Source organism: Seriola dumerili, unplaced genomic scaffold (genome assembly GCF_002260705.1).
Source record: "Seriola dumerili isolate Sdu_G_001 unplaced genomic scaffold, Sdu_1.0 BDQW01000066.1, whole genome shotgun sequence".
Lineage (NCBI taxonomy): Eukaryota > Metazoa > Chordata > Actinopteri > Carangiformes > Carangidae > Seriola > Seriola dumerili.
The window spans coordinates 3700652-3844830 of NW_019174321.1; the positions used below are offsets into that span (position 1 = coordinate 3700652).

The following is a 144179-nucleotide window of genomic DNA, read 5'->3' on the forward strand; positions in this document are numbered from 1 at the left end:
CAGTTTCAGCTGTACTTAATGTTTAGTGCTAATTAGCAAATATTAGCAAGCTAACATTCATTCATTCCTGCAGCCAGTCGGGCTGCGTACGGTTCCCAGCAGACAGGGACTGTGTGCAGCCCGAGGGGTTGAACTCAGGGCAGAAAAGTCCCACTGTGAGACACTGTCCCATCCATCAGCTGAACACTCAGCCTGTTTTTTGTCAACCACACAGAGGTATCAGCCTGTAACCATGTCGTCATGACGGCTGCTGTGCCTCTTCTTCAACTGTGGCTAACAGTCCACAGGTCACCGTGGCAACAGTAAACATCCAGGAGGCCCGCATGGGTTGACATAGCGGTCTGAGAGTGTTTATGTGAAGTGGATCACAGAGGTTTGATCCGTGCTTCTCCTGCAGACAGGAGATTACAAGTGAATAAAACAAGCAAACAAAACATATGAGAGGATTAGATTAATAATTTAACATTAAATCAAATCATAAAAAAACTAAATAAAATAATAAAAAAGTGAGCAAAGAGATAAATCAAATCTGAGTAAACCACATAAATACAACAGACAAACTGTGGAAATAAAATAAATCCAATAAAAACACAAAAAAATTTAAGTTAAAATGAAGATAATTCTTTAAAACTAAATGAAATGATCTAAAATAGAAAAAGACAATTGAGCATTCACTTAGCCTCCACTTCTTAGTTACTGTCGCTACTCCTGTCAAGGTTTACATTCTCTCGTGGCACATACACAGTTTACTGTGATAAAATTCACCATTGACATTGTGTCCTTGATTTTAGACGGAAGTGAACAATTGTCAATTTTACTGAAACACTAAGGCTTATTCCCCCGGCTGTAGCTAGCTGGCTAATTAACTTAATGGGAGCTGGACTTATTTTAAAAATGAACATGAGCATGATATCATGCTACAAGGACAGTGTGCGGCTAACGTTAATCTAAACTCTGATATCATTCAGGACTGACTGCCACACAGTGGATGTTCCAGTCCTGAACGGGGCATTTACACAAACTGTGACCCCACAAATGGATGTAGTTAGCTTGTCATATGCTAACTCTTGGCTTTGGATGTAACGTTAAGTAAATCCTGTTGGTAGTAAGCTAGTTACCTAGATGTGCTAACATTAGAGAAGATAAACACACTGCCAACCATTCCTTATACTAAAAAAACACACCACCCTCTACTCCCACTTTTTGTAAACTCTTACTACAGCTTCAAAGAGTGACACACCTGTCGTGCCCAATTACAGTATCTAGGCTATGATTGGACAATCACTGTTCAGAGGAGGGGGTTCATGAAAGGTCAGTTATAAATAATAAAAACCAAACAAAAGAACACAATAAGGAAATGAGTGTAAATTAACATTTATATCACAGTGGTGCCATCTGTATTAAACGTCTGTAAAAACATGATTTTGAGATGACTGTTCCTTTAAGACTTCATTCTGCACAGCGTTGAACTGAAAACAGTAGAAACTTCAGGAGAACAGCACAGTGGAAACTACAGGACATCCTCCATGATGGAGTTAACAGTTACCCGTGTACATATACAGACACAATCTCGCACACACACACACACACACACACACAGGCCCACTCCCACACTGAACACTCGTCCAGTCTTTAACCCTACAGTGATGATCCCGTACAGTCATCTGGGATCTTTATATTTAGGTCATCTGGAGGAAGAGTCACAGAAATGTTTAGACCCGGAGGTCGAACGTGAAAACAAGTTGGTCACAGTGAGAATGTTAAAACGCGCTGACTCTGTTAGCCGCTCATTGTTCTTGTCTGTGTGGCTTTCAGCTAGCTGAGTGTGATTGCTGACACATTCCTCCAGGATATCACAACCAACGAGATCTTCAACGAGTCAACAAAAAAAATAAACTTGGCGCCACCCAGTGGACGCATGTCTTCAGAGGACAGCAAGATCGTGGCAGCTCTTGGACCGCACTTTGACCGCCATGCGCTGGTTTTTGCGCGCCACCAATCGGTCCAAGAACCGCCGAGCCTTCTGGGTAAGGCTCTCTTTGCGTTTGTAGATGGAGCGTCGGCGCTGAATGGCTTCACTGCCGTCCCGACGAAGACGGATCTGTCGGACCACGCCCTCAAACAGCTCGGTCACGTTGTGCTGCAGAGACGCGGACGTCTCTATAAACTTACAGTCAAATACCACCGCACACGCTCGGCCCTCTGGGGAAAAAAGACATATGTAGAACATCAAAGAATTCTTAAACAGGAAGTGACATCAGTCGATCGTTACCTGTTTGAAGCCATTTGTTGTTTGCATTTGTACAGTGGCTTCAGAAAGTATTCAGACCGCTTCCCTTTTTGCACATTTTATTGAGTTGAAGACTTAATTTTAAATAGATCGAATTTCCATTTTTGCCCATCAATCGACAATGATAAAGTGAAAACGTGTTTTTAGAAATATTTGCTAATTTAGTAAAAATCAAGAACTGAAACCTCTCACTTACAAAAGTACACAATTCAGCAACCTTCAAGTCTAAAAGTGAAGAGGTCTTAATACTTTCTGAAGCCACTGTATGTATCCCCTGTGACCTTTGACCCCGCACCTTCCACAGCAACTTCTCTGGACCGCACCAGGTCGCTCTTGTTGCCCACAAGGATGATGGGAAGGTTTTCGGCCTGACGGGTGCGTCGCAGTGTGATGCGCAGCTCAGCGGCGGAGTCGAAGGTGGAGCGGTCGGTGACAGAGTAGACGATGACATAAGCACTCCCCACTTTCAGACACTCGTCCTGAGAGGAGCTGTCCGCCTCCTCCTGACACAGACACAGAGAGGGAGAGAGAGAGAATCATCTTATGTTTTTTTAAAAGTCCAGACTTTAACGGATCACTTTTTGTGAACTTTCATATTCTAAAAGACACAGAGCATTCTGGGAAATTAGCCTTTTTTTTAATAAAGTTTATCCAAATGAAAATAGCAAATATTCTCTTGGTAAATGGCATTTTGTGATCTGAGCATAACACATGTATGATCTTGAGATTATAGACTCAGACGTCTCATGCTCTGTACTTCATCAACACACACACAGATACGCGCACACACACACAGATACGCGCGCACACACACACACACACACACACACACACACACACACACACACACACACACACACACACACACACATTCACTGTACCAGTTTGTCATTCTCCCATGTGTCCATGACAATGAGAGTGGTTTCCTCTCCATCTACTGTCAGTGTTCGCTCGTATGTGTCCTCTGTAACAAACAATAAACACAAACAATAAATAGCAAGACTGAGAATATGAAGTCATGCTGGCAGCCTTGTGAGGCTGTACTTGAAGGAGCTATTTGTAAGTTTTGCTATTGCTACATGGCCAATATTAGCATCAGCAGCTGTTTATTTGCTATAGTTTAGAACAAACTCTGCGAGTTCGGCATCAAACTTCATTCTTTTAATGGCCAAGAGCGTCTCCAGCGATGAACAGCAACCCTTTTGTTCTACTGACGTTTACAAACTAACTAGCTAGCATCAGCCTGGTTGGCTCACCACGTCACTTTCCAATACTGAGTCAGTGTAGTGTTCAGTCTGCCCCTGAGGAAGTAGCCTCTCAGAGGACGTATTATAACGTCTTGTAAACACAGCGATGGCTGAAACTCAATGCAAGACTGGTAAGCAAACAGCTGTTCATGCTAACGCTGGCTGTGTAGCAATAGCAAAACTTACTACTAGCTCTTTTAAACACAGCGATGTTTTGATCCATAATCTTTTAATGTTCACAATGACAATAAAATGCTGATGTTAAGCAGGTACAATGTTTACGATTTTCATCACGGCAAACATTATAATTTCATAATGTAGCATAAACGTTATATGTAAGAATACGAGTATTTTCTATTTAGGACTAAAGACAAAGTTCAGCAGAGACTGATGGGAATGTCATTAGTTTTGCAGGTATTGTGTCATATACTAAAGAATATATATACAACACAAATCCAAACTTTGAAAAGTTTGGGGATAACCAAATTTGTAACATTCACAAATTTCATGACAATCTCTCCAATAGTGGAGAAGTTTCAGTCTTTAACAAAGTGGTGACTGACTCACCATCCACCCAACAATTTCATCCCCAAAGTCATGTCGCTAGTGTGGCTAAAAACAACAGGTAACATGGAGGACCAACAAGAAATCATAGCCACTTTGTCTGTGTGTGGTCAAACAGAGACAAACAATAACGTTAAACAGTCAAACGACAAGCAACAATAACAATGCAGTTAGTAAACTAAAGCAAACAACATCATCAGGACTTTGAGCATACGACACTAACAATAATAACATTTAGAACTAATCCAGAGGGTGTGACCAGTCAACCTGAAAACTGACAGCAGACAGGCTCTGCCCTCTCACATCATGTCAGATCAATACAGGGTGTCAATCGAGGCCTCAGGCCGATCAACACGTGATGCAGGAGCTGATCAATTGTGTCGGGTCAGTCAAGGTTGTGATGTGAGAACAAAGTCAGAGACAGAAACTGAGCACTGAACCTCTGAGGACTGAGTTAGAGGGTAAACGTTACAGCAAAATAATAAAAGGAGGACTCAGTCTGTCACTTCCATGAAGTTGTTGAACGTGTAAGAAACAGCAGAGGTCACAGGCTGTGAAAAACAAACTATGGCCCGTAAATTGGTCTCAATGTGGAAAACCACTATAGTGTTCTTTTAATATATTCTTGATTAAGATTCTTAAAAGAAAAGTTCAACATTTTGGGAAATGCATTTATATGTTTTCTTGCCAAGAGTTAGATGAGAGGATCATTACCCTGTCTGCAGTCTGTGCTTTCAATGTGAATACACTCATTAGCACCTCTAAAGCCCACTAATTAACATGATGTATCTTGTTTGTTTAGAAATAATCCAACACTTTATGAAATTTTTGGCAGATTTTTTTCTTATCTTCGGACAGAGCCAGGCGAGATGTTTCCCCCTGATTCCAGTCTTTGTGCTAAGCTCAGTGAGTTGGCTGCCGCCTGTAGCTTCATATTTTTATACTGTGCAGACAAGAGAGTCGTATTAATCTTCTCATGTAACTTTTGCCAATAGTGTAAATAAGCGTATTTCCCAAAATGTGAAACTTTTCCTTTAATACATCCTGCCAGGTTGGTCCCCTGCCAGTTTGACCCAGTGGTCAACTTCTGTACTGCAACTAAAAACTAAAAACATTTCCTGCTGTCCAAAAAGCATTTTCCCCATCGACCACCATTATAAAAGATACACCTGTAAAGTCCCACCTCCAGGTTGCTCATCTTTTTCCGTGATCCCAGCAAAGATGCCTGCGAGGCTGGTCTTTCCGACACCATGGTCGCCTAGCAACACAACTCTGTAAACACAGTCCGAGTCGCTCTGCGAGTCGTCATCCGAGTCTGAACTCCAGTGGGCGCGGTAGTGGAGGGACTTGTCTCCAGGGTGGTAGGAGGCTGACTGTCCAAGAGCAGGGTGGCTTCGCTGGGGACGGGGCTGCTCTGGGTCTTGATGGGTGCTGCTGGGGACCCGGGCGTCCCGAGTACAGGACGAGTACTGGTAAAAGTGAGTGGGAGGAATCGGCGTACTGCCTCGCCGCCGCAGGGGCTCCTTTTCTCTCTGGGTGTTGAGGGTCATGTTGCTATTGTAATGGCATCGGGACAGGAAAGGCCTGAATGAGGAGACAGGACAAGTCAGGCTCAGAACAGTCAGGTCCACTATGGTCTTTAAAATGTTTAAGCTTTCAGTAACAGATTTTCTTTGCCACTTTGGGGCAGCATAAACAAATTGTGAACATAATCATACTGTGTCATGCTTTTTTAACTTGATGTGGTGAACTTGTTAGGAGCAACATTAGCGTCTGGCCACCTGATGAATGTAAGTCCAATATTCATTCTCTTCTAGCTCTGTTTGTGGTCTCAACCAACTCCTGAATATGCGGCTCTTCAGCTGTTAAATGCTCCTCTACGTTCGCCAGCTAGTCACTAATTGTTAGGTGATGTGCAGATAGTGTAAAGTGGGTTTTTAGAGACTTTTCTCTAAAAAAAAATCTGCCAGCTGAGGCTGAAATGAAGCTAGGAGAGCAGTGACAGTGAAACAAAACATTATCGGTGCTGTTGGACAGTTGAACAATGAGCTGAAACATTATAAAGCTCCACAGAGCTGAGAGGAGCTGCAGATTCAGGTGATAACTCTATAGGTTCACCTTTACGAGCCACCCCTTTCACACCGTTTTCATGTTGTCATTTGACTGTGGTCATAAAGTATTGACTATAGCTGCTTTAATATTCAGAGAAAGGTCAACAGACCAGTGCTTTAGCTTCTCACCTTCCTGTTGTGATGTGGAAGTGCACCTTTGGGTGTGGTTACAGGTGCCACAGAGAGGGCAGTGAAACACAGTGTTAACTCACAGGATAGTTGCACCAAAAGCTTCTCATATCATTGCTACGCAGACAACACCTATCTATACCTGTCATTCCCGCCAGGCGACCCCACGGTCTCTGCACGGATCTTGGCTTGTCTCTCTGACATATCGGCATGGCTAAAGGAATGGAGGAATCAGAGAAGGGGCGTCCCTCTCTATCTTCAAGAATCTCTTGAAAACTCATCTTTTCCGAGAGCACCTCCTCTCCTAACACCTCTAACATGCCTAACTAGCACTTACTGTGGACCTTAAGTGCACTGCTTTATTTGATCCCCTTGCACTTATTAAACAGTTGTAGTACTTAGTACTTATGCCAAGGTCTCCTACTGCACTGAAGCTTTAGTGATTTCTCTCACTTGTAAGTTGCTTTGGATAAAAGCGTCTGCCAAATGAGTCAATGTAATGTAATTCAAAAAGCACATATACAACACTGTGCACAGCACAGTGAATGTGATTCTTTTAATGTGAGTTTGTGTAACTATCCTGTCAAGTCTTTCTTATATAAGAGATAATATATCTCAAGAGACGTCTTTGTTAAATAAAGATTAAATAAAAAAAGAATAAATAAAGTTTTTTCCAAGGAAGGCGAAAGTTATAGTAGCAACATTTTACTTTAGAGCGGAACTGTGGAAAAGTGAAATTCTCAGTTCTGTAACTCTGTTCTCTGATCCTACTGTAACCTGAGAAAAAAAACTTCAAGTCTAGCACAAATACTGTTTATTAATATGATTGTTTACGTTCTACAGGTGTTGAGTTCATGTATGAACAAATCTTTCACACAGAAAATTCAGAGTGATCCGACTGGACTGAATCACCGACTTCACCAACTGAATCAGCAGCTGTTTGCATTTGAGCTCCACTTAGCGAGTGCAGATGTCTGCTCAGCTGTGACACTCTTTGGTTGAAAGTTTATTAAAAGAATAAAAGTCACAATTCTGTTGCAGACAGACAGCTGCTGAACTTATAACCTATAAATGGTGCTGAATGTAACAGCTTCAAGCAGCAATAGACTGAACATATGACTTCAAGACAGTCTGAATCGTCGCCGCAAATGTCATGGTGTCGATGAAAAGTGATGTGTTTACTTACATCTGAACAGTGATGAGAACATTTAGCTTATTAAAAAGGAAACAAACTACATACTGTTGTCAGTGACTCAAATCTTAGGACTGTGAACTGAAGGAAATGATTCGCATCAGCAAAATGGGTTGTAATTTACACCTTTATTATGTTCTGATGTCTGTGGCTGCTTTGTAGGATTATGTGCTGTCGTTTATATGTTTTGTTTGAAACTGGCATTTCTCTTTAAATAGCAACAAAAACCTTGCATTCAGTTCACTGAGTCAATGTGACGTTTCCTTTTAACTCAAAAATGTTAAAAACTGATTAGACAAGTAACATTTAGAAACCTGGTTACTCTGAATGGACCTAATGAAAACCTCTGCTAAACATAAGAGAGCACAGACACACAAACAAACCTCCTACAATAAATAATTCAAGTATTAAAAGGTGCCAAGTACAACAGTCAGTGATGGTGAAGGCAAGTCAGACCAGGTCAAAGCTCCTGCCTCTGGAAGTGAGTAAACTAACAGTAGCTTATATTTAATAAACAGCTTCAAATCCTGCAAAAGTCGATTCTCATCACCAGTAATTATATTTTATTTCATATATATTAAGTTTCTGCTTATTCATCCACAACAGAACTACAAGCACCAGACATTCTTGAGGTCAAAGGTCACTGTTAAATGACTGCTCGGTAGCTAGTAGAAAAGAGTTGATGAAATACATCAGTTGCTCTCGGTTAAAGTGAAACCCCTTATTTAAAGAAAAGCAGAATAAAACTATGTTTTGCATTTCAAAAAGACACTTTCTGTGTCAAATATCTGAAAACCACATCTGCTCATCAACAACATGTGATATTGTGCGTGTAAGCTTTTACATGCAAAATATCTTAAAATCCCATGTGCTGATATAATTTTTTTTATGATTATTTTGGACTGATGTGAAAAAGAAAGTTGTAAGAAAATGCTATAAAAAAATAAAAAAAACTCAGGACATAACATGCAATAGACAGATAGACAGATAGACAGATAGTGGACTTACCGTACACCCCATGAACAGCCTGTCTCTGTCCAGCCTCAGTACACAACAGAACTGAACTGAAACCTGCCTCTCTGTCTCTGTCGGTGTAACAGTACCCTGGTGCCACAGTAACCCGCCTGGAAAAAAAAAAGTTCCACAACAGCGTTAAAAATTCAGCAGTGGAATCACAGAGTTATCTACCTCCCTCTGTGTGTGTGTGTCGGAGCGACAGCAGAGGAGAAACAGATATCTGAGGAGGGAGTGAATGTGTGTGGGTATGCATACGTGTGCGTGTGTGTGTGTGTGTGTGTGTTCATCAGTGGTCAGGGTGAGTTGGTTTAGGAAACATTTTGGTCACTTCCTGTTTGACCCAAAAGATACAATCTGTCTTCATTATACAGTTCAGTCAGGATAGACCACAGTTTACATTTAAAATAGTAAAATAATAATATGTTGGGGTTTTATTTTTCCGCCGGAGGCTCCATCTGGAGTTTAAGTCAGATTAAGAAAGAGCTTTGTAGCAATCAACATAAACCCCTAAACATAAAGAAAACAACTGGATAACAGCCTTAAATTTTCAGTTTATTAACCAACTTCATTTCTAAATGATTAGAGTTGCTAGTTGCTAGTTGCTAGAGTAAAGTTGCCAAATTATCTATAACATTCCCAATAAAAATTATATGTAACATATCAGAGCATAGTTGGCTAATGAAGAAAAAGTTTACTAACTAGCCAGAAAACAAAAGACAAGTGTTAGCTGATGCATTCTCCTGACAGATAAAGGACTAGCGACACAAAGGACTGATTAACTAACTAGCAACTTACTACTTAGCTTACTCACAAAGGACTAGTTTGTTAACCTACTAGTTGATGGAGGACAGACTGCTAGCTGCCATTTATTGATGATGATGCCAGCTAACTAATGACTGCTAACTATGAAGGACTAACTAATAAAGATACGATTTTATTAGCGTTAACTAGCTAACATGATAAAGGACTAACTGACCAAAACGCAGGCATAACTAGCACGCTGACATTAAGGATCAGTTAATTAGTAATGTGAAGCTGGGCCAGTTTGTCAAATATACAGTCAATAAATTTACCATTTCAGAAACAGTATCACATTGTGGCAGAAAAACCGTTAACAACTCACAATGCTGTTGTTTAATGTTTTTCATTTCAAGTCTACCGCACTCTTAGCGGGGAAACCTGGGAAGGAAATAAAACATTTTTTATCTGTTTTCTGGCAGCATTATGCATACTGAAAGTATGAGTAATGATTATTGCAATTATCAATTAAACTGATGAGTATTTTCTCTATTAATTAGATCTATAAAACATCAGCTATCAGTTTCCCCAGTTTAAGGTGATGTTTTCAGAGGTCCCAACGATTTCATTTTTATTGCTTTAAAACAGAGAAAAGTAACACATCCTCTCATGTTCAAGCTGAAAACTGCAAATGGTATTTTTGGTTAAAAAATTAAACTAACTGTTTCAGTTCTACCTTAAAGAGCACAACAGGGCCAGACTGAAACTGAGTCATAGGGGGAGACACTCTGAAACATCCAGTGTAATTACTCATCTGAAAATCAACCACATCATGTATCTGAACTATTGATCAGCAGCTGAGTGTTGATATCAGAGCTGAAAACGTGTGCAGCTGCAGTGCTGTGATAAAACACCGACTGTACTGAAATGAATAAACAAAACAAAACATGTTTTCACATCAAATGTAAAGTCAGGTTTTACACAACAGGTTCAAGTGTTATGAGATTATCTTTTCAATCTTTATTAGCAGGTGTGGTTGAGGTGGTTTCCAGCTTGTTGCCTGGTGGTTGCTGATGGGAATATTTAAAGGGGCATTTCACTAATCTTACACATGAAGGTCAATTTACTGGTCATGTTCAGTTCTACACTTTGCCAGAGTGCGATGTAGTCCAGTGTTTTTGGAGCTTGACCCAATACCAGGTACTAAAAGACAGGACATCCTGGCCTCTGCTGCACAGATTTTTGGCTATTCCCTTGTAAAATCCCCTTTAAGTACCCATTGAAGTCTGGATCTGTTTATGGACGCCCTCATAGCACACATAGTATCTCAGTATTATGAGATATTAAGTGCAAATTATGACACAGTCAGTCAAAATTATGACATACTACTATTTGGACTTACCATGAGTGTGTTTACATTCTAATATTATGCTTAAATCTTCAAACTTTTTTTCTGGCAGAAATGGGTTTCCATAGTTTACACATGAGCTGACATGGAAAATTAGATTACACTAGAGAAACACACATCACTTCCTCTGTGTCACTGTGAGGGCTCTGACTGAAACTCAGCTCAGCACAGATGTTTAGATTTTACCCACCCCCACAGTTGAAAAGTTTAAAATATGAGAGGAGGCGTTTCCTCATGATTCACCATCACCTAGTCCCATCCACTGAACCAAAAATACACGATCTTTAAGTGACAATCTGAGAAGCCGATCACTGATGATCAATACATTTATCAGTCCAATCAGCTGCTCTATCACTAACTCTGATGGACTGATATTGACTGACAGTTTCTTTGTTCATTTTTTGTTGCTATAGAAAACAGTTAATTTGTCTCACTAACTAACTAACTAACTAACTAACTAACTGGTCCCAGGTAATAAGTCAACATAGACAGTTGATGATTCCTTTAGAAGATAGATAGAAGTAAAAGAACAACGTGCTCTCATATTGCAAGCTCAAGCTAGTTAGTCCAATTACGCTTCAGTTTTAACGAAACAACAAAACCTTTAATCCCAAAAACTAATTTAGTTACTTAAGAATAAGCTGCTTGTAATGAAAGCTTACTGCTGTAAACTAGTGTGCCAAGTATGCTGACATTTGAAGCTTACGCTAGAGAAGACAAACACAGTGTTTGATCCAATTTTGTTCTTGTGTTTTTGGTGTTGGCGAGGCTGAAATAGACACCACTCTACAAACTCTTATACAGAGCATCTCTATTATTGCAGCTCCTTGCAGAGATCCAAAGACTGACAGATCTGCCTCGTCCAGTTATTGGACAGGACAATTGTTATTTGGGGGAGTGGTTTGGTAAACTGTTAACTCATGTTTCTGTCCCAGAATGTGCAATACAACACTGTATGTACACGAAGGGTAACATGCATGAAGACCGAATAGCTGAATTCAGATTAACTCACATTTATCTCACTACTCCAACATACACTCACCAAGCACTTAATATTAGGAACACCACACTTACACTGGGTAGTTCCTCCCCTTGCTCTCAGTACAGCCTCAGTTTTTCATGTCATGGATTCCACAGGATGTTGGAAACTGTCCTTTGAGATTCTGGTTCATGTGACATGACTGCATCGCATCATTCCTGCAGATTTGTCTGCTGCACATTCATGCAGCAACCTAATCAGCACTGAATGACTTGACACCCGATCAGAGACAATGACAGTAAAGCTCTCTTAAATCTCTTATCTTTTTGAGAAATATATACATCTATAAATCATCAAAAACAACAAAAAACAATGTTCTAACTTTAAACTTTTCTCAACTGATGTGAAAAACTTTTTTGAATCTTCAACAAAGTCTGTCATAGTAAAGCACATAAAACGACTGAAGACTTTAAGAGGTACATTTGATGCTTCAGTTGTTCAATTTGTACTGTTCCTACTATAATTTGTACATTTTGTAAATAAATAAGGAAGAGTCCAGATAGAGCCCTTGCAAATGTCCAGTTAAATTTTATTATGACTGATTTCTAAACTACTCTATTACACAGACAGGTCAAGTATTGAAATGAATTATTTGCATTAGAACTATATGGACCAATGAGTAGCTGTTGTGCTGATTGTAGTGGTTTGTAGGAACAGTAGCAGCATGTGGAATATTGACTCCTGCTGCCCCCACATGGTCGCCGGAGGAAATGCAACACTCCACTGCTGCAGTGAAACCAGTTACTCAGTTTTAACAGATTAGTAAATAATAATCAATAACAATAATCCATTAAACTGACATAGTCTACTTTAAGACAGTGATCTAAATCTGAGGTATTTTTTAAACACAGAAGGAAAAGAAGAAGTAGCACGTACTAGCTCTCAAATTCTCATTATTTTATTATTTTATTTATTTTATTCAAATAATTTTTTTTCTGTTTGCACACCTAATTTTTCTGTGCGGCTGTAACTTAAATTTCATATCGGGGATTAAAAAAGTCTTATTTGAACAAACAAAGGTTTTTGATGCAACCATATATATATATATATATTGCTTACTATATATATATATATATATATAGTTTTTTTTATATTTTATCAGCCTTTTAATCAGTTTTTACAGTCTGGTCCTGTACATTTTATTTAAGATGTTTTTATAATATTTGTAATGACAAATAAAGATAATGAACTTAAACTTGAAAGAAGGCTGATATTTTCAATTCTGATCATCTTGTGTAGGACTGATTATGCTGAGGTATTCTTAGATGCTATTCATACTAAACAGAGCCAAAAAGCTCTTTACCCTCACAGGAAGTACAGTTTATCCATTTATTTCTCTCTAAACTTGTGACTCATCATATTGCTCCTCCTCCTTTGCACTTCAGGAAGAACCCTGTGACGAGAGAGAGGCATGCTGGGATACATCCACCTGCTGAGGGCAGAGGTCATTGGTTTGATCTCCATCGGGGGGAGGAGGTTGAGGCAGGGAAGGAGAAGGAGAAGGAGAAGGAGAAGGAGAGGCTAGAGGGGAGTGCATCATTGTAAAATTAATTACATTTATCAATTAATACCTTACATAAAATAAAATAATTACAAAATAATAGTACTACAAATAAAAATTCTAATAGTATCAGAAAGAGATATGTTGATTTATTTAAAATAAATTAATTTCATTCATATTAGTTATAATGATATTTATCATTTAGTTAAGTACATTTTTAAGTAAATCTAAAATAAATATATAGAAATTCAAATAATAACAATGAAAATCATTGTAAGTAAATAAAGCATTAAAGTTAAAGGCCATTTATTCTTGTGTTTTTGATTTCTGAAAGGCTAAAAAATACGACACCCTAAAAACTCTTATGCAAAGCATCTCTCTTTCTGGAGCTAGTTCAATTTTACAATAAATACGTTTTCACTATGTATGTTCTTACTTTTTGGGTTATGTAAAAGTGATTTTTTTCTCACCTGAGGAAGGAACTACAAAAGTGACCCATTTCTTCAGTTTGTTGTGAACAGTGTTAACTGCTGCAGGACAGAACAAAAACACATACTGTAAGTTCTATTTCTAGTTCTACTTTTCTTTGTGTTATTCACTTGATTTTTTGTCACATGTAGGAATAATTATCTTATTGATTTAGAGTACTGCAAACAAATTGAAAGGGGAAATCTTAAAAGATCTGAAAGGTTTTGGTTCAATAACACCTACCTCTGCTGGGAAAAGAAGCTGCTGTTGAAACCCCTGGGTCTGATCCCGAATCTGAGCCAAATTCTCCCCCAAGTTCCTCATCAGATTCTGCTCCAGGCTCTCCTCCGGATTCTGGTCGTGGTTTTGCCTGGAGAAAGACCCGGTCCAGCAGCTGGTCCAGCAACTGGTGCGCGTGGTCTGGGTCTGTTCTGATTGTCAGGATACGAGAGGGTTGTCCAGCTGAGATCTTCAGCTCCGTGAGGTTTCTGAGGAACCAGAACCCAGAGAGATGCTTCAAAACACTGAACCACAACATGCATGCATGCACCAAATGTTAGGCAGAAAAGAAAATTTCCATCCACTATATGTGAGTGTTAGGAGTTGACCATATCGAGATAAACAGTTGGTGGTGATAATCTCCAGTTGGCTGCCATTAAACTACAGTGGTTGCTCTTGTGTCTGGGACAAGAGCAAGAGAGTAAACACAGAGAGGAGGATGTGTCTTCTGAGCGAGTGCGTACTCTTGTGAAAGAGCTTTACATAATGTCGCCTCTGTTTTGAACACTCATGTTGTTTGCAGACGCTGGTAGATGTTGTCATCTCCCCAAATTTGATCAGGGCGTTGCACTTTGTTGCTGCTCCAGGTCAGACTTCGGCCCATTCTCTGGCCGGCTGTTGATTTTGCTCTTCCACATCCTACATATGCCGACCGTACCTGGCTACAGCAGCCGTTCAGCTCAACCTTGCAGCTGCCGGCTTGTAGGTCGGATCACCTCAAACATACCACACCAGAATTAACTACTCGCTCTACAGGGTCTTGGTGGAGTTGTTTGGCGTGCACCTGATTCAACCAGGCTAAACGACACACGTTTGAAAATGTCTTAAATGCACAAGATGAAGATCAAAAACATCAGCGCTGACAGAAGAAAAATGAATGTGAACAGTGCTGGATCAAAGTTGTTGCAGATTTGAACTGATGATAATGTCGGTTCTTACCTGTTTCTGCTTCGTCTGAGGATCCAGCAGAGAACCATCAGAACCATCAGAACCAGCAGAAGAACCACCAGGGACACGAAGAAGAGGTCAAAGGTCACATCATGGGTCATCGTCACACACCTGTTTTAGGGTTGAAAAAAAAAGAAAAAAGTAGATCAACATTAAGGTTTAGAGTTTATTCTTGAATTGAACAAGGTCAATTTAGTAGCTGTTCTGGAGCTTTCAACTGCATAACAGTCTTCCGTAATAGATGGAGTTTGGACCTCAGCTTTTAAGCCACCATGAATGAGACCTCTTTAAGGGGCTTAGAAAAAAATGGATATTTGAATAGTTCCTAATTCAATGAGTGTGAGAAAACTCCACCTGCTGAGGAAGATCATGTTATACAACTGAAAACACCAGAACAGCTAATAAATGGACCTTGCTGTCAGACTGATTTCCCAACAGAACAACACTGTTGTTGTAAATGTTGTTTAAGGAACTTTTTCCATGTGATTTCTTTGTTGTGGGAATACTGTTAAAAATACAAATTTACTGGACTCAGAGCAAAATCTTAAACACTTTTAAGGTGAGAAAATATACATCAAGCAGGTAAGAAACTAAATTAATTTCCTAAGGAGATTAATCCTTGACCACATGGCCTATATAGTTACTGTAGTGAACAGCCAGAGGATGCCAGCAGCACTTGTTCAGCATTGGTTTAACACAAAGTCACAGTAATATGTACAACAAATGTCACTGTAAAATATTCCTCTTCAAGCATATATTGATCTGCAAGTTTAACATACCCGCCTGTCCTGTTGGGATCCTGTAGTTTGTAGAAAATCAGTCTGTTGTTCAGAAATGATCTGCTAGGTTTCACCCCCTGTCATTCTGAGACAGTTGAAAGAAAACATTCTGCTCTGTTGATATTTCTTAAACCAACCAGAATTGTCCAGAGACAAACTCCACTAAGATGATCATCATGGGAAATCTCTGTGTCAGGAAACCTTATTGTTCCAGCAGCATCTACAAGTAGAGCGAGTAACTTAACCCTAAATCCACTGTTTTCAGTCAGTAAATTATACAGTATGTCATTTTAGTGAACTATCAGCTGATTCTGGTTCCAGTCTATAGATTCACTGTATAAGCAGTTTGTTGTCTTTTCCAGGATGAATCCAAAATCAATCTAGACATAGTCATCAATTCACAGAACTGTGGTTACGTATGTAACGCTGGTTCATAGGTGCATAGACCCGTCTCAGACTTGTTTGAAAATGCAAATGCAGTTTTGGATTTCTGGTTTTTCAGTGTCAGGTTTTATTTTCCATTTTCCATTTCATGATTTGTTATTTCAACTTGATTTTTGTTTCCTTTGTCTCAGCCGCAGATTAGTTGATCAACACAAACAGGAAATGAGATATTTGGCAGCATATTTTAATCAGATTAATATGGATCAAGGAGTCAGTGTTTTTTTTTTTTACAAAATGAAATTCAATAATTCATCACAAACAAGGTACAAGAGAAGACAAAAAAATCATTGTCATAACTTTTTATATTAAAGCACCATCAAACAGTTATCAACATTATATTAATCTTAATCTTAGGATTAATAAAATATCACAAATGAATACTTACATTCATATTTACCCTGATAGAGAATCATTAGGCACCATGGTGATATAAATAAAGTTTTTATAACAGCAGAAATAAAAAATAAGGACGATAAACAAAAACAGGAAGAAGCTCTAAAAATGCTCAAAATACAATTATAAAATATATACACAATATTTGTGTGTGTGTGTTCAGACAGCATTATTGATGGTGTTATTATTATTGATCTCCATTCTGCTGATCAGTTCAGTCACCAGCTGCTGCACAGTGTTAGAACGCAGCCGGCCGACCTCCAGGACACCCTCATGGTTCACACTTTCAGAGTCCTCATAGCTCTTCACCACCTGATCAATCAATCAATTAATCATTCAATAAATTACACTGCAGAAAGTCCTAAGAACTCTTTACTAGGCAACATAGATCAGTAAGTCATTCAATCAGTCAGTCAATCAAATCAAATCAATTCAACCGATCAATTTATTGATCAGTGTGTTTTCTGTGTGTTTACCTTGTTGGTGATCAGAGAGAGGCCAAAGACTCTGAGACCGCAGTGAGTCGCTACGACGACCTCAGGAGCCGTACTCATACCTGTAAACGCACAACACCTGAGGGGTTACTGAAACAGGTCACAGCAGCACTGACAGTACTGTGAATAATACTGTGAATAATACTACTTGTACTTTTTGTACTTCTAAGAATACAGTCACTGTAGACACCATGATCAAGGTAGATCATCCTCTACAGGACAGATTGCAGATTTAAAGTGGAGGGGTTCTGCAGAAAAGCTCGGAGAGTGCTACCTGGTCAAGACTAGGCTTTCAGTATCCCAAGCATTTTTCTGAGATGATTACCAAACAAGAAGGACGCAAGTGTCATTTAGACAGTTTGATTAAAATTGGGATTTCTCAGCAGGGCAAACATAGCTACACAAAATGACCGTGCATACAAACGAGGAACTGAGCAGCTAGTTGAGGAGAACAGAAAAATGTGAAATAGTGCGTCATGTCATTTTCTGGTTTTGCATCTATTCAGAGCAGTAGTGGTTAGTGGTTAGTTCATACTGTCACAGTAATGCAGCCTCTAGGGGTCGCTAGCAGGACTTTGAATTTCTGGTTTCCGCGTGTGTGTGTGTGTGTGTGTGTGTGTGTGTGTGTGTGTGTGTGTGTGTGTGTGTGTGTGTGTGTGTGTGTGTGCGCATGTGTCGTACCGACAGCATCCACCCCCAGTCGATGCAATAGTCTGGCCTCAGCAATGGTTTCAAAGTTTGGCCCTCCCACCATGGCGTACACGCCCTCCTGCATGAGGCTGGCCACGCCCTGCTGCTTGGCAATATCCAATGCTAGGCAACGCAGGCCTTTGTCGTAGCAACCTGACATGGCTGGGAAACGAGGACCGAACCTGTAAACAACAAACAGTAAACAACACGATCAACAGCTGAAACAAAACAATAAAAACAGCAGTATCAACACTTTGTTTCCATGACAACTGAATTCAAACACAAGCATATAACATCATGATATGATCACAATAAACAACAGGAGTGTGACAAATAATCAAACAACCACACAAGAACCAAATAACTTATAAAAACAGAAGAAGAAGAAAAACAGACATGAAACAGTGATAACAACAGAACCAGGTCATACTTGTCGTCGTTAGGTCCACTCAGCGGGTTCAGACCGACCAGTCCAGGGAAGTTAACGTGGTCTTTGATGATCATGATGTCACCAGGCTGGAGACCGTCAGCCAATGAGCCTGCAGCATTTGTCACAATCAGAGTCTCCACGCCCAACAGCTTGAAGACTCGAACTGGAAACGTTGTCTGACGGATGCAGAGACACACACACAGACTTTAAATACACTAGAGCACCAAATGTGAATTAATCTGCATCTGAAAAAAGTCCCCAACAAATTCACTATTTCCTCCTGTTTGAGTGACTTTTGTTAAAAGTAGTTAAGTTAAGTGGCCAGATGGTTTAGTAAATTACTGAGCCTTTTTTTTTTTTTTTTTAATGAAACTATATATTTGTGAGATAATTTTAAAGATTTATGTCTTCCAGTCTAATGATTATCAAACATTATCAATGATCAAATCAACTTGTTGCTCTCAAGTTTTTAAGTTGAAGGTCTTTAAGATTTAATGGGAGTCCACATGTCATTTTGGTTCCACTGCCTCTATCAGAGCTACAGGTTCATATAATTAATATAGCAGATATGATAATGTTTTAAAATAATTTTTAAGATTGTAAAAACATATGATCATATTTGATGGTCAATTCCTATTCATAGTCATTTTAAACAACTGGAAAGGAATCACATGCAGTTACCTCTTGACTCATGAGGAGTAGTAACTTTAAATTTTATCTGAATGGTTTTTGTGTTAGTTCAGCAGTTTCGTTGTGAAGGAGCCTCTATACAGCACCACCTGTGTGTGCATGAGAGTGTGTGTGTCTGTGTGTCTGTGTGTGTGTCTGTGTGTGTGTATATGTGTTATATAGAAGGAAACAATAGCAGCATTGAACAGTCTGCTAAAAGGCTGCATGTGACTGAACCCATGCATGACCTGAGCTGGGTTCACACACACAAACACACAGACACACACACACACACACACACCATGTTACAGGTTCAGGTTCATGTTGCTGATTACAGTCATATGTGTGTTGTACCAAGGTCTTGTGACTGAGTTACTTTGATCAGCTCACTGTAAGTGTTTGTGTGTGTGCGCGTGTGTGTACGTATATGTGTGTGTGTGTCTGTGTGTGTGTGTATATGTGTGTGCACACGTGTGCATATGCATGTACTGTTTCCAATATCAAGGATTTATTTGTATCTATTAGTGGTTGTTCTGTTTGTATTTAATATCAGTTAAATGTGGAGAAACTCTGAAATGATGCATTCATGGCAATGTTCCAGTGTGGGAAAATGAAGTTAGTTTGAATGTAACACAGCTTTATGGTTTTTGTTTGCAAACACAAAACCACAAGAAATACAAAAACAGAGTTTCAGTCCTTGAGAATGAAAACATTTTTCATACAGTGAAGACATTGTCCGCCACTCATTTCTTTAAAGGACTGTTCGATTGTTCAGACTTGGAATAAGCGTGTAGGATAAGAAATTGATTTGTTCTGTGAGGGTTCCCACAAGTACAGTACAGACATATTTGTGTGTGTGTGTGTGTGTGTGTGTGTGTGTGTGTGTGTGTGTGTGTGTGTGTGTGTGTGTGTGTGTACCTTGCAGAGTGAGTGTCCTTCGTACATGTGGAAGCGACCCTGCATGCACACACATGTCTTCCCCTTCAGTTCCCCGAAAACCAGTCGACCTGCATGACCCTGCACTGAGACACACACAGTCAGGATCACAGTGAGAGGCAGGACTAGTGATGGTAATCAAATCACAAAAAGTTTACAGCTCGCATGTAAATCAACCTGTAAATAACACAACTTTGGAGTAGTTTTCTTTTGATGGAGTTAGGCTAGCAGTTTCCCCCTGCTTCCAGTCTTTGTGCTAAGCTAGGCTAAACACAACCTGTCAGTTACTACTCATGCATGCTGTAGTCAGTTTAATCTTTTAATGGTACCAGTAATGTTGTCTGCAGTCTTTGAGCACTTTTGTGCGTGAGAAAGTATATAGTAATATTGATAAGAATAAAATTTATTTATAAAGCACTTTTCAACCTTTACACGGTGCTTTAGGAGAATCTTGATGAAACAATTCAGCACAATGAAATTAAATAAAATCAGATCACTAAAAGTACAGAGATGGTATTCATAAAAAGATTTTCATTTTTAAATGATTTTTTTAAAATACAACACGAACTGTTTGTGCTTTTGGAGACTAAAAGTACAAACAGTTTGTGAATTTAACATGGCTGATTAATTGAAATTTTAACATAGATTTACAGTTGTTGGTCTTAATTAGTTTTGTGTCTTCAGTTGAAATTAGTGGGCTTTAATTTTATATTTGGACTCTGTAGGACTACTACATGAATTTACAGCTGCAGAAAATACTTACAGTCTCTGAACATATATAAAAACACGAACTGTTAAACAATAAATTAAACAACTGTGAAAGAGTTTGCTGTCTTGCACATTACAAAACAAGACGAGGTCGAAACCTAGTACATGGCTCGACCGTGTATGGTCAATGTGCAAAAATTGATGACGTAGTTGTGGAACCGTTGTAAACAACTATTTTCAATTCAAAGTAGCTAAAGCCTCCTGGAGAAGTGTCACTGGATGACGTAACACACCAATTACGTCGTTGCATCGTATTTTCATTTTGCCACAATGTCAGTCGGTTTCAGCTCGTTATCTGTTTGCTTCTCTCCTACTCTCTGTTCCCACATATAGTGTTTTAATACAGCCGACTTCCCACTAAATCTTTTCTCATTTCCATGTCTTTCTGTTTCTGTTGTCGGACAATGGAACAACGGCCCATTAAAACTACATGTTAAACAAGCCATTTTTCTGACCAAAACAAAAATCTAGATGCTGTCAGTTGGTGACAAATCTATTTCATACTGTTAACATTAAAATGAAACTTCATATCCACCTGTGCTCTGGGGGAAGCCTGGTATGTCAGAATAAGCGAAGGAGTCCTGACACTTGAGGGTGTCAGCGAGCATGCCCAGTCCGGACCCGCAGATTATCGCCACCTGGGGACGGTGTCTCGTCTGAGACATCAACCAGTCAGCTGTCTTCTGGTATTCGTCATGACTGCGGACAAGAGAGAGAGGAGAAAATTACCTTTGATTATTTAAGAAATAAATTATCATCAAGTTTCTGCTAATTCATTCTGAAGGGACTACAGCTCTGAGTCACACCTCAGAAGCAAAGCTAAAATAATTCAAACTGATAGTCAGAACATGAACCTATAGTATGCTCAAATCATCCTGGAGACTCCTGAGTATCTGTGTTGACAAACATTGATGATATCGGTAAAAGAACATTTTGAAATGGGAGTTTGCAGTGGTCAGAAATACTTGAATGATGAAGATTAGCTGTGCAGAATGGGTACAAAAATACTTCATAGTATAATTTATTTCTCCTTTCCTGTAAAATACATAGTTGTCACACCCTTTGTCACATTTTCTTCCACTGCACCTACATGTAAATTCCAGTGGGAACCCGTACATACGTTCATGCAACTAAAGTACACTGTAAATCCAAGGCTGTTTTATGAAGTGTTAAAGATGTTCAGTTATGTCCTGGGGTCAGTAACCCAACAAGGGATCACAAGATAAATCTGAGGGGTCACAGGCTGATTAAACAGACTGGAAAGAAGAACATTATTCTTCAAACTCTTCTAATGTTTGATTTTGTTTTTTTGTGAATTACTGAGTAATTTCACATTTTCAGGCGTCTGGATACGATTCAAATAGAGAGAACGTTTTGCTTGAAATGGTCACAGCAGAAATATGCAAGGACAAGAGGACAAATACACACTGTCCATAGTCAAAAGCCAAAAACCTTTGGAAAAAAATGTTCTAAAATAAGTATACAAAAAGATCTTTATACTGGAAATAACGCAACAGCACAACATAAAAACATATATTTGATACATAAGAGTGATGTGAAATAGGAGTTCTCTTACCTGATCTGTTCTTTGCTGTGCATGATGGACGGATGACAGACAACTGATGATGACGATGATTATAAAGCAGAATGGATGTGTGTGTGTGTGTAGCAGAGAGCAGCCTTGTCACTAACTGTGCGTGCGTGCGTGTTTGTGTGTGTGTGTGTGTGTGTGTGCGTGATGGAGGAACAGTCAGAGTGCGGCCAGCTGATGCTGATCGGCCTAGATATTCACTGGTCACATGCTCCTGATTGGTCAACAACCCGTCCATTCAGCGGCAGCACCCAATGGAGACACAGTGTGTGTGTGTGTGTGTGTGTGTGTGTGTGTGTGTGTGTGTGTGTGTGTGTGTGTGTGTGTGTGTGTGTGTGTTCTATCTAAACAGGACCCTGGGAGTTTTTTTTTTGGTTGTGTAAGCAGGGTCTGGTTTTGCGTCACGCCCCCGCTGACAGTAACGTGATTTTACTTCAGTGTTAATTCACTCTAACTCTGATCCTGAGGCTCAGCGCGCACACACACACACACACACACACACACAGTCAGTTGTCCAAACACACACTGATACAGTCAGACTAGATGTATGAATATGGATGGACAACATTACAAATATTTACATGCACACGCAGACTGCAGTATTCATTACAGCCATAATGAACGTGTTGAGAAAATAAACACAGACAAACAAGCGCACAACCACACAAAGTTAAGAGTTAATTTCAGGTCACTCTTTCACTCACTCAGGCAACAGTGACACCTAAATTAGCACCAAGCGCACAAACAAGCCATTTTTCTGAAGGAGATGTTTATCTTGTTTTCCTAAACCTCACCTGCGTAGGGTGCAGGCCAAAATTACCTTCACTGTGTTATACAATGGGTTACTGTTTGAACACTTTTATGACACTTCTCTCCTCTGTTGCCACGGTAACCAGGGTCATATAGATAAGGAGGTAGGAGGAAAGCCTAGACTTAAGAGAATATTGCCCAAATCTAGTTAGTGTCAAGGATGAGCTAATTTGGGAAAAGAATAAGATATGTGACAATGAGGATTTCGGTGACCGATATTATCTTCACATATTGTTTAGAGTAAAGTTTAACCTATGGAGCAAGGTCTGGTAAAATGTTGCAACCATGTGATACTATGGGGCATATACCCATGGTCAGACAAGACATCTTCAGAACTTGGTGTGGCACTACTATAATTCACTTGCTCATCACTTTCTCCGCAGCGAGTCAGCGTTCAATAAATACTTCTGCCTGAGATATCTGACCTCCTGGTCATTGTGTTTTCTTCAGCTTACAAGAATTTCAATCACAACAATATCCTATTTATTTTTCTTTTGTTTATGATGTGAAATTAGGGCTAAACGATTTGAGGGAATTTTCAATAAAAACAAACAGAGCAAGATTGTCATCATTGACTCTTTGATTGTTTTTGGTCTCCAACTCCTGAGGCAACTATCGGGCTCTTTCATTGCTAAATGCTCCAAATGTTCACCAGCAGCGTCTGTCTGCTGTTTGGTGCTGAGCAGGAAGGGTACTGTGGGTTGTTTCTGTGAAACAGCTGAGTGCTGCGGCTGAAAACGACACCATGAGAGAGAGTGAACCAAAACAATGACGTTTAGATGGCTAAACAGTGAGCTGAAACTCACTACGAGGCTCTGTAAAGCTGCAGATTCTGGAGATTCCCTGTGGGGAGAAACTCCTTTCAAAATGTCATTTGCTAAATTATTGTAAAAATAGCAATTATATCAGCTTTAAAGCAATAGTTTGACATTCATGTTCTCGCTAAGAGTTAGATGAGAAAATCTATACCACTCTTATGTCTGTGAGGTAAATATAAGGCTACAGCCAGCAATCAGTTAGCTTAGCCTAGCATGATGACTGGACACAGGAGGAAACATCTCGTGTGTTTCTGTCCAACCGTAACAAAATCTATCTGCCTACCAGCACTGCTAAAGCTCACTAATTAACATCTGTACCAAAAATAAGAAATGTAAAAACAACAATTTTCTGTTTTATGTGACGATTTCTAGATCGGAAGCAGTAGATATCCTAACTAGTTTTTGTTGTTAGCTTGCTAGTGATTCAATAGCTTGCAGCAGCAGTTAGCAAGTTATCAACGTTTACTTGTAATTTCAACCAAGCCTAGCTGAATGAACCAGGAATGAACCTGTAGCTAGCTGACAAGCTTCGAATGAGCAAACATCAGCTTCGCTCATTATGAATAGTTAAATTCTGACATACTGCAGCACAATTAAAAATGTTACTAGATCAGGTAAGTTTGATTAGTCAGACTTAGATACAGAGCTGGATTTAATCTAGAAGAGGCAAGTTGGGCAGTGTAATGAGCAACCATGTTGTATCTCATGACCACTAACACACTGCACATGTTCCCCTGCTGCTGCTCTGATCAGCTGCTGCTAATGAGGCTCATGTGGATCCGATAGACTAGGACCAGAGCTGGCCTGGAACCGGTCGGACCAGAAGAACCGACAGGAAGTGAGCTTTTATTGTTCCCTCTTCCCAGTCACACCGCAGTGTCAGTGTCCATCAGAAATGAAAACCTGAACTATTAGCCGACTGTCAGTACATCTCCCCCTGCAGAGATGAAAGCTGAATGAAAAGCTAACAGGTCACATATGACAACGATGTTCTCCTGTCTGAAAATAAAACCAATTAAGCCATCTGTACTTTATCCAGTCTCTTGTCTTTTAGTCTGACACGTGCCCCCCGTGTGTGTGTGTGTGTGTGTGTGTGTGTGTGTGTGTTTTATTTAACAGAAGCCATGTGGAAGCTGGTTAGCAGGTTAATGAACAGAGCGGAGCTGGTGGTTAGAGACACAGACAGACTGATGTTAGGCCATATTCAAGAAATGTTTTACACTGACACATACTGTACAAACACACACACACACACACACACAGAAAGGCACAGGTCTAATTAAAAGTAAAAAAAAAAAAAGAAGAAGCAGTTATCACTTAGTGAATTACATGAAACACTGGACTTGACCCTTCTTCTTGGAGCAACATTTTTTTTTTAGCCATGCTAGCAGAACGGTTTCAGGGATGGCACTGTTTGAATGTTTGTCGGTTGTTGATCCATCACTTTGGTCCAGACTTTAGTATCTTGACACACACATAATGAGGAAGTCAGAGTCCAAAGCCTCTGAGTGTGTAGGGGACTGTACCTGAGGTTGAGATTTTTGTTCTTTAGTGAAATGTCTCAACAGCTACTGGATAGATTGGCATAAAATTTGGTACAAATATCTATATCCCCTTCCGGTTAAATTGCAATAATTTTGGTGATTCCATCATTTTCCATCAAGTGCCAGTGTCAGGTCAAACTTCTATTTGTTCATTACCAATGGAGCTGCTGCTGCTGCTCCTCACTGAGTTCGGTTAAAATTAAGGATTTACTGTATGTGAAATAATCTCCAACAGAAATCTGATCAGTGTTCGATAATCTTCTTTTCCTGTCTAAGTCTTTAACAGATAAATTTGTGTAATTTGACTTTAGGTTTTACTGTGACATGTTGAACTTACTGATATATTCCAGTTTTAGTTTCCTCTGCTGTGCTTTCTTCTCTTATATAATTTATGGAAGAAAGAATTCTTAACCCCATGCAGGTGAAGTCAAGTGAAGTGCTCTTTAATATCAGTTTTACATGTACACAGAGGCGTGCAACCATATTGCACATCTTTTGGCAAAAGTGCAAAACATCAACACAGACAATTACCCAATAGGCCACATTGCACCATTTCACTGGAAATCTCTTTAGCCAAACATTCCCCGAAATCTGTGTTTGTTACTTCCTATTATTATTTCAAAATAAGGCTTTTAAACACCTTCATTCCAGATGCAGTGAGAGAGAGACTGGAAAGTTTGGGAGAGAGAGAGGGATGACATGCAGCAAAGGGCGACAGCTCATCGTGACCCAGCCAAGTCTCCTTGTTTGCGTAGAGGTCAGATTAACACTGAAATGTAAAATGAATCAAGTCAGGCAATGAACTCCACACAAAGACAAAACACATGTGTTCAATCATAACATCATAATTTCCCTCACACGCTGCTCTGGATGCCGCTGCCTCCGTGTGTTTAATGCTCAGCTGAACGCCCAACATTATTGCCATCCTTCACCTCAGTCAAAATGTGAAAAATGTGACCACGTCCATTAAAATGTCATTCGCATATTTGGCATTCTTGGACCTATGTGACCTATAAGTAGTCGGCCCTGTCCTGCACATTCTTTATCCCTGCGGCCTCACCTCCATGAGGCCGGAAAATGTGCCACAGGATTTTCACACAACACAGTAAAACTGAGAGTAGCAGTAGCAGTAGCAGTAGCAGTAGTAGTAGTAGCAGTAGTAGTAGCAGTCAGTAAATATCTGTTACCAGGTGGCACTACTTTGACACAAGTCAATAAAAAAAAAAAAATCAGACAGTAGTTTAAGAACAGTCTGATGGTGAGATCAGCTCATCAGCACAATAATGGCTGGTCAGACATCGGTGGTCATGTGTCATAGCGGAAGATAACTGATGATTTATCTGGGACATCAGGCTGGTTTTCAGCCACGTGAGCAGCATGGCTCTGTGGGTGGCAACATCTGATTATTGCATGTAGTGCCATGAAATTTTTTTTCAGAAATTCTTGGTCCCCAGAGGCTGAATCCTTGTGACTCTGGGGATCCCCTGACTTTTCCTCAATCACCATCATCAGGACAAAATATCAGTTTGCTCAATGACTAAATACCTGCAGCTGTACTGTACTATGTTTAGTGCTAAAAAATATTAGCATGCTAACACAATAAACTAAGTTGGTAACACTGGTACAACATTGATGAGAACAACAATGTTTTAACTGTGCATTAATGGCATCCAGTTCTGTATAGATTATAAACATTTCATGCCTAAATGTTAAAAAACACTGTAGGTACATATTTTTACTCACACAACGCTGGATATTTCTCACATGTGACTTAAGGAATATGGTCTTAGAACAATGGTCAAGTTCCTATATGAACAGTGAAACAGATTTTCATTGCCGTAATCATTCATCTTGAATTAACTGGCCATTAAAACGATCCCTTCCTAAATGTCCTTCCAGTAGAAGTGATGAGGGACAGAATCTACAAAATTGTCACAACTTAGTTTTTGTTTTTTTGTTTATGAGTATATGATCACATTTATATTCAACTTCAATTTAAATTTCACAATCAACTTTATTTTTTGTTTGCAGCCAGCCATGAACACACAGATCACTCTGATGACAATAGAGGGTTTCTGTTGTGATCGCCAAATTCGATTGAAGACTTTTTAATACCACCTGGAATATAGTTCAGTGCCTCTGTCACTGTCATACTGGTGAAAAAACAAACATTAAAACCTGCAATTAGTTATTCAATACATGAATTTACTTCACATTTTTGTCAGCGCTTCCCACCTGTATATGACAGTAATTCAATTAACATGACCTGGACCTATGTATGAATTACAACTGGGCACAAGCCGAGGGGCCCGAGGGGTCATAGGCCCCTGTATGAAGTTACTGTTAAAATTTTTCTTTTTTGAAACAAAATACAACAACACACTGAGGATGTGTCGTTTGTGGACGTTTTGTCTTTTTCAATCAGTCTTATTTATGGGGGGCGTTTTTACTTTCACCTATCAAAAAATTAATGAGTTTGTGAATCCAAGTTTTTGTAAAATGTGTTAATTTATTTTAGTTATGGTTCAGTTTTTCTGGAGCTCTGTTATCATTATTTTAGTATTAGTATTATTTGACAGATTTAAAGCTGGGTCTTTTATTTCTCTTGATGACACGGCGATAAGATTTCCTGTCCGTGTAAGTAGGACAACCAGTCAAACTCTCCACAGACTGACGTGTCTCTCTAAAAACAAATCGAGTGTGTAAAATCCTGAACTCATCAGAGAATACTTCAAATTCTCTGCGAGCTGACTCAGACGTCTGCAATCTGATGGAAGAAGGAAGGTTTTATTTGGACTCTGAGTTTGTGTCTCTGCCGAGCATCACAGTTTGTATTTTTTTCTGTCAGTGAGGCGTCTGAATGACACAGCACGAACAGAGAGAGAAAACATCTGGTAGTGGTGTCACAGAACTCAAATAAATCTTCAATCAGCAAAATCAAGCTATCAGGATATTACTATAATTTCAAATAATAACATCCTACAGTAACTAATTCTAATTTAATAACTAGTTGAAAATTGTGTGAAATTAGATGACATCACATTATTTTCTAAAGTTTTAAGAGAAGAGTGTATCTCATCCTGAGCTAAAATCAGCAACACAGAGAAAAATCTTCAGCAAGACTAAAGACGCGCTGTGTGTTGTGTAATTTAATGCTCACATGTCTCCACTCGAGTTTTCATTCCTCACGTGTTTGTTAATGAGCAGCTGGTTGTCACTGATTCGATTTTAAGAGTCGCAGAAATACATAAAATCTTTTCTGTTTGTGGGTGTGTGTGTGTGTGTGTGTGTGGGAGACTGTATGTGTGTACAGAGAGGAGTGAAAGGTCAAAGTCAAGGGATCAAAATATGATGGTGAGTCGCAAAATTTCCATTTCATCCAATTAGCTTCACTGATGATCAGCGTGTGTGTGTGTTTGTGTCATGTGGATAGACAGCCCTTACTCAGAGAGACAGTGCTGTGAACCATGTGAGGCTGGTCACTGAGAGAGGTGGACAAAGACAGACCTGGCAACCCAGGGGACATAGACAGTCCAACAAGCCCTCTAACCTAAATGACCATGTAGGTCGTTTGTCCCTACCCTTGGTAGGTAACAATGGATCGCACAGACGACCTGTGGGCTTTTTTTTCGGGGAGGACAGCCTCGATGGTGTCCAGTGTTTAGAGCCAATACAGGAGCTCGACCTGTCTACCAAATTGTGCTGGACAGGGAAAGTGCCAAGCTATGCACATTTATACAACAGTTAGTTCTGACCAAGCAATTTGACTGGACGAGAGGCATTCCATGAGCTGATATAGAGTAGAACAGTCAGAAGAGGATGAAGGGAAGAAGCCTGGATACCTCAGCACACACCTGCGGTAACACGTAGACAAAGTAGCGAGCTAGTGTGCACTGTAATGGTCAGGAAAATGTTAAATGTTAATTGCTTGGCAACAGTCTGGTATCAGTCCATATACAAAACTATTTGTGTTGGCGTAGCAAGGTGAGGCATTGTTTTCACATGTTTTCCACAGAACCACCAGCAACTGTTAGATGGGATAGAGGCAGTAGGCATCTTCATTGATGATGCGGTTGTTCAGGGCTGCACATGTCTGAAAAATGACAAAAGATTGCGCAAGGTTCAAAATCAAGTGAAAAAATCAGTTGTGAAACATTATGACCAGAGGGGATGACCGGGCTGGGGCAAGCTGGTTAGCACGCTAACTTTGGTAGAAGAAAAGAAGTGATAGAAATAGAAACAAAAGTGGTTGCTTTCCATTGCTTGAGAAAATGCTTGTTGAGTAAAGGAATGAATTTTGATGCTGATCTCTTCACATCTGTTCTACACTGGTTATTTAGCAGCCGTTAATGCTAACGTAGGCTATATAGAGCAAAAGCAAAACTTCAAAATAGCTCCTTTAAGCTTCTAATGTGAGGCATTGTTTCTATGTTTTCCAAAGAACCACCAGCAACTGTTGACGTGGTTGTTGCACATAACTGAAAAATTACAAAAGATTGCGCAAGGTTCAAAATCAAGTGAAAAAATCAGTTGTGAAATATGTTGAGTTAAAAGACGACATCCACTGAAAATACCTGAGAAAGAATTCAGGATCATGGACAGCAACACAAATGTTAGCAAATCCCAAGTCAGACTGAACAACCAGAGATGAAGGACAGACGAATCATACCAGAAACAAAGAAAAACAAAAATGTAGTGTAACTCAGAGAGAAAGTTCAATAATAGTGAGGCCAAAGAAACTGATTGAAGAGATGTACAGTGGTCCTCAATTTCACACATTGACCATTTCTACAGCCTGAGACCAGAATCGACTGATCCATAAATAAAGTAACTCTATAAATTAGACATGCACCAATTGCCATTTTCCGTGGCTGATTCTGATTTCCGATTTTTTTTTTTTTTTTAAAAGTTTGATCAGAAAATTCCAATTCTGTCTGATTCTGATTTTCTTTAATGGACTATTCAATTGTATGTTAATAACAAAACATTAATCATTACCTATTAAATAACTAGGTGAAGGGATCTGTCTCACTCTATCTCACTCTCAATGAGGGTAAACAAAAATATTACTAAACTACTTACTGCTTATGCGTCTTCACTTTTCGGACCACTCATCGACAATGGATGATTATTACTATTGATGGCCAATATCCAAAGCACAGCAGCAACACTGGTAGTGTGGATAGACGTGCGTAAAAGCTGCAGCAGCAGCTCAGCGAGGCAGCCGTCATGCACAGGTGAGGTAAATGGTGCAGCACTAGTTTTGGACTTGTTCAGTGTGGTGACGTGTTTTAAAGGAGCTATTTGTATGTTTGCTACATAGCCAACATTAGCATTAACAGCTTTTTACTCAGTCTTGCCAAGAGCTTCAGCAATTGTTGCATTCACAAGACAAGAGGTTATAATAGGCCCTCTGAGCAGAGGGCGCTACAGTGACTTGCTATGACTCGCTAAGTGACCAGAGGGGATGTCCCGGCTGGGGCAAGCTGGTTAGCATGCTAACTTTGGTAGAAGAAAAGAAACGATAGAAATAGAAACAAAAGTGGTTGCTTTCCATGCTTGAGACAATGCTTGGTGAGTAAAGGAATGAATTTTGATGCTGATCTCTTCACATCTGTTCTACACTGGTTATTTAGCAGCCGTTAATGCTAACGTTGGCTATGTAGCAATAGCAAAACTTAAAAATAGCTCCTTCAAAGGGGACATATTATGCTCCTTTTCAACAAGTTCAAATAAGTCTCAGACGTCCCCAAAACATGTCTTTGAAGTTTCTTGATAAAAAATCCACTCCGATCCTATATTTCAGCATGCCTGTAAACCCCTCTGTTTCTGTTTCTGTGTCTGTAGCTTTAAATGCAAATGAGCTGTGCCTGACCCCGCCCCTAATAAAAAAGCTGTAGGATTCACTGGATCCATAAAAAAAAAAATTGTGAGACACAACATAGATATGTTTGCAAGACTAAATGCCCTGTCCAGTTGTTTTAGTCGGTACAGGTATCTAGCCTATAGGAGCTTTATGGGCTGGTGCTGGGGCTTCCTTGGTCGCAGAATCTGGGTCGTCATTCCAGCCTGCCTGGTCCTACACATCAGTGCCGAGTTTCCTGACGCCACAGGCCAGTACGTGGGTTTCAGACTGCCCCATGATAGAACCGGGACACATAGCTGGATATGACCTACTCCTTCCCAGGCCGCTCGAACTGTGCAGTGAGGTCCTCTGGGATGGGGATGGCCAAAGCAGCTTCTGTGTATGGTCCAAGGTCAAAAAAAGACATTCAAATATGAGGTCCACCACATTCCCTGTTTGATAAAACACAAAAGATTTTGTTTACATTTTTCACTTTTTTGTTGTTTTTTTTTACCAAAACAAATGACTGAAAGGTCTGTCTAACTACCTCCTACATTTCTTACTGTATTTTTGTTGTGTGGAACTGTCATAACATTATACATGCAATAACTTAATACAATGTGTACAAAACATTTTTTGGTTGAAAATAAAAATAATATAAACACTAATAGAATGTTAGTGGTGAACTGGTGTAGCTCTGCATTCTCCCTTCATGGCCTTTGGAAATTGGACCTTGAACAGTGGTTCACCTTCTTTTGTTTGGGCTTGTGGTCGTCCAGCATTTTCATTGTAGTACATGCAGCCAGGTAAGCTAGGACGTAAGTAAAAGAGAAAATCAAAGATGTTAATGTTGACAGAAACCTTAGCCTACACACTCTCACAAGTTCTAAGTAACCACAGCTTCCTTTACCTGCACAGCTTTCCAAGACTGATAAATGACTGTTAGGTTTATCAAAAGTAGATGCACTTCAGAGGGCTACAGACCTGTACTTCTGATGTGAGGCTGAAGAGTCTTCAAGGACAAATGTGTGCCTACAGTACACGTCTCCAGTGGGTCAGTCTGGCATGCAACATCCCTTGTTGCAGGAAGCTGTATAGATGCACTTGATGTGCTGGCCTGAACAGAGGAAACAGAGGTTACACCAACATCTCAAATGTGTAGTTATGGCAACAGCTGCAAGCAGTGCAAAAATGATAACAAATGCACTCAATTGTGTGTAAACTGGGTTGTCAATAGCTTGTAAATGCTGCAAATAGCTCACTATATGTGCAAAACGCAAGAAATGTGTATTACAGACTATCCCCTTTCACATATTCCCTGTAACTGTGCGCTTATCTAGATATTCCCCACAGGCACTGTATCTGTAAACATGATATAAACGTTAAAACGGACATCATAAGGCATGACTCTCAATAATAACTTTCACAGCACTAACAAACAAGCCCAGACACCTATGCTAATCGCTGCAAAGCCTGTTTAGTCTGAATTTTACCGGCTTGACTTTACAGACAGTTAAAACGCCTTTCAAGTGTGATAAAGTTAGCAGGTTGGCTCTAATCAACGTCACACAGTGATACCAAGCAGAGGAATTGCATACAATCTGTACCTGGCTATACCCGGCTGTGTGGATGAGGCAAAACGTTAGCCACATTAGCTGCCATGCTAACAACACACGCAACAGGCTCTCGTGTACATACAGTAAAGCAACATAAAATGGTGAAACTTACAGCTCCCAAGTTTGAAGTTGGGTCTCGGACAGTTGGTGCTGATCCAAGCTTTATGATCCCGCATTGTACTGGCCCTCGTTGAGAAAGCAGTCCGACGTGAAATGGCCCACTACAACTCCTAAAGTGTCCATCAAAAATAAAATAAAACAAATCCACTGGGTCTTCAGATCCTCGGACGTAGGGTGTAAAAAGACTTCTGTGTTGGTTTGTACAGTCAACAACCGAGCAACTAGCGTGCTTCACTTGTGCCTTCGACACAGTTTTACCGGAGCCGTGATGCGAGGGAATAAACGATGGCGGCTGCAAGGCGGACTCAGAAGGCGGAACACACACCTAGCTCGGGGCGTGTCACCCACCTGGGGGGAGGTGGCATCTCCCTTCATGATGACATCAAGGGAAAATCTCCAATTGGCCTGTGTGAGCACACATTTTCTGAAAGGTGGCGCAAGCAAAAGACGGAGAGGATGGACTTTTCTCATGTTTGGGGGGTTTGTAGACGGGCCGGGGACACATATTACTGATAGAAAACCATGGAAAAGTGCATTTTGCATAATATGTCCCCTTTAAAGCAGAAAAAATTGAAACCCTGCACCCTCTGTGCACTCACTTCATTCACACACCCCTCATCCTTAGTCACAGAGACGCCTGCAGCTTCTTACAAAAGTCACACACAGAGTTATATCTGCATATGACTTGTTACCATCAGCTCACAGCCGTAAGCTTGGATGCCAGCTGAACACCACAGGGTCTCACTAGTTTCAGCTTCAACAAGGCCAGGGCTGTCTCTGGACACTCACTGAAATCCTCTGCAAATAAACACTGTATTCCCCTCAGTATGTGCTCTTATCACGTATTACATTCCAACAGAATGTAAGGTTCAGTTATTGATGCAAATTATATTATTCTGAGAAAACAGCATGTATTTCTTGATTTCTGAGGAACAAGCACAAGACAAACAACAGCAGGGAATAGGAGTGGAATGGGATTAGCGGTGGCATTTTTAGAAAGGGAAGACATTTTTGTAGAGTGGGACACTTTTGTAAAGGGAGGACATTTTTAGTAAGTGATATTTTTAGAAAGTGAGCACATTTTTTACATATGAAAGCATTTTTATAAGTTAGTGATATTTTAGAAAGTGAGGACAATTTTTGGAAATTCAGAACATTTATAATTAAAGTGAGGTTATTTAAAAAAAAAAAAAAAAAATCCCCATATAGACGATAGTTTCTAAGATTGAACTTTTATTACCTACCTTACTTCCCCGATAGCAAATGGACTCCGCACTGGATCCGTCCTGGAGGTATTATGGGTAGAATCCAGATCCGAGTCCACTTGCAAGGCGGGACGGCTCCAGAACGGATGAGGATTACGGATCCAGGCCACATCCGTATCCGCTCATGAAGCAGCGCATTTGGCCCGGATCCGATTTGGACCCCCTTATTCAAAATGGCTCATCTGTGTCAGACTCGAACTAGGACAGGACCCAAATGCACGACTCAAAAAGACAAAAGTTCAACTAAATGATATTTATTAACAAACTACAACAGAAAATCACTCTCAGAGAGGAAAAAATGGCAAACGCCAGAGAACAAAAAATCACTCGATGAGGAAACAACAAAGTAACAAAATAACGTGACTAAGCACAAAGTAGCAAAGTAACAAAACTAGAGTAGAGACTAAACAAAGTAACAACATAACAAGGTACACGACCTGAATTGACAATGACTTGGAGCATGGGGCCGGGAGGTTCATGGACAATGAACAAGACGAACTGGCACAGAACAAAGGGAAACGCAGACAGATACACACAAGGTAATGGGGAACAGGTGGAAACAATCAGGGCGGGGAAGACAATCAGACCAATGGGAGACACCAGGAGGAAGGGCAAGTTACCTGAAACGAGAGGAGAGTCAAATGTCAAAATAAAACAGGAAGTGATGAGACAACATAGACGCAAGACAGAAAACTAAGCACAACCAGACACAGATCATGACAATCTGGCTAAAACTAGCTGCAGTCATATATAAATCTGGCTGACCAACACCTGGATTGCACTATAAAAGCTTGAATACTAAACCAGTCTGCTTTTATTAATATTAATAAAACATTACTCATTGAAGAATATCTAAACCTTTAAGCCACCAGCAATTCTACAGTTAGATGCTTTCACTGTAAAGCAGTAGAAGTAGGGAAATTGGGTTTGTATTGTAGTAACTTAATACAGCTTCATTATGGGTGTAAGAGTTATCAGAACATTTCATACTATTGTGCTGTAAGTCCCTTACACTATTATCCAAAGATGGAGTCTGCTAGTAACAATGAAATCCTCTATAAAATCTTCTTGAGTAGGGATGCTGACAGTGGCACGCTTTCTTGAGCTTCCTCTATCTGCTGCCAGGTTGAACCCCCTTATAGCGTCCTTCAGGATGTCATCATCAGTGGCGGCACGGCAGACATGACTCCTTCTCACGGCATCTATAATCACACAAGCACACAAGCCTTTAAACACAAAGTCTGCTGTCTGACATTTAAACAGGAGACCATTACCCATGGCTATAACTGTTATTTTCACTGTTACAATCAACAGTATATACTGCTTTCCATGGTCTCTCTCTTTCTCCTTCCCCACCCCCTCTTTCTCATTTCAAACCCAACCAGTGGAGCCAGATGTGCGCTCACCCTGAGCCCAGCTCTGTTGGATGTTTCTTCCTTTTAAAATTGAGTTTTTCTTCCTCCTAGTCACCAAGTGCTGCTCTTTGTGGGAACTTGTTGGGTTTCTCTCTATAATAAAGTAAGGTCTCCCCCCTACCCTGTAAAGTGCTTTGAGATAATGTGTATTATAATTTGGCGCTATACAAATAAAATTTAATTGAATTGAATAGAAGTTTGCCATTTTGGGGAATGTGCTTATTTGAATTCTTGGTAAGAGTTGTATTATAAAATCTCTCATGTCTGAACAGTAAATATTAAGCCACAGCCAGAAGCTGGTTATCTTAGCTTAGCATAAAGACTGGAAACAGATGGAAACAGCTAGCCAGACTGTCCAAATGTATCAAAATCCACACCCGCACCTCTAGAGCTCACCAATCAACACTTTAATCTGTTTAATTTGGACAAAAGATGTCAGTAACATATGAGCATACTGTGTGTGACAGGATAGTCTAACACCCACTAAAACACCTGAGAACAGCAGCATGAAATTGCTGTACATATTTCTGTCCAGAAAGGTGCCTAGCATTACGGTCCCCCCTGTACAGCAGAAACTGCCTTAATTCAGTGGCCTTCCAACGGTCCAGTTCCCTCAGCGGCCTGGGCTTTCGGGCAAACATTCTGTCTGCTGTATTTGCAGATACTCTGAAATTTCAAGGACCTCTGAGCCAGATGTGTAGTATTCGCCTAACAACACCCAAACAAACTAAATGCATATAATCTAGAGTGAACTGTGAAACCATGCCAACACTACTGCCATGAAATGGATGTGGCCCCTGATGACTCTCATCAACCATGTTTTCAAATGATTCGTCTGTCCTTAGAGCATAGTCTGTACATGGGTATGTCATGCGTCTGTTAATGTATTTTCCAGGCTGTGCACATTTATCACAACCATGGTAGGCATTGTGTTTCTTTGTGTTTTTAACAAAGGACCTGGCTGGTGTGTCACAAATGACTGTGTCCAATTTCAGCTTCAATTTCTTCCCCTCAAACTCAAACCCCTTTTCAAGCTGTTGTAACTCAGAAACAAAATCTCAGAGGAACTCTTTTGCTGAGCTGGGTTTCTTTGGTCCACAGAACAAGCCTGTCACTACAGGTTCTTTCATGGGAACACTCAGTAGCAGACCAAGGATGGGTCACAGTTGCAGACTAGAGCTCTTGAACAAAGGAAAACCAACTATATTTGAATACCAAAATAGTGGTACTGTCTCCCAGCCCTTTCCTGAATTAAGTATTTTGTCTTAGTCCTAAGGAGGGTCCTAGCATCTTTTGGAAGATCAGGATGGCAAATGCAAACTATAGCCAATAGTGCTGTCAAAGCAACCAAAGAAATGCCAAAGTGTATGACCCAGTTGCAAATACTGTCAGAGAGTGAAAATGTCTAATAGACTTCATCATCAGAACGATCTGAATTAGATGTCTGACTCCGCCCATCACAGCCGCCAACCACAAAATCCTCAGATATGTCTGCATCTATTCCATGCCTCCCTCCTCCTCATTAAACAATACTCCAGTTGCAATGTCTGAACATGTCAGATTATTTGTACAATTTAGACTTTCATCAAAAAACTCTCCACTGATATCTCCAAGGTCTCTCTCTGTTGTCATTTAAAAGTCAGTAAAGTTTGTGCAATCATCCCTAATTTGTTGAAGTCGTTTATCCACATCTACACGGGTCCTCTGTCTTAAGGTGGAGCTGGACATAGTCTTTCTATTCATTATATCTAAAAGAAATATTTCAGCAACACAGATTGCAACCAGTGATAAAGCAAGTGCAGGTGAACAGGCAATGAGATAACATAACATTTTCGTATTCATATAGTATAGCACACTTAAATGCTCAGTGTGAGCACAAATGGCAGAAAATTTAAGTCCACTCACTAATTCTTCTGCACCTACTGCATCAAATATCAACTGCTCTTTCTTTCTTTGCAAATAGCACTGTATTTCCAAGACCAAATGTATATTTTGTAATACTCAAAGCCAGGAATACACAATATATGGGCATGAGTGACAGGAGCGAGTTACAAAAAAGCGTCACTTCTGTTTTTCTCTGACTGCCATACAAATTCAGGATCTGATTTCCAAAGGGAGTTGGCTGAAACACCTGTGTCTAGCTGGAGGACACAGAGCTGACGCAGAACTGGGTGTGATTTTGGCTCGGTGAGCCTCTTAAACGACTGCTATTTGTGAAAAAACTGTAACTCCTATCAGAACCATGAGCGGACCATGACCGGCACAAGACCTTTGTGCACTGCACATCTGGCTTTGGTGTTTCTAGAACCAAAAATGTGGACACAGGAGCGAGTTACAAAAAAGAGTCACTTCTGCTTTTTTCTGGAAATCAGCTCCTGGATTTTGTATTGTAGTCAGTGGGAGAGGTGGAGGGTACTTCCATCACTTTGAGGCTCATGTCCTGTCTGTAAGTCTCTGTGCTAAGGTAGACATTTTCTATGAAACAGCACGAATTAGTCTACTATCGAAGAAGCCCTGATGTGGGAAGACTGAACTATGTGGCTGTGATGACGAGTTAAACAGATTTTTTTCAGAGGAGTTCTTGAGCTTCTCCCACTCTAGCGATGATGTCATCCACTCTAGCTCTGAACATTCCATGCAATACACACCCATTATAAAGCCTGAAACGGTCCAAAAATGACACACAACATAAACTGTGATTTTGTGTAAACCATAATAGTTGTCAAAACCAAGATTTAACCCAAAAGAGTCCCAAGTCTTGCGACCCGTTTAACGTTTCAACCATTTTTCTACGTTGAAGTATGACGCAGCAGTAGAGCTCCAAAGTTGGTTGTTTCAAAGACGTCTCCCCATTCATTCTCTATGGGAATTTTTTCACCTTTTATCGGCATTTACGTTGCCATGTTTATGGAGTCGATCAGTCTGTGGCACTGTGTTATGAGAGCCCAGGTTGCTCTGATAGTGGCCTTCAGCTCTTCTGCATTGTTGGGTCTGGCGTATCGCATCTTCCTCTTCACAATACTTCACAATAGTTAAGGTAAGGTGAGTTTGCTGGCCAATTAAGAACAGAGATACCATGGTCCTTAAACCAGGTACTGGTAGCTTTGGCACTGTGTGCAGGTGCCAAGTCCTGTTGGAAAATGAAATCTGCATCTCCATAAAGTTGGTCAGCAGCAGGAAGCATGAAGTGCTCTAAAACTTCCTGGTAGACGGCTGCGTTGACCTTGGACCTCAGAAAACACAGTGCACCAACACCAGCAGATGACATGCACCCCAAACCATCACTGACTGTGGAAACTTTACACTGGACCTCAAGCAACGTGGATTCTGTGCCTCTCCAAAATTTACTTTCATCAGAGAACATAACTTTGGACCACTCAGCAGCAGTCCAGTCCTTTTAGTCTTTGGCCCAGGTGAGACGCTTCTGACGCTGTCTCTTGTTCAAGAGTTGCTTGACACAAGGAATGCGACAGCTGAAACCCATGTCTTGCACACGTCTGTGCGTGGTGGTTCTTGACGCACTGACTCCAGCTGCAGTCCACTCTTTGTGAATCTCCCCCACATTTTTGAATGGGTTTTGTTTCACAATCCTCTCCAGGGTGCGGTTATCCCTATTGCTTGTACACTTTTTTCTACCACATCTTTTCCTTCCCTTCGCCTCTCTATTAATGTGCTTGGACACAGAGCTCTGTGAACAGCCAGCCTCTTTAGCAATGACCTTTTGTGTCTTGCCCTCCTTGTGCAAGTTGTCAATGATCGTCTTTTGGACAACTGTCAAGTCAGCAGTCTTCCTCATGATTGTGTAGCCTACAGAACTAGACTGAGAGACCATTTAAAGGCCTTTGCAGGTGTTTTGAGTTAATTAGCTGATTAGAGTGTGGCACCAGGTGTCTTCAATATTGAACCTTTTCACAATATTCTAATTTTCTGAGATACTGAATTTGGGATTTTCATTACTTGTCAGTTATAATCATCAAAATTAAAAGAAATAAACACTTGAAATATATCAGCCTGTGTGGAGTGAATGTATACAGTATACAAGTTTCACTTTTTGAATGGAATTACTGAAATAAATCAACTTTTTGATGATATTCTAATTTATTGACCAGCATCTGTATATATATATATATATATATATACATTGTCTGGGTGTTCTCAAAGCTGCGGGACTAGTTACAAGCCAAAATTTCGAAACGGAAGATGAATAAGACAAATAAGTATGCAGAATAATAATATATGTCTTCAATGATATTGCATTGCAGGCACATAATTCAAATATAAAGATTTGAAGAACAATAGTGTAACATTCACACTAATAAAGATTTGAATAACAATAAGTATGCAGATAAGTATGCCTTCAACGCTATTGCATTGCAGGCACATAATAAAGAATATGGGCCTGGTTGTGAAGTTTGTATACTTGACAAATTCAAACTCCTAAATTCTTCAGATTCTTTACCATAAGTTGTTGTCTATTAACAGAGTAAGAACAATGAAGACAGAGAGCTCAAACAGGACAGAGCAGAGGGACTGCTGGTGTTTGTCTCCCTCTGGCGGCTGGAAGCTGCTCTGCTTCACATGTCACTCAGTCCCGTTGAATCACACTGGTGACAGAGACACACACTGACTGTGATCAATAATCACAAAACCACTTCCTTATTGTCATCAGCAGATATGACATCAGCTTATATGAATCTGATGTAGATAAATTAACTCATAACGTCACTGTAGAGTCTGACAAACAGGTTTTGAGGCAGTTCCTCACTGTTTGAAAGTCCGAATCAGGAATTCTCCACAGATTCATCACCAAAGTGTGTGTGTGTGTGTGTGTGTGTGTGTGTGCATTATTGGTTGATTGTGTGTGTGTGTTGCATCATGCTGACACTCTGCAGATCCCAATGGCTTGCATGTACACACACACACACACACACACACACACGCGCATGTTGGTCTTTCTATAGCTGTGAGGACACAGCATTCCCTACTCCCTTACCCAAACCTTAAGCATCACAACTAAATGATTAACCTCAACCCTAAAACCAAGTCTTAACCTTCTCTCTTTCTCTCTTTCTCTCTCTCTCTCTCTCTCTCTCTCTCTCTCTCTCTCTCTCTCACACACACTCACACACACACTCACACACACACACACACACACACACACACACACACACACACACACTGACAGGATGAAGAGACTGGTTTCATTACAGAAACACAGTAAAAAAAAAAAGAAAAAATGAAAGAAGTTAATTAAAGGTTATTCATCAATAATTCAGAGCCCAAACTTCCTCTGACACTGCTGAATCTCCTCAGTTTCTCTCCCTACATGCAACTTCATTTAAAACTGGCTATACACCAATCAGCTACAGTATATGACACATACTAAAGTATATATAAATAATATAAGTAATCAGATAACTAAAATGCAAAACTGTTTATCATAACTAGAAAATTCCTGAAGAAATGTTGAATGTGCCTGCTGCTTGGTGTGTATCCATCACACACTTTCAATCTCTACAGCGGACGGCACTTTGAGTTTCATTCATGTTGTAGAGACTTATCCTAACTCTGACCTGTGAGGACAGGCCAACGTGACCTCACAATGATGGTTTCCAACCTAAATTTGTCCCAGCAACCATAGCAAGACTTGTATACACACATGTACATGCCCTAACAGAAGCTGATCTGCAATAAAGCTACCATGATTTCTCCTGCTAGAAGAGAACAACATGGACAACAGTATAAAATGCCCTGACTTAATCAGTCTAATTAGCCAATCAGAGTCAGTTGTGTGAAAGTTTGGGCAGCAACTGCACTTGTGTGTGTCTGTCAATGTGCCTACGTGTGAATTGTTGTGTGTGGCAGTAGAGCTGTCTACCATAGAGCCTTCAAAAAGCTTGTGTTCCCATGTTGAGACACTTATACAGTTAATATCTATAAAGTGGAGATGGTGTTTGTGTGTCTGTCAATGTATGTGTGCGCGTGGTGATAGGAACTGCCAAAGTTTAACCTTCAAACATCTGTGGGAGCTTTGGAAAGCCCTCTCTGCACTTAGGGGGGGATTTCCTCAAAAACCGTAAAAGATATCAGAATGAGCCCAAAACTGGATGATACAGGAGACAAATCTTTACATTTGTAATATAAAAATGATCAATGAAGGTTTGAAATTGTGGGATTTAAAAGAATTTGTCTGATTTTTTTTTTTTTTCTGAAAATTTTCAGGGATGGCAGTTAGAGTGCGTGTGATGTGCAATACACACCCATTATAAAATCTGAAACTAAAATGATACAAAACATAAACTGCGATTTTGTCTCAAGTTTTGTGACCCGTTTAACGTTTCAACCATTTTTTTCAACCATTCATTCTCTATGGGAATTTTGTTTTGCCTTTTATGGCCATTTACGTCACCGTGGTTACTCAAATCGCTAAGAAACATCATAGCACACCATTCCTGATCGAGCTGCACGTATTGATACATACATTGTCTGGGTTTTCTCAACGTTGCGGGACTAGGACGAACCAAAATGAAACGGAAGATGATTAAGTCTAAGGTCTAAGTCTATAAGTGTGCAGCATAGTAATACATGCCTTCAGTGCTGTTGTATCTCAGGCACATAACTAGATGGAAAACAAAAAACATGTCTGATTTCCTTTAAGTTTTTCCCATAAAAAGCTTAAATGTGGACATGGACATGAAGACTACTGCTCTTAATGCAACTGTTATAGATATGACATCATGGCAGTATGAGGTCAACACACATGCACGTACACACACACACACACACACAAACACACACAGGAACAAGTCAACACCCTGTAACTCTTCTGCAATCAGAGGCTGACTTCATCCTTCAACCAGCCTCAGTGTGAGTGTGAGTGTGAGGGTGTGTGTGTGCGTGTGTGTGTGTGTGTGTGTGTGTGTGTGTGTGTGTGTGTGTGTGTGTACGCACGTGTTGTGTGTGTTGGTCAGCATTGCGTGTTGATTGCACCTCGTTACGGCAGAAAGCAGCCGGATAGTGATGGAGGGAGTGTGTGTTTGTTTGTTTTGTTTGTTTCAGTCGGAGATGGGTGAGGGCGTGTGTGTGTGTGTGTGTGTGTGTGTGTGTGTGTGTTGTGTGTGTGAGTGTGTGTGTGAGTGTGTAGGGTATTGCCTCAAGTTGCATTTGATGGTTGCACAGGAGAGTAATGAAACCATGGACACACACACACACACACACACACACATTAAAAAAACAATTAATATTTGATGTTTTGTCTATATTTACATTGTTTAGATTTTTACTGTCATAGTTTTAATTTTTCTCGTTTATTACATTTTGACACTTCAAACATTTTATTTATTTATTTATCATTTATTAAACTTAAAACTTAAAACTGTTTTTCTTTTATTTAAATTACTTGAACTTTAGGAAGTCAGAGTATCTGCTCAGCTACAACTCTAACACAACAACGAGTCTGTGAAGACAACTTTTAGCTGCTGGTATTTTCCTTGAGTATTTCCACTTTATCTTTCTTTATACTTGTTATTTGACAGCTGGAGTTACTAGTCACCAGATATGATTTATTATTACAGATTAAAGCTCTGCAGGAATTCACCTGAGGTCACCAATAATAATGATAAACCTGTAAGCACAGTTGCAATTATTTGTCAATTCATCGATTAGTCAATCAACAGAATATTAATCAACAGAATATTAATCTGCAAACTTTCTCTCGTTTCAGCTCGTTAAATGTGAGGATTTGTATGTGTCATTAGAAACTGAATTAGAATCATTTACTGTACATTTGAACTTTAATTGAATTTGAATAACTGCAATAAAAAACTGAATTTGAATCACATAATTTGAATTTGTATTGTTAACTTGAATAATTTGAAACTGAACTTTTTAGTTCGGAACTGAACTCCAATGAACTTCAGACTGAATTTACTCAAACTGAATTCATTTGATCTCAAAGTGTATTTGATCCTCTTTGAAAATTTGACTGTCTGTGTACTTCCACATTTCATTGTGTAAGAGAAATTCCTGTTATAATCATGTGTTTATGGTGTGTCATATACTTCACTTGATATTACACAGCTGAAGTTGTTGTGAAACTAAATAAAAAGAAACTCGTAGAGAAGTTCAGCCTGGAGGGAGTTGGTACTTCCCTCCTGTGTATGTGTGATCTGAGAGTGTTGAAAATATTCACCTGTGTAAAACCAGGATGTGTGTCTGCAGGAGGATGTCTGAGATGCTGTAAAATACAAGGACAAAGGAAGAACAATGAAGTCTTGAGCCAAAAGAAAGTGATAAACAAGGTTAAGTTGACAGTGAGCAGTATTTAACTCCATACGACCAACTCTATATTTACACCGCCACCTTCATGACGCATGTCGTAAACACAGGAGTCTTTTCCATCTCTGCCATCCACCCCATCTCATATGAACACGACACAAGTCGGCAGATCTTTAACGATCAGTCAGTCTGGTTTAATAAATTCTCAACAGAGAATTATAAAGTAGCACGTTCATCACAATCATGAAAGTAAACATCAAGTCTCACCCTCTGCTGTTATGTGTAGTGTTTCATTTTGGTAAATGAGGGAGAGATTTAAGGGTCTCATGGGAGGAAAGAGCCGGAGTCTTAATTAGCTGCTGGTGCAACGTACCTGGGGAGAAACTGATGAAGACGATCCTCAGAGGGCAGTTTGCTTCATTCTATGTTTGATTCACAAATCCTCAACCACATGAAGAAAACATCATGCTGGTTTGAAACCACAGGAGGCCTACGAGCCTGAGCAACCGCCATCACCACCGGCTTTGTAGGACGACGACATGAGTCCAGTCCGTCAGCTAAAGGTGAGTCACACCTGAAAATTCAAATCATGGAAACAGAGCATACTCATGAGAGGGAGACAGGAGCATCCTGAAGTTAATCTGAGCTCTCAGGTGGGTGTATTTTCAGTTCCTGACGTCAGTGGTAGAAAGCAACAATGTACATTTATTCAAGTACTGTTTTGATGTACTTGTACTTAACTTGATTATTTACATGTTACCCACTCCTCGTTTATTCCAGTACATTTCAGAATAAAACTTAAACGTATGATTGCCTTGACTACATTTATCTGACTGCTACTTTCCAAATTGAAATAACCCCTGTAAGTATGGCGTTCCTAATAAAGTGCTCAGTGAGTGTATAAAGCAGCTAAAACTATCTCCACCTAAACTTCAACAGTAAAATGCTGCTTCCATTAATCAATACCATAACACTATAACATTTTAATGTGGAACATACATTTTTGTACTTTTTTGTACATTTTGCTGATAATACTTCTGTACTTTTACTGAAGTAGGATTTTGAACACAGGACTTTCACTTGTTATGGAGCATATTTAGGTTTTTGCTACTTTTACTTAAATAAATGTTTAAATACTTCCTGCTCCTTACAGAATTAGTGTGACGTTTGACTCTGAGAACTACGACAACTCATACCTGAGATAAATCTGTAATCTCTTCTTTCTGATTAACTGTGTATTTGAAGCACACACAAAAACAAATATATCATTATAATAATACTATTTTGAGATTCAGGACTCTATAACAAATTCCAGTTCTTTCTTGAACGGACAAAGTGAAGAGGTCAAAGGTCAGACCCTGATACACACACACTCTCTCTCATACACGCATGCACGCACGCACGCACACACACACACACACACATAGTCATGTCATATTGGATGGAGTCGTCATGCCAACAGCAGACATTACTGCTGGTTTCATCACAGAGACAATCCCAGGCTGGCCTCAGCGTGTGTGTTTATAGAGAGATCTACCCCCTTCACACACACACACACACACACACACACACACACCTCCCTCTCACACACACACACACACACACACACACACACACACACACACACACACACACACACACACACACACACACACAGGTCACCAGGGATGATGCAAAACTGAGACAAGAAGACACTTAAATACTGTATGTGTATGTGTGTGTGTATGTGTGTATGTGTTTGTATGTGTGTGTATGTGTGTATGTGTTTGTATGTGTGTGTATGTATGTGTGTATGTGTGTGTGTGTGTGTGTGTGTGTATGTGTGTGTATGTGTGTGTATGTGTGTATGTGTGTATGTGTATGTGTGTGTGTATGTGTGTGTGTGTGTGTATGTGTGTATGTGTGTATATGTGTGTGTGTGTGTGTGGTGGGGGATTACAGTGGAGCCTGAACTGAAGAGGCTGCAACAAGATCTGGTTTGATGAGATGAGAGCGCCAGACAAAATAGCAAAACTAGAATGATTATAATAACTAATGGTAATTGACTTTTGTGAGGCTGTTTAATCCTCTAAAACTGTTATTTGTAGAACTGTAACCATCAATACATTTGCTGATTGACAGAAAATAAATTGCCAAGTATTTTGATCACTGATGAATAGTTACTTTTTTTTAATTAAGACTGAAAGTGAATTGAATATTTTGGGTTTTGTACCGTTGCATAAAACAAGACCGAACTTCCAAACCTATGCTAGCCGCTCAACAAGGCTGTTGATGAACATCAGCATGCTAACATGACGATGCTAACACGCAGGTATAATGTTCACCGTCTTAGTGTAGCATGTTACACTTTGTTCATATGATTACTGTAGACACACACATGCTTGCACACGTACACCACTACAGTGTAAAGGCAGCATACGCAGACTCATCCAACACACTGAAAAAACAGGATGGTGACCTCACTAAAGCGAGAGAAGACCTCCTTTGTTTGTTGTATTTGTCTGAACAACGAGAAAAAGACAAAGAAAATGGTTTGTGCAGAATACAGTACACGAAGCAAGTGTCCGGTTTGCTTTTCAAACACAGTGTGGACAGTCTGTGAGGTCACAGATTTTATGGAGATGGGCAGTTGACAAAATTTACATGATGCTGACGTGGTAGCCGTGCTGACACTTTGGCTGTTCTGACATTTTTCTACTTGAGGGTCAACACAAGGTCCATTTAATAGCTGTTTAACAGCTTTTGGTCACAAGACATGATCTTCAGCAGAAGATAGAGTTGTAGATATTTAAGTCTCGGTTCTTCTGAAGCGCAGAGTCTTTAAACTGTTCAGAAAGATGTAAATTTAAACGTCTAAACTTTCCATGACGACTGGGCAAACTCTGCTGATGAAGCTCAAGTGATGTGATGGAAACAACCAGAACAGCTTCTTTTTTTAATGTTTTTAATGCCTTTTATTTTGTTATGGTCTTTTATCTATTTTGTTGCTTTTATTATTAAACCTCGATTGTTTGTGTGCCTTAGTCTCCAGCTGTTGTACTGATTATATTCGTACTTGTTATTTGTCTTATCATCAGCTCGTCAGTCATCTGTGGAGAACTTTGAGTTGCACTAAGAGGTGCTATGAGGGCAACACTGTCTTTGAAGTAGATGTTTTACTTTATTTTATTTATTTTGCATAAACCAAGATTCCATCTCAGTAAAAAGAATATGATAATAATATCCCCTCTTTATTGTTTGGAACCTCACAGAATATGTTACAGAAAATGCAAACACAAAGCAAGTGAGTGTAGATATATAACAGTGCTAATCAACTGTCCTCTAATGCACATCACACCTCATGTCCTCACATCCTCTCTTTTCCTCACCTGGCATAAGTTTTCCATAGAGGCCATTAACAAGTTTAGCAGTTTGTGCTTTATAATTTTTCTTTATTCTATTTTTTCACATTTACTGTAGGTATAGCAGGATGTAGTGAATTGCAATGTAATGTACAGTACTTCTGTGTTATGTCTAGTTTTGAATGTAAATTTTGGCTGGTGTGCTTTTTTGGTTGTGGCTGAATATGAGAAGAAGAAACCACTTTCATGAAAGATGTGGTCACTGAACAAGTTTCACAGAAAGTGTGTAGTCCACACAGACTGCTGCTGTGCTGATTGTGTGTGAAAACAACTGTTTAAAACTGTAATACTGCTCTTATGGTTGGGTACAAGCAGGTGAGCACAGCTCAGCTACATGCAAGTACATCTATTTATTTAAAGGCATCCAGTAGGATTAGTTTACTGCTGTATTGTAACCAACAGAAAATATTATTGTGAATAAAATCCACTGTTGGCTGATTTAATCTGCACTTAACAAAGACCACCGGTTGCAATGGCTCAGGCGAGGAATACGCTCAAGGATATTTTATCATCTAACCACCCTGAGGCTTTAGCTGTTTCCTAAAGCTCCCACTGTTAACCAGATTTTAAACTCAGCGTGAGCCATCCACCCCCACCACCCAAGGCTCCATAGATCAGGATGCCCTGAAGCAAAACACAGTGAGAGAGAGAGAGAGAGAGCGAGAGAGAGACCACCGGGACAAAGCTAAGAGACCAGACAGCAGGTCTACACACAGGAAGCGGATTTAAAGCTGTCACACACACACACACACACACACACACACACACACACACACACACACACACACACAGTCACATTGCAGCCCGGCTCAGGTGAAGATCAAAACCTTAGCGTCACAGCAGCACAGGTGTTAAACAGGTGATAATCCTGAGAATGAGGACAGTGTGGGTTATTTACGTGTGTGCGTGTGTTGTGGGTTCTCAGTCTGTGTGTGTTCATGTTCTTCTTGTGGCAGGCCATAGTTGAGTCAGGCACTTGGCCTCTGATTTCATCACGTCGGTTATGAAAGAGACAGTAAAATTTAACACATACACATATACACGCGCGCGTGCACACACACACACTGCTCCTCTGTTTCTTCAATATTTCATCATGTGGCATAAAAAAACACGCTAACCATGTGGAGATAACCTGCTGTCTGTGTGTGCGTGCGTGTGTGTGTATGTGTGTGTGTGTGTGTGTAACCAGGTCAGACAGGATCTTAACCTGTTGTTTGGAATCTGTCCAATCAGAGCAGAGCTGGCTACACACACACACACACGCGTACAGGAAATCTACATAATGAAGATTTCCTGTAGAGCAGCAGGTGCCTTGTCTGTTTCCTGCAGAGATTAATCACATGTCCGTACGAACATGGAGAGAGCTGTTGGGTGTAATCGTCCCTTCTGTTCATACTGGCTGTCAAATGATCCCTCTGAACAAAACCGCACTGTAAAAGATGAAGGACAAAATCCACAACCCTCCTTTTGTGTTTAGATTAGTTAAACAAACCTTTCATAATCTCTCTCTGTTGCGTCTCCTTTGCCTCATTTCATCTCCTTGGTCCTCAGGTCACTCGGATATTCATCATTCATCATCTGTTATTTCCACTTTCGACCTGTATGATAGACAATATTACAGTCAGGTAGAGAGGGAGAGAATTGTTTTATATAATGAATAAATTTAATTATTTATCACTGTCATTTCCATTAAGTCACATGAGACTGTGGGTCAGGTAGAAGATCCAAGTCAAGAGGCGATGAAGGAGTGAAAACAGGCCTCAGTGCTGTATGTCCCAATTAGGAGTTTAGGCTTTTTTTCTTTCACTGTAGCAAATGCAAGTTTAATTTACAGTAATGTTGTGCTATATCAGGTTTTGAATGTAAATGTAACCGTTTTTACAATGGTATGCAAAATGTGCAAAATGTAGTCTAAATACACAGACGTTTGGTGTTGGCTGACTTTGAGGGAGAGAACAATTCATGAACTTTGAAATATATGGTGATTAAATGTATTTTGAGTCAAAGCGATGAAAACCGATCCACAATTTTGTCCACATTGACTGCTGTGGTGGTGAATGTATGAAGAGTTTTGAAAAAATTATGAGAAATAAGTGCCATTGTAAAAAGAAAAAAGAAAAAAGTAGGACTATGGGTTGGCAGTAGACTCCAATGTGTTGTGTCAAAGTTCATTTCCCCTTAAATTAACTTGACCCCAACCAGTTACCTTGGCCTACGCCTGAGCCTAGGAATCTCATCTCCACTGTCGAAGGATTCTCCCTGCACACTTTGGTGGGCGGGGAAATAAAAACTACCCTGTTTTCTGTCTTTATAATCCCTGTGCAACCTACTTGAAAACTATTTTTGTCCAGTAAATGTATGATCAGTCAGCCCAGTGAGGACTCCACTGTCGTCTCAGCTCCTCAGGAAACAGACAGACAGCTCTGACAACAGATGTCTGAAAGGTGGTTGGAGTAAGTGTAGATTATTTGTTTTAATCTTTCTTCTTACATCACCAGCCTTGTTCAAAAACTGCTTCTATTACACCAATAAAACTAGTTTGAGAGATCCAAGCTGCAACCTTCGGAAGTCTGCATAATAAATATAGTGAACGTAGCAAAAAGTTTGTGATACTGGGTCTTGAATCCTGCTCAGTCTGTCAGTGCATAATTTGATAATCAATAAGCAGTGTCAGGCAGCTGTTGTATAAAATTGAACCTCTCATTGTGCTGTCTAACACTGTATATCATCCTTCCTGTATTGTTACCAGACACACTCACTGTCTCAAAGAGAAGATTCATCTGTGGCGGATGTAACAGCTTATGAACAGTATTTGTAAGGTTTGCTCTCCTCTTTCCTTTTGTTAGCGACACAATCATACACAAATCTCATCAAACAGAAAAAAAAATACAGAAAACTTCGCTGATACAAACTGAACTTTATGCAAAAAATAAAATAAATTTTTTTAGAAAACTGTGACTCATTGTGAGCCTCACTTTGCTCAAACAAATCATTTTAGGTTTCACATATTATAGTGAACTCAGCTCAGTTTCACACATTATAGGATCAAACCTGAAACCAAACGTAATTTTCCCATTCGCAGGTATCCCATGAGGACGAACAGAGAAACAAACTTTACTTCGTCAAAAAAAAAAAAAAAAGTGAACTGTATCTGCAAAACTATGTTCTGTGTTTCACCATGAGATAGTGATGCAACCGATATTATTCACACACAATAAACACCGGCCTGCTTCTGTTATCGAAACTACTGTTGACTGAAAGTACCACTGTTGTTGCCTTAGAGGGGAAACTGTCATCAGCACATTTGTTGACTGACAACTATTTGTTTCTCAGACAAAAATATGTGATGAATTAAACAGTTTGGATTGAAGAGATACTCGTTTGATTTCAATGAAATGAATTTTATTATTTCTCCTCTAAGTTTACATGACTTTGTTATGCTTTCGTCATGGGGGCACAATATTTTTGTTGTAGGGGTGGATTTTGCCCATCTGACACAATTCGCCTACCACTGCTTTACAGTGACGCAAATGCTGATTCTTATTTTTTACTCAATCTAACTATTCTGCTTGTACAATACACAAACAGTACACACATACCCAAACCACATACTACTGCTTTTAAAAAGTCATATGAACGTCTACACTGGTGCGAGCTCTCATGCTCATAAAAAATAAGGTTTGGGGTTTGCGTATCTTTCCTTCCAGGGTGTGTTTGCTCGTGTTTACTGTGTGTGATGTTGACAATATGTTCAACAAAAGAAACATAAACATACACTCAGTTGGCAGTTTGTTAGGTACACCTAGTTAAAACCAATACAGTCTAACAGAACAGTGGTGTATTCAATCTTCATTTCATGAAGGTTATATCAATATATAATCTCTATTATTCAGTGTGTGATTGTGTGGTAAGGTTTGTCCTTCTCTATAGTAAATGTGAGACTGGAATGCTTTCTCTGACTGATGCAGGAAAAAGATAATATCTTGTGTTTTGTGTACAAGTTTAGCTCGGAATTCACATCTTGTACTTTTTTAGATTTCATTTTATTCATATAAACCAGGTTCCTCTTGGTCTTATTTCATGTGATTCACACACTAATTAACCCTCTCTTCAGCAAGTTTAATCAGAGGACAAATATGAGTGACTAGGAGGAAGCTCAATAGGTGAAGGTGCATTCTGGGGCCTTGGAGCCTTACTCACCAAAATAAAGGTATCTTAAATAACTTGGACTTTGATCACAGTCAAGACTGTACTTGTTACTTTGAAGTCAACCATTAAACACTGAATTCCCAGTGTAATAAAAACAGTAATGAACTTTACCATTTTCTCTCCTGTACAGATTTGACAAGTTGCTACAGCTGGCCTCAAAAAGGCAGCATGTGTCAAAGATATCTACAGGGGATTTTAAGGGTGTTTGGGCAGTAGTTTTTTCTACTGCTGACAAAGGTGACACATGGGCACATTGACTTTATGTGGCTTCCTTGTTGTTGTATATATAGCCTACACACATAAAGCCAAAACTAATGCCGTCTAATGCAACAGTCCTGCAATAAATCCTCCTTTCATTCAGTGTTTGTTTTAGTCTGTCTCTGTTTTTACTCTGTATTCGGCTATGCAAAATAATTCAACAGCACCACAAATTGCAGGCTCCAAAATGACCATAAAGTTGAATAAGCACCTCTGTAGAACAGTTCAAACAAAAAGCCGAATATTTTAACCGTCATGAAGGATGATTTGTTGCAGGACTGTTGTATCAGACAGCAATAGTTGGAGGTGGGTGTTCTTGATGAACTGGACACTGACTCTGCACTCAGTTCAGTCTCGTGTCAGTTTTCTGACGACCGATCGGTTCAGAATTGCAACATCGAAACTCCGCCCCGCTGGATGACGACACAGCGGGAGGAAACAACGTAACCAAACATACTCAGACGGTCCGGCTCAGTCCCGCTGAAAGTTCTGGAGGCGAACAGGGTCAGAAGAGACCGGAGTCCGGAGGATCAGAGTGGATTTAAACTAGACCGAGACACGAGGATTATTTTCATTACAGTTCGGAGACGGACAGAAAGACCCGAGGACTCGGTTTGTTTCGGCTTTGTTCGCCTCAGCTCCGGATATACATTTAAAAAAACAAGTTTCATTTAATTTTTTTTTTTTTTTTCAAAAGTTTCGGTCTTGTTTTATATCAGTCTTCAATCAGTCTGTGTTTTATTCAGACAGAAGAAGAAGCTCAACAACTCACAGCTGACTGACTGACGACAGGTTGCGCAACCGAGACAATAATAAAAAGGAGACAAAGACGTCATCACCGGACAGAAAAGCCCCAATGCTCCCAGTATCACAGCTGCTGGTCCCAGTCGGGATTCAACTTTAAAGAAAACCTCTAGTTTTATACTTTCAGCTACGTTTGCTCCAAGCAGACAGACACACGGAGACCACCAGCTCCACGGGGACCCGACTGCTTATCTACTGGATCTACTGGTTTCCTGCTGACCTACCATTTGAACCAGTCTGTCTGAAGAGCTCAAGGTAAGACCACTGAGCTGAGAGCAGTGGTGGAGGGAGTGTTCAGATCCTTCACCAGAGTTAAAATAGCAAGAACAAAGTAAAAAAAAAAACGTATTAATAAATATAGAAATACATGTAAAAGTTAATTTAGAAGTTCACCTAGAGTACTCATTATGCAGAATGTTGAATATAGCCTACACATTATACACTGAATTATTGTTGAATTGCAGCTGGTCGAGGTGAAGCTAATTTTAATGATTAGTAAATAGTAGTATTGATATATTATAATAGTAGTATTTAATAAATACTTTTTGGTTTAATTTATAGAGATGATCATATGTTTTAAGTTGGTCATATGTTTTGTTTGGTTAAATCTTTATCTGCAAAATAACTACAGCTGTAAGATAAATGTAATGGAAAAGAAAATACAGTATTTCCTAAAAATAGAGTTCAAAAACGGGTCATGGTCAGAAAAGTTCTGTGAGGATCAAAACTCAAGGCTCAAATGTAGGAATCAAAGCTCATTCTTAACTTAAAAATTGTGGTTTGACAAACCAGTCCCTGACTCAGGGTCAGTTTATTAGCAACTTTGTGGGTGGTTTTAACGGTATGACATGGTCTTCATCAACTGACGGAGTTTGCTCTGGACTTCCTGTCCGTGTTCGCTCCAAAGTATTTGATCTGATTAAATGAAGAGTGATGGAAGATTCAGACATTTCTTTGTGATTCAGCTCCATGTTGTTATGACTGCATCACATGCAGATTTGTCGGCTGCACATTTATGCCGTCAATCTTCTGCTCCACCGCATCCCAAAGGTGTTCTCCTGGATTCAGATCTGGTGACGGAGCCACTGAAGTTCACTGAACTCATTGTCACGTTCATGAAACCAGTCTAAGACATGGAGCATTATCATGCTGGAAGTAGCCATTGGGAGCTGGTAAACTGTGCACATGAAGGGATGCACATGGTCAGCAACAACACTCAAGATAGGCAGTGGCATTCAAATGATGATTGATTAATATTAAGGGCCCAAAGTGAGCCAAAAAAACAGTCCACACCACCACCAGCCTGGACTGTTGACACAAGGAAGGTTGGGTCCATAGATTCGTGCTGTTGATGCCAAATTCTGATCCTACCATGTGCGTGCCTCAGCAGAAACCCAGATTCATCAGACCAGGCTACGTTGTTCCAGTCTTCAGCTGTTCAGTGTTGATGAGCCTGTGTCCGCTGCAGCCTCAGATTTCTACTCTTCACTGACAGTAGTGGAACCTGACGTAGTCTTCTGCTGTTGTAGTCCATTCACCTCAAGGTTGGAGTTGGTGTTGTATAGTCTGAGATGCTTTTCTGCTCACCACTGTCGTGAAGAGTGGTTATCTCAGCTACCATAGCCTTTTTCTCAGCTCTAAGTAAATCTGGCCATTCTCTTTGAACCTCTCTCGTCAACAAGGCATTTCAAAGAACTGCCGCACGCTCACTTAGCACCATTCTGAATTATCTCTCTAGAGACTGCTGTACTTGAAAATCCCAGTCATGCCACAGTCAAAGTCACTGAGATCACACTTTTTCCTCACTCTGATGTTTGATGTGAACATCACGTGAAGCTTCTGATCCACTGCACTGCTGCCACATGATTGGCTGATTGAATGACTGCTTCAATAAGCAGGTGTACAGGTGTTCCTAATAAAGTGCTCAATGGGAGTAGAGAGCTAACTTCCGGGTTCTGTTCCAGAGAAATAATTCATTCAAAATCCCATTGTGATTTGTGATAACTAAATTAACTAAAAATCCAGCATTCGAACAGAGCCTTTCTCCACAGTATGTATGAAGATTTCAGTTTTTAACTACATTTAACAAACATAATGTCCCATAAGCCCCAGATCTTTGGATAACCAACATGGTTGACTGGAGGCGAGTCCATGGACGTGGTTAGTTCAGACAGGTCAGGACAGAGAACTGAACTGTGTGGAAGTCCTGAGATGGCAGAGATTACAGCTATGAAGTAAAAACAAAATACTTTAGAAGAGAGCTTGTGCATACATTATAACTGTGGATGCCAAGCAGCAAAGTGCAAAGTTTCTATCTAAGAGTTCAGTAGCAAACAGTTTGTCTCTGTAGTTGTTTGTTAACAGTCTGATCTCTGATTTTGAAACTGTAGCAGAAAGTCATGGAGAAATCCTCCACACAGCTGAAGAGATGAGACATCAAACAGCACAGATTCACTGGGTGTGTGTATGTGTGTTGGAGGATGACGTTGCCGCAGTGACGCAGTGACTCAGGTTGTTTCACCAGAGTGAAAGCAGAGTTGGCCAACATCAGGTTTCCACACAGTGTCACCAAGACAGCTACAGGCTCTGAAAAACTTGATATGAAACACTCTCTTACTCTCTGTGTGTGTGTGTGTGTGTGTGTGTGTGTGTGTGTGTGGGGGGGTGTTGACTGTATTTAAAGCCTGTTTAAACTATAAACTGTTGTGCTCTGATGCAATGATCTGAAAGCTGAAGCGTCTGTCAGCTTACAGGAAGTTGCATCATGAAGCCTATAGACACGTTAACAGTAATGTGAGCAGCAGAGACACAGAACACAGTGAGATGTGATACTAATATAACTCATATTAATGTATGTGAAAATATTACTGAAGAGGGTTTAGTGTTAGTGGAGGGAGGGGGCTCAGCTGTGATAACACCTGCAGAGGGCGCTGCAGTGAAGAAATTAACAAGTTTGTCGAGTCGCTGTTTCTGACACAACTCACAAAGCAGGCCAGACGTAAACAACAAACAACTATTAAAATAATCTATGAACAGTTAGGAGCTCTTCTATACTGGAGACACCATAGAGGAAAAGCAGAAGATTGAGTCTTATCTTTATGTCCGGACAGATGATTTTCAGATGGCAGCATGGCTTCGGACCACATTCAAACTTCTCACTACTGTTCAGTGGTATTAATTAACCTGATGATGTCACTTGTCTCTTCCAATTACAGATGAGTGAGGGCACAGCCACAGCCAGGTCTCAACTGTGTCTGAAGAGGCTATTAGACGAGCCCCAGGATAATATACTGAAATGTAAACGAGCCCGTCTGGCTCCGCCCCCTCCAGCACTCGGCCTATCACCCTGCCTCAGGCCCACAAGCCCGGCCCCCAAATCAAGCCAAAGCCAAACGCCATCCAGAGTTGGACCATACCTCCTTTTTGAACGCTGTGAGGGGGAGGAGACTTACAGGGCTGTGCACCCACAGACACAACAGCAGTACACCTGCCAGGTAACACACACACAAAAAAAAAAAAAAAAAAATTCTATTGATCCTGCTTTAAATACTATTGACACTGCTGATACTGCCATGAATATTGCTGATACTGCATAAAATACGCATGACACTGTAAAAAATACAAACATCCACACGATACAGTATTTAACTGTTTCCCTGACTGTCCGGTCACCATCGTTACAGGTGCTCCCTCTGCGTGGTTACCAGGAGCATTTGGCTGCCTACGCTCGCATTGGTCATCACGACAACATCTGCGGCCTGCTGGACGTGGTGATTGGCCAGGACAAAGTGTACGTCTTCCTGCCCGGTCACCACGGTGACATGCATGCATACGTGCGCAGCAGGAAGCATCTGGGCGAGGAGGAAGCGGGGCTCCTTTTTGCTCAGATGCTGAATGCCGTGATGCACTGCCATCACCATGGAGTCGTCCTGAGAGACCTGAAGCTCCGCAGGTTCGTCTTCACTGACAGATACAGGTAAGAATCAAACACAGGTACTCTAATAATACTACTAATACTACTGGTACTGCATACTACACCAACAAATACAGGTGAGACTCAGAGGTAGGTACCGATGATACTACAATACTAATGAAACTGTTAAAAAGCTGATGCGGCTAAAAAACTACTACTAATACTGCTAAAGAAATACTGATACTGCAGAAAATATGACTTAAATTACTACTGTTACTGTTAATACCACTGATAGTACTGAAAATACTTATGATACTGCTATAATTTTTACTGATACTGTAAAAACAAACTGTTAATATCATTAATACTACTAATGATATTGGAAAGAAATACTTCATAATACTGCTGACACTGAAAATGATAATAGCAACGCTACTAAAGATACTACTGGTACTGATCTAAATTCTACATACTGCTAATATGACAATAAATGTTACTAAAAACTGCTGATAATACTGCTGATACTGCTAAAAATATTACTGAGGCTACAATATAATGTTGCTGAAGTTGCTTATGTTACTATGGAAACTATTGACAATGAGTATAATACTGCTTACGTCAGCAGTATCAGCAGTATTAGTAGTAGCAGCATTTGTTATGAGCAGGACAGATGAAATCTTACAGGAAAGAAATACCACCTTTAACACCTCCAATACTACAATACTATTACCACCATAACTACTAAGTATGGCAGTATCTGCAGTACTGATTATAAGGTACCAGTACTACAAATTCTACTGCTGTCACTGCTGATGCATTAAGTAGACTGAAATTGTGAAAATTGTGTGTTTTCCTCCTGCAGGACTCACCTCGCTCTGCTCGGCCTTGACGACTGTGTCCTCCTGCACGGCAGCCATGATGATGACTCTCTGACAGACAGACATGGCTGCCCTGCCTATGTTGGCCCCGAGCTGCTGACCAATGGGAACGGATCGTACTCGGGCCGCGCTGCAGACATCTGGAGCCTGGGAGTGTCTCTGTACACCATGCTGATTGGACGATACCCGTTTCAGGACACACAGCCTGCCGCGCTGTTTGCAAAGATCCGCCGCGGGACCTTCAGCCTCCCTGATTGGCTGTCAGCACGGGCCAAGTGTCTCATTGCCTGCATGCTGAGGAAGTCGCCTGCTGAAAGACTGGAGGCATCTGAGCTGCTGATGCACCCATGGCTGACCAATCCCTACACGCCACATCATAACGTGCATAAGACTCATCACAATTCACACACAACACCACAAAATAAACAAGAGGACGATGACGATGACCAAGTGGTGCCAACATGGACTCAAAAACACTAACACACACACTTATACACACGTTTGTACTTCTATACTTGTGAGGACCCTCATCCCCAACTAACAATAACCAGCACAACTAAATAACCCCAGTCCTTTTACTAAACTTTAACCCTAATGGTGCTTTCACACCTGACCCGTTTATTTCAGTTAACATGACCTCTGGTGTGTTTGACCATTTAGTACAGTTCGTTTGGACTGGTGTGAAAGCTCAACCCTGAACCCTGAAGCAAACTAAACAACCAGAACCAGACTTCCTTAAAAGGAAGGTCTCAGTCTGCCGCCATGCAACCACGCCACAGGCAAACTGTATTTTGTTTGTGGCGTGAAAACAAAGGGACCAAGCATAGACGTTATGACAGTTGATGCGATTTCAGCATTATTCAAAAGCTAAAAATTAAATCCATCTGCTGATTGCAACCTATTCAAGAAGCCTCTGTATAAGCAATCTGTATCTGCTACTAATAATGCTCACAATATGCTACTCCTGTGAGAGCTCTTTGTGAAAATGAATTGGACTAGAACTAAAAAGCAACAACAGATGTTTTTTTCCCTCGGTTGAGACCCAATGTACTGAACTACAGGTATGAGAGTGACCTCAAACCAGCTCTGAACGCTCAAACAGCCTTTGAACAAATGTCCTCACACCCACAGTCAAAAACTCTAGTTGGTCCTCACAAAGATAGACATACAAGAACATACAAACACTACAGAGACAGTCTGATCCTGGATTACTTGACCCTCAGGTGCCTTCCTCTCCCTCTGGCTGTGTCTCAATTCTAGCTCCGCCTCCTCAGCAGTGATCACACCTTGAGGCCTGAACTTACTCCTTGTCTTCCACAAATCATCTGAACTGCAGAGGATTCGTAACTGAGTCGCCAGTTCCACCTGTACCTAACACAAACCAGAACTAATGGTGTGTTCAGGTGTCCCTCTTCAAACCGTAAGAGTTACATCCAAATGTTAAACTGGGCGTGTCTGAGCTGTGACGTTTGACTTCAATCAGTGCAGCAGTTTAATGGCAAACACATACATCTAACTTCAGTCAGTGTTTACATGCACTTTAACAATAACACTGGCTATATTCTACATATTTATGTCTTGTCAACAAATCCCATAAAAAGACCAAAAAGAAATTCTATGAACAAGTATTGTGTTATTAGTCTGTGCCAGAGCTCCATTGTTTTTCATAAACTATTAAAAACACATCACTGAGCCACAACTTTGCACAGTTTATTATAACAAACACAGGCATTTTAGTTTATTTTGAGTCAGTCCCACATACACCATCCCGCTGCTGTAAATACTCACAAGGCACAACAAATGTGTACTAATCCACAGCGTAACATGACTGAGCCTTTTTAAAAGTCAAACTATATTTTTGACCCATTTCTAAGGATTTACGTCCCTCACTAGGAACCAACAGGCTACAGGCTGAGTGCCACAGACAGGGTAGGAAAATCAAAAGGTATTGAGAGACTAATACAAAGTTTGTCTTGCTTTTTCCATGGGATTTGTTGACAATCAGAAAAATACTGGTTACATTTGTTGTTATCCAGTAAGCTGATTCCTAATTGCCAGGTTTCTAATTGTTTTTTCTACAAGTACGCATGTGCATGGCAAAGACTTTAAACAGTGACAGTATATAAGTGGGTGAATCAAAGTAGAAATTCGCTCTTGCATTCAAAATAATTAATTAAAGTCTGACTGAGACTGAAACCAACATAAAGAAGCCTGTAGAAGTCCAAGTAAGTCAGTTGTCACCGCTGAACTTGTGAAGATAAAACCCAGCGTCTTCTGTGTTAAAATTAGAAATTTATGTTTCCAAAACAAAGTAATGTGTTTATTGAGCCGCTGCATGTATCAACAGATTTATAGTAACCTGGATACTTAAGTGCATGTAAATGTACTGTGTCCTGATCCTGTGTGTAAACGAGTTTCACAGCCTCCATGTGCGGTTGTGATGATGAACCAGGTTTGATGACAAGAAGGAACTGTGGACTTGGAATCTAGACTCATCATTCTTTGGTCCGCTTTCAACACACCTGGTTATGACCATTTATGATTGAAAGAGTTGATGTAGACTGCCTGGACACACCACTGGTTTTAAAAAGGTGGATTTTGAAGGAGTCTAAAATGGGACACAGCTTATTTCTCTCAGTATTTAACTTCCCTAGCATTATAAGAGAAGAAGGGTCAGTATTGTTGTTGTACAAAGTCACCAGCAACTCACATCCTTATAAAAAACAGAAATAATCAGAGACACAATTTCAATAGTGACCAACAATGACATACTGTCATTATCAAAGTGTCCTGTCCTCTTCTGATGATCCTGATTTAAATTCATGGAAGCAGAGAGCCAACATGATAGACAAAATATTTGTCAGGTCTGTTATCTCAGGATTAAAGCTTCATTTGCAAATTGTTTTTGCGTTTTTTGCAGGAATGGTTATCCTTAAATAACAATTAACTCGTTTTTTTTCATAGATATAAATTCATAAGTAGTTTTCTTGTGACATAACCTCTAATTTTAACCAGCGAACAAACATGTCCATCACTGTAATAATAATAAAATACAGGCAGGCTTATTTAAGGAACACCTCTTGTTTTTGGGGCTTTAAGGGCCCAGTGCCTGACAAATTGGCTTTGACTAACCATCATCCAAAAATAACAACAGCTCATGAGATCATAAGAAAACTATTTTTGACATGTCAACCAAACAGTATAACTACATCTCAGGATAACAGGGTTAAGGCTTGAACATGAGCACCTTATTATGTTGCATCATAATAAGGAAATAGTTGCAATCTTGAGCTAACTGGACTAAAATTATTCCTAAAACTCAAGTCTTGTGTTTCCTTTGACTAAGGCTGGCCAGTCGCCACCCAACAGACCTGCAGCAGCCAGTAGGATGCCTTATACTGATATACTGTATGACTCAGACCTCAGTTACAGCTGGAGAATAAATAAAGATATTTCACAAACTGCTCTGGTCCTGAACTGGTTTTTATTGGGTTTTTATGACAGGACCAACTTTGAATTAGTCCTGTCTGTTCTGAACCTCCATCAACAGTCAGTATAAAACCTGTCTGTGATGTCTGTGGTCAGTTTTGAGCTATTGTACGAAGTGAATATTTTCTAACATGATTACAGTTTTTCAAATTTGAGTAGAGACCTGTAAAGTCTCACTCAGTCAGACTCAACATGACAACATATCTGCTGGATCTGAACCTGTCACAGGTTTGGGACATTTTCTCCTCCAGTCACACAACAATTAGTTAAAGTAATTTCTCATTTGGGAAATTAAATCTCCATGATGCCAAACTTCCATAGTAGCTACAGTGAAAGAATTAATAAAAAAAGAAATGTCAACCATTCATTCTAATATTGGTACTACAGCACACCAGTTGTAGTTACCACAAGGTCTGCGTTTGACCAATCAACAATGCTCAGCCCAGCAAACTCCTCCCAGAAAATTCCTGAACCATCAGACAATCTCTTGCAGGTTTAGTTTTCGAGTTACTCAAAAATGTGGAGCCTCTCCTTTCTCCAACAGCAGAATCAGAAAGAGCAGTAGTATAGATACAATCCTAAAGATAACCATTAAGAGTAAATGCCTTTTTATTTTTATTTTGGAAAAACTATTATTTAAAATTTTGGCTGAAAATGTTGTTATGTTAGTATAGAGCAGTACAAAATATGGTATTGTATTCAAAGTACTGGTGCAGGTACTGACATGAATAGTTATGAAACGACAGCCAATCCTATTAGCAAGTGTAACCTCACTAAACATTAAACAAATGTCAAGAATAGCAGCAGCCCTGACTGCTAATGGAAAGTATTGACAGGTTAGACAGGAGGTGGTGAAGAAAGACAGAATATACAGCAGGTAACCATGAACACTGAGTGCAGCAGTATTCCTCACCTTCATGTTTTATTGTTAAATCCCATCAGACAGCAGATTAAATGCTGTGACTGTCCATCACTTCAGTTAAGGCTTCTCTCTAGTCCTTCATTTCTCTCCAACATCCACTTTATCTCTGAAATATTTGACTGAAAACATGTTCTCTTCTGTCCTCGCCTCAGTCTGAAATATCACATCGACAGACAGTAAACTGTCTCTCATGTCTTTTCATCGGTCACTGATGGAGTCGGTCAGGAACCAGTATCAGTGTCCATGTCATCAGTGTCGTCGCCCTCCGAGCGGCAGATCTCTTCCAACGCCAGCTCTGATAGAAAGGAAACAGGAAACGGAAAACACGAGTCTTTACGTGGTACATTATATGGCCAAAAGTATGTGGACAGACAAACATTCCAGGTAAGACTTCATATTTAAAGTTACTAAACTAAATTGTTGAACAGCATGAATTCTTCCCCTCCACTTGAAGGAGTGCCTGTAGACTGGCCTAAAAAATATTTGTTCCATCTCTGCTTAGGTGGAACAGCAGTCACAAGATGAAATTGTATAACATTTGTTTAGCACATAACATTGTGTGTGTGTGTGTGTGTGTGTGTGTGTGTGTGTGTGTGTGTGTGTGTGTGTGTGTGTGTGTGTACCCTCGCTCTCGCTCAGCTCAGGGATCTTCCTCAGCGTCTCTCGAACAGCGGGGATCACCTGGTCATACATGTGCAGCAGCGGTCTGCAGCTCTCTGAGAAGCTGCCATGATGCAGCAGCAGCCAGTGCAGCAGCAGCAAACACTCTCTGAGCAGAGACGCTGCTGGGCTGCGCCACCACGGCACCGAGGGGGTGGAAGACTGTGGTGGGGGTCGGGGAAGTCCTAAAGTCATTTTAGGGACAGCTTGTTTTAGAGAAATAACTGTGGATTTTTCTAGTCTTGTGCTTTAAATCTGAAATGTGACTGACCTGTTGAGCCTGACGGCTCCTGAGACCCACAAAGATCCAACCACTGACGATGGAAAACAATCACCACTGTCTGAACCAACTGAGAGAGAGAGAGAGAGACTCATGTAGAAAGGTGCAACAAAAAGTTTGGTGTCACTATATAAAGACAGAGCAGAAGGTCAGAGATTTTTACCTCAGTGTAACATTGACAGCTGCTGTGCAGGTTTGTGGTCCAGCTTCCTGCTCTCTGAGTCATTAGTCTACTCAACAAACGAACCACCTGAGATACAAAAACAACAATGGCCAATGTGGAAGTTCTGTAAATTCTCAGGTAAAGCTGTTTTTAAATATCAGTTGTGGTCAGGACAAATAATAGCTTCAATAATTTTTAATGCAAGAAAAATACAAAACATTTTCTGGTTCCAACACCTCATATATGAGCATGTGCTACTTGTCTTTTATATATATGATAGGAAATTAAACATGTTTTGGTTTTAGACGTTTGGTTTGTAGGTTGAGGATCACTTTGGGTTTTGGGAAGTAATGGAAATTGTTTTTATTATTTTTCATTTTATAGTCTGAATGATTAATAAAGAAAATATACTGCAGATTACTTTATTGAAAATAATTGAAAGTTGCAGCCCTAGATTGCGCATGGGCCAGCTGTTATAGACCAGATCAACTAGATCAACTGACCCACAACTGCAGCAAGGAGGAATCTATGACTGCAGGCTTTTCATCAACAGAATCAAAAAAAGTAGAAACACTTTGTCTTTACATGGATGGATTAATGGGTGTAATACATAGTTCTTTTGTAATACTCTAAGACCATAACCCTGCTGCTAATCATATACACCTCCTGTGTCTTTGCAGTGTGTGTGTGTGTGTGTGTGTGTGTGTGTGTGTGTATGCATTTGTGTTACCTGCAGGTCGAGCTGAATCCAGTCTGTGTGTGTTGCCTGGTTGTCTGGTCTGGTTCTGATATACTGGAATAACTTAAGGAAAACACAGGGGTCTAAAGAAAACAAACAATCAGTATTTAAGTTAAGTCACAGTGAATTCTTTTTTTAATCAAATCATGTGGAGCAGAACCTTCAACAACTGAGTGAATGTTTGAAGCAAAATAAAGACAAACATCATTAGTATGTAAATCACAGATGAGTTAAAGTCACGGCAGTAACAGAGATGTGGCAGCAGACGACGCCTCACCGTGCTGAGAGCAGAGCTGTTGAGCCAGCACCTGGTGGTCAGACATCGAGATGAGGACAGACACACACTCCGAAATCATCTGCAACTTGCTGTCAGCTGACAAACACACACACAGCACCTGCAACACACACTGCAACCTGAGAGACAGAGACAGAGAGGTTATGTGTGACCAATTACAGTTCTGCAAACTATAATTTACCCAGAAGTTGCAGGTTCTTTGAATCTCTTTTTGTTTCTGGACTGATGGCCAGACTGAAGAAAGTGACAGACGAATCACTCTGAGAACTAAAGCAGCGCCTCCCCAATATGTACCAGCTTAAAAACGAATAACAACACAATGGACAATATCCCTGTTGGTATGGAATATGTATCATGAAAGGTCAGGCCGGTAGCCACTTGTCTTTGCAATGTAACAACGGAAACAGACGAAAAAATAAAAGGTGGTCTTTTTTCTGGACTTGGATGGCATGTAGTCTGTGTGTTCAGAAGTGACTTATGTTTTTTTAATAAATCAGCAGATGACGTCCAGGAACTCCTATCAGTGGTTAGCTGCTCCAGATCTCTCATGAGTTAATTTTACTTTCTGTTTCGTCACCCATTTACAGTTAATACCTGCAGGTAGTTTAAAGTCACAAATTACATAACCACTGACACTCAGTGGAAAATGTTAAACACACAAACACTCCCTGGTCAGCCACTCCTCCATCTCCAGCAGTGTTCCACCCAGCTGAGAGTTGCATCACATTTGTGCATGTGTTATCCTGTATACTCTGCAATGGTTTCACATTAAGCATTAAAACAGAGTGTGAATGTGTGCTGAGTGGGTGAAGTGTTATGTCACCTTCACCTGTCACCTGCTTCCTGCAGCTCTCACACATTTAAGAAACAATCGTTCTTCTTTGTTAGTATCAACATGAAAATATGATGAACTTGTGAATTAAAATGGGTTGCACAACTGTTAATTCAACCAGTTTAAATGAAAATTATGTTGACAAATAACTTAAGTGTTAGTGTGTGTCTGTGTGCATACCTGTCAGTGTGTGTTTGTGGCGTCCTCTCAATTAGGACACACAGCGTCTTCATAGCGCTGAGGACAAGCTCCTCATTCTGTGAACTGCTGCTGCTGCTGTCAAGTCCTGCTTCACACAGCCGTAACACTGACCGCAGCAAGGCATTCTGGGAGCACAGACCACCACCTGCTGCAGATGGCTCATTCTACAACCAGAGAGAGGAAGGGGGAAGGATTTCACTGAAATATTTCTCTTTAAGGGGAAATCCAAGTGAACAATCTCTGTCTGGGAAATTAGCTCATCATGCTATTAAAACAAATAAAAAATATGTTGTTGATATTTCGATATCGCCACTTCTTCTGTAATGAAGGTGAGGAGGGTTTATGAAGTTAAATACAGTCCAGTAATACAGGTTCTGTCTGTACCTTGTCTGTGACTTTGCTTTCACTCTCTTTTGACAACACAGCCTCCACCACCTGAGGAGCAGCACAACGGTCAAAGGTCAAATATTGAACAGGCAAATGATCATCAGCTCTGTAAACTGTGCGCAAACAACAGAACATTACTAAGGTCCATTCAGTAAAAACTTTATTGATCCAGGTGTGATTTTCCTGTCTTAAATGTGATGTCAGAAAGTCATCAGTTTCTTAAAGTCTGAGCTCTATTTTCACAGAGGCACTGGTGCAAACAGCAGCCATGCACCTGATATGTGACACTTTTCTGTGGGACACTGAGGGTCTTTCCTCTTGCACTAGTTTGGTATTTTGATAACTTTTGATAGTTGAATAATATTTTTTTTGTTGTGTCATCACCTCATCACTGTGGGCCAGCAGCAGGTAGAGGAGTCGCAGAGCAGCCAAGCCAGTGTCCTCCACGCTGAAACCAGACAAACCAGTCTCCTCAAGTTTTCCCAGGCCAGCAGTGGGAGCAGCACGGCCTGCTGGGAGCGAGCTGGCAGCTGTGGAGTCTGAACCACTGCCGCCAGCAGAGTTTGAAAGAAGCGAATCCAGAGCCTGACAGAGTCGAGACAGGTGGAGGTCCAACAGAGGGAGGAGAAACACGGCTCCGGGACATGACCTACACACACATTTTTTTTTCATTTTTATTTGAGCTCAGACAAATGTAGTTTCCCAAATGGGATAATCAATCACACTAAATCTGGACCAGTGGTGACCAACCTTTTTTAAAATCATGGCACTTTTCATGGTGATTCTTTTTTCATGGCACATCCCATACCAATCCCCACAACATGTGCAACCTTTTCAGCTATAAATAACACCATGAATATATGTTTCATTCATCTATTGATTACTTGTTTCAGCATTTTTGTTCAGCTCTGTTTGCAACGATAGAGCGTTCCTTGACTACTCTGCCCTGGAAAACTCACATGCCAGAAAATATCGTACACTGTGAGCTGTTATGTCATCAACTGCCACTAAACTGCATATCTAAGTATTTAATCGATGATTTTGAAGTTTATTGCTCTTTTTTTTTTAGTTTTGATGTGTTTGAAAAAATGTAACTAAAATTTACTCAATGGAAAAGTTGACTCATCTCTCCCATATGGCAAAAATTTATAAACAATGTACAGCATAAACATGGAAAAGAATAAATCATGTGGCACCCTTGACCCATCCTTAAGTCACCCACATAACCACTGGTCTTTATCATGTTACACAATGTTACCTCTTTGTGAAAACAGTATTTCAAATATTGTGAAACAGTAATCTTCAGTGGCGTACAGGCCTCATGGGCTGAATCTTTAAGCTGATATATCAGTGGAAAATATAACAGGGATGCTGTAAATCTTTGGTAATTATCTACAAAAACACATGACCTCTTGATGGTGTTTTTCCATGTTGTCATTTCAGTACTGCTGTTACACCATTTAGCCACAAGAGGACTCTGCTGTCCACTCAACTGTTAAGCTTTAACTGTTGGTTGTTCTGGATTCGTTCAGTCAGCTGCAGATACTGTGGGGATAGGAATCCAGAACCGGTTCCAGTTGAGAGGCGGGTCCAAATTGTGTGAACCATCTTAATTATATGCCCCTGAGTTTATCAATACCTGCAGGTTTTTCAGAACTGGGTGGCCCCATACCCTCACTATGCAAGTTGAGTAGGGTTCTGCAAATTACGCAAGGCTTGCCTTTGATGAGAGAATGATTAATTTCTAGACATCATATTTGCTACAATTTCTTATTGATGTTAATATTCACCAAGATTCTATTGAATCATTCTGTTCTGTATTGGTCTACTTATTCTCAGCCAGACGGATAGAGGAAGCTGTTTAAAATGAAGGAGGGTTTTAGTGGGAGCACTGGGGTGCCAGGTGTGACTGTGTGGCAAAAACCTGCGTAGGTGTGTTTTTTCCCCACATAGAAAGTTGATCAAGAATCATTAAGGGAATCAATAAAAAAAAACAGACCAATAAGCAGAATTGATAATGGTATTGGTATTGATAAAATCTTATCAATTCCTACTCCTAGAATAAAAGTCTGTTAAGTATGAACAGAGCAGCTGTTCTACCCTCAGACAGTCCATGTACCTGTTGTTTTTGCTGCTGGCTGCAGCTGCTGTTCGGCTTTGACTGAGCATGTTTATTCCAGTTACAGCCAGACTCTGGACCGGACTCAGAGCAGGTCTGGGAGCACCACCTCCACTGACACATCCTGCTGCATCAGAGTGGAGCAGAAAATCTGCTGACAGCCTGCTGAACATATGACAGACAACAAAACACACAAAACAGCATCACATCAGTTAGTCTTTTATAACAGCTCAGATCCTCTGCACTCTATTATACATAATATACTCCAACCAGTGCAGGGTGTTTACCTGGATGTCAGGTAGATGTCTGTCAGACTCATTGACAGCAGGTGAGAGAGGCTCAGGCTGCTGGGAGACAGAGGCTGCTGCAGCAACAACCCCAGTAGGACACCACCTGGGGGACAAAACAGAACACACCCAAACACACCCACACCCACACCCACACACACACACAGAGTCTATTGTTGCTGACTACTTTGAAAATCAGAAACATTTAAATTTTTTGCAGATTATTCATTTACATGATCCCTTTTGAGGAGGTGCTGCAGACTGATAAACTTACCTCGATGCTGCAGGTGTGCAGGTCTCACAGTCAAGAAGGGGTCTGGACGAGACACTTCCTGTTTGTTGTCACCAGATCTGCTGCTGGATGACCCTCTGTCTGCTGAAACACACACACACACATACGTCTTATTTCCTGGAGACTTACCCTAATTACTACCTGTCAAACCTGCACCCTAACCATAAACTTAACGCCTGACCCAAAACTCTGCCTTCTCCCGATTGGAGACTCTGCTTTTGTCCCCAATTTATCCCCAGAAGTAACCCAAGTCAGACCTACCTGCACACACACATGCATACACACATACACATGTTAATCAAAATTCAGTGATCCTCACAGTCCGAATAAAAACAATAGACACATCTGTTTCAGCACCACAACTGTCATGACCTTCATGACATCATCATGTGACGCACCCTCTCTCCGTGTCTTCATCTGTGTCTTCACTGGTGTTGTTTTGGAAGGGACCTGGGCTCCAAACATCTCCTTGGTGATGAAACCATTTCCTGGAGAGGAGGAGCTGCTGCTGCTCCCATGATGCAACTGGCTGAGACAGCTCAGCACTTTAGGACTGAGAGCAGAGAAAAAGAGGGAACGGCACATCAATGAGAGAATGACTGGAGATTGTGCTGATATATAACATAAAATATTTCATTGATTATCAAAACTGTTGTTAGTTGTATTGATGATGATTCACCTGTTTCTAGGCAGTGGTGATGCCGTCTTGTTTTTTTCTGAACTGTGCAGTTTACTCTTCATCTCATTGATCTCTGCTTCTTTAAATTGCAGCTCAGACTGCAAAGACTGAACCTGCACACAGACAAGATGTCATTATCATGTTATTCTGAGGAATATACTGTATGTACTGTGTGTGTGTTTTTTTTTAGCTCCTTCACCTTCCTATTGAGTTCCTTCTCCTTGTCACTCTGCTCTCTTTGCTTCTGAGTCTCCAGCAGGATCTGGTTCTGTCTCTGAGCTTCCCTCTCCTGCTGAGCTGCTTTCAGGGAGTCCCTCAGGACACGGATCTCCCCGCTCTTCAAAACAATCTCATCCTCCACCTCCTTCAGCTAATATACACAAAAAACACACACAAGGACATTTGTATCCAGCTGGTCCTGTGCTGTTGGACACTTTCTGTAAACTTTTATAAAGTCAGTCTCACCTTTCTCTTCAGCTCTACATGCTGGGCCTCCAGCACACTGTAGGAGTCCTCTCTGTCTGACCCAAACTGCTGCTGCCTGTTACCTGAACACATAAAATAACCGAGCTTTGTCAACATGTTTAATTATAAAACTAACATACACTGTATTAGCTGTTTGACCATCGATTGATAGTTGCTTGTTAAGTGACGCTGCAGTAATTCTGCGTGTTTTAACACAGTAGGGAGGTGTAGCGATACATGTTGGTGCAGTATACAAAAATGCAATATGTAACAAGCTCCCCGCTAACAGTATGAGTATTTACTGATTAGACAAACAGATTTACAAATGTACTAGATACTCAATTTTTTTGCTCTTTTTTAGCTCATTACATGAATTTCCCCTAGGGGATAATAAAGTATCTATCTATCTATCTATCTATCTATCTATCGATCATCCAAAGGACACAACACAATACTGTTATCTGTGCTATTAAAATTAGCACATTTTAAAACCAAACTTGCTCTTGGTTACATTCAGAGGAAAAGACAAAGAGACAAAGCACTGCGCTTTTCTTAATGTGATGAGGATGAAATTTAACAAAATCAGATGAGATGGAGATGTTACAATTCATAAACAAGAGAAAACTTTCAGTGATGTTTAGTTCTGCTCTGAACTCACCAAGAGGCTCTCTGCCAGCATTCCCTCTGTTGCTGCTGCTGAACCCAAACGTGTTCTCTCTGCTCTGCTTCATTGTGGCTCTGCTCAGAGATTTGCTCTGCCCTGCAGACGGCTGCCAGACAGACTCTCCCGGTTTGGTTACTGGTTTAGACCCTAGCCCCACCCCTGTAGTAGCTGAGGTGATGGCCTGCGAGGCAATGTCGTCGATCTCATCCAAGTCGTCTTGGGTGAAGTCCTCATCATCTCCAAATGGGTCATCGAAGGCCACCGCCGTCGCAACTTCATGATTCTGGCCTCGGAGGCGCTTGGTGGGAGGGCAGTTCATGCTGAAAGGCAGGAACAGAAGGTGGTCAGGTTAACCAGCGCTCTGACCTTTGAACTCCAAACAACTGTTTACAATATTGTTGGTCAGAGAAGGAATTCTCAAAGTTATGCCACTTTGGTCATACTTTAGGGTGAGATATATAGGACTCTTATCTTGTTCAGTATTTAGGATACAATGGAATCTTCCTCTCAACAATCCAATTCTCTACAAGTGCATCATTTTGATTTATTAGTCACATTTTAGGACATGACACATTTTAAACATACTGACTCTGGTGCTGATTGATGGATCATCAAATGTCCGGTCTGATTTATAGTTTATTAGCTAATTAATGTGGGGGTTGCAACAGCGGTGTGGTCCAGGCAGCAACAAACAAGCGTTTGTTTCTGTCTTAACCAAAACTTCAAAACAAGCCAGTTAATAACGTTAACGTAGTTTACAGGTGCCAATTTCTTCTGGGTTTCCTAAGTTACCTTGTCTCTCGGTGCTGCTGTGGCTCTTGAAAGCTCTTAGCTAACAGATAACGCTAGAGTGATTCCAATGGGAAATTAGCCTGCTAAGCTAGCTCTGCTCACGTCGTCACAACAGCATTTAAATGTCAGTCAGCACTTCATGAAAAACATGTCGGAGGGGTCTGATAGAAGAGCTCGTTCACGCGGTGCCTCAGCACTAAATTAAACCGTGAAATTCATTGATAAACAGTCAACCAGCCAGAAAACGTGAAGTTAAAACTGTAAGGATAAAAGTGTGTTGTTGAGCCCGCTTCGGTGCCGCTGTTAATCCGGCCAATCCGATCGCTGCTCTGACAATCCAACCAATCATCGGCGCCTATGTGCTGACCCGGTTGCTCTACAGGTGCCTGTTCCAGACAAACTGTACTAAACGCGCAGGTGGAAAATAAGTCTTTAAAGGAATAGTTCGATATTTGAGCACTGCTGTTTCATGTATGTTTCTGATGGCACTGAGAGCTCAACGCATTGCAAGTTAACGTGTTTTCGCTTTGTGTTTTCTGTATTTTGTTGTTTTCTCATATATATAGCACTTTTTGTAAATGCTGAACATGTCAATTTGATAAGGATATTTTCTTAATTTGCTTGTGTTTCGTTCATTTAGACGAGAATATTAATATCATTCCCACGATTGTACGATAAATAATAGGTTAGTTTATCTTAGCACAAAGACGGGGATCGAGCCAGGCCAGCTAACAAAATCTGTCTAGCAGCATCTATACAGCCCACCAATGTTATGTTATATATTGTTTCTTTATTCCATGCAAAAAATGAAGTGTAAAAATGACATGCTGTGGTATTATAGGGGGTATGTGTGGGACTTTTTCTTGGCCAGGTTGTTGGGGTCGCTGCAGGCTGCCTGGCAACCTCATATTGGGGACAAAACTCTTTATCCACCTTATTCCTTCCTCAACCTGTGATAGCTTGTGTGAATTATGGTGAAGTATTACACCAGCTAACGTAGCTTAGTACAACAAGTGGAACCTGGGTAAACAGCCAACCTGGCTCTGTATAGAGGTAACAACATCCACCTACCAGTACCTCTAAAGCCCATTTATGAACACATTATATCTTGTTTGTTTAGTCTGCATAACAATGATTTCTCAGAGTCAGATGAGTGTATCAACATTTTAACAACTCCTCTCTTCTCTCATCTGGATTTTGGCATGTCAGATCACACCGTTTAGAGAAATTTTAGTGAGGAAATCAGAATGAGTGAAATTACAGCGTATATTTTATGTTACAGTAATAAGGTATGTGGGCTGTAATGTAAGCCTGGCTGCACCTCTATTCCTCTTCACTTACACAATAAGACCAAGGTTGTTAACACCACTTTTCTCAAACATTAGTTTTGTTAGCCAGTGCTGTTCCCTCTCTCCTTCAGACGGGAGGAATGGAACGCGCTCGCGGCACCACCCTGGGTTTTGAGCACCATCTGGCGGGGGTAAAGACTTCAGTTTGCCGTCCTCCCTCCCCGGTTCTCTGGCGTGTCTGGACTCGGTGTCTTTCAGAGCGCGACTCTCGGTGGAGTGAATACAGATTTTCAGAGCGTGTCTGGCACTCTTTCATCCAAATCTGTTCAATTCAGATCATGTCTTCGACTACTGGGACTGATGTGCTTCTGCCATCCTCGCAATCCGTCTCGGTCGCCTCCACATGAGGGCATTCCAGCGTTGGGTGGCTTCCCACAGACTGGAACCCGTGCGTCATGGCGCGCGGAGAGTGTTGGTCAGACCGGAGTGCGTAATGGCGCTCCGTCACTGGACAGTACCACATTTACTGACCCGAGGCATGCCCGGTGGCTTAACCTCGCCAACCTGTCCCGGTTTCCCCCTCTCCTGTGCAGCAGAATACCGGTCATCTCTGACTTATGCCTCGGTGTTCAACGTTCAGGCTGCTTCTCACGTGCCGCCTGTCAAAATTCCTAAACGGCAAAAATTAAAATCAAAAATAAAATAAAATAAAATAAAATAAAATAAAATAAAATAAAATAAAATAAAGTTAAATTAAATTAAATTAATATTATAATTAAAATTAAAATTAAAATTAAAACTAAATATAATGTCTGTGATTGTTTGGTGCCCACACTGATTATTCCCCCCTCCCAAGCGAAAAGCTACGGAGTTTTCCGGGAACCTACGATCACACACGCCCAGGACTGACCACTTTAGGACACACAGCAAAATCTCCGACAGTAAGGTGAACACAGCAACACAACAATAAAAATATGATTCGACCACCAGAGTGTTACTAATGTCCCCAAGGGTTATTCACAACTCGGGGCAGAGCCCCTTGACCTGAACCGATGGGTTTCATTCCGTTGCTGACCCGCCGACGGGCTGTCGGGCCGACCCGCGGGCTGCAGCTGAGTCTCAGAGGCTCGTTCTGGCTCCCGATTCCTCCCTCTGCGCGTCTTGTTGTGCACCTGTCCATGCACTTCCTAGACAGAGCCGAGTCGCTCTTGTCGGGTAAAGTCTGGTCTCTCCGTCTCCCAAGTCTTCCGTGTTTTCAGGTTGACGACAATTTCCTTCAGCTGCCGATTGGATGCGGCGGCTTCGTTCTGGTCTTTCATTGGTTGAATAAACTGTCCCTCAATAAATCAGAGCTACACAGGCCTACGTAATCTGATCATAAGTCACAGTCAGGGCACGATGTGTACTCATAAGATTTCAACCTAACAGCGTGCAATAAAACCACGATCAATAATAATAATAATAATAATAAAAAAAAAACAATGATCAAAACACAGCAATAATACAAACAAAATCATTAGAAATAAAATCATGCAAATAAATAAAAGCAGAAATATATATAAAAGCATGCATGTAAGCTGTGGAATCAATAAATAAGCATAAAATCCACTCCCGCCTCGTCAGCACCATGCTGTGTAGGTACCCGGTATTTACAAAAATACTTAAAGTATAATTCATTTCTTCTCTCCTCTAAAATGCCCAATGGTTACTCCCTTGTTCCCTATAGTCTTTTTGTCTTCCACTGTGCCTACTTTTTTACTAAAAGTGCCAGTAGTAACTGGTTTTATTTTGGTGGTGCCTAATTCATATGACGAAAATACAGCATAATTAATTGGATTTATTATTACGTGTTACCAGGAAATCAAACCAAAATTGTAAGAGTGGAGGGAACAAAAATGGAGAAATTGAAAAGTAATGGAGGCATGTCTCTGTTTGCTCAGTGGAAATGACCTTAGACGTATTAAGAAAAATGAAAATTAATTAATTAAATTATGCCCCTTGTAACTCTGGCCATGTTGGCAAGCAATCTGACGTTAGCTGCTACAGTTTTCATACAAATCTCATTTCAAAGGCAGGTGGGCATTAATATGAATCCCTGGATGTACACTGTCCTCATATAGAAGCTTCTTGTGGCTTCTCAGCAACAGCAAGTGTGCTTTCCATTTTTAGACACAGACAGGTCTGTGTGTCGCATCTGAGGCTCTACAATGTGTGTGTGTGTGTGTGTGTGCAACTCTGACACATGTTCACTCTCTCTCTTTCTCTCTCTCTCCGCCTCCATACTTCATTACAAAAATGGCAGAGCTCAGGCATCCAGATGCACCCGTTGTCATCATCATCATCATCATCAGGACACACACACACACACACACACACACACACGATCTTCACACATCTGCAGTGACACAGTATCACTGGTATCACAAGGATTGTGCACCGTGACAGGTTTCCTCTGCACAGATTCGACTCTTCACATCTTAAAAAGATTATTCAGTGAATTAGCAAAGCCCCACACACACGCGCACACACACACGCACACACACACACACACACACACACACACACACACACACACACACATACATACATACTTGGCAGGCAAACTGGTTACCATAACAACCAAACAGTCAAAGCAGGGTCACTGAGAGTGAATCAGATGAAATGAAGCCTACATACATGTGTATGTGTGTGTTACTGCAGAGCAGAGGCTGTAACTCTGACACAGAAAATTCTGTGGATCTGAAACATCTTCGACTGTCTTCGAGTGTCCTCTCACTAGACACTGTATTGGGAGCCAGACCAATGTCCAATCAGAGTGCGAGTTGTGTTCACATTAAGGTGGGAAGGATGTACCTTGTTCCCTCTGATGTTTGTGATTCTCATAGACAGATAGAATTCCAAGTACACCAAGTTCACTCTCCCATTCCTAGTCGTACTTGGGAAGTTCAACTCAAGAGTTCAAACTCCCAAGACCAGGAGAAAGCAACGTGCCTAATTGGCCATTTGCTAATCCTCTTTAGAGTGTGTCCACATTAATATGGTTAAATTTGCGAATGCATCTCTTCATTTCAGCCTTCCGTCCAGACTAAAAAGACAGTTAAGTTAAGAAGACAAACTTATGTCGCCTCAAACTTTCTCTGATTGTTCATTTTAAGTGTCAACATATCTGAATACACCTCAGAGCTGCTGTCATTAACCTGGATTTATGTTGATTTTGTTAGTCGCATGTGTGTGCATTATTTGGCATCTGATGTAAGAGAGCATTATTTGAGTTAAAAATGTTACAGTATGATAAGCCGGAGATTGTTTACTGTTTTCTCATAAGCTGGCTAGTGTAGAGTGCAGAGCTACTTCTAATATTGTAGTAAAGTATTATAAATAAAAAGATGAAATGTTGTTTTTTGTTACATTATCCTTCCATCTTCCAGCTGACTAAATGTGCTACACAAAAGGCATTTGCTACTCGACAAGTAAAAAATCCAACATGAGGGATTTGCATTGAACATTTGTGGTTAATAATGGGAGTATTTTGGGTGGAGCATGAGGTCCCAGGTCTGACTGTTCTTGGGTCCCTTCCAGATTGGGATTCCCTCATTTTTTCTTTCATTTTAATTAATTTGTCCACAATGGATTCAGATAGATCCTCCCAAATTTTGGACCCAATCAACAGAAACAGAAGACCTCTGGCGGACCTACAACTCCCAGCATGCCTTGAGCAGCATCTAGTGGAAATTCCTGGATGAACAGCTAGAAGATGGATGGTTGGATGATGTGATTCTTGTGTTGCTGTGTGTACTGCTGCAGTACGGGCTGCCTCCTGCACGTCGGGGCTTCACTGAGGAGTTTCAGTCAGGGAGGAAGACATCCAGAGGGAGACCTCTGTGTCTGATTGGCTGATGACCCTTAAAAGACCACCAATCAGACACCATCCTCACTGTGTGACTGCGTGTGTTTCCCTCTCCGTCTCTGAACGCACTGTGTCAGCTTGCGCATATTTTTATGTTTGCAGCGCTGCATACATGCATGAGCGTGTGTGTGTGTGTGTGCAGGATGCTAAAATCTGGAGCTGTGAAGGAGGGGGAGGGGCGAGGATAGAGATACTGAAGAAATACATGAAAATAGAAAGAAAGGGATATATAGAATAGAAGAAGAAGAAGAGAGGAGGACAGTGAGGAGTGGACAGATGTTGAAGAGAGAGTGATAGTGAAAGGCACACTGAGGAGAGATCGACGGAGAGAGTGAGGAGGAGGAGGAAGAGACGATCTGCTGTAGGAAGCAGCAGTGTCGTTGATTTTCACAGGATCCAAGGCAGCTATCCTCTGTTGCCGTGACGATGGGCTGCTGGCTCTCTGGACCATGGATGGGTGACCAAATGGTAAGTGACCAGAGACCTGCCTCAATGTTATAAATGATGCTATGTGTGTGTTTTATGACGTTGCATTTGAAGAAGATGGAAACGAGCTCTGTATGGCCTGTTATGGTTCGTGTGTGTGTGTGTGTGTGTGTGTGTGTGTGTGTGTGTGTGTGTGTGTGTATGTGTGTGTGTGAAGATGCAGATGCAAAATGGCATCATATCATAATTTGTGCAGGTCTCTGCATATGTGTGGATGATTAACCTAATTTGCGTGTGTTTAAATCTCAAACAGTTTAAATGTCCTTTTTTTTGTTAATACGTAGAATTTGAATGTTGTGTGCGAGGATGTGGTTCATATTTGTCATCTCCCTCTACTGAAGGCTCACAGTCGTTCTGCTGCTGTCCTCTGTCTCCACACACAGGTGCCATTTTGTGCTTCTCAGCTCATGTTGTGTGTGCGTGTGTACATGTGTGCGTGTCTGGTTGAGTGTAGCGGAGAGTGACTCATGGTTGTGATGTGCTGGAGTTAACAATACTGTTCATGCGTCTAATTCGATGGTTGCTGAGCTGCATGTGTGTGTGTAGGTGTGCATGAGTGTGTGAGGCAGGATGTGGTTTATGTTGGCTTGTAAGTGTTAACCCTTTAGTGCCAACATGGACACTCTGTCCATGTTCATCATATTTGACTTAAATCACAAAAAATCCTAAGGTCCGTTTGTCTGTGTGCAGGCAGAGCTGTGTTTTGTGACCCAGCTGCATAATGTCGACAAATTCAGAGTTTTTGGTCTATAGTGTGTTCACACTGTAAAAATACACTCTAGATTAAGTGCAGTTAAATGGCAGCGTGGAAACTAATTGATTGTGGTTTTGACAGATGCTGTTTTCCCATAATGCATGGCTGGATTAAAGCATTCCTCTAGTGATTCTGTCCGTCAATTCCAGAAAGTTGTTGGCAGACACAGATGAATAAAAGAATAGTGCAGCAGAGGCTTAGATAAGCTGACATTTAGTCCCTAGTATGGTCAAACTCTTACCTTTCCCATAATGCAATTGGATAGCATTTTGTCATTAAACCCTCCCTGCCTGGTAAACTGTCACTCCTTTAACACTCCACAATTATAGTTTTTAATGCAGGCTCTCTGTTATACATTTGTAATCTCCCAACTCAAGCTGACATAACCCTGATGACATCACTAAAACATCATCACGATTATTTCTTATTATTAGACTATTAGAGTTATTATTAGACTTGACAAAACTGATCCAGAGCCACAGAAGACATACTGTTCTGAGTGTCTTTAATCAGTTGGGTTCCTATTTGATTAAACACCTGTATTGGGTAAGTGCACCTTGTGAACACAATATATGCTGATATGATCAGAGAGTAAGTTAGGCCAGTTGATCCTGGTCTTGATAGCAGTACTTATTTGTCTTTTTCCAGAGAAAATCCTATTGCTTTGTCCTCAAGACCAAAAAAGAAAATCTATGACGTTGTGTTGTGATCCACACCTCCAAAGTTCAAGAAAACGTCATGTTTACTTCTAATAGCAGACATATAAAAATAGAAAGTGATGGGGAGAAATCATTTTTGTTCCTCAAAGATGCTGGAAATCCAGATATTACCTTCCATGTAAGATTCAGTGAATTCAACTGATTAAAAAAATTGTATAAATTTAAATACTGTCATAGATTAGTCCAGCTCATTGATTTATAACATTACCAGAAATGGCGAGACATTGACTGTACATGTCATATATTAACCAATCCTAGCCAACAGTCATGCTAATGATGCTTTAGGATGCACATTCAGCAGACATAGTGTTGCTGCATAGACCAATGATAGAAAAATACTTATGGAACAAATAATTCAATTATTTGATATTAAATGATTGACATCAAATCAATCACTAAACTTGTCTTAAGAAATTAGATATTTTCTGTGTTTGAGGCATTTTTTCTAAAAACATTCTAATCAAATGCTTTGACATTACTGGGAGATAAAATAGAGCTCCAGTAATCAATATTTTTTATAGAAACATTGAATCTTTTCTGTTTAATGGTAAAGTGTCTCAGGTGGCTGTGAACACAGATAATTCTCGCCGACTCTGCAGATGGACACAAATGCGACTCCAATGGGATGATCATGCTGCGCTGTGTTTGCTGGATGTGAGAACTGGCTGGTGTTTGCTAAAGTCACATTGCTCTAATACCTGTGTGTGACTGTCTCAGATGAATGGGCGGAGTCTAGCACACCTGAGCCAGCGGGATGCTCTGCGAATCCTGGCAGCCAGTCAACGTCCAATCACCATGCAGATCAAGGCTCAGAGGGGGTGTGGCGCTGAGGCAGAACGGGGAACATGGGAGCCCCTTCCCCTCAACCTGCAGCACCTCAATCTGCCCCTCCCAGTGATGGGGGCGGGACTTAATGCCTCCAGCCCCTCCTACCAGGAGAGGTAAACACACACATAGACAATATGATGAAATCTCTATAGCCTAGGAAAAGTCTGATTTTTATATAGAGCTGTTAGCTACTGTTTGATACCGCCCAGCAACTAGCATCATCAACATGTTGTAGTTCTTACACACCAATAAGTTTAATGACAGGTGCAGAGAGAACCAGGAATCCCATTGTCACTGACACCTGTGTTATATCACGGTTTGGTTTGCAGACTTACACTGGGTAACATAAATTCAGCCGACAAAGAAAGTAATGTTATATAATGTCTACAAAAAAAAGAAAAATCCAACAGAGTGTGTGATTTTCTGGTTCTTTCTCAGTCAACGTAAACCCAAAATATTCACTGCTACAAAAAGTACATCACGTCACAGCTGGACCAGGAATCATCAGGTTGCTGTAACCCCATGGACCTGAACAACATTTGTGTAAAGAAACCGATGTCTTAGAACTCGGGAAAGAAGTAAATGGACATAAAGTTGTCGTGATCAATAGGAATGATGTACAAAACTACCTTATTCAAACAGTAATAAGATCACAGATAGGATGGATGCTGCTTCTGTGCTGAACAACGTCTGTACAAAGAGCAGCATTTTCAAAACGTTTTGTATTTCCACCAACACCATTATGTGAGACTATTTTTACATTTAGGCACTACATTGAAAGTTCTGGATAAACTACATTTTCATGGATAAAACAATGCATGTTTAGTTTTGGTTGAAAGGACAAAACAGAAAGAAAAAGATGTAATTTTTGTCTGTGCACCTGCAGTTTAAAACTGCTGAGACATAAATTCATGACATAAATTCTGTCACTTGCCTATGTCTGTGAGGGTCCACAAAAATGTAAATGCACGGACTGTATGCATTGACTGCACATGTGAAAATATGTCAACCTGTGTAGTATAACAGAACCATGTCCCTGTAAGTTTTGGAGTAAATCTTGGTCTCTAGTTCTGCTTAGTAACAGGATTTTAACGAGCCCTGAGTTTTGAAAATGTCTACATTCTTCTTGTTGTATGTTATAGACATTATTACGGCCATCTGTCTCTGCCACAAGATCACTGTGATGGAGGACGGTACAGCTACCTGTCCAGCTCCCCACGGGACACTGTGGACATCGGTCACCAGGTGACAAAACAATTTGTGTTATGAGATTTAACTCTGGCTTTAACGATCATTTGCAATTGCTCTGAATTTATCACCGTCCTTTACATGACTCTGTCATGTGGTTTGTTGGTTTGTTCTGGGACCAACAGACTGGACATTAACAATTACCCTCTGCATTAATCAAACAGGGCTGAAAAAGAAGGAGATTTTAAACACACTAATTACAAAGTAGAACATCTGGCTGTATTTTTCTTTCCAAAAAAAATACCCAGACAGCTGTGACTGAACCCTTGAAGTGTATAAAACCTGGTAAATTGTCACTTGAGTTGTCTCCATTAGTCATTATTAACCTATTTCTTAAGTGTCCATCTGTATGATCAGAAACAACAACTTTCATTTTTCTAAAAGATAGCTTAACACAGATTCCGTCTCTCTTTATGTACGGCCTTGTAGAGACGATATAAGGGTGTTTTCATACTGACGGTTTAGTCCAGATTTGACTAAGAATTCCTTAAATGAAAATTCAAATTGCATGGACCTATAAACATACAGACACTTTGTGCTGTTTTTCTTTCTTTAAAGTATATTTTTTGGGCTTTTTATGCCTTTATTTGATAGTGCAGTAGAGAGAGACAGGAAATTGGGAGGCAGAGAGAGGGAGAATGACATGCAGCAAAGGCCGTCCGATGCGGGACTCAAACCGGGGCCAACTGCAGCGAGGACTGTAGCCTCTATACATGGGGTGCCTGCTTAGACCACTACGCCACACGACACCCCTTTGTGCTGTTTTTTCATTTTCTTTGTTTCACACCATGAATCCCTCAGGATCCAGAACTGACCGGTCGTCGACCAAAGGGACAGAACTGCCTGATGGGATGTTGCAATACCAACTTAGAAGACGCTAATGGCTGCCACAGTCAGGTATCCAAAACTGTGCTGTGTATCATCTAGCTGGGGCTGCATATCATCATTTTTCAATACCTGTGCCAACAAGACACAGTTTCAGTACTGATACAGAAATTATGCTTTTTTTTAATACCTTTCTTTTTCTGTGTATGATGATGATGATGATGTATGACAGAAGCTCAGAGTGACAGCGGTTACAATTGATCCTTAAAAAAAACAAATATTAGAAAAAACAAATTGATATCAATTATCCAAACAAATAGTTATTATGTCATTCAAATTATTCTCATTCAAGAAAAGAGTAGACTTACCACTTCACAGACAAATGTATTTCAGTGATTCTGCTGATATTATTTTTGTGATTCAAGATTCAAATAAATGGCTAAATAAATTGCAGCATTAAATTAACACAATAAATAAATTGCAGCATTAAATTAACACAATAAGTATTTCAACAAGGAAATATTTGATCAGAGAAATGTAAACAGACTAGGAACTTGACCAAGAATTCACCATTAAACTAAACTAACAAAAAATAAAAAACAACAAAAAAAGTTAATTATTGTGTTTTGATGTATGTATCTGTGTAAATGACCCTGTTACTGAGGATACCTGTTGTTGCAGACTGATGATGAGGACTTCATGCTGGAGAAGCCACTGGGCTTCCTGCCTCTCCACCATGAACTGGACAGCGGTCTGGGCTGGACTGACGGCTCTCTCCACCAGGGGGACCTCTCAGGGCTGGAGACCGAGGAGGGAGGCCTGGAGGACTGTCATTCACACGGGGCCCTTGCCCCAGGGGGTTGTGGGGGCTTCGGAGGTGGTGGCTCTCCTTCCTCTGAGTCCTTTATCTCCTCGGAGCTCAGTGACTCTGGCTTCTACAGTGTTAGCACCGGCGAGTTCAGGCACTTCCAGAGGCTGCTGGAGAAGCGAATGCGGTTGTACAATGCCAGGTTGCAACATCAGGGCGAACCCTGCGAGAGGCGGGAGCGACGTGACAGTTGCCCTAAGAGTCACCGTGAGCTGCTGGAGGCCATCCCAGAGGCGCTGACCATGCAGCCGCAGTGTCAACGCCTGCAGCTCGGGATGGAGGAGGACGCTGGGCCGGTCATGGACCTCCCACCCCGTGGACTTTTCAGGTAGCAGCTGACAGAATAACTATCCCTGCAAAATGACAGACCAGGTGTAGCTAGCAGATAAGGTTTCATAGTAACACCGGCTGGTTTCACAAAGTTTGTAGAAAATATCACTCAATCAATGTTTTTCTAACAATGCTGAGGAATTAGAAGAAACATTATACTAACCTTTTGGAACACGTATAGATTGTTTTCTGTACATGCTTAATAATAATTTTATGTTCCCAAAGTAATGGCCTTTCAATTTTTAATGTTTTTAATGTTTTCTACAAGGTGCAAGTCAATGTTGAGCCTTTTAAAACCAGTCTAAACTAATAATATGCCCATTTCAAAACCATTTTACATCAGCTGGCAGATGAATGCAGCATTCAATATGCCAAACACTGACTCTAGAGAGCGCCATTTGCATTTTTACATTACCTGAAGGCCACCATAGATTCTCCTACATGCTTCGAAAGGGAGTGATGTGGTGAGGCTTAATCAGTTGCATGCAGTCTGCAACCTAACCACTAGATGCCACTAAATCCTACACACTGGTCCTTTAATTCAGATTATCTCTGGTGCAGGTCATCCATGGTTTAAAACTATTTTGATGATGGTTCACTGATAACCAAACTAGTCTAAACCAATTTAAAAACAGTTACCAGAAGTTTCATGTGCAATTTCTTGTGCAATAGATGAACTTAAATAAATGAAGTTAATTTATTGTGAAGTCTGTTTTTATGAAACCATACCCTGACATCTATGTCCTCAAACATGTTTCAATGCTGTTTGTTGACTTTAATGTTTGCATTTCCAGGGTTTCGTCAGTCCAGTTCCATAAAGCTGACCGACCCTGTTTGAACCGTCACAGCTCAAGCAGTGGAGCCCTCTTCAGTCCTTCTCACACCCATGCTGCAGTCTCACGAATGACTGCCCCGGTCCTCTCCACCTGCAGCACACCCTCCAGCCACAGGAGACCAATAGTGCCAATGCAACAGCACCACCAAGGCTCCAGCTCAGTAGGGATGCTGAGGAGAAGCCGAACGCTGCACCATCGGCCTCCTCCACAGGAGTACCGCCGCAGAGCCAGCCACCCAGCTTCCCCTTCCTACTGCGCAGCAACCCTGCACCACTGTGGAGGTGTCGCGCCACATAACGTCCTGCCGCCAGGTCTGCCAGAGGAGGGTGAGCTCGTGGCCAGTGTGATGTCTTCCCACCCAGCAGCCCTGACCCTCTCACCCCAGCAGCATCACACCGCTCTGGGGCATATGAGGCCTGCCAACACCCATGAGCGGTGCTACGACAACTCTAACAGTCAGATCGCTCACCATGACTGGTGGCACTCACAAGAAAGAACCTTGATTCCAGAGCCAATGCTGACAGAAATGGACAGAGAGATTGAGAGGGAACTGGAACAGAAAGAGCTGGAAATGGAGAGAGAGGCACAGATTCAGGAGGAGATGGAGAGAGAGAGGCAGCAGGAGCTGGAGAGGAGCCGGGCCAGGGAGCTGCAGCACCTCCAGAGTCTGGGCCACTCTACTCAGTCTGGAGATGTCAACGACACCTGGCCGAAACCAGCCAGCCGACAGTCCCAGGGCAGTGGGGGAGGTAGAGGACTCTACAGCACACTGGAGGGCCACACAGGTGCTGGTGCTGCTGCTGGATGGGAAGCAAGGAAAGGACATATGAATGCGAATTCAAGTCCGAATCCCAGTTCTGGTCTACAGCCAAAACTTAATCCAATTTCCAAACCCAATACAACCTCACGGATCTCCAGGAACCAGCTCCTGAGAGACCGGGCGTCTCAGCTGGCAGATGAACGCAGCGGGATGAGCACTGATGAGGAGACCAACACTGACATGTTGATGGGTCGGTACTGGAGTCGAACAGAGAGGAGGGAACACTTCCTGTTGGCTCGTGAGCAGAGGCAGCAGCAGCTGCAGGCCAGAGGAATGATTGTACGAGATGCTGTCAGCAGGGGAGGAGCCATCACAGGAGGAGGAGGAGGAGCCTCTTTTGGAGATGGAGGTGTGCTGGACAGCAGAGGAGTCGGAGCTTTGGCAGAGGGACGATGCAACACAGTCCTGGAGCTGAGTCACAAGAAGTTGAGTCGTCTGAGGAACAGGAAGCTGTTGGATGACTGGACAACAGTAGAGGAGCTGTTGACTCACGGAACCAGGTTGAACAACCAGGAGGACATGCTGTGTCCCAGCTCCCTGCTGACGGTCACCACTGTCTAACTGCATGGACACCACATCTAACTGTAACTCTGTGTGTGAGTGTGTGTGATGTTAAGATAAAAATACATTTTTGCAAATCCACTCATTCTGTCTTTTCAGAGTGAAAAGAAAGGATGGATATCAGTTTAATTTCTTGGATATGTTTTGCCTAGCTTAGCAAAAAGATAGGAAGTAGGGGAAACTGCTCCCTCCATCACAAGAGAGAGAAAAAAATCTACCTTCCAACCCCAAAGCTGTCTAATTTAAACAAACTGCTTTGACCCTTCCCCAGCCACCAGGGGGTCCTAAACAAATTGAAATGCAACTTACCTTTGGTCTTTACACGGAGCTAGGCTAGCAGGTCCCCCTACTCATAGTCGCTGTGCTAAGCTAAACTAAACATGTGTTGGACCCTGTTCCTCATAAACAGCTGAATGAATCCTGGATGTTATCCAGCTAAATAATCCTCTTAATTCTCATCCATCTAACTTAGATTATTTTATACAAATTATACGTTCAGCGTCATCATAGCCACAAGGGTCTGGGTGACGTAAATTTTGTCATCAAGTTAACTCAAGCCCAAATTGTACTTCATGCATTTGCAAAGCTACAAGGGTTTGAAAGGGTATTCACCTATAACACAGGGTTACGGTTTGCCATCTGCTGTTCGTGTCCTTCAATGTTGTAGGGACTTCAGCCATCAGCATACAAAGCACAGGGTCCCCTTCATCTCTCTACTTGAAGGTCAAAGATGAAACTGATCCTCATCTTCTCATATGACTCTGGAAGACAGAGATCAACAGGATTTACGTAAATGTCAGACTGTTCCTTTAATGAATGTCTGCGAGAGAGGGAACTTCACTGTCATCGCTGTACATCACCTCAACTGATAGCTTTATGTGTGGGTGTGTCACCACTGTACAGCACTCCCGACAAAATGTGTGTGTCAGTGCATGACGCTTGTAATGACAAACACCTGAACAAGGTCAGATGAGTGTGTTTGCATCATGTGTTTCATGCAACATCTTATGCGCCATTTATTTCACAGAATTTTAGACAAAATTACAAAAAATTGGGTTTGGACACAAATCCTCAAACAGACAATGAGATTTTGGGGAGCAATACTGTTCTGCGTGATGTACCTGGCTGTGCACTAAAGATAGATCACACACAACTTCTTTTACATCAGGACCACAGAACACATCAACTGTAGCAATGCAGACAATGACAACTGAGATTTGATACCAAATCCTGAATGGTTTTTTATAGAAACTCTGTTTACAATTAAAATATCAATCGGTGGGAGCTTTTGTAACTCAATGATAAGAAACGATCGGACTCACTTGCTTGTGCAACACTAGTCATACTGTGATGATCGTGAATGGGGAACAATGTGCCACAGATGTTTGCAGAGGATTTCGATCACAGCTTTAATCTGTAAAATCAGCTGCTGTAGTGTTTGGGGTGGAGTTTTATGCTGCATTCACGTCTTATTTTTCAGGCCGCACTTAAATGCAGCTGAGTTACAAAACATGTTCACGCCAATCTGTAATTCTGAGTTGGAGGTTTCAGGAATTTCTGACATCCACATCTTACTTGGTGAAAAAATCTAAAGAAATGTAAAAAAATAAATCAATTTAATTTACCTGGAGTTACTACGACACAATATACTCTACCAATCTGTTACTATATAATAAATGATAAGGTTTATGATATTAGTTTAACTAATATAACTTGCTATTTTAATCGTGTCATATTCATAATTCAATATTTTATTTTCAGCTCCAACCCATTCTTTTAAGCTATGTGATCAGATTAGAGAAAATGGATGGCAGCAACTTGTTTGGAGCTAGCTAGCCAAAGGCATCGTGCTGCCACCCAGTTAAAATGCAGAACACCAACACTGCTGGGCAGCAGTTGCAGCTGCTGCAGCAGCCCCCTGTCTGAAAGTGCCATAATGTGTGAATGACCCACAGTCATAATAACAGGAGGTTTTCCCCCATTCTTACTGTTCTGCTGTTCTGGCGTGAATGCAGCATAAACTCTTTGGCCCTTCATGGCTCATGGCTCCCCGTTCCTGCTGATGTCTTTACTGTTGGCAGGATGTTTACAGATCTACCTTCCCAGGTACAGCTTCTGCATGTTTACTGAAATCTGCAGCGATGTGTTGACTGAGAAAAGAGGATACACCTCAAATCAACTTTACATTAGGTTGTCCAGACTGCTGCAGCGTCTGTACAGTCAGGACAGATGGAGCGCCAGTCAGCGTTTTTGACATTCCACTACAAGCAGGTACAGTGTGAGGAAATCTGAAATCTACCGATTCCAGGTCTGCAGTTCGGGAAAATGTGCAATAATACCTCAAGCTAGTTTTAATATGACAATGACAGTGTTGTGTGCGCTACCTGTCAGGTTTCCATCGAATGCAGTAATGAATTTTAAATCAAACACATGCACAAAAGTGTCGAGTCACAACAAGTGCAGAGTAATCCTAGAATCTAAAATAGCAAGAGGAAAGGTTATGTAGATATTTACATTATTCTCTACATTGTTTTTCATGAGAGGGACCTAAGAAAACAACTTTTTGCACATCATTTTTTATACCTTAAAGTTTTCCCTACCTTTCTGTACAAGGGACCGAGGCCAGTGGAACGACTGTAGATAGAACGACAGTGTGTGTTGATGTTTTCTTTATAAACTATCATAGTGATTTATGGAGGAGTAAAAAAAGTCAGTTTATTGTCATTGTGTTGAACATATTTCAATATTTTTCTTGTGATGGTTACAAAACCAATGTGAACAGTTTTCATGATCTTTAAAATCTTTAAAATATACTTCATTTACTTAAAAGCTGGCTTTAAAAAACTTTGATTTACCATTTTCAAAGAGTGGACACAAAATGTGAATATTATTGTCTCTTTACATGGCTAAATTGAATTTTACTGTTGTTTTGTGTCTTTATGACATGTACATATTGATTTTGTCAAAAGGTGCAGATGAGGTTGAATTAAGCAACAGGACACACTGATGCCATCAGACGCCTCCAATGGTTTATCATGTGATTCTGTAGGTTTATAGCTGTGTTATGGAGGCTGTATATACAGCACACAGATTAACATTGTAGTATTAGTATGTTTAACACTCACAATATTGTCAAAGTTCATAGAAAGTGGTTCAGTTTGTTCTGAATGTTACATGTGGCATCCATAAATTATGAGTACACTCAAAAAACTGCTGGGTTAAAAAATAACCCAACCTTAACCCCACCACTGGGTTAATATGGGACAGAACACATACTGGGTTGATTTGACCCAACTGCTGGGTTTTACTATTTAACCCATTTGTTGGGTTGTTCATTTGACCCAACCTAGAGTGAAATTAACTATATTGCTGGGTTATTTTCTGTCTCATTATCTTGCCACTTTTACATTTAATAAATAATGTAATAATAATAATAATGATAACAATTATTATTATTATTATCATTATTATGATCATGTATAATTTCCCATAATCATACAAAGACATACTATACAAAAAGAGGCCAGAAAATGTTGTTTTTACATGTTTGTATTGTCTTGCAAATTGCATTTAACAAGCAACTCATCTAGAACAGCTTCTTCAGTAAAAAAAAACAAAAACCTTGTTAACATGTTCATATGATGTTTTTATATAATACAGACATATGATTTGTGAAATAATCAGTCAACACCATGAATAAGTGTTTCCACCTTGAACTGCAGTGAACCAATGACACTCTCACAAAAACAGATTCGGACAGCCAGAGTTTCATACGTCACAAACCTAAGGAACCAATCCTATGAACTTGTGAGGACGGGAGCACGGGGGCTAAGTAAACCTGAAACCTTGTCAGTACAGAGAGAGAGAGAGTTAGCATTAGCACAACCACTAACACTGTGTCAGCCACTGCCAGTTACAAGCTAACAAACAACATAAACAAATAAAAGATGCTAACTACACTAACCGTTCTGATCCGTCTCTGGTTCTGGTCTCAACAGACTCCTCATCTGAGTCTGGGTCTGACTAAGGCTCAAACATGTGGCTGAGTCTCTCTGATGTTTTCTCCTTTAACCATCTTGATACTCTCTGCTCTTTCACCAGTCAACGAAACCTTGTCAGTACAGAGAGCAAGAGTTTGCATTAGCATATCCATTCACACTGTGTCAGCCACTGCCAGTTACAAGCTAACAACATAAACAATTAACTACACTAATCGTTCTGATACTTCTAGTAGCTGATTTCGGTGAACATACACTCCTCAAAAACTCCTGAATCTGTGTCTGACTGAGGCTTAAACATGTGGCTGAGTTGACAGGTGCAACAGTAGCGCATAATCATGGCTCTCCATGTTTATGCGCTACTGTTGTACCTCTCACCCTAGCGCAAGCAGCGGTGGTGGGTGGGGGATAAGGCCTGATCCAGAGTTTTCAATGAGGAAGTAAGCCTAGATGTGTTTACAGCCCCAGTTTTTCACTTTTTATGTTGGAAAACCATGTTAAACTAAATATTAATCATAGCAGAGTATGTTTACATAGTTTTAAACATGTCAAATAACCATTGTTATGAATTATAAACAAATGGCACACATCCATGCTTGTGCCCAAGAATAAGAACCATAAGAATCAAAAAACATTGCAACACGCTTCTAAGTTATAGCAGTACAAAACATTGTAGCACAACATCATTACATGAACACATGTCCAAAAGTTGTTTGTATAGACCATCTAAAGTCTATAAACAGCATGGTGAAGGAACTCCCAGGTGGGGGGTGGGGTGTTTGGTGTAATTGATATCAAATATAAAGAATGCCTTGATGCAAAACATCAACAGCTCCCAGCAAAGAGTCTGATTCCATGCCTGCAATGATGGTGAAGGCCTGGTATGTTGTTTCATCCCCAAGGCACAAAATGTGTAGCAATGGTTGATGGGGCTCTGCATATAGCAAATTCTCTACCAAGTTGGTCCCCACCTGTTGATTAAACATCAGTCACTTAATGTTGCAATATAATTTACATTTAAGTAATCAAGCTTATTTTACATCAAAATGCAAAGAAAAAAAATGTAGGATCACCAAAAACCATTGTTTGCAAACATTGTATGAACATTGCAAAATATGGCAAAATGCAAATATGTGAGAGGCAAACAACTTAACTTTGTATTGAAACTCAGTCTTTGTAAACTAAATGTCAAAGTTATTTTGAAACAGTACTCTGGACTTATTATATCATTATTATTGCCCAGTTTTCATAGAGCTTTTCTGCTGCCTGAAGTCTTGTTATATCTGATACATTTTGAAAACATGGAAGACAATGTAAATAGAACAAAGTGTTTGAGGAAATCATATGGGCTTGCAGGTAACACTTGTTAGGAAAGAAAACAAAGAAATGGCTATTTGACAAATCAGTTAGGGAAGCCAATCAGCTCAGCAGGTAGAATGCATTTCCAGACCCCTTCAATATTTTAATTTTGTTACGTTGCAGCTTTATGCTCAAATTTAAAAAAAAAAAATGTATCCCTTAATCAATCTACACTCAATACTCCATGACAAAGAGAAACAGAATTTTAGAATTTTTTGCACTTTTATTTAAAAAATTAATATCACATTGACATAAGTATTCAGACACTTTGCTATGCCACTTGATGTCATAGCATAGCATTTGATGGCATATCTGATGACATATCCCATAATTTCATTATGAGGCATTGAGTGTACATTGATTAGGGGATAAACGATTTTATTTTATTTTAGCATAAAGCTGCAACATGACAAAATGTGTTAAATTGAAGGGGTCTGAATACTTTCCATATGAACTGTTCAAACTAATCATTCCACGAGCAGCTTAACAATTTCACCACCACTTCACTGGTTTTGTTGGTTTAGGATGCTGGTAGATATTAATAAATTGAAATGATGTGCTCATGGTTACTGAAGAAGATGAACAATAAAGCTGAGAGACCGGCATACATTAAACTGTAAAATTCAAAAAGGCTGCGTATATAGTGTGGTGTGCTCAGCACATTAAAACAACTGTTAAAGTTAGCTAGATACTATTAAAAAAAATAGCTAGCTAGTTAATCAATGTCAATAAAATAATAATAAATATAAAGATTAAAAAAAAACAAAAAAAAACACTCTAACGCCTATGATCCCCTTTTATATATTTACAGAGTTTAAGGCCCAACCGTTACCACAAATTATTAAAAATATAGGTTAAGTATTCATATTAACGTACCGAAAATGTGCCTGTCAGAGATGCATCCACAATGTTCCAGAAAGTGGAGAAGCAGGAAAATGAATGAACCATCTGCTGGGTCAAAATAACCCAACCAAGTGTTTAGCTGCAAAGGAGCCCTTCACAACCGTTTGACCCAGCATGAACAACCCAACTGTTTGTTTACAGTACCCGAAACAACCCAGAATTTTGACCAAGCATTATTAACCCAACAATGTGTTTACTTACAGAAACAACCCAGCACTTTTCTGAGTGTTAATAGCTAAAATGTCTTAAAATGTCCTTCATAATTACACGCTAAAAACAATTAAAATTCCATTAAAAAAATGGGGTTAGGGTTAGTAAAATGACCATCTGCATCGTGGTGCTGCTGGCCTCGCCGACCACTTCCCCCGCTGTCGGCTGAGCTGACTCTGGAGCACATGCTCACACACGCCCAGGACTGACCACCTGAGGACACACAGCAAAATCTCCGCCAGTACGGTGTACACAGCAACACAACAATAAAACACTGTCCTCAACCGCTAGAGTGTTACTATGGTAGCACTGTTGTGTTGTGTTGCTGTGTATTGTTAAAAACACTACGACATTTCAGATCAGTCTTCTTGTTCTTTGTCTTCTCCAGAGTCAGATGTTTCAGATGGATATCAGTTTCATCTCTGAGTGTCAAACACAGAGATGGGTCTAGGACATGTTTAGCCCTGCTAAGCTCAAATACTGGAAGAAGAAAAGAAAAACAACAACAAACAACTCCAGAACTGTACAATTTAAAAGTTTAATATTTTTATTGAATGGATATAGACACTGAAATATAAAAATGAGAAGCTGTGGTTTTATAGAATATAGGCACCAGGGAGAAACAATTTGTTTATTTCCATCAAAAACTGAATAATGCTAGCAGTACTGTGAGCTACACGCTAACTGCTTACAATGACATTAACATGGTGATGTTTACTATGGTCACCATCTTAGTTTAATGTGTTAGCATGCTAACGTACATGTAAATATACTGCTGAGACTGATGGGAATGTCATTAGTTTTGGAGTAACTGACCAATATAAAATTTTGAGCTTTTTCATTTGATAAAAAGGGTGTCTTTAAAATCATTACAATTCATGAGGGTGCCATGAATATTGGAACCAAATTTTATGGAAATCCATCCAATACAGTAGTTGTTGAGATATTTCAGTCTTGACCAGTGGTGGCAGAACAAATGAAATTGCCATCTCTTGAGGCAAATGTAGAAAAAAAAAAAAAACACTTTCTACCAACTCCAAAGTAGCTAACGAGTTAGTCATGCAATGCACCATAATAAGATTTTTACTTGGAAGACATTTTGAAATGTCATAGTAGAAAAAGCATAGGTATAAATAATAAAATTAGGAATGACTGAATTTCACATAGATACTTAGGGACCTGGCATTCTGGTTAACTGCCATACTGTCATGGCCTACTGGGACACTTCAATAGAGCAGAGCCATTGTTAAATGCTGTTAGTAACAACTGTGCTTTCCCTTCTGTGTCAAAATTTCCTCTGTGAAAAAGGCCAATAGAAAGCCAAAGTGAAAGCAGGACTCCAGGGTTCTAATCCACAAGAGAGAAAACCTAATTAAAAATCCCTGTGATATTTGTAATAAGGCAATTAAATACAACCCAGGATTACAAAAGCTGTATTAAAAGTTGCTAGGGAGCAGTTATCTTAATGTTCATCATTTTGATTGAAAAAGTATGTTGACTTAATTGCTGTTTATTCTTTAATCTGACTTACATCAACCTGTGTGACTGCAAACATCTCATTCATTCTTGGCAACAATTTCATGTTAATTTTTCTTCCCATGTTCCTATCTGTAATCCCACCCACACACACAGATGAAACTGATATCCATTTTCTCATCTGACTCTGGAGAAGATGGGAGAGCATGAAGATTTATAGAAATGTCAGACTGTTTTAAAACACTTTAAAACACTGAGACTCAGAGAGGTGGAATCCAACCTCCACCTGGTTTGTTTCCATGTTTTCCCTCTCTCTCAGCTGTGACTCAAACAGTTTGAATAATGGATGACAAAGAGGGAATTTTTTCTCCCCACCCGCCCCCCATCACTCTCTTTGCTTACGTTACACAAGGACTCAGAGAGCTGAAAATAGCGCTGCTGTCCTCATGTGATGTGAAATTAAAAGCACACTGGAGCGGAGACGCTTGCTGCTGGGGAACTCAACACTTGTTTTACTCCATCTGACAATCCCTCCATCCAGTCCGCAACACCACCTCCATCTGTCTGTGCAAGGGTACTTTTCATGACAGAAAGCCTTTTGGAATATGATGATGTACATGTGATTGTAATAAAGAGATTTTAATTAGCTATGATGTTGTGGTTTGATGTTTTCACCGATTGTGATGTGTTTACAACAAATTCCTGAAATGTGGAAAATAATTATGGTCAGACATGAGCAGTAAACTCTGAGTTGCTTTAGTCATTACCTAACAACAGATTACCATTAACAGTCCCTTCTTCCGTTACTGGCCAGGACCCACATGACTTCACTATACATAATACATTAACATAAACATTAATGTATGGTGGGTCATTCCTTTTTTGACCATTACATAAATATATCATGGACCTTTTTTTTGGTTGTTGCCAAGTTTTGGATAAAAGCTGCTGATATCAATTATCCACTTAAAGAAAATGGTTGGTCTCTTTCCTGTAAATACAGTAAGTGATGACAATATCTGATCATGTTATAAAGGTGCAGATGCAATTCATTTATAAAAGTAACACTTTTCTTCCAAGAACAAAACTAGTAACGGCTTCACCGTTTCATGTCTGTGCCACTCAGACTAATATTAGATTATATCCCTGTTTATACAGAATCATATAAAACATTAACCATTTGTGTGAAGTTTTGTCATAATTGCTATGTGAAGTCTTGAGTTATGGCTAAAAAGTGTCTAATCAGGTCGTTCTTGAGTCTAAGTGAATGTTTCTGCCAAATTTGAAGAAATTCCCTCACAGCGTTACTGAGCTATCGCTTTCAAAAGAATGTGACGGACAGACAACCCAAAAACATAATGCCTGGCTGTCGCCGGTACGGACACATCAAAGCAAAGAGGTTACTTACGTGTACTTACTTATGAGATGTGGTTGGAATATCTGGAAAGACTAAGTGGACCTTGTGTTAAGATTTATTAAATTTAGATCAAATGAATAATATTAACCACTTCATAAAATACCTATATTATTTGAAATCTAAAAGTAGTTGAATTAGATTGATGAACTGACATAATCCACTTCGGTCTATGATGTGGATTATGTATTTGAGTGGATCATTATCAACAAACTCAATTCTCAAATTTTCAATGTGCCTTTGACAATATTTAGATGAAAAAAAAAAAGTGTTTGGTGCACTCATCAGCTCCAGGTCTTCTATGAGGAACTGGTTTATAGTTAAAACATTTCAAAAGGCTGAGACACTTGTATTGATTCCTCATTAAAAAGGACACACTGTGAGAAACCAGAGAAAAGTGACTCCCACAGTCCCGCGGAACAAAAGATCAAGACCTCTACCTTGGAGAGACACAGGTTAAGAAAGGATGTGGTGGTATCACAATGCATCCTTGCTCATATGTTTCAGAATTAATATTACATAATCATAGACACTAACAACAGGAACCATGCACAGGAAATATGAATTGAAGCATGTCTAGTAATTTATAATGACAATATCTTGATAGCTATATGCAGTCTCAACGAAAAAAAACATATGTTAGTAAGAAAAATTAGATGTACAGTATTTGAGTGGATGTTTTTTTTTTTATGTGTTATGTTATGTGCAATATTTCATGACTTCCAACAATTTTGGATATTTTTGATGCTTTTGATGTATCATTGCCTTTGCACTGCCACTTCCTGGAATTGATTCAGTTTTGGTAGAGTTTTAATTACTGAATTCATTGTTTTGAGATGTTAGATTGAAATGGTTAACCACATCAGCAGTCAACTGTTGTCCAGAGGGATTTGGATTCCAATATTTGTAGTTGGAAATCAAACTTTGTAAACCTGGAAAATAAATCTGCATGAAAAATTCAAGTTTTCAATATGTGAAACAGTTGCACTTGAGGTAAAGAGATGTGTATTTGTTGAGACAGTGTCAAATCAAAACTGAACAAATGATCGGTGGTGAGCTTAAACAAAGACACAGGAAGAGAAGAAAAGCTTTTGTGGACGTCTGTGTACAGAGATCAAAATCAGAAAACTGGAAAACTCAGTGTGCAACAGTGTGTGACACTGACAAGTATGAATTGTCATTGAATTTGATCCTTGTCACTTCAGTGTCACACTGTGGGAATTTTTGACCAGCGTTTTTACAGTTTTCTGCTCTGTATCGCAACACAGATGTTGACAAATCCATTTCTTCATTTACAGTGTCTTTGTTCAACCTCAACACTGATCATTTGTGGAGTTTTGATTCAGACTTTCAACAAATACAAATCTCTTTGACACAAGCGCAATTGTTTCACATACGCAAACTTGAATTTCTCAAGCAGATCTATCTTACAGGTTTACAAAGGTTGATTTACAACTACAAACATTGGAATTATTTGTGAACATCACTTTACAAGCTCAAAATCATTTTGACCCTAATTTGAGCCAAGGTACACGTATTGTTACAGTTTTGTTTCCTTAACAAATCACACACAGCAAGTTTCCAAACGAGTATTTTAATATTCAAGCCAAATATTAATAATCATATCAACATTGTTTTCTGATGCATTTGATATGACAACAACTTAAATGTAATAAACAGAACATCATTTTAACTCATCTTAAACATTTTACTATGATCTGTGTGGAAATGCAATTACACAAAATAAAAACTGCTTTTAACAGAAATGAACTGAGTGATTTGAGCCTAAATGTATGGGGTGGAGTAATGTGCATGACTTACCATTTCTTGCTGGGCAAGGTGTGGTTCTGGCCCGAGGTGGATTCTGCCATCCCTATAAAAACACAAAAGGAAAGATAAGGACATAAGCAGCTCCTCTTTTGACTATGAAATGTTTTGAAGCATTCTAAGGACTTCAGAAGATAAAAGATGTATCAATCATCCATTTAAACTTCATTTACCATATACTGTAATAAAAACAAGACTTTGACTAAATCTGAACAAATGATACATGTGAAGAATTTGTTGCAGAGATTTATAGATACTGTATATATATCTATAGATATACATATGTATAAAAACAGTGGTGAAGCAACACAAAGACACTGAAAGAGGAAGAGCTTCTGTCAATGTCTGTGTACACATACAGTACAAAGCACAAAAGTGTAAAACGTGGTGCTCAGAATTCCTGCAAGTGTGTGACACTGAGGTTACAAGTAGAATTCAAATTCAGGTGTGAAAGGGGCAAGGGCACACTGCAGGACACATGGGTGGGCCTTGGCAGGCTATAGCAGCATGACGACGGGATGATGACATCACAAAGGCAGACAAGACACTTTCAGGCAAACAACATGTTGGAGCTAACTTTGATGAACTGAAAACACAATGACAAGTCAACGACGGTATCACAGCCATGCTGATTTTAAATACAACATCACTCCCCCTCTCATGTGATATTCAAAAGTAATCACTCACCTTTCAAGGTGTTACACCACATTCGGACCGCAGGAGGGCGCTGTTGCATGGATGTTGCTATTAATGTTGAAAAATGCCAAAAATAAAAAATAAAAAAATGACGTGAACGTGAATATTTGCTATTTTACTCAATATATGTGTATTTTTGGCAGGTGGTCAGATTAAACAAGACATCAGAATATATTCACATGGGTTTCAGGACATTTTCACTGTTTTCTGATATTTTATACACAGAACAACCATGTGATTATTAAAGAAAATGACTGTCAGACATATTGATAAGGAAAATAATTCTACTTCTGTGATGGAATAATACCACCTTGCCCAAGATTTGTGTGTGTGTGTGTGTGTGTGTGTGTGTGTGTGTGTGTGTGTGTGTGTGTGTGTGTGTGTGTGTGCAAATATTTGACACAGAAAAAAAACAATTTGATAATAACAGAACTTTAAAACAAATGAGATCAATGTAAACTAAAATAACTAAGGACAACAGAGTCACAAGATGGAAGATGAATCTGGGGCCCTTGAGGGTCTAGGACCCCAAAATCTAGTTAGCAAAAGATTTTTTAAATGATTTAGTCTTTAAAATAAATAACCATTCAGTGGTCACAGAATATGAATGTAAAACCAGATGCTCTATAGAAAAAAAGGATTCACGCAGAGATTAAAGAATGATAAAAGTTGTAATGTTTCAGCTCCAGGGTTTTCATCAACTTCCTCAAAGTCCTAGATAAAAAGGTTCTCCGTATTTCAATGTACAACAAATCTGTAGCAAGAAGTAAACCACACTGCCCCCCCCCCCACACACACACACAACATACACACACTGCTGACGTGAAGTGCTTAACAATGTCACCCTATTATAACTTCATCTCATTTAAAGAGTTTCATTTAAAGTTTGATACATAACGATTCAAAAAGTTTAGATTATCTGGAGTTTTAGCATTAAAATACAGTGAAATGTCATAAAAAGCTGCAACATATTCACAGAATTCAAAATAATGGCCTTTGGAAGAAGATTTTATAATCAGTGTTTTTTTTCTTGGAAATTTGGATGAAATCTAAAAGTTCAAAACTGGTTTCACAACATTTCTACTCTCCTTGGCTACATCTAGGGTCACCACTTTCCCAGGTTCACACAGAGCTCTGTGAGTCTCTCTCCATCACCCCCAGTCCTCCACCTATTCCCCTGAGATCTAACTATTGTCCTCCACTAATATGACCACTGAGCATGTGGCAGCTCAACAGTCCTTTTACTTTTTTAGGCTCTCTCATTGGCTGAGACTGTGAGAAACTCCTGCCAGACCAAGACCCACACATTCATATGGAGATGTGGGACTATAAATAGGAGGGATGAAGACAGCAGAGATCAGATTCTCTCTACAGACACCTCGACAGCACACAGATCCAGCCATGGCACCTACAATCACTGCACCAATGACCAACTCTCAGGAGCATCTGACTCTGACCCACAAGGTAAATTGGAGATTCAAGGAGACTCAATCTTCATTCATGACAAGTTGTATTTGTTAATGCTAACACTTACTATACTCCAGAATATGTTTATTAATGACTCTGTTCTTCTCTCTGCAGCTCAGAAAACCTCTGGTGGAGAAGTTACGCAGAGAGCGAATCAACAGCAGCATCGAGCAGCTCAAGTCTCTGCTGGGTCCAGACTTCCTCAAACAGCAGCCAGACTCCAAGCTGGAGAAAGCAGACATCCTGGAGATGATCGTTTGCTTCCTGACACAGCTGCAGCAGCAGAATCAACAGCAGAGAAGACTGCTGAACCTTGTCAACAAGCTGCAGTCTTCCTCTGATAAAAACCTGATGGAGGCTGACTTCTCTCTCCTGAGCTCCACAGTCCAGACCAGCATCACCAAAGAGAACAGTCCAGTCAACAGCGCCCTCTGGAGGCCGTGGTAGACACTTACAGACTGGACTTACTACTAGACAAACTGAGGTGACCATGTTGGTCAAAGATTACTGCAACTGAATTCTATGAAATTTAAGGACTTGTTCTTCTGTATGAACAGAAGGCTGTAGTTTGTATTTTGTGTGTTTCTTTGTGTAAGATGAGATTTCCTAATGGAAATGACAACAACAATATCTTTCAAGTTAAGAAAGAGATCATGCATGTTGCATGAATCAAATATAATTGCATCAGCAATTATTATTATCATACTTCACAATACATCATGTATCGTGGTGTATAATGCTATGGTAACATTTGTTATCTTTTGATTGGTATTGATCAGTTTGATAAAAAAAACTACTGAATGTCCTTTTTTATGGACATATTGTCATAATTGATGTTTACGATATTTTAATCTCTTTGATTATTCAAAACTGATCTGTTGTAAGGTCCAAATGTTTATTCTTTTTTCTTTTTTTTTTAAGTTTTGCTAAATATCACAATTTTACTGTGATATGTTTGGGCTTCACTGTGTGTCATGTATTGGTAAAATATAATGCAACAGTGATATTTGTTGCCTCTTCAGTACTATTGATCATTTTGATCAAACATCTTAATTGTCCTGTTTATGGACATTTTGTCATGATTGACTTTTTCTCACTTTATGTGATTATTCAAAACTGATCTGTTTTAAGATCAACATGTTAATCTTTTTATTGTAAAAGGTTTCTTTAATGTCACATTGTCACAGTTTTCCAGTGACAATATAAGTTTTACTTTTGAGAATGAACTACATTTTTTGGTTATTAAGAATCTGACCTGTTGTGAGGTCAATTTGAACTGTTTCTTTTGTTCAGTAATCACAAAAGTTTAATCCATTTGGAAAAAAACTCTCAAAGGAGAGTGACTACAGTGTCCTCCAATATTGTAAAATGTTTGTCTTTTATAAAGACAGCTGTTCCCTTACTCTCTCTGAGTACAGTGTGTCTTGTAGGAATCTACAAGTTGTTGTTGTGATGTATCATCACCTCTGGAGCTTTCATACTTGCTGTGGCTCATTGTGCCTTGTTGAATAAACAAACTTTGTAAGATGAAAATGTTTCCATGTCATTGTCATTGTCATTGTGATCTGTTTCATAATGATGAAAGTCAGACATCCTACTTTGTTTTCATTTTCTCTAAATTGATAGAAGTCTCCATCAGTGTTCCTACCTTTCAATGACACATCAAAATGAAATTCAGCACACACAGTACCAGTTCATTCATAACAAGCATGTTTAGTGTAAATATAAAGACAGTAAACAAGTTTGATTATGATTCGTGATGAAGAGGGATTAACAATTTTATGTCATATTTGAAGTAAGTCATCTAACCAAATGAGAAAATGTGTCTGACACTTTTGCTGCACCATTATTTTAGTAGAACTGTGTGTATTCATTTTTAAGTTAACAGTTTCCCTATTTAAAGATCTCACATAGTGTATCTAATGTGACGTATAATAGGACACACTTCTATTGTTCCTCCACTGAAAGGACAGAGTGTGGGAAACCAGAAGAAACTCACTCACAGAGCCCTGTGGGACAATAGATCCAGACCTTTGCCCTGAGGACACAGAGATTAAAATGGACGCTGAATCACAAAATGGAACTTATTGATCCGTTATTAAGTCATGTATCAATTTTTCACCTTTTTTTTTTGATTGTGGTAAAATGGCCTTCACCAGTTTCACATTATTGCCATTTCCTAAAGTTGAGACTAAGCAAAATCATTGAAAAACATTCTGTCAATTAGGTAAAGTATAAAAGGAGGTTGTTATTTAGATTTTCAAATATATTATGTTTGTTTAATTTAATCAACATTTCAGTATTACAACCTTCTGAGATTTGGCCACTGAAAAAGAGACATTGGAAAAAACAAGGTTATTTACTAATAAAAAAGGGAGGTCAGTGTTTTACTGAAAGAATATGACTACAGCCAAGTATCACAAGTTGAATTCAGTGCATATTGGTTATTTTTACACTACAGGTTTTTAAAGTTTTGGAATGTCATAGGTGATTTCCCCAACAGATTCCACTACTCCAGATTTTGATTGTATATATTTGGAAATAAAGACATGATGAGCATTTCAATTTAAAACCAAAAGAGGAGCCTCAAAAGGTTCTTCTGGATTTAGTCAAAGCCCTCATGTCTTTTAATGCACAGAGTGTGGGAAAGCTCTGGAGAGAAGAGTTGTTACACTGATTAGCATCCTTGACACCACCAGCAGCCGACTATTCTCCAAAGTGATTTGGCACACTTCAGGAAACAGCTGCCTCAACCTCCCAGCCTCATGTGTAGAGCTGAAATTTTGATTCACTTGCTGATAAAAGGCACAGTTATGATTAGACGATCAAAATGTGTGACAGTGATAGAAAGTTGACTCAATAATCTGCCAAATATCTTGAGCTGACATTTATGATAAAACTGTCATCATACTTTTAAACTTTGCAAACTGTCAAAGACAACCAATGGTGTTCTTTCCCTCCAGATGGTTGATGACGTCAGGCTCTGTTCCTACTACAACACATGTCCAGTATCAGCCACACAAGCTCCATTCAAAGTCGCTTTGTGGCTCATTGACCACAGCACATGGAGGCAGTGTGGGAAACTGAGGGCAACTTTCTACTCACACTTATGACTGTCCACATCTGGACAGCAGCACAATCATTGTTCATGAAATTTGCCTTTTGCAGCCTTATGTAATGCACAACTGAATTGACTTCCATAATATAATAATATTTTATTACCCCTCTCAGAAAAGAGGGAAAATGTCGAAATGAAAATTGAACTACATTATTAAGACAGAATAAAGGGGTCACTTGCTAGATTTAAGGTTATGGCTCAATAAAAATGTTTAAACATTGAGTTCTACTACCACAACACATTTCATTTAGTTACATATCAACTGTATTTTGTAACCATATGTATTTTTCACTGTCCCACGTGTGTGACAAAATGATCAGCATGTGCTCAGTGAAAGTCATTGATCCCAGCATCAGGCAGCAGATCTGCTCTCTCTACAGGGTCACCACTTTCCCAGGTTCACACAGAGCTCTGTGAGTCTCTCTCCATCACCCCCAGTCCTCCACCTGTTCCCCTGAGATCTAACTATTGTCCTCTACTAATATGACCACTGAGCATGTGGCAGCTCAACAGTCCTTTTACTTTTTTAGGCTCTCTCATTGGCTGAGACAGTGAGAAACTCCTGCCAGACCAAGACCCACAAATTCATATGGAGATGTGGGGCTATAAATAGGAGGGATGAAGACAGCAGAGATCAGATTCTCTCTACAGACACCTCGACAGCACACAGATCCAGCCATGGCACCTACAATCACTGCACCAATGACCAACTCTCAGGAGCATCTGACTCTGACCCACAAGGTAAATTGGAGATTCAAGGAGACTCAATCTTCATTCATGACAAGTTGTATTTATTAATGCTAACACTTTACTCCAGAATATGTTTATTAATGACTCTGTTCTTCTCTCTGCAGCTCAGAAAACCTCTGGTGGAGAAGTTACGCAGAGAGCGAATCAACAGCAGCATTGAGCAGCTCAAGTCTCTGCTGGGTCCAGACTTCCTCAAACAGCAGCCAGACTCCAAGCTGGAGAAAGCAGACATCCTGGAGATGATCGTTTGCTTCCTGACACAGCTGCAGCAGCAGAATCAACAGCAGAGAAGACTGCTGAACCTTGTCAACAAGCTGCAGTCTTCCTCTGATAAAAACCTGATGGAGGCTGACTTCTCTCTCCTGAGCTCCACAGTCCAGACCAGCATCACCAAAGAGAACAGTCCAGTCAACAGCGCCCTCTGGAGGCCGTGGTAGACACTTACAGACTGGACTTACTAGCAGACAAACTGAGGTGACCATGTTGGTCAAAGATTACTGCAACTGAATTCCATGAAATTTAAGGACTTGTTCTTCTGTATGAACAGAAGGCTGTTTATATACTTTTGTCTATTTCAAACTTTCTTGTTAAGAAAAACATCATTTCCTGTGGAAACAGTGAAACAGAGTGACATTATCTCTCATATTAAGAATGAACCAATGTCATGCATGGTGCATGAATCATATCAAACCTTAAGTAAATGAGTTTTTACTATGATAAATAACTTTCATCACGTTATGGTGGTACATGAAATGAAGTATACTTCTTGAGTGTTGATCATCATTTTGATCAAAAACTCTGATTGTCTTTTGTGTGGACATTTTTTTCAGTTGACTTCATTTCAGTGTCTTTGATTACTAAGTATTGATCAGTTATCAGGTCAATGTGCAAGTTTTTTAAAATCCTTTTGTTGAAAAGGTTTGCTTCTGATACAGTCTAAGACTGAAATCCCAATGAGCTTTTTTTGAGTGAAAATGCATTGCCTCACTTTGTGATTATCTAAACTTGATCTGTTCTAAGATCAGTATTCTCCTTTGCTATAAAGTGCAGATTATCTTCATTTTAATCTATGTTTCATAGTAAAACTAACTGATGATGATGATGATGATGAATCTCATACTATTTGTCTTTTGTAAAGACGACTGGTCCTCTACTGATTTTGAGTGCAGTGTGCCTTGGCCATGTTACCAAGTTATTGTTGTGATGTGTCATCACATTTATATGCTTCCAGTAGGAGCTTTCATAAAATGCATCACTGACTTCATTTCAATAAATAAAATCAATGTGATCTAAATAGTTTTTGTTTCAACCCATTATTTATTCTTGCCTGGTTATGCTGTTGTGACTAGGGATCATTTTCTAAGTGTCTTATTTAGCATTTTTCTTACTCTAGTAAGAGAGTGCTTATACATTATTCTATGAATAGGGAGGGATCAAAATGAAAACCTGCTTACATATAAAGTTACTACACTAACTTACTATAGGATGGAGGACAAGAGTCCTTTTAACATTTTTATTACGTAACTACCAGAGTGATGTGATATAACTATCAATAAATAGTAACGGTCATCATTCATATCTGGCAGAAGAGTGCTCTCTATTTTGTCTTCAATCTGAAAATAAGACATTTTCATGTGGATTGATGAAGAGATTTGATGAACTGGTATTATCCATCTAACTTGATTTACATGCAGTGGGTCACTGTTTGTCATCAAACCAAGTGGAGAAATTTTCTTCATGCCTCTGGTTAAATTCCAAAGGTTGCTGAGTCATAGCTTTGGTTCGGTTCTCGGTTCCTTGTGTTGGAATGTGAAAATGTTAAAGATAACTATCGTCTCCTAATGTGATGGGTAATGAGACACACTTCTATTGTTCCTCCAGTGAAAGCAGTGAAAGGACAAAGTGTGGGAAACCAGAGAAAACATACTCACAGAGCCATGTGTGACAATAGACTGGGACCTCTGTCCTGAAGAGGTTAAAAAGGAATATGTGGGGATCAAAATGAAAACCCGCCTGCTTTTGAAGTTGATACTCTATTGTATTCAGGAAAACAATATTTTAAAAGTACTGGATAACATATCTTACAATTTTAATATTACACAACATGATGAAACTAAAACTTTGAAGTGTCTCACAATTATATTATTACAGAAACTGAATCTTTATAAAATACGAATGGAACAAAGCATAAGATTGTTCGGTATGACTCTCGGGAAGAGCACTGTGGTGCTTCTGAGAAATTAAGATCTGTTTTGCCTTTTTTTTTTTATCTCTGATTTTATTTTGACAATTTACTGCAATTTTAAAGAAAATGAAAAAATAATCCAATGACATCCATCATCTATTGCTAATGTCACATTTGAATTGTAATATTGTGTTAAAAACAAAGAAATACAATGAAATATAATAAAAAAAATATTGAATCCTGCTTTACACAAGATAATCTTGTTTTAACATGGCAACCAGTAACTGTCAGTGGACAAAGTGTGGGAAAGGTCTGGACAAGTGAACCATAGCTAGGTCTGATTAGCATCCTGAACCACACCAGTAGCCGACTATTGTCCAGATGGATTTGGCACACTTCAGGAAACAGCTGCCTCAACCCCCAAAAACCCCAAATCTAAAACAGCAATTTTTAACTAGTTAATGATACAATGGTTCTATGGGGACTGGATGTTTTTTATTTTTCTACTAAAAGCTGCCAATTTAGTATAACTCTCAAGACTTGATCTATTTTTGATTATATTCCTAAAAAATGTCAAACCTCTGGGGCGACCAATGAGGTTCTTTCCCTCCAGCTGGTTGGTGACGTCAGGCTGTGTCTCCATTACAGCACACGACCAGCATCTGTCACAAAAGCTCCATTCAAACTCCTTTTGTAGTGCACTGACCACAATTCATGGCCTCAGTGTGGGAAGCTGAGAGCAACTTTCTACTCACATCAACTAACAGCCACAAGGCGGAGGACACACCTGCTACATCTCGACATCAGGAAACACCAGAAAACTTTTGCTCAGTTTAAAACTAAACAGAAAAAGTCAGATTTTGGACTGAATTTCACTCAAATACAAAGACTGTATATAAACTCAATGGTTTCAGGTGTACCATCCTGTAATTAATGTATTCGTAGTGTACAATGCTATGGTAATATTTCTTATCTTTTGATTGTTAGTGATCATTGTGATAAAACATAAAATTTTCCTTTTATATGAGCATATTGTTTTAATGGAGTCTACATCACTTTAAGTGATTATTCAAAACTGATCTGTTCATCCATTCTTTTCAATGACTGTAAATATAAAAGTTTTAATTTAACGTCACACTGTCACGGTTTTTAGCAAAATATATAATCTCACTGTTCATATGGAATAAGTCAAATCCTAAAAAAATTAGAATACAGACATTTCAAAGATGGTGTCGTTGCACTGCTATTTTGGTATAATTGTTTATGTCATGTGTTTTAATGTTGAAAATTTGAAGTGAACCATTTCCCTCTTTAAAGAGCTCACACAGTGTATCTAATGTGAAATTGAATAGGACACACTTCTATTGTTCCTCCACTGAAAGGACAGAGTGTGGGAAACCAGAAGAAACTCACTCACAGAGCCCTGTGGGACAATAGATCCAGACCTTTGCCCTGAGGAGACAACAATTAAAAGGGACACTGACTGAAAAAAGGGGAACTTCTTGATCTGTTATTAAATCGTATATCAAATTTTTACCTATAAAGAGTAAAAGTAGGTTGTTATTCAGATTTTCAAATATACTTTTTTTATTTTATTTTTTTATTTAATCAACATTTCAGTATTATAACCTTATTATATTTGACTATTCAAAACAAGACACTGGGAAAAAAACAATTATTAAGTAATAAAAAAGGGAGGTCAGTGTTTTACTGAAAGAATATGACTACAGCCAAGTATCACAAGTTGAATTCAGTGCATATTGGTTATTTTTACACTACAGGTTTTTATATTATATATTTTTTATATAAATATTTGAATGTTGTAGATGATGTTGCCAACAGACTTTGATTGTACATATGTGGAAATTAAGATATGATGAGCTTTTCAATTTAAAGACAAACAAAAAGAATTCCTGCAACACATTAAAAGATGAGCCTTGAAAAGGCCTTTTGGATTTAGGAAAAGCCCTCATGTCTTTTAATGCACAGAGTGTGGGAAAGCTCTGGAGAGAAGAGTTTACACTGATTAGCATTCTTGACACCACCAGCAGCCGACTATTCTCCAAAGGGATTTGGCACACTTCAGGAAACAGCTGCCTCAACCTCCCACACTGAAAATTTGATCCAGTTGCTGATAAAAGGCACAGTTATGATTAGACGATCAAAATGTGTGACAGTGATAGAAAGTTGACTCAATAATCTGCCAAATATCTTGAGCTGACATTTATGATAAAACTGTCATCATACTTTTAAACTTTGCAAACTGTCAAAGACAACCAATGGTGTTCTTTCCCTCCAGATGGTTGATGACGTCAGGCTCTGTTCCTACTACAACACATGTCCAGTATCAGCCACACAAGCTCCATTCAAAGTCGCTTTGTGGCTCATTGACCACAGCACATGGAGGCAGTATGGGAAACTGAGGGCAACTTTCTACTCACACTGATGTTGATATCTGGACAGCAGCATGAGCTTGATTGTTATTATATGCAATTTAAATAAATTACAGGCATTATTGTCTTTTTTAATAGACAACTGAATTGACTTCCAGAATACAGTAATTTATTTGTAAAAAAGAGGGAAAAGGTCAAAATGAAAATTTGTCTACATTATTACGACAAAATAAAAGTGGCATGAGTTGCACTTGCTAGATTTAAGGTTATGGCACAATAGAAATGTTTCGACACTACTATTCTACTTCCAAAACACATTTCATTTAGTTACATATCAACTGTATTTTGTAACCATATGTATTTTTCACTGTCCCACGTGTGTGACAAAATGATCAGCATGTGCTCAGTGAAAGTCATTGATCCCAGCATCAGGCAGCAGATCTGCTCTCTCTACAGGGTCACCACTTTCCCAGGTTCACACAGAGCTCTGTGAGTCTCTCTCCATCACCCCCAGTCCTCCACCTGTTCCCCTGAAATTTAACTATTGTCCGCCAGGCAATGTAACACCATTCAGCATGTTGCTGGTCCACATGCCTTATTGTCTCACCAAGCTCCCTCATTGGCTGAGACTGTGAGAAACTCCTGCCAGACCAAGACCCACACATTCATATGGAGATGTGGGACTATAAATAGGAGGGATGAAGACAGCAGAGATCAGATTCTCTCTACAGACACCTCGACAGCACACAGATCCAGCCATGGCACCTACAATCACTGCACCAATGACCAACTCTCAGGAGCATCTGACTCTGACCCACAAGGTAAATTGGAGATTCAAGGAGACTCAATCTTCATTCATGACAAGTTGTATTTGTTAATGCTAACACTTACTATACTCCAGAATATGTTTATTAATGACTCTGTTCTTCTCTCTGCAGCTCAGAAAACCTCTGGTGGAGAAGTTACGCAGAGAGCGAATCAACAGCAGCATCGAGCAGCTCAAGTCTCTGCTGGGTCCAGACTTCCTCAAACAGCAGCCAGACTCCAAGCTGGAGAAAGCAGACATCCTGGAGATGACCGTTTGCTTCCTGACACAGCTGCAGCAGCAGAATCAACAGCAGAGAAGACTGCTGAACCTTGTCAACAAGCTGCAGTCTTCCTCTGATAAAAACCTGATGGAGGCTGACTTCTCTCTCCTGAGCTCCACAGTCCAGACCAGCATCACCAAAGAGAACAGTCCAGTCAACAGCGCCCTCTGGAGGCCGTGGTAGACACTTACAGACTGGACTTACTACTAGACAAACTGAGGTGACCATGTTGGTCAAAGATTACTGCAACTGAATTCTATGAAATTTAAGGACTTGTTCTTCTGTATGAACAGAAGGCTGTAGTTTGTATTTTGTGTGTTTCTTTGTGTAAGATGAGATTTCCTAATGGAAATGACAACAACAATATCTTTCAAGTTAAGAAAGAGATCATGCATGTTGCATGAATCAAATATAATTGCATCAGCAATTATTATTATCATACTTCACAATACATCATGTATCGTGGTGTATAATGCTATGGTAACATTTGTTATCTTTTGATTGGTATTGATCAGTTTGATAAAAAAAACTACTGAATGTCCTTTTTTATGGACATATTGTCATAATTGATGTTTACGATATTTTAATCTCTTTGATTATTCAAAACTGATCTGTTGTAAGGTCCAAATGTTTATTCTTTTTTCTTTTTTTTTTAAGTTTTGCTAAATATCACAATTTTACTGTGATATGTTTGGGCTTCACTGTGTGTCATGTATTGGTAAAATATAATGCAACAGTGATATTTGTTGCCTCTTCAGTACTATTGATCATTTTGATCAAACATCTTAATTGTCCTGTTTATGGACATTTTGTCATGATTGACTTTTTCTCACTTTATGTGATTATTCAAAACTGATCTGTTTTAAGATCAACATGTTAATCTTTTTATTGTAAAAGGTTTCTTTAATGTCACATTGTCACAGTTTTCCAGTGACAATATAAGTTTTACTTTTGAGAATGAACTACATTTTTTGGTTATTAAGAATCTGACCTGTTGTGAGGTCAATTTGAACTGTTTCTTTTGTTCAGTAATCACAAAAGTTTAATCCATTTGGAAAAAAACTCTCAAAGGAGAGTGACTACAGTGTCCTCCAATATTGTAAAATGTTTGTCTTTTATAAAGACAGCTGTTCCCTTACTCTCTCTGAGTACAGTGTGTCTTGTAGGAATCTACAAGTTGTTGTTGTGATGTATCATCACCTCTGGAGCTTTCATACTTGCTGTGGCTCATTGTGCCTTGTTGAATAAACAAACTTTGTAAGATGAAAATGTTTCCATGTCATTGTCATTGTCATTGTGATCTGTTTCATAATGATGAAAGTCAGACATCCTACTTTGTTTTCATTTTCTCTAAATTGATAGAAGTCTCCATCAGTGTTCCTACCTTTCAATGACACATCAAAATGAAATTCAGCACACACAGTACCAGTTCATTCATAACAAGCATGTTTAGTGTAAATATAAAGACAGTAAACAAGTTTGATTATGATTTGTGATGAAGAGGGATTAACAATTTTATGTCATATTTGGAGTAAGTCATCTAACCAAATGAGAAAATGTGTCCAACACTTTTGCTGCACCATTATTTTGGTAGAACTGTGTGCATTAATGTAAAAAAAAAAAAATTAAAGTTAACCATTTCTCTTTTTAAAGAGCTCACACAGTGTATCTAATGTGACATAAAATAGGACACACTTCTATTGTTCCCCCAGTAAAAGCAGTGAAAGGACAGAGTGTGGGAAATCAGAGATAACTCACTCACAGAGCCCTTTGGGACAATAGATCCAGACCTTTGCCCTGAGGAGACAGAGATTAAAGGGGACACAGGCTTTAAAAGTTAGAACTGTTCCTCAATATAACTCAGCTTTACGAATTCACTTTTTTTGAGTGTTTGAAAAAATTCAGTCTGTTGTAAGTTAACAAATTTAACCTATTTAAAATGAGAATTTTGCTGACGTGCAATGAATGCTGTTTCTCAGAATTACAACCTCATAATACCTGGACTTTGAACAACTGAAAAAGAAAATTATTTCACACAGTTAACAGTGACAGCCATCCAGTCAAAAGTTTATTTAAGTACACAACTATAAACATGAAAATATACTGTAGGCACCAAAGGTAAAGTACTCATTATGCAGAAAGACAGCTCTGGCAATAATGTTTGTTATGTTGATAGATTATAGTTATTAGTTTGCATGTCTTTACTGTTGCCCCTGGTGGAAGTTGGGGCTAATCTTAGTTATATGTAACTGCTAACTGCTAACAATAAAAGCTTATATTCAGCTATAACACAAGCAAGCACCAATATACTTTAAAACATCACACATTACACCCACATTTCCATGGCATTATGGTCATAATCGCTAACTACATCAATTATTCAACAGTGTGGACAGTACAGCGCTGAAGCTAGTTTCTGACTTTTAGCTTGATCTTATCAGTTAAGGGAAATTTAACCTTTTTTGCAACATTATATAGTGGCTTTTGGGCTAGAACTGATCCAATGTGGTGTATATGTATAAAAAATTTGACAATTCTATAATTTTGCATTCTCACGAAGGCAATTGGGGTTTCACAAATCTGAAACTATGTCATTAGCTTGACTGGGATGAAGTAATCCAGATTTAAAAAGTCTGGGTATAGTGTTTTTGATGTGGAGCTGGTCTTAAATCGACTAGATGTGGGGGGGAAACAGTGAAGTCTCCCTTTCCTGCTTTCATAAATAAATTAAAGTTTTCACAAATTTAAAAGTGGGTTTCAACAATAAAGCTTTACTCACCACTGAAACTTGAAGGCATAAGGGTCGGCGGTGAACCGTTTGAGGATATCATTAACAGTAGAAACGATTTTTAAGATTCAAACAAACTTATTTCCTTCTGCCTTTTGTGTAAAGTTGCCGGAAAGAGCTTTAAATAACTAGACTTGGTTTGTTAATCCAAAAATCATCGGTATGTTGATAGAAGACCGAGCAAAGCGCAGCAGAACCACGACCAGTGTTTTGGGGTTGGAGGTGTCGGGCAAAACGGGAAAGGTCGTTTAAGTGTTTACTTCCTGTCACATTAATTACAACCTGAGTGGACAAACACATAATCAGATGTTCTGCCCTGATGTTCTGATCCCAACCCAACACACAAAAAGATTTTCTTTTCTTTTTTTTTCTTTTTTTTCTTTTCTTTTCTTCTTTTTTTTTAATTTATTTATTTATTTATATTTTAACATTTTTCAATATTAACTATTTAAGTGTCTAGAATGTGAAGTGATTAATTGTAATTTTTCTCGTTGATTGTATGACCTATTTTCACTGTCAGGAGTAATTATTTTTTCTGTGCATCTCACCGAATATCCCTGCTGCCCACACACTGCTGTGCCACAATATTTAAAAAGTCAATTTGTAGAGAGGCACATGTCTCTTTTCTGCTGATGCACCATGTGTGGGAAAGCTCTGGAGAGCAGTTATGAATGACATCCACTCCACCAACAGTAAAGTAATTCTCTAAAGGGATTTGGCACACTTCATGAGACAATTAGGGTAGGCTACCCCTCAGAAACCTCCCACCTACATGTATAGAGCTAAAGTTTGGATCCATGGTCAGTAATGACACATGATTATGACTTGAAGTTTAAAATGTAAAGTAATGACTACATGTTGGAAATGTGAGATGCCAAGTCACTTTGTTGATACTCAATGAGAGATTTTGCAATTTTACAAACTGTCACTGCCAGTTAATGGGATCCTTTCCTTCCAGATGGTCGGTGATTTCAGGCTCTGTTTCTATAACAACGCACAGCCAGCATCTGTCACTGAAGTCCTTTTGTTGTTCATTGACCACAGCTCAGGGAGTCAGTGTGGGAAACTGAGCTCAGCTTGTTGCACACACTGACTAAAAGGCGGCACATGTCCAAAGACTCCGCTACATGTGGGCAGCAGCAGGATTACTGTCTTGAGGTTATTTTAAATGCCAAGAATGGACAATGATATCTTATGGTATTGCTTTTACTAAATGGTGCATTTTTGATTAATCAAAATTTAAGATGAAATTATCAAGTTGTATAACATTAAATATTAAACTAGCTAAATTATGAAATTCAAAAAATAGATGATTTTTACCTGCTACATTTTATGCTGTGGCTCTATAGAAGTGCTAGAAAAAAGGAAAAAAAATCGTTTTTCTACATATTTATTCTCATGAAGTGTAATTCATTAATTACAGCATGAATGTTTTTCTCCTTCACGTGTGATGGCATAATGAGCGTGTGCTCAGTCAAAGTCATTGATCCTAGCGTCATCTGCTCTCTCTACAGGGTCACCACTTTCCCAGGTTCACACAGAGCTCTGTGAGTCTCTCTCCATCACCCCCCAGTTAACTGTTCCCCTGAGATCTAGCTATTGTCCCTGAGGTGATGTAACAACCTTCAGCAAGTTGCTGTTCCACATGTCCTTTTGTCTCACCAAGCTCCCTCATTGGCTGAGACTGTGAGAAACTCCTGCCAGACCAAGACCCACACATTCATATGGAGATGTGGGACTATAAATAGGAGGGATGAAGACAGCAGAGATCAGATTCTCTCTACAGACACCTCGACAGCACACAGATCCAGCCATGGCACCTACAATCACTGCACCAATGACCAACTCTCAGGAGCATCTGACTCTGACCCACAAGGTAAATTGGAGATTCAAGGAGACTCAATCTTCATTCATGACAAGTTGTATTTGTTAATGCTAACACTTACTATACTCCAGAATATGTTTATTAATGACTTTGTTCTTCTCTCTGCAGCTCAGAAAACCTCTGGTGGAGAAGTTACGCAGAGAGCGAATCAACAGCAGCATCGAGCAGCTCAAGTCTCTGCTGGGTCCAGACTTCCTCAAACAGCAGCCAGACTCCAAGCTGGAGAAAGCAGACATCCTGGAGATGACCGTTTGCTTCCTGACACAGCTGCAGCAGCAGAATCAACAGCAGAGAAGACTGCTGAACCTTGTCAACAAGCTGCAGTCTTCCTCTGATAAAAACCTGATGGAGGCTGACTTCTCTCTCCTGAGCTCCACAGTCCAGACCAGCATCACCAAAGAGAACAGTCCAGTCAACAGCGCCCTCTGGAGGCCGTGGTAGACACTTACAGACTGGACTTACTACTAGACAAACTGAGGTGACCATGTTGGTCAAAGATTACTGCAACTGAATTCTATGAAATTTAAGGACTTGTTCTTCTGTATGAACAGAAGGCTGTAGTTTGTATTTTGTGTGTTTCTTTGTGTAAGATGAGATTTCCTAATGGAAATGACAACAACAATATCTTTCAAGTTAAGAAAGAGATCATGCATGTTGCATGAATCAAATATAATTGCATCAGCAATTATTATTATCATACTTCACAATACATCATGTATCGTGGTGTATAATGCTATGGTAACATTTGTTATCTTTTGATTGGTATTGATCAGTTTGATAAAAAAAACTACTGAATGTCCTTTTTTATGGACATATTGTCATAATTGATGTTTACGATATTTTAATCTCTTTGATTATTCAAAACTGATCTGTTGTAAGGTCCAAATGTTTAATTCCTTTTTTTTTTTTTTTTTTTTTTAAAGTTTTGCTAAATATCACAATTGCTGTGATATGTTTGGGCTTCACTGTGTGTCATGTATTGGTAAATATAATGCAACAGTGATATTTGTTGCCTCTTCAGTACTATTGATCATTTTGATCAAACATCTTAATTGTCCTGTTTTATGGACATTTTGTCATGATTGACTTTTTCTCACTTTATGTGATTTCAAAACTGATCTGTTTTTAAGATCAACATGTTAATCCTTTTTATTGTAAAAGGTTTCTTAATGTCACATTGGTCACAGTTTCCAGTGACAATATAAGTTTTACTTTTTGAGAATGAACTACATTTTTTGTTAAAGAATCTGACCTGTTGTGAGGTCAATTTGAACTGTTTCTTTTGTTCAGTAATCACAAAAGTTTAATCCATTTGGAAAAAAAACTCTCAAAGGAGAGTGACTACAGTGTCCTCCAATATTGTAAAATGTTTGTCTTTTATAAAGACAGCTGTTCCCTTACTCTCTCTGAGTACAGTGTGTCTTGTAGGAATCTACAAGTTGTTGTTGTGATGTATCATCACCTCTGGAGCTTTCATACTTGCTGTGGCTCATTGTGCCTTGTTGAATAAACAAATACTGACAGATGAAAATGTTGCTTCCAAGTCATTTTCCTTTATGCATATCATGATGAACCAGAGACTTTATGCATCTGTTGTAATGATTTCCTCTCACTGAAATGACAATGTTCTCGACAGTGAATTTGAATGTACGCCAAACCTACCAGTTTATTGAAATTTGAAGCACAGTCAAACTTGATGTGGTTCCACTAAGATGTTTGATCAAGGTAGGCAACTCTGATGATCTGGCTATGTTTTATAACCTCCCCCTATCTTCATTTTCAGATCCTCAGCTAGTTGCTGATATGGTTTCATGGTTTTTGAGTGTTACCACAAGGTTCAAGTCAGAATCTATCATCAGCTGACAATTCCTAATGGTAATTCTTGACCTGCCACAATTACTGTTTAATGTTTGTGTTTGTCAGTTTGTGAAATACAAAGTAAGAATGTATCAAAAATTGAAGAAAGGCTCATTCTTAGTGTCTGTTTGCCACAGGGACTGTATCTATTTCGCATTTCAACAATCAACAATATGTAGTTGGTCCACAACTGTAAATTGGTAAAGGCATTTGCCTCCCTAAACCCTAAACAGGATGTGCAGCTGCGAAAATGAATAGAAGACATAACAGTTGATAGTTTACTGAAAGATTAGTTTGAGTGATTTCTTGAGACAGACACAGTTATTGGATAGTTGTTAGACATGAAACCATCATTGATGTCCCTTTGTTCCTGTTTTGGCCTGTGTTGCATCACAGTGTGTTTGATAAGCAAATATAAGGTTTTTTTGGCATAACACTCAAGGTTAACATCTGGTTTACCGTAATTTGCAATGTCTCAACTCAAACAGGGTGTGAGGGGTTGAGGCACAAAATAATTGGTCAGTGATATCAGTATAAGACAGACCAGACAGAGGCAGAGAGGCATCAGAGCCATGATGAAGACTTTGTGTGTTGCTGTTGTTGTGCTGAGCCTCACCTCAGTGTGCCAGGCTGCATCGCTGGCCTGTGAGCAGCTGCTGAAGCCAGTGGACAAAGATGTAAGTCTCCAACCACATTTATAAATAACAATGTATCAATGTTATCAGACTAAATTAAATTGAACCTTCTTAATCTATTTGTGTTACACTTCTCTTTCCTGAAATGTGTTGTGAGCAAAACAATTCACATTGAAGGTTTCAGATTATTGCCAAACATTGAAGTCAAAATACATAAATTCCCTTCTTCTGTTCTTTCAGATTTCTGGGCGATGGTACCTTATAGCCATGTCCTCAAATGCCTGTATTTTTAAAGGATTTCTGAATGCTTTTTTATGGCCCAGTTTTGCTATGGATATTATCGCAACTGATACATCAAACATCTATGACGCCAACTTTAGGTTTGGAATGTAAGGAATCTTTTTACTGGCATGAATCTTTAAAAGTAAGATGCTTTATAGAGTCAGTGCATTTGTGCATCATACATCACCATGCCCTGTATAGCTGTTAAATCAGTCAAGTTCTGTCTGTTAATTTTTTAATAAATCCTTGGCAGGTATGGAATTTGCCAAAATAGTTCTGCATTTTTCTATCAGAATGGCTCTACATTTGACAACAGTAAGATTTTTTTTCAATATACTGTGTGCACCGATGTTTAATGTTGTTGCTTTAGACATTTTGAACAATGCAGACATTGTGCTAAAACTGGGATACATTTAAGATTTGTTATAGGCTTTGAAATCATTTGTAGTATAAAATGTTGTATTTTCAACATTTTAATGCAGATGAATTGTTAATTTCATTATGACATTATACTTGTAATGTAAAACATTTAATGTGTTATTTTCATCCACATTCTTTTGATGTTTCCAATAGATGACCGCAAAGAAAAACTATTTGGGCTTCTGCAAAGTGGGTGTCCTGACTGTCTTGTTACGAAGGCTGGTGACGTCTATTATATTCTTCTACTTTGGAGTAAGTGATAAATTTGGCTGCACTTAGGCACAGCAGTGCTTTGAAATAAATACTAAAGACAGCTTGACAACATGCTCACAATAACAATGCTAACATGCTGGTGTTAAGCAGGTATACTGTCCTGTTTACTGTGTTCTTCCAGACTCAGTCGGGCCTAAAAATCTTTCAGTTAATCCAAATTTAGTCTCAAGGCTCTCGTGTTTCCAGCTTAATATGTCTATTGAGTGAGCCCATCTGTGTCCTCACCATCTTAGTTTAATGTGTTAGCATGCCAACATTTGGTCATTACACCGGGGCTGATGGGAATGTGATAGTTTTGCAGGTATATAGTCATAAACCAAAGATCTAGACAACTTGATAGCACTACATGAAAAGTTAAACCTACATTAACTGATTTTTTTGGCCACTTGGGGGCAGTGGAAACAAGTTGTGAACACAGCACTCATCAACTTTCAAGTGGATATAGCAAAGTAAAGTTGTGGGCCAGACAGCTAAACAATGAACAGAAAGGCACGCTGAAGCTCTGTCAGGCCAAGGGGAATGGCAGGTTGAGGGGTAAATTTTTGTAGGTTCATCACTGACCCGATCACATTATAACACTGTTTTCACATTGTCATTTAATACATTGTAAAGGTAAAATATTAGTTATAGCCACTATAAGAGATAACCAAAATCAGTACAATTCATCCAGAGAAGGACATGAATGTCTGTTCAGCATTTCATGGCAAATCATCCAGTAGTAGGACTAACCAAAAGCTTGCCACCCGAGAGCCATGTCACTAACATGACTAAAATTATGTTAACTAATTCTGAGTTGTTAATGTGTATCTACCTCTATCTCTAATAGGCATTTAATAGCATATAATATAAATATGTAAAATGTAGTACATGTGCATTAATGTGGGTTAAACTGGGTTAAACTAAATACCTTATACTGCAGACATTTTGAGACAGAATATCATTACAAGGCTTTCATCTCAAATGTGTCAAATGTTTAACAGGTAAGAGAAAGAATGTCACTGCTGCTGAGATGAAGGAGTTTGAAACACAGACAAATTGTCTTGGCGGGGACAAACCGGAGGTCCTCAAAACATATGAAGGTGAGACATGGAGACTTGTTCATGTACAGTAAGGTGTCCTTACAGTCAGATACAGATAGTGATTCTTACCATTTATTCTCAGCAGCATCAACTTTGGTGCACCACAGTGCGCAATATACACTGTGGTGAAATTTATCTTGGGGTTGTTATTAATTGTGATGTCCATTTTTTTTCCCTGCACAGGAAATGAAAATTGCACACATGAAGGAGACCTTGACTTTGATAATCCAGAAATATGGTCCATGCATTCTCAAAGACTAAATAATATGCTGCATCAGTGTTTTACAGATACAGTTAATTATTACTACAGTAGTGTCAAGGATTGGGTTCAGAATACCTGGAATGACTTATGGTAAATGCACTAGGGCATGACTATAATAAATATTCCCTCACATCAAAAACTACTAAATCTGTGAAAAAGTACAATTGTTTTTTTGTTTTAATGAATTCATTTAAAGGTGGTGGGGCAAGTCCATGCAATTGATTCTCAAAACTCAATAGATTATATTTTTCCAGTGTACTGTAATGATGAAATGAAGGTGTTTTTTTTAATCTAAAACTTTTATGGCTTTCTTGAGAAGTGATTCTATTGATTTTCTTGTGGTTTTGTTTCTCTTGTAAATGACCAGCTGGTAAAACATTACTCGATGTGTAATTTTTTTTTTTAGTAAATTCAATTTTACAGTGTTTGACACCTTTTCCGCATTACTATTAAAGGATAATGTAGAGGCCAATGTGACCCACAGATACTTGAACTCATGTACAATGAATATTTGCTGCTTTGTTAATTTGACATTCGGGGGATAACAATGGGCATTTTCCACTATTTTCTAACATTTTATGCACTAAACAATCTATTAATATGAAAGAAATTAACTGCCATTGATCATTGGTTGCAGCTTAGTAGTTCTCTAATAAGAGATAATATGATTCTAACAGAGGTTTTCTAAGTGTTGATTTCTCAAAATGCAGAAAAAAATGAAAGGAATTTGATTTTGAATGTTTGTGATAAACTGCAAGATTGAGTATTCTTTTATGTGTTGAGAAAATTCTTCTACTTCTTAAACCAAATAAACTATTTGAAACCCCTCTTGGATTATCTGGTAAATGCATTGTTGAAAAGCTGAAAAAACAGTGCTGTTTTTCCAAGCTCATGAAAAGTCTTTTTAGAGAGATACATGGTTCTCACAGGACAGCGACGCTAAACTTCTGATGCTTTTATGGAATATGCTACCCAACAGTGTATATATTTGATGCACATAAATCCTGCAATAATATTCATCCAAAATATCAGATGTAATAGTAAAACACTGATGAGACCATTTTACTGCACAATGACTACTTTTCATACTTAAAGCACATTTTGCTGATGGAACTTGGGCTACATAATTTTACTTAGGTAAGGTTATGATTGAATGCAGGACTTTTACTTCCAGTGGAGTGTTTTCACAGTGTGGTATTAGTACTCTCACTTAGGGAGGATCTGAATACATCTCCCACTGGTTTCCCAGTTTGCCTGTTTGTTTATCCAGCCTTGGGCACAAACTGTCACATGCTATACCACTGGATGCCTTGGCTGGGAAGTTATAATTGACCAACTCCTATACTTTGTATGGTTGGTAATCCAGGCTTGACAGCAGACAGTTTTTTCCTGACTTTTTGTCGGGATTTATTTTTTCTTTTTTTTGGTTTTGTTTTATGTATCTTTAAGTGTTGTCATTGGTTTTGAAAACTTAAACTGTCGTTGAGGCAAAAATAACTTAATCAGTAACTAATAAACTGCAGCTGGTTGAGTGACTGACAGCTTTAGCTTATTCTGTGGTTGCCTAGCAACGCCAACTCAGAAGCGTAGAGGGCTGCATTTCTTTGAATGCCACAATTAAAAAATATATAATACATAGCCTATAGAATAACGTTTAATTATAATAATTAAGGAATGCATTTCTCATGTGTTTGCGTGAAGTATCGTAACGCGTCTCCTGTGGTTAAACAAGTGTGTTTACCTTGTCTTTAAAACGGCGCCACAAACGGTGATCAATCGGCTTTAGGACCCAGGTGCGCGGCAGCCAGCAGACACCGGTTGATGAGATGGTCCACTCGGCATTACACATCTGATTACCCGACAAAGAGCAGTTGGTCGCCCAGGTCAGAGTAGTCGGAGGTGAACTTAGCAGGCGTTGAAGGTGGGCTACCATACGAGGAGAAACAAGAGCATTTTTCACTGCCATTGTCCGTCCACGTCAGCCCGCACCGTGGCAAGAAGACCCGTGGCTTGTCTCACCGGCGACAACCATGAGCCAGAGGTTCACCGTCTCCAAGAGCGACGGCGACCGGCGCCCCTCAGACATCCAGGGGGAGGTGAACCAGCTGTTTGAGGGAGACGAGCCCACGACCAGCGGCGGAGCGGAGGGGGAAGATGCAGCCGGCACCGAGGTCGTGGTGGTGCTGAAAGGTACGGACACTCACGCCGGCTTCATTCATCCTAACGCTGTTTGTTAGCTATGGGCTATATGCTAGCAGTCCTGATGCTTGACTGCTGTTCAGTGACACCACATTGTCTGTGGACAGATGTGTGTGACTTGAATTTTGAATAGCCTCACAGGGTACGGTTTGTCCAATAACAGGCATTGCAAAGCGCACAAAATTTACCGTTTCCTTTATATCTTTTTTTTTTTTGTACAATATTTGTATTGTTACAAGTGCATTGTGCAACATATTCGAAGTTGCATGCATATGTTGACAAGCAGATGGGGTTATGTTTTGCTTTGTTTTCATATGGTCTGTTAATGTTGAATGACTCAGACATGTTGCTCCTACTGTTGCATCCATTCAAACGCATTTATACTGCACAAGTCATCATTGGTTGCTCTGAGGGCATTTTATTTCCTTATAACCCCTCAACTGTCAGACAACTGATAGCCTATATGCTCCTCATCTCTCCATCTGAAAAACCTAACCCTAACCTAAGTTGTGACCGGATTCACAGGCTTATACACTATTATATTCAAGCAGCCAAGATGTTATCCCTATGCTTTGACATACCACTTGAAACCACTATGTGCACAGGGAAACTACTTGCTTTCCTGGTGCTAAAAAGGAGATATCAATGTCAAGTATATTTCAGTCTGGTGCCTAGGCTTAGATAAGATAAGATTTTATAAAATGATAGCCCGTAAAGTGTGTCACCTGGCTTTTTCTGTGGCTGAGTTTAGTGCATAGGCCTATTTAATTTCATAAAACACAGGACCAATCCAGTGCCCATCATAAGGAGGGGATTTGATCGGGGAGCAAATAATCAATCAAACCTCTGTATTTTCAGCTCTGCGCTTATGTCATGCCAATTTCCTCCAGTAGTCCCAGCCCTATCTCCTGGGAACCAGTGCCATTGTGGTTCAATCCTGTCACCAACTTGCCTGATTGAAATAATCAAGGTCCTTGTCAGTCATTGTCTGAATTGAATGCAGCAGTGCAGTCCAAGTGGTGGCTGAAATTCCCACTGGGCCAGGAATGGAAGCCTTTACTATTACCTGTGATTAGCATTAGGAAAAGTGCCATCATTCAGGGCCAGTCAAGTGCAATAAAGATTTATCTGCAAATTAATCAATACATTTCATTTTGTGCTTAAACTATAAAGGCTGCTTTATTAATGATGTTTCAGCTTAACTGGCCTACCTCCCTAGATTCCCATAAACGCCTTTATTTCAGTTCTAGATTTGCTGCTGCTTAGTTTCTGTGCTTTGCTCTGAAGTCTACTAAGTACTGTACCCTTAAACTGCCTAGTTAGGCATTCAGTTTAATTCTTTATACACAGGATAAAATGGTGACCAGCATTATTGGATTGACAACAAACGCTATAAAACATGTGAGCAGTTGCAACAATGGATGTTTTTAGTTCCTTTTAAGTCTGTCTCTGAAGTTACATCACTCCCCTCAGTCCTTACACTTTATGGTATTATACTTGCCCTTCTCACTGGATATATTACATGTCATCCCCTTGTCCTGACATCATTCGTGCTGCGCTAAGGTTCAGAAGTGCTGACTGATTTCTACTATTAAACCAGCTAGCCGCTTAGGTGAGGAATGAAAGCCTTTAATTACCAGTCCAGCTCTCCCCGTCACTGCTTCATGTGGATGCAGACAGCCTTTGAGGTTCACAACATGCCACCTTCTCCTCATGTGCAGGTGAATTAACATATAAATGCCTCTTCAGCATTTCTCCACTCAAATGCCCCAGTGTGTATCAATCATTCCTCTGGACAGGAAGATGGCTGCCTGGGTCAGTAGGAACAAATATAACCATTTCTTTGTGTTCCCTTAAGAGATGGGGAGCACTTTATTGAAGGACTTTCCCTCATACATGCTATGCTCTTGCTGAGCTGCAGCCTTGTGGAGACTGGTGTCTCTGCATCCACTTTGCTGGTTGCCATGGTGATGCAGTACATTTTCACGAGTTATCTCGCAAATGGTCTTGCTGTGAGGTGAAAACACTTCAGATCGAGCAGGTACTATTATGAAATCAATCTCTTGCTTGGATCGTGTGATATTTTCTCTTAACTGTTTTTTGTTCTGTGTGCCTTGAAATTGTTGTGATAGAACAAAAAGATGAATCATAGATGAACATCAAATTTGTATACCTAATCAGAAATTTCTTATTGCTTCTGTAAGTTTGATAGAAGTACATACCAGGGCTGCGACTAGCAGTTATTTTCATTATGGATTAAACTATTGATTATTTTCTGTCAGTAAAATGTTAATGACAACGGTGAAAAATGTCCATCAAAATTTCCTTGAGCTGAAGGTGACATATATCCTTGTTTTATGTGACAGTTGTCCAAATCACAAAGATAGTCAGTTTACTATCAAGACAAATAGAAGCAGAAAACTTTCACATTTGAGAAGCATTTGCCACCAAAATAGCAATTGTTTGTTGATTGACTAATTGATTAATCAGCTAATCGTTGCAGCTCTAGCTAGTGCACAATAATGGGTATACCGGTGTAGATAGTGTCAAGCGTTGTTCCATATTGTGTGTGTTTGTTTGTGTGTGAATTGATTCAGCTGAAACAAAGGGTTTGTGTAAATATAGTTTGCACTTGAAAGGGAATGTAGAGTGTGTGTTTGTGTACAGGTCTGAATATATCAATGTCATTATGCCACTGTTGTCATTTTCCTGCTGCGTAATAATAATTCCAGTGTCTACCAAAGCACCCTTCAGAAATGGTCTTATTTTAGCTGTTGGACAGGAGCAATATCTGAATTCTTCCCCCTTGGCCTGGACCCGTGATTCTGTTTCTATTGATCCAGAGGGAGGTGTGAGCTCAGTCGGCTCAGCCAGCCAGTGTGGTTGATGACTGGCTACAGAAGATCCTCGTCTGGCTGCCAAGCGCCCTCTTCGCCCTTGACCTTGCAGTGGTGTAAAGAGATATATCTTCTCAGTGCAATGGGCTGCAGAGGGGTTCAGGATTGGCTGGATGTTACGTACCAAGCTGTTGGCAAAGTAGGGGAAGCTTTAAAACTTGCATGTCATTCAGAGACCTCACATTTTTTTAAAATCACGACTGAGATGCTGATTTACAGTGTTGTTTCTAATTCAAAAAAATGGTGTAGCCTTTGACAAACTGCGATGTCCTGCTTTGGAGAGGATTGCAATTGGAACTTGAACCTGACAACAATGATACTTTTTTTGTAAACATTATTGTTATTGAAACTAACATTAATTGTTTTTTTGACCACTTGGATACAGCGAGCTGTGAACACAACATTGACATATTATTTATTTTATTAGTTTATTGGACAAGGACGATTCTTACTAGTCAACAGATCAATGGTAAATGGAAAAGAATCACATAAAGTTAATATGTAACAGAAAGCTGCTGGGTGTGCTTATTCACACGCCCAGCAGACAAAGAGCAACAAACATTAATTTGGAGTCTTGTCTCTGTCCACCTGATGAATGAAAGTCCAATATTAAGTCTAATATTCTAGCTCTGCTTGGTCTCCATCACCTCCTGAGAGAAATATCTGTCTGCTGCAAAATGCTCCACTAAGTCACTAAGGTAGTTTAGAGTGGGTGCATCCAAGCTTTTTCCCAAGAAAAATATCCGACTGTTGTGGCTGTAAATGAGGTTTACGCCAAAACAGTCAAGTTTCATGCTGTAAATCCAAAACAGCGAGCTGAAAGAGGCTAAAACATTCTATAGAGCTGAGGGGAGCTGCAGAGATGAGTGATAATTATCTGTGGATTTGGCTTTCTGCTAGGGACACCTTTCACATTACATGTAGTAATTTGATCAATTGTTAGAACAAAAATCTTAAAGAGCAGCTTAAAGACAATAATTAATCTGCTCAAATCCCTTCATCCTGCTCAGTGTAACTGCCTAAATTAAATGCAGTTTTGACACGAGTAAGCAGACCTTTGTATGTCTGAACTATTTTGGGCCAATTTGGGTGGTCTCTTTTTATAACACAGTCAATTATTTATGCACTCCTCGTACTCGACTCTTGCGGTTTGGGTTTCCTACCAAGCCGTGATTGCTGAAACAAGTTCGAAATGTGTCCGTGAGCTTCTGTTTGTATGTACTTGGGGTTTAGTTTTATTGACAGTAACTATTGTATCAGTGGAGCTTAGAACCAAAGATGCAGACATTTGACGTTAATAACCGTAACCCAATTTGTCCTCAGTGTTTTGGTCCATGAGCAGAGAGGCAGACTTGGCTTAGCTTTAATCTGTGTCAGGATGTCCCTTTTCCTTCTAGGCGAATGCAGTCCAGAGGAGAATGACACAGCATAGTGACAACAGCAGCCATAATCACAACAGCAACACAACCTCATAACCTCACAACAGCAGCAAAATCTCTGAGTTTACCGTCCATCTCCAAACAAAACATTGTATGTGTTTTTTTGTGTGTCGATCAATTTTAAAATGTATTCTGAATCTATACACAGAGCTCACTGTGTGCGTAAAGGAACAAATGGAATTGTAGCATAAGAGGAGTGTGCAATTTCCCCATACACTTCCTTTCAGTCTAATTTAAACAGTGTATTTCTCTGTTTTCAGCTATTTGCGGTTTCATCTTGTTTTTGGTGGCCTTTGTCCATCAAACAGAGTAGAGTGGAGCAGACGTGGTGTGCATTAGGATGAGGCCGGCAATATTCGGTGTTTTTCTTGTTGTCAACGACAATCAAATAATGTTTCAGTTCATCTCTATATTTCCCAGCCTGTCTGTGGCTCTCACACCCAAGCCTGAAGAAGTAAATCTTTAAAAACGGATCATAAATATATACTTTCATCTTTTTAAAAAAAAAAAAAAAGAAAAAAAGGTGGCCACTGTTTTAGCTAATATTAATATAACAGGAGTAATTTGTGAATTTGTTGGGGACAGGATGATGTAGGTGGGACTGACTCAAGATAAACTACAGTGTCCATGTTCATACTGTAGTAATGAAGGAACATGTCTCCCAGTGTAACCATCTGGCTCGCTGATGGGTTTTTAATATTTTTGGACCAACAATGGAGATCTATGGCACAGAGCCATCAACTGTATCAGGCTGTACACAGGCAATAGGGACTTCTAGGATACATCCTTTGGTTAATGGTTTTAGCCTTTTTGTGGAATCACTGATAATAGAAAAAATTAAGAATATCAGCAGACTTATATGTACTACTATTATTATTATTATTATTATTATTATCATTATTATTATTATTATTGTTCGCTCAGATTTGACTGGCATTTCATCCAGCAGTAGCTGCCAGGGATTGTGCCTCCATGAGCTGTTGTTTGACCAGACGCAGGATTGTTTGTGTGTTTATTGAGGCATTTCTGCCCCAGTGCAGTAATGAATACCATGTAAATAATAGACAACCTCTTTGATGTAGCGGTGCAGTCCGATGGTGAACACAGATATTGAGTCACAAAGGCCTGTTGTGGATGACTCCTATTGTAGGATTAATAGAGTGGGGTGGCTCTTTTAGTCACTCCTGGGAAGAGTGCAGACTCCTGATCAGGGCTGTAATGGAATATTTATCAAGACATTATCTTGTCATGAAAGAGGAAATGTCTTACTTGTGTATATTTAACTACACATTACATTTATTTTGTTTCCACAAAATAGATTAGGTTTGAAATGTGTGACTTTTCCTTGGAACAGCTAAATTCTCTTATCGTTTAAATTTATAGGGGGCTACAAAAATAGTTTATTGAGAAAGGACTAAATCACCTCTGCTTGTTGCACCAGTTGCAAATCTCTCTCTCAAATTGAATCGAAGGCAACTGGACTTGTATTTGTCTGTGGAAGACGTTTCGCCTCTTATCCAAGCGGCTTCATCAGATCTGATGAAGCCGCTATAGGCCGCTATAAACAAGAAGGTAATCAGTCAACATCTTAGGGTTCAGAGCAGTTTAATGAGATTTAAATTATATTTATATGAAGGTTGCTTTACCTTAGGTAAACCAGGAGAGGTTAAGGATTGCCCTGCTTGAGATTCATGGTGGCATGCTCTTGTCTCGAATCTTTCGAGACAGCGGCTTCATCAGATCTGATGAAGCCGCTTGGATAAGAGGCGAAACGTCTTCCACAGACAAATACAAGTCCAGTTGCCTTCGATTCAATTTGAGAGAGAGAGATAACTATGACCTGGACGAATGAGAACATTCACGACCAGTTGCAAATGTCATGTAGCCCAGATCATTTGGCTTCTTCAGAGCTCTGTGGGTTGTCTCGTGTTGTTTGAAATGATACGTATCAAAGTGCTGGTTTTACACTTAATTGACAATATGATATTCAGTCTAATATGAGCCACCTTTGTAACACTGACTCTAGTGATTGTTATTGCAGAGTTAAAGTCCTTTTCCATGAAGTGTTTAGGATATTTTGTCTGCCACCTGTTATTGTTTGCATAGAGAAACAAATATACCTCTGGGTGCAATAGAATAAGCTCAACGGTTATGTAATTATAGGCCGCTATAAACAAGAAGGTAATCAGTCAACATCTTAGGGTTCAGAGCAGTTTATTGAGATTTAAATTATATTTATATGAAGGTTGCTTTACCTTAGGTAAACCAGGAGAGGTTAAGGATTGCCCTGCTTGAGATTCATGGTGGCATGCTCTTGTCTCGAATCTTTCCAAATGACATTATCAAAGCTGGGCTGGGAATTTGAACATGGGAGCTTGTCACTTACAGGCCTGAATTTTGTAACCTTTAGCGCTTGACTGGCTAAACCATCTCTGCACATCAGTAACAACAAAATGGCAACGCAGAGCTTTGAGGACTGAATGAATACATGCTGTTTTTTTTTTTTTTTACTTATGTGTGTGTTTGTTTGTGTATTGTATCAGTGGTGGGAGTGGGGGGATATGGAAGCTATTGGTTTGTTTGCATAACACCTGGTCCCTCTTTTTATCAGGTATCCCAGTTGTAATAGTGTTGTTGGCTAACATCTGTGTCCCAGTTCCGCACTGTGTATACATTTATCTAGGTTTTTACTATGTTGTGCATATACACTCACAGATGTCAGCACATACTAAGTTAGCTTAATGTTGATGGACACTACAATGAGGGGCTGCTCAGCTGGAAAAAATTAAAGAGAGTAGAGTGAGTGAGAAAAACCAATAATTAAATACTTGAATTTAATTTTAATTTGCTTTATTAGTTTCCAAATATGAAACTGGCAGTACAGTTTGACCATCCATTAGCAGAAAACGCCATCATCATATCATTTTCAGTTAGTGAAAAACTGTTGATTGCCCTGGTGTCTTTTTCCAGTTACTGCCAGAACAATATGTAAAGTCTTTATTGTTTACATTAGTGTGGACCTGGGAGACATCTTTAACCTTCCACTTACCTTTCTCTGTCTTTTTGCCCATCTGTCCTGCTCCTGCAGTAATGGCATTAAATAGCTGAAATTTCCTCCCTCAGAAGAGCCATTGATTTGTAATCTAGCCAGCCATTAAATGCCATAGCTTCTCCGCCATCACTCACCCTGTTATTCCTTTTTCTGTCAAAGGGCAAACCATCAATAGAGTTTGGATCAATACAGCTCATACGCCATTACCTATGTATGTCCAGTCCCTATCTAATTTTCAAAAGAGCTGTTTAAATTGAATCAAATGATCAGAGGCTTCTTCGGGGTGGGACACTGTGTGGTTTGACAGAGAGGTGTGGTGACATTGAGCAGACAGCAGAGGGCAGCCTATGTAATGTTTTAATGGCAGACACACAGGACTGATGCTGTGTGTGGGGCTGCTGAGTGCTCGAGGTATCTTAGCCAAAACTTAAATCTAGAAATATTAAATATGAACATGTTAAATATGTGTAGTTTTAACTGTGGCTGTGTGCATGTACAAAATGTGTTAAAGAAAATATGAATTGGAAGGGTGCATGTGAGAAAGGAAATGCTCTGCATTGACCAAGACATGTGCGTTTCTCTGCTGAGACAACAGGGGGCAGTTGTGTCCTTTCTCTTAATCAAGACTGCCAGCATCTATGTATATTCCCTTGAGTATCATGTGGTAGAAAAACCTGATATGAGAAGAGGGATCAGGAACCCAGTGAATTACACAACAGTCTGTGTTTTGTGTGTGATGGAAGGTGTGTGTTCAGTGTATGGCAAGTGATGAGAAAGTGTGGGTGGGTGTGTTCTTGTGTGTGAGGATGGGAGAAGAAGATGTAAGAGAGAGGGAGAAGACAGGGGAGAGAGAAGAAGGTAGCAGCACAAGAGGGGGAGTAAACCTCCCTTAGCCTAGAAATCGTCGTGCCATTATGTAACTCTGTCTGCAAACAGGGGGAGGTGTGTGTGTGTGTGTGTGTGTGTGTGTGTGTGTGTGTGTGTGTGTGTGTGTGTGTGAGGGGATTGGGACCAGCTGATAGAAAGTGACAAAATCCTCCTCACATGCAGGCAAGCTGCAGGGCAGACCTCAGTGACACTAACACGGGACGAACGGGGGAGAGCAGAGGAGAAGAAACATCAGTGGGGAGAGGTAGAACATTTTCCTCTACCACGCAACTCTGACTATGACACATCCATCACAGGTCCACACACAGATCAAGCCAGCGCGGCTCACTCTGTGACACACGGGCTGGTCTGCAACCTTTACACTCGTTTCTGTGTTCTCACATAGTCACCAACATTAATATCCCACTCGATTCAGCACGTCGGGCTCTTTTAGAACATCCTGTAAGAAATGGCCACAAATGATGAATAGACCAAAAGATGAATTGAAAAAAATAATCAGAATGAAAATATTTTTAGTTAGCTGCAGCCCTACTGTTTACACAAAATTTACAAAACAATAAGATTTTATCATTAGAGAACAAATCATGGAATTGAACAGGATGAAATAAGTCTCTGTAATTCCTGTGAAGGCAGTCTATCTCAGCTTTCTGTCTTTCCAACTTTTTCTTTGCCTCCCAGTGGCTTGTCTTTATTGTGCGTTTGATTCTCACCTTGCATGTGTCACAAATGGGGTATCCTGTTGTTGCAGTTAGTTTCATCATTCTGAATTTATTTATTGGTCCTGTGGGATCCGCCCTCTCTCGGCTCAACACTATCAGGATCTGTGGGCAGCTGAGTCTCCCAGGACTCTTCTGCTCATACTTAACAGCTGAACCCGGGGGTTGTGTAGCGAAGTTTGCCGTAATGTTTCCCACAAAAAAATATGCTTGTATCAACTACATTTCTGGAGATGCAGAATAGAGCAATGACGGAGGACAAGACTTTTTTTAATAGGTCACTATGATCATTTATTAGACATAGGTTGCCAGAATATATTACTGCCTCCAGCATGTAAGAGTTATACACACTGCCATAGTGTGTGTGTGTTATTTTGGTCTGATTTGGAGAGCAGCACACTCCAGCTACTGAGGCAGTGGAGGCAGAGAGCAGCGGGCCAGAGATGCAGGTCATGGATCCCCATGGGGCTGGGCTGGTATTCGGGAATCATACCAGGCCTTCCTGTCCCTCAGGACTGCTGCACTCTGTTCTCTCTCCCTCTCTGTCTTTCTCTGGCTGGGAAAGGGTTTGAGGCTGAGACTGGTATGGGGGCATAGTTTGGGTTTTGAAAAGGTGAACTGTAAATAAGATATATGATGTAAGAGTTGTGCCACTAGCTAAATGAATTTTAATTATTTGCCCTGAATTTGAATTTTGTCTTGTGAATTTTAATAATGCCTTTTTGGCTGGCTGGCCACCGGGCTGGTTGCCATAGTGCTGCAGCAGGCAAGAGGGAGAAGGGCCTCACTGGAGTTGTTCCACAGCCCACTTCTTTCCACAGTCCAAAGGTTCTGTCAGCTCGTTGCGCTCGGTTGGGGGTACACGCTCTCCATCACTATTACCATGCATGTCACTGCACATGTCAAGAGGGTGACTGCAGAGCAGGCCTGGGTCAAGCAGGGTTTCTAAATACTTCTCATTGTAAAAAGGAGAATAAAAGAAGACCTGGGCAATTAAAGGTCCCATATTGTCTACCTATTGTCTAGGTTCTATATTAATACTGTGAAAGTATCAAAGCGCTCAGTCCAGACATGCACACAGCCTGTATTCAGAAACTGAGCCTTAAAACGAGCCGTCAGGACTTCTGTAACTTTGTGATGTCACAACAAAGCCATGTCCCAAGCCCTGCCCACCCGGATCAACCGTCCAGCCTTGCAGGATTCAGTATGTCTGAGTGTTAACCTGAAATCTGCTTTAGTTTTATTTGATCACTCAGAAAACAGTCAACCAATCAGAAGAGAGCCTCAGAGCCTCCCCTCTTCCTCTCTTCTGACTTGTTGCTAGAGCTTCCGAGAGAAGCCTGAGAGAGGAGATGTAAAACTACATAGAGATGGTTTTTGGTTCTTAAAACCACAAATACTGTATATCTTCTAATCTCTCTACACACCAACACCCTGTTGCGTTCTCCAAACAGACCAAAGAATTACAGGTTGTTTGTAAATAGTATTTAGAACAGTTCTTGCTATTAGGGTTCTGTTAGTACAGACACCTGCTCTGTTCAGTATCTTCAGCAGTCTTAAACCGGCATGGGCTACAATTCAGTATCCAGTGTGTATTCCCTTTCAGTCAAATTGTCTTGTGATGATTTGATCCAGCTGTTGCTGTTCTGCCAGAAACATGCTGTTTAAACAATGACATGGCATGAAGTGGTATTTTTTGGTATTGTTGGTCCATCACCCAAAACACTGTCTTGTGTCAAACTGCAATATGCGTGTTGATTCACAGTGGGTTCGGCAATACTGCGAGTAATTTCAGTTAATGATAATATCAAAAATGTTGCTAATTGCAGTGTTGAAAATATAAATGGTAAGTGTCAGTACAGTATTTATTTATTTATTTTTTTGCAGTCATTGCAGTAAAATTATGTGACAGCTATATTCACACACTCAACAGAATGTAGCGATGTTTGCTGTGGCACACACACTTTGATATTGAAGAAGTAGGTGGATTGTGTGCATAGTGTGTGCATAGTGTGGTTGCAATAACACTAATGAGCTTAACAGTGCATCTGCTGCTAGTGTTATGCTTCTCCCATTACTTTAATCACTTTAAGTTCTGAGTTTGATTTTTCTTACCTACTCAAGGAAGACATTATTACATTGTATTTGTTATGGTGGGCTTTTATTTATTCATGTATTCATTTTATTCAAATTATGCTGCACGGACTAGCAACAAAATACACAAAATCACATGGAAAACAACACCAGAGCACATTCAAAACACTCACTCAAAACACTCACACTCACTTATGCATGCACACAGATGCATGCATAAACAATGGCTAAAACTGTGGAATTGTACACATGGAATACTTTGCATAAATTGTTTAAGTCCAGTAGAATACATTTATATAGATAAATACATTTAGTGGCTGGTATACTGTATGGCTTACTTCTGAAAGTGTAGGTGTTGTTTATGTTGTAGTTTTGTTAGTCAGTTGTGGTTCTAGCTGTGTGATATGTGTTTGTCAGTGCTGTATTTGTAAAATATCGATAACATTATATGATGCATGCAGAGCAAGTAATACAACACTGGTACGTATTAATTTTGTATATTCACATCTTTCCAATCTAAGGTTTATTGCAGTGTATTGTAGTTCTCATCTCAAATAATAAAATACAACGATAGATTTTAAAATGTTGAGCTTTTTTTTCTCTCAAAACAAGTTTTTGGCACAATTCAAATTTATTTTAATTTCAGAACACAACAAAAGATACACAACGTCCAATTTGTGAGGGAGATCCTGAGCAGATCTTTAACAGCAGGTCGTAGTTTAGACAGTTACTGACTATTTGTTTCTTGGTATAATTAAACTTTTTATGACCGTTTCATGCCTGAAACCCGAAACTGTCAGTTGCTTGTAAAATATTCCAGCATCTATGACGTGTTGTAAACATTGCTTTTATTTTCACACGATGCTTTTCTTAAATTACTTGGTGCAGTGTCTGATGCTGCCTTCAACTGCTCCATAAACATCAACCTCTGTGTTAAAGAGATGTTAATGTGACTTGACATGCATTGTGCTTTTGGATAAAAATAATGCTTTTCTTTTAGACTTCAGCAGCACCAAGCTATTTGATTTTGTTGGTATAAACAGACCAGAGCATCACATCATGTGCTGTGATGATAGAAGCTGTTTTTAAATAACTAAAGTAAACATTTGTCAGCTAAAACTTAGATATATTATATCGTGGCAATAGCACCATGTAACGGCAAACTGTGTTGAATGCCAAGCAACAACACAGTAAGATGAATAAATAAAAAAACAACAACGATAATAATTCATCACATTTACTGTTAGCTGTTGGTATGGCTTCCAGCCTCTCCTCCACATAAATGTCATATCTCAGCAGCTAAGAAGCTTCTGACTTCCCTGGTGTATTTACCACTTTGCTGGGTTGTTCATGTGTGCTCAGCTTGTACTGTAATTACGAGATGTCCAAATGCACTTGAAGATGGGCCAGGCTGTCCTCAATGATGCACTCATGCAAGGTGGTGAAAAATGTAATTTCAAGCTTTGGGGTGAACAAAGTTACAGTACAACATAACTAGTTGGATTAGTGGTGTTTGGAAAACTGTTTAGAGTCATATGCGAACAGATCTCAATATTCCCCTGAAACCTACGACGACTTGACACTGCTCACGTAATAACTTCTTCCTCCAGTCATTTGTCTTAACGCTCAGAAGGCAGCACATATGAAAGAATTGAGGACAACTCTGGACGACAGGTAGACTATGATTAGATTCACACAATATAAATTCTTTTGTGTTTCCATTACAGTCCATTAATCAAAACATTAATTGGCTACAATTTTGATTATAATAAATAAAATAAAAACTGTTTACTGCTTCTCAATTGTGACTATTTGCTGTGTGTCATGGTCTTCTATTATAGTAAAGTGAAAACCTTGGATGATGATTTGATGACATTTAAGAAGCTGACCAATACACTTTTGGCAGTGAGCGAAACAACGAAAAATGTTCTTAAAATAGTTGATTGATTTTTATGTTTATAATCATAATGTATGACTCCCACCACAATGACCTATCATCATTTTTGTAATATCTGTGTGGAGGCAAATTGTGACAAACTTTGTGTCAGATCGTTCTTTTGCCCTGTTGTCTGTCCATCCATCCATGTCCATTTCTACAAGTGCGCTAAGTTTATTTAGACACATGGCCACTATCCATTTTGGGAATCAGTCCTACAGTTGCTGTAAGAGTGGATTGAGTCATGACAACCCATTAATCCTCTCCTTTTCTTTCCCTCTCTGGCGTTTGTTCTCTTTCTCACCTTCTCTTTTCACGTCTCTGTGACCTTCCCTTTATCTGCCTGCCAAAAGCCCACTGCTTCTGGAGTTGCTTTAACGATGAGTATTTGACGAAGGCACATTATGATCCTCTCCCTCCGCAGTCATTTGTTTTCCCACCATGTGCTTGTTGTCGGCCAGGTAAACTGCAGACATTACAGCTCCGCCGCGCGGACGATGTGTCTTTACCACATGTCCACCTGACGTGTCGTTAACGCCCGCTCTCAATCATTTTTAAGTATGATTTTCACACACAGCACTTTTTCACCCGCGTCCACATTCCCTCTCTTTTCTAACCAGCACGTCTCTTTCTTTTTCTCTCTCTCCCAGCCTTGTGTTCATTCAGCTCGGGGCCACTTGTCTGGCCCGCCTGTCTGGCCCGCCGAATGGATGGCAAAAACCACCAGTATGCGAAAAGGTGTTTGGTTGGCTTGCTTTGTTAATGGTGTGTGTAGAGGATGATAGGTAGAGTGAGAATGTGCAGCCTGCATTTTGTGTGTGTAGTCAAAGAGCGTGCAGATGTGTCGCTTGTAGCAGCAGGGATCAGGAATGTCTCTGTGAATAACAAGGTGAATGGAAAAGTGAAATACTGACATCTTGGATTTTAGCCATTACCCAGCCCATCCCTCCCTTCCCAGCTCCCGACCCAATTGTCAACAGCGAGAGCTAAAGCTAGATAGATGGCAATTAGGTTTATTGTGCCTCTCTCTCTCAATCACACACACATGCGCGTGCTCTGTCACACTCCAGGTTTGCTTGCATCCTCTCCATTCGTCAATGCGATCCCTCTTGTTCTCGGTCTCTGTCTTCATAACGTCTCTTTTTGCCACTGCCGTTACCCCCTCTCTGTATTTTTGACTCCCTCTCTTTCCTCTCCTCTCTCTTTCTTTCTATCTCTCTCGCCACCCACCCCCTCACTCTTACACCCTCTCTCTCCCCTTGGTTTTGGTGCAATGCAGTGGCTCCACCACCACATTGGAGACACAACAGCCTTGGCAAACAAGGTCTCTCTCTCTCTCTCTCTCTCTCTCTCTCTCTCTCTCTCTCTCTCACAAGCACAAATGGACCAACACACACTTTCTACTTTCTATTCTCTTATTTTAGCCCCAATTTCCCATCTCTTTCACTTTCTTACTCTCTCAAGGCTTATCGAGAGCAAGAGACAAAGCCTTGGGAATGAGCTGAACAGTAACCTCAGCCATTTCCATATCAAAAAGCTGCACAAGATTTGAAATAAAAGGCACAAACACAATCCTTTGCCCTCATTCTTGTGAGGAAGTGTTGCAGATTTCCATATGCACACACACCACAGCCTTCACAAGCCCTGTGCTTCTCAAACGGTTGCAAGGCAACCACCACTTCAATTTTCATGATGGATTGCTTTTTGATTTCTGAGGAGTAAAGACATTTCATAGATCTTGGGAAGGAGAAGACTTTGTGGGAGATTCGTTGTTTGTTTGTGTCATCTATCACACCTGAATAGACTACCAGACGAGGCACTGTAGGAGGGGACTGGCATTGTGTCGTAGCATCAGTCCAGCTCAGCCCTCAGTCATTTTAGATCTGCCAGCACTGATTAAAAATATATTTGAGAGCTTCTTCTTCAGTATCATGTATTCACAGCTGGATGTACCAACAAAGTCACGGTGGGATTTCAGTGTTGCACTCGCAGTATAATAATTTATCATCTCTCAACACCTCTGTATTATTTCATATGATTTTCATTAAGGTTTCAACGACCGAACATTAAAAGAATAAAAAACCAACTGAAGGACATTTAGATGATACCACAATGGATCTTCATACAGTGTGTGTCTTCCTTAATTTAATAGATTTATTTCCACAAAATATGGTACACGTACAATAGATTAGATACAGAACATAAACAAAAAACATTAATCTGTCACCTACTTTCTGTCTCCACTGTCTCCACTATTTTAAGACTATGTAACTCAACAGTTACATAATTGTCTGTAAATTTACCCCATACTCTCTTAGGCTATTTTTCCTCAATGGAAATACCCGCTAAAGGGATGATTTACATGTGCTTGTTTGTGTCTCTATGATATTCTTCCTAAATATCACATGGAAATTGCGTCTGTAGTTCCCTTCTTCTCGATCCTGTTTGTCCTTTTAATTTTACTCAGCATTACAGAAAATATTTGTTTAATAAGATCGCAGCTGGAATTTATGCCCTTGATCAAGCCATATGTGCGGAGATTGTGGTGCTTTTAATGGCAGTGCGGGAAAGATTTGGGGACTAAAGCTGGACTGGACTTTGGACGGACATTCAGATTGAGACTGGATCCATGCTAGTTAGATTTATTTCAGGCACCATAATTAGTCTGTATTTAGGCCAATGTTTAATTATCTATATGAGAAGCAGCCAGAACTACATCAAATACTCAGTAATGATAAGCCCACACTCTCAGAGAGAACAGTTCCATAAGGGTTAGGGTTCTGCTTTGGTCCACAAACCTCTTCGAAACCATTTTCCTGCTGACAAGGTTCTGGAAAGTTCTCAAGAGGAACAGTAGAAATTCCTGGACCTCATCTTGAGTTAGATAAATTGTCCTTTTACATGTGTTTTTTGAGCTGTTTTGATGCTACTGTTGTGCTTTCATCTGTGGTGTATGGTGTGTGTATATACAGTATGTGTGGTGAGTTACAAGTTTCAACCGGTGGCTGCGTCAGAGTTTCTCATTGTCTGTCATTTTTACACACAGGGTTGTAAAAATTCATAATCTATTATTACCTGTTATTTTGATTTTCATTTTGTAATGGTAATGAGACAGTCTTTTTAAAAATATTTAATTTCCAAAAACAACTTGATCACAATAACATTTCATTTATAGAAGGTTAGAGAAAAGATGAACCACGTGATGATTTTTAATGCAGTGGGCGGCAGAGAATATTCTTCAGGCTGAACCTGCGCTCTGCTGCCACACTGGAGACTGGAGTTACCAGTGCCACTTCAGGACTGGGGGGGTCTACCACAGGTGGTCTACATGTGGTTATTGACGGTGTTGCTTTGTGGATTGATGACACTGCAGTAGGTTTCACTTAGTTTCCTAATCTGTCAAAATGACGGACAGCCTTCAGAGTTTTCAGTCATTGTTGAAAAGTCAGTGACAGAAAACACTCAGTTAACGAGATCCCTTGTTTCAGCTAGTCCTGGTTTCAATAGCTAATTTAGCAAAGAGCAGGGCTGTGATCTGCTAGCTTTCTTAATTGCTGTCCTAGTTGATCAGTTTTCTTACAGCGTTTTTTTTTTTTTTTTTTTTTTTTTTTTTTTGTACACGTCAGTATGTTTCTGGTTAGTTTTGCCAGGCTATTGTTAACCTACCACCCTACTTGAAACTGAGACCTGTATTTGATTTGCACTGTGGATGTTTGAGAAAACTTTTACTTGTTTATTTGCTTTGGACAAAAGTGTCTGCCAAATGAATGCAGTATTACTCATCATGTAAAACACTTCAACTAAAGAACCCGTTTGGGAGGAAAGATGTTGTTTTGGAAAATGAAACAACAATTTATTTTTTACAAATAATGTGTTATATTTTATAGTATGATAAAACTGTGTCTCAATAGTCTGAATTTTAGCATTTTTTGGTACCACTGGCGCTCTTAAAATTGTTCTTCTCCCATATCTATCTGGACCCCACCTAATAATAATGCTTATTATTGGGTGCAGACCTGGCTTTATTGTCATAGGTAGAGATAGAAAACCTTGAAGTCAACTTAGTACAAATATCTAATGAGCTTGTTTTACAGCTTTAGTACAGTTCAGTACAAAAACCCAATCTAGTGAAAAATAACTGAAAGTGATTGGTATAACTTTTAAGTTCCTTGCCCTGTTTGTGACATCAATTTCTAGTTGAGATGTGAATCTTTAATAAAAAATAAATAAATAAATAAATAAAAATGTCTCAAAGATAGACTTTCATTTTTATACAAGGACAAGATAATTCTGTAAACAGCTGGCGAATGTCGTTTTCAGGAAACATAGCAGGAGCGAATAGTGAACTTGTTGGGGATTACTCTGCGCTGTGGATTAATACACATTTGGTGCTGTAGTGAGTATTTACAGCAGAAAGACGGTTTCTGTGGGATTGCCTTTTTAAAAAAAAAAAAAAAAAAAAAAAAAAAACTACAGTGGCTGTATTTGATGAATTAATGGAAAAAAACATGGCACCCTATGTTTTTAATCGTTCTCGGACAACAATGGAGGTCTGTGGCACGGAGGAATAAGCAGCTTTATCAGGCCTTGTCTTCACATGCAGTTCCTGTTAGAAAAATCAATTCATTGTTGGTTTTGTCAACATAAGAAAAATGTGGAGTATTACCAACATTATCCTTTTAAGAAAAGGGCACATAACGTCTATTTTCAAGGTCTAGTCTAGAATCCGTTTTCTGGAGGCAGTTAGCAGCACGTTAGCCCATCCCTCACAGAAGCATGCAGGTCTAGATGAGGCAAACCCAGTGTGAAGCATCCCTTGTTATAATCTGAGCTATTTAAGGCTAACACTCCCACTTGTGAAAACCCAAAGCCGAGCCTGTGATTTAGAATTCCATGTATGCGTTACGTAATGCTTTTGTCTTTCATGCTTGAACTCCTCTCCAGGCACAGGCATAGTTTATTAATGAAAGGGATTGCATGATTGGGGGGTGGTTGCCTGTGTGTGTGTGTGTGTGTGTGTGTATTTGCATGAGTGAACAATAGTATATCTGTGTATGCGTATGTGTGCAGCGTGTGTGTGTGTATTTGCATGAGTGAACAATAGTATATCTGTGTATGCGTGTGTGTGTGAGAGAGAGAGAGTGGGGGGAGATGGTGGGGATTCCTGTACACTTGACATGAGGAGCTTGACAACATGGCCACCCAAGACCATGAAAGGTCATGGTTCGTCTTCCCTGGAGATCTGCACAATGCCCTGTCACAGTTTGCACGCATTACCCACTTATGCCAGATGACATACTGTACGTGACATGTTATGTGCCCTGACTGAAAGGCCCACAAATTGTAGCAAGTATAGGCACTAATAACCAAGAGTTGTTATTCACTCGATGACAAAGTAGAGTTATGCTGGTGTACACTAAGTGTTGTTGTCTTGTGTCCTCTTGTGAATTATTCAGACATCCTGTCTCGTTGAAGTTGAAAACTCAGTGAGTGAAATCCAAAAGTAAAGTATGACATCACTTGTCTTTCTGGTCTAACAGTAATCAGAGGTTACAGAGTATAAGGTTTTTTTTTTTTGTTTGTTTTTTTTCAGGGTTAAATCACATACGTCATCTACGTATTTGTGTCATTTGTACAAGAATTGGAAAATATAGGGGCATGAANGTTTTTTTTGTTTTTTTTCAGGGTTAAATCATAGACGTCATCTACGTATTTGTGTCATTTGTACAAGAATTGGAAAATATAGGGGCATGAATCTTTCTTCAGTCCATTTTGATTACTATTTTTGAGTAACTTAAAAAAAAAAGATGTAAAACGTTTCCTTATTTATAACTTCAAGCGCAGAGAGAAATGTGCCACTAGTGAATGTATAAAATGTGTACTCCACAGGGCACCTTTAAGTTTGTGTTTTTTATCAACACTGTCCTTGTAAATAAAGCAGGTCACAGTTTTAGTTTTTTCCTCAACCTAAGAAATCTCATTGCCTTCTTTAAATGAGTAGGTGGGAAGTGGTGGAATATTTAAATGTGCACGTTTTGAAGACTGCAAATGTGATGTACAAATTTTTGGGCAACAGCTAGAGTCTGACATTTCTTTGAGCCTGCTTGAAGTAGGTATGCGATTGGAGAAAACTAGGTACACACATTGACAGCACAAACACATGGAGGGACACGCAGAGATTCAGTCCGTAAAATCAGTTTTTGACAGCAACGTTGATTTTTTTTTTTTTTTTTTTTTTGACAAATTTCACAGAGAAATTGGATGTTAGCTTGTGAATTGCTGCCGCCTTGTCTCTTACTGTTAAATTGGTTTCCTGATCCGTATTTGTTTGTCTTTGCACACCTGAAAATTATCAAGAAAAAAAAGACATTAAATTAAATGCGTCAGCTGGGGGGGTACAACTGTTCCTGACTACAGAGACCAAATTTTGGCTTAAAATCAGATCAAGGCAGAAAAAAAATAATGCTACCCTGGCTTGATCTTCTCGTTACCCATATGGATTTTGTGTGCATTCACTGGCTTGAGTCGAAGCAATGAAAAATGACGTGATTTTAAAAAAAAAAAAAAAAAAAAAAAAAGAATTCAGGACAGAACTCAAAAGGTCACCCATGAGGAAATGGATTATGTGAGCTCTGATCAATGGATCGTTGAAGCTTTAATCGCATCGAGCAGGTCCAAGTGCTCATCTGCTCCTAACTTCTGGGTCAAATTAATACATGCCCTGTGTGCTTGTCAGCAGCTTATGTTGAAGCTGTCATTCGCTATCTCCGCCCGTCTCTCAGCCCAGAAGTGGGGGCCCGTCTTGGCCAGTGTTGGTTTTAATTGAAATTGATTTTGTCTCCGGTGAAGGAAGCTGCTTTTATAGATAGGCAATGTCGCGTATAGCTGCCTGCAAATCTCCCATTGTGTCCTAATGGTTTTTGAAGCCATACAAGTCTAGAATTGTGCAAAACAATGAATCTGTTGTTAACCTGCTCTTATCACAGAAATGTAGGCTGAAAAACTCACACAAAGATGCACGTTAGAGCACCAAATACATTATTTTTCTATTATATATTATTCTCATTTCCACTCATTTATATCATTTGTTTCCCTCACTTGCTGTGTAAACCTCTAATGAAGCCATTACTGTCGATTTTACAGTTCTTTCACTCCTCTCTCATTTTATTCTCTATCTCTCCACATCCCTCACTCCCTCTTTTCCGTGTGACTATTCACCATCTGTGTAGGTGTGTATCAGTGTGAAATTGCCTGTTTTTTGTTTTTTTGTTTTTTTTTCCCCTTTAAGTGGGAAAGTAGTGAAAGTAGTGACGAGGCGTTTGAAGTGCATGAAGGCTTGTCCTTCGGTATTAGGCTTACATTGACCAAGTGCAATTGTCTGGGCTGTTTGGGTACACCTCTAATTGAATTGAAACAGACCAATTGAACCTCTAAACGTCTTTCTATTGAGTCAGATGTGCAGGTGAGTGTATTTATCACTTTTCGAGCCCTGCTGAAAAGAACACCGCTTGCTCTTCCTCATACCCAGCATCAGGCCCCCCGAGGTGGTTCGACACTGCAAATATCAATGCTCTGGGTGCCACTGCTGGATCTGTGTCCCCATTGATACCTTCCTCCCTGATGCCTCAGCAAGCTCAACACAAAACCGCTCTTTCTTCATGGCTAAAGGTCTTGTCAGCCCTAATCTCCTACATACCCTGTGCTATGGATTGGACTGCTGAATCCCAATAGTCCATTTAGCGGTCAAACATTTTGTTTTCTAATTCCTCTAAAAGGCTTTTTAAAAAATCCCTGTACAGAGACGTTCACATTTTCTTCAGTTTTTCTCTCCCATTATTCAGGGAAGGGAACCAGCATCAACGTCACAGTGTGCTATTAACGGATGTGCCTAGGATGCCGTGTAGTCAAGGAAACCATTTAAAATAGATATTCTTTTTTTTTTTTTTTTTTTTGGTGGTGTTTTTTTACAGAGGAAGGTTTCTGCAATCTAAGTGGGACTGAGTTGAGTGATGCATGTGAAAGCTAAATCTGATAAATGCTGTTGTTTTGATATTTAAAAGCCGAATTCACAAGAGCTCCTGAAGATTTCATTAATGCTTGATGAAACCGTGTTCAGTGGAGTTCCTTTGCTTCTGCCTCATGCTGGTGTGATTTGGCTTCTCCTTGGCAGAGAATGCAATGTGGGAGAATTACAGAGTGATTCATCTCACTACTGTGGTATCTGGCTCTGTCATAGATCAGCAGTACAAAAACTAGCCTACTCTTATCCTGTGTGTAGGATCCCAGCTCCACACGTCACACTCTGAGAGGTGCACCTTCAGAACAGATGAGGAGAGAGTTTTACTTCTGTGTGTGTTAATCCAGCAGAGTAGTGTTAAGCTGTTGCTATGGACAACCAAAATTAAATTAAATTACATTACAAATTTCTGTGTTTTTAAAAAAGAAAAAAAGAAAAAAAAAATTTTATTGGTGGTTTGCAATCAGATAGTGTATTATAATTGTTTTTATTTATATCCAAAATGTTCCTTATCAATTTAAGATAAAACCTGAAGAAGTGAATTTTTGTCAGTCCTCAGGTTCAGAATCTAATCCTGCCATGCCCACTGTCGATAATTTTATGCCCTCGGCTGCAATTCAAGAATTTTGCATTTTGCAATTAAGACTTGCATGCAACTTGAAGAGGGGGTTGTTTCTGTGCCACATCTGTACAGTAAATTTCATGCCTCAGACCTTACGCCGGCTTCTCCTTAAGGCTGTGTTTATCACCCCTGAACAAACACAAGTTAATTAATGAAAGAATAATCAGCCACGCTAATTAGTGAGCTGTTAAAATCTCTGAAAGTGCATTTGTTTGACTCGGACACCAGTCCTCACACCTCCAAAATAATTTGGTATGTGCTTTTCCCGTGTGGATCCATAAGAGGCTTATGCATTCGCCAAACATTGATTTCATATTCTCCACTGACACGTGCACGCTGTGATGGTCATGCTTGTAATCCTGTTGGCTAAATATGCTTAGCTGTGAAAGCAGATTAAGACATGGCTGTGTTTTCTTGGCCAGATATTCCCAGTGGCCGGGGCGATCTAAGCAAGAGCTTTGAAACATCTGTCCAGTGTTGTTATGTTTAAGCATGACCTAAGGCTGATGTTCAATCAACGCAGCATGCAGGTTCCCACAGTGTGAGAAATATAAGGATTAGTCTAGTTACTCCTGTTATTAACTTCAGGTGCAGACAGTATTTTCATATTGTGTAATGCATGTTAATGTACAGTCTATTCTACAGTAATTGAATTGACGGTTGAATTCGCTTTCAGCAAAATGCTTGACTAACTTCAACCAATCAGATTCTGCATCCTTCCCACTTTTTTCACTACTAGCTCAGACAATTGATAAATCAGACTTCATCTTCCCGAAGCCAGTCAGGAGAAGAGCGAAAACATCTTTTCCATCAGGAAAAACCGTCAGTGCCGATCTCTTTCTTTCAGTGACGAAATACCAGTTCTGATATAACTGATGCTATAGTAGCATCTATGCTAACCTCTTTGCTGCCATCGTTGTTAATGAACAGCTAAGACTCGCCCGTTGCTGCCAGTAGTTGCTTCCTCATAGGACGCTGATTGGTCTGAACCAAACAGCCTGGCAGGATGGATTCTTGCTTGCAAGAAATTCATATGCCTCGCAAGGTTTAAAAATGTTGATATTGAACATATGAGTAATATTTTCACTGACGACCTATTTCATATGTCAAATATCTGATCTTGCAGTACAATATCCGCTGGTAGTGACAGCAGCATTATTAAACATACATTTTGATGTTTAGGTTTCGACACACACTGCTCTTTTTAAGATTAGGGAAAGATTGTGATCTGGTTTGATACAAAAAAAAAAAATTGCTGTGACTTGAGATACAACATTTAACCAAAACTACAATCTCTCCTACAACCACAGACAGCACTGTGGAGTGGAGTCAGTTGTGTGCTTTGTACACCCTCCCTCTGACTCTGGTACAGTACATAAATTTAACTCTTTATTCACTCAAAAAAAACATCGCCTCTGAACCTAATCCAGCTAGTGATTATGTGTGTCACCACAACGTAATTGGGAAAACGGCTTAGTACTATATATACTTTCTAGGAGACAGGGTTGTATTCAGGTATGAACAGATAATGAGCTGTGAACAGATGCAAATGGCATCTGAATTTTTGTGGTAGTACTCTTTCTGTTTTCCACTGAATTGACCCGTAACCTGATTGACGCAATTTTCCACATAGATCAGTTTTTACTGTTGTAATCAGAGGAACCCACTCCATTGTTCAACGATGAACATCCATAACGCCTCATCACTTCAGATCTTGCCTCCTAATAATCCAATTCAGACGTTTTGTTCAGTTTCAGAATAATCCAACTAATTGTTGCCTGTACATCCATGGTTATGGTGCAAAGAGACACTGTTTGCAGCTAATGCAGCATTACTTTTATGCTGCAGAAATGCCAAATAAAAAATATAATATGAAAAAGTAGATGTGTACACAGTCAATGTTAATCCTCAATTTCACCAATATTCCTACAATGCAGGATAAAGCTTGTCTGCTGCATGTGGATGGTCCATCCGTACATGTTATTGACATCTGTGCTGCAAGATGATGTGTTCTATGATAAGTTTAAGAAATTTACTTCAGATGACTACTTTAATTTTGCAATAATTTAATAAAAATGTTTTTGTTTGTGCCATCAGGAATTGTTGCAAAGAAAAGCAATGACTCATATTTAATCATGAAAGAGAACACTACATACTGTGTAGCATAATAATTTAACTCTTCTCAACTCCCCAGTCAAATGGTGTCTGGGTTCAGTGTGAACCTGTAGACTTAAAGTACTTTAGAGTCATACATACAAATTGCAACAGCCTCAATCATAGATCAGCTAAAAGTCAACACTTTGGAAATAGCTCTAAAGCCTAACATAGGATGTCACATCTGTTGCAGACTTAAAGGTTTACTTAGGAACTTGCACCCAACAAATATAAAACAGTTGCCGCTATCATACATTTGTGATTGTTAGGCAGGCAAGGTGAGAGGAGTGTGCCTGGTGTAGGCAGCATAAGGCAGAGGAGGGGCAGCGAACTGTAAGAGGGCAAAGCTCTGGCAGTGGGCACCACAGCCTGGCACATGAGCAGCCAAGTGGAAAAGGACAGTCTGGTGAATCTGGGACTAGACAGCAAAGTATGGAGGATTGATTAGAAAAAGGAACCAGCACAAAAAGGCTACCCACCATTTGGTAAATCACATAAAAGGGGAATGTTCTCGAGATAGAAAAATGGAAGAGAAATCAAAGTGTTGTGAATCAAGGAAGGATTGTGCTGTGCTACATCATCAGTGCGAATACACAGAAGTCGCCGACATCCATTCTGTGTGTAAATACATAATGCAGTTGAAGCTTATTTGGCCAATGGTCCATATAACCGACATTGCTCCCCAGACAGAAAAGAGGATCATACTCAGTGTAAGGACAGTCAATAGATATCCGATTAGTCGCAAATCTAGCCTCGCAAATTGGGATTGAAAGTCAAATGCTAATGTGTCATCTTGTTGGATCACATCAAACATGATCTGAGCCAGCAGTACTCACTGGCATCTGAAAAACAAAAACCCTCAACCCCTACTTACAGTGCATTAAAGGCAAGGTCCATGGATATGGACTATCAGCATTGGGTCAGTCATGGCACACACAAAAAACAAAAACAACAGTAAACATTGCAGCAATTCCATGCTGAGGTATTTACACATGCAACAAAGATAAAACTGCGAAGAAGAGTGAGCAAGAGAAGGGAGAAAGAGAATGAGAGAGAGAGAAACAGTGAGACTGGCAGATCCACTGCTTGCAATATTGGACAGGAGTGCTGTTGCCATGGCAACCGGCAGCCCTCGGTTGGTATTTGGAGCAGCGAGTGGAATTACTGCAGAGGATTTGATGTTCAGTACACATCTGGGGTCAGCTAATATGGCGCTACAACTGGCTACTCCTTTGCTCGCTCCTCAACTTGCACTCGCAATCTCTTGTTTTGGACCCGGCGGCTGGCACCCGAGCCACCGGCGTTTCAAATCTCTCACCGAGTGACAGATTAACCAACAGTTCTGTTCATCCTGACAGATGTTTGTGCCGCTACATACCATGTCGGCTTGGCAGATGTTAACTGAGCATGTGTTGTGCTAGTTTAGATAGCACCCCTTTTTGGCTTTGTGAAAATGTCTGTTGTTCTTTTACTCCAGCATTTTTTTTTTAAGCTGCAGAGTTCAAGGTCAGACCTAATATCAATGAAAACAAAAAGCAGAAATACACCAAGTTGATACATATTTATCACTAAACTGTTTTCACTGTCAGAAGACCATTGGATTCTGAATTAAAAGAGGATAAATATTTCTATTGTTAGTGTGCAGTCAGCTTTTAGATGTCGTGGCCTCTGGTCTAATGTGCAGTCTGAGGAAATATGACTGCTTTTTGCCACAGACAGCATTCTTAGTCAAGATGAGGTATAGTGAAACATGCCCACTGATTTT

General features: G+C 39.8%; 9 protein-coding genes across 12 annotated transcripts; 6 read left to right on the forward strand and 3 right to left on the reverse strand.

Moving 5' to 3' along the window:
- Positions 1 to 1924: 1924 nt before the first annotated feature.
- Positions 1925 to 5651, reverse strand: rem1 (RRAD and GEM like GTPase 1). Its single transcript, XM_022742172.1, has 5 exons — positions 5572 to 5651; positions 5285 to 5535; positions 3172 to 3254; positions 2586 to 2787; positions 1925 to 2202 (listed from the first exon to the last, which is right to left on the reverse strand). Exons 1-5 carry the CDS (start codon positions 5649 to 5651, stop codon positions 1925 to 1927), a joined length of 894 nt encoding a protein of 297 aa, XP_022597893.1.
- An 11053-nt stretch (positions 5652 to 16704) lies between these two features.
- Positions 16705 to 22159, reverse strand: LOC111219457 (purine nucleoside phosphorylase-like). The gene is made up of 7 exons (XM_022742142.1): positions 22111 to 22159; positions 21070 to 21233; positions 19749 to 19852; positions 18162 to 18337; positions 17723 to 17913; positions 17024 to 17103; positions 16705 to 16859 (listed from the first exon to the last, which is right to left on the reverse strand). Exons 1-7 carry the CDS (start codon positions 22131 to 22133, stop codon positions 16707 to 16709), a joined length of 891 nt encoding a protein of 296 aa, XP_022597863.1. The 5' UTR covers positions 22134 to 22159; the 3' UTR covers positions 16705 to 16706.
- Positions 22160 to 52461: 30302 nt separating this feature from the next.
- LOC111219382 (tribbles homolog 3-like) lies at positions 52462 to 60763 on the forward strand. Its single transcript, XM_022742031.1, has 4 exons — positions 52462 to 52762; positions 55723 to 56001; positions 56191 to 56483; positions 57283 to 60763. Exons 2-4 carry the CDS (start codon positions 55723 to 55725, stop codon positions 57776 to 57778), a joined length of 1068 nt encoding a protein of 355 aa, XP_022597752.1. The 5' UTR covers positions 52462 to 52762; the 3' UTR covers positions 57779 to 60763.
- Positions 60764 to 60826: 63 nt separating this feature from the next.
- atrip (ATR interacting protein) lies at positions 60827 to 70811 on the reverse strand. Of its 4 annotated transcripts, none has more exons than XM_022742034.1 (18): positions 70565 to 70811; positions 69767 to 70092; positions 69109 to 69191; positions 68843 to 69013; positions 68644 to 68756; positions 68363 to 68517; positions 67947 to 68045; positions 67673 to 67778; positions 67386 to 67550; positions 65651 to 65915; positions 65264 to 65314; positions 64859 to 65043; positions 63829 to 63965; positions 63543 to 63634; positions 62813 to 62899; positions 62641 to 62719; positions 62333 to 62554; positions 60827 to 62004 (listed from the first exon to the last, which is right to left on the reverse strand). In XM_022742034.1, the coding sequence occupies exons 2-18, from the start codon at positions 70089 to 70091 to the stop codon at positions 61931 to 61933; spliced, it is 2409 nt and encodes an 802-aa protein (XP_022597755.1). In that variant the 5' UTR covers position 70092; positions 70565 to 70811; the 3' UTR covers positions 60827 to 61930. The 4 variants fall into 4 exon arrangements, with proteins under 4 accessions (XP_022597755.1, XP_022597756.1, XP_022597754.1 ...); XM_022742035.1 differs by having other exon boundaries at positions 67386 to 67547; positions 67947 to 68048; XM_022742033.1 differs by having other exon boundaries at positions 67947 to 68048.
- A 26448-nt stretch (positions 70812 to 97259) lies between these two features.
- LOC111219502 (transcription factor HES-7.1-B-like) lies at positions 97260 to 97863 on the forward strand. The gene is made up of 2 exons (XM_022742196.1): positions 97260 to 97382; positions 97500 to 97863. Exons 1-2 carry the CDS (start codon positions 97260 to 97262, stop codon positions 97830 to 97832), a joined length of 456 nt encoding a protein of 151 aa, XP_022597917.1. The 3' UTR covers positions 97833 to 97863.
- A 3258-nt stretch (positions 97864 to 101121) lies between these two features.
- On the forward strand, positions 101122 to 101690 carry LOC111219504 (transcription factor HES-7.1-B-like). The gene is made up of 2 exons (XM_022742200.1): positions 101122 to 101244; positions 101358 to 101690. Exons 1-2 carry the CDS (start codon positions 101122 to 101124, stop codon positions 101688 to 101690), a joined length of 456 nt encoding a protein of 151 aa, XP_022597921.1.
- Positions 101691 to 106547: 4857 nt separating this feature from the next.
- Positions 106548 to 107133, forward strand: LOC111219493 (transcription factor HES-5-like). The gene is made up of 2 exons (XM_022742183.1): positions 106548 to 106652; positions 106770 to 107133. The coding sequence occupies exons 1-2, from the start codon at positions 106590 to 106592 to the stop codon at positions 107100 to 107102; spliced, it is 396 nt and encodes a 131-aa protein (XP_022597904.1). The 5' UTR covers positions 106548 to 106589; the 3' UTR covers positions 107103 to 107133.
- A 4327-nt stretch (positions 107134 to 111460) lies between these two features.
- On the forward strand, positions 111461 to 112064 carry LOC111219500 (transcription factor HES-7.1-B-like). Its single transcript, XM_022742190.1, has 2 exons — positions 111461 to 111583; positions 111701 to 112064. Exons 1-2 carry the CDS (start codon positions 111461 to 111463, stop codon positions 112031 to 112033), a joined length of 456 nt encoding a protein of 151 aa, XP_022597911.1. The 3' UTR covers positions 112034 to 112064.
- A 1948-nt stretch (positions 112065 to 114012) lies between these two features.
- Positions 114013 to 117227, forward strand: LOC111219473. The gene is made up of 6 exons (XM_022742158.1): positions 114013 to 114126; positions 114325 to 114473; positions 114620 to 114681; positions 114940 to 115038; positions 116040 to 116138; positions 116322 to 117227. The coding sequence occupies exons 1-6, from the start codon at positions 114022 to 114024 to the stop codon at positions 116492 to 116494; spliced, it is 687 nt and encodes a 228-aa protein (XP_022597879.1). The 5' UTR covers positions 114013 to 114021; the 3' UTR covers positions 116495 to 117227.
- The last annotated feature ends 26952 nt before the right edge of the window (positions 117228 to 144179 follow it).

Bases quoted from the DNA above. Each gene is read 5' to 3' on its own strand.
- rem1 (XM_022742172.1), bottom strand. From the start codon at position 5,651: ATGACCCTCAACACCCAGAGAGAAAAGGAGCCCCTGCGGCGGCGAGGC. The intron at 5,536-5,571 runs GTACTCGTCCTG...CCGGGTCCCCAG, and splicing joins CCTCCCACTCACTTTTACCA to CAGCACCCATCAAGACCCAG. The intron at 2,203-2,585 runs GTGCGGGGTCAA...TTTTTTCCCCAG, and splicing joins CAGAGAAGTTGCTGTGGAAG to AGGGCCGAGCGTGTGCGGTG.
- LOC111219457 (XM_022742142.1), bottom strand. From the start codon at position 22,133: ATGCACAGCAAAGAACAGATCAG. The intron at 18,338-19,748 runs GTACACACACAC...TGCATCCGTCAG, and splicing joins AAGGACACTCACTCTGCAAG to ACAACGTTTCCAGTTCGAGT. The intron at 16,860-17,023 runs GTAAACACACAG...TTGATTGATCAG, and splicing joins TCTCTCTGATCACCAACAAG to GTGGTGAAGAGCTATGAGGA.
- LOC111219382 (XM_022742031.1), top strand. From the start codon at position 55,723: ATGAGTGAGGGCACAGCCACAGCCAGGTCTCAACTGTGTCTGAAGAGG. The intron at 56,002-56,190 runs GTAACACACACA...CCATCGTTACAG, and splicing joins AACAGCAGTACACCTGCCAG to GTGCTCCCTCTGCGTGGTTA. The intron at 56,484-57,282 runs GTAAGAATCAAA...TTCCTCCTGCAG, and splicing joins GTCTTCACTGACAGATACAG to GACTCACCTCGCTCTGCTCG.
- atrip (XM_022742033.1), bottom strand. From the start codon at position 70,091: ATGAACTGCCCTCCCACCAAGCGCCTCCGAGGCCAGAATCATGAAGTT. The intron at 65,916-67,385 runs GTACATGGACTG...ATGTGTGTGTAG, and splicing joins GCCAGCAGCAAAAACAACAG to GTCATGTCCCGGAGCCGTGT. The intron at 62,005-62,332 runs GTACACACACAC...CCTTTCTATCAG, and splicing joins TGAGCTGAGCGAGAGCGAGG to AGCTGGCGTTGGAAGAGATC.
- LOC111219502 (XM_022742196.1), top strand. From the start codon at position 97,260: ATGAAGACAGCAGAGATCAGATTCTCTCTACAGACACCTCGACAGCAC. The intron at 97,383-97,499 runs GTAAATTGGAGA...TTCTCTCTGCAG, and splicing joins ATCTGACTCTGACCCACAAG to CTCAGAAAACCTCTGGTGGA.
- LOC111219504 (XM_022742200.1), top strand. From the start codon at position 101,122: ATGAAGACAGCAGAGATCAGATTCTCTCTACAGACACCTCGACAGCAC. The intron at 101,245-101,357 runs GTAAATTGGAGA...TTCTCTCTGCAG, and splicing joins ATCTGACTCTGACCCACAAG to CTCAGAAAACCTCTGGTGGA.
- LOC111219493 (XM_022742183.1), top strand. From the start codon at position 106,590: ATGGCACCTACAATCACTGCACCAATGACCAACTCTCAGGAGCATCTG. The intron at 106,653-106,769 runs GTAAATTGGAGA...TTCTCTCTGCAG, and splicing joins ATCTGACTCTGACCCACAAG to CTCAGAAAACCTCTGGTGGA.
- LOC111219500 (XM_022742190.1), top strand. From the start codon at position 111,461: ATGAAGACAGCAGAGATCAGATTCTCTCTACAGACACCTCGACAGCAC. The intron at 111,584-111,700 runs GTAAATTGGAGA...TTCTCTCTGCAG, and splicing joins ATCTGACTCTGACCCACAAG to CTCAGAAAACCTCTGGTGGA.
- LOC111219473 (XM_022742158.1), top strand. From the start codon at position 114,022: ATGATGAAGACTTTGTGTGTTGCTGTTGTTGTGCTGAGCCTCACCTCA. The intron at 115,039-116,039 runs GTAAGTGATAAA...AATGTTTAACAG, and splicing joins TTATATTCTTCTACTTTGGA to GTAAGAGAAAGAATGTCACT. The intron at 116,139-116,321 runs GTGAGACATGGA...TTCCCTGCACAG, and splicing joins GGTCCTCAAAACATATGAAG to GAAATGAAAATTGCACACAT.